This window comes from Protomyctophum parallelum (assembly GCF_964188405.1).
Source record: "Protomyctophum parallelum genome assembly, chromosome: 7".
In the NCBI taxonomy this organism is placed as follows: domain Eukaryota; kingdom Metazoa; phylum Chordata; class Actinopteri; order Myctophiformes; family Myctophidae; genus Protomyctophum; species Protomyctophum parallelum.
This window is the reverse complement of record NC_139705.1, coordinates 28,179,072-28,311,183: the sequence shown is the minus strand read 5'-3', so window position 1 is coordinate 28,311,183 and position 132,112 is coordinate 28,179,072. Positions and strand designations below refer to the sequence as shown.

The following is a 132,112-nucleotide window of genomic DNA, read 5'->3' as shown; positions in this document are numbered from 1 at the left end:
AATAATTGCGATTAGTTGATGATTATGTAATAATTGTTTGTGACAGGCCTAGTTGTCTCCTCTCCGTGTACAGATGAATGAGATCATTCTGCACCATTCCAACAACAATTCTTCTCTCCTCTATCTTTGTACAGATCTATAAGATCATGAGGCTCCATTCCAACAACATTTAATGTCTCTTCTCCTTGTACAGATGTATAAGATCATGCAGGTCCATTCCAACAACATGATCAAGGACCTTCACAGGAGAGCAGAGGCCGGGGAGGCCATAGTAGTTAAAGAGTGAGTGCAAGAGCCGCGATGATTACTTTTTGATTACAATTAAGTCATCTTAACGGCACAATGCAAGAAAAATCGAATTCCAATTGGTATAACTTCTATTGTACTTAGGCTATTCTAACTCACTTAGTGCCACAGGACGCCTTTGGACGCCTCCCCTTTATTTGGCTGATATTTTCATGAAAATAAATGTAAGCCATTTTTAAATTGGTGAGGGGCATGGGTATAAATTAATAGGAGTGCCATTTATAGATATATATAAGTATAATTAATAAGATATATTGTGATGATAATAGCACTTTTTGGTCATTTTGAAATAATTACAATTTGAGGAAGTATGAAATAAGGCTACATTGATTAAAACCAGGAAAGACTTATGCTATATTATGATATCAAAAATATCCAATAGGATATCTGGTCTCAGTCTCGCGTAGCCATACAACTATTCTACAATCTCTGAATGCCATGTAGATTCTGGAACTACAGCTCCAGAAATCCGAATAAGGAAGCTGCCATTTCCGTTCACGAAAATATATTTTAAATAGCTTTACAATACATGTAGGCCTATCTAAATCCATTTCTGCTGAGCAGCACTGTATTTTATTTTTTACAGTGTGTTTGGACCGTACAGCATGGACACGGTCACCAGCACAGCGTTCAGTGTGGACATCGACTCCATCAACAACCCGTCCGATCCGTTCGTCAGCAACATCAAGAAGATGGTCACGTTCAACTTCCTAAACCCGCTGCTCGTGCTCGTCGGTACGTGTGTTTGTGTGTGTGTGTGTGTGTGTGTGTGTGTGTGTGTGTGTGTGTGTGTGTGTGTGTGTGTGTGTTCGTGCGTGAAACCTGCACGATCTTATACACCTGTACAAGGAGAGGAGACATTAAATGTTGTTGGAATGGAAACAAGTGCCATGGCTTTTGGCCAAACGAGGTATGAGTTATGTCTGTTCAAAGGTTTCATTTTCAAACAATTGCTATTTGGCCCTTTGGCCAATTGGAGTAAGACTGGTTTCAGTGCTATTTGGCATGAACCTCAACCATACTGTAGTTTCATAAACATGTGCCGCTGTATGTACTGTATGTAATAGGGTCAGGAGAAGAATTTTCATAAAACTGCAATTTTTATTGGCTTTTCCACTTAAAGAAATGTACTCCTAGTTTTGTGTCCGTATAGGTCCAAAGTTCATAGACATTTTTGTGCATTTTGATCAAAGATTCCGAGTTCAGTTCAGTTGTAGTGAAATAAAAAGCATGATATTGTCCTCTGGATAGAAGGAAAATTATTGGAATTTGAAATAGTTGAATATTTAAATACTCAAGTAAAGTAACAAAAGAAAAAAAATTGTACTTAAGTTACTTTACACCAGTGTTCTTAACCAGCATTGTCTGTGATATTGTTTCTGCTAAGAACTGAACTTACATTCTTTCTTTTATTCCAATTCAGTTCTGTTTCCGTACCTGGGAAAGATCTTAGAAAAGTTTGAGGTGTCCTTCTTCCCTGCTGAGGTCTCCAAATTCTTCTACTCCTTCCTGGCGAAGATCAAATCTGAACGGAGCATAAACGACCACAATGTAATTGTCACATTTAGTTTTGACACTTATTTGAAGATGATTAAAGGTGCAGTAAGTTATGCCTGAAGGAGGGGAAAGGAACTGGTTTGAATAACGTGTTCCTTGTGCACGCGCTACGTCCTACCAGAGAAACTCCCCACTGTCAGGTGATAAGAAGTGGACTGCTGACTCCTCATGCATTGAAGGAAGCAAGCAATTATTATATCAGAATAGCGATTTAACTGAAAAGGCTTAAAGGGCCACTTCACCACTTTTGCAACCAGATCTTATTTGAATGCTGTTTAGTACTAGCCTGGTTAATAAACCAGACCGAATCAGCCGTTGGCAAAAATAAATTGCCTGCCGGCGGATTTCGGTCTGGAGAGGCTCAATTGTACGCCCATTTCCTACACCAGAGAATGTGGGCGGCCATTCGGGACACGGTATGCAATATGGGCGGGCTTTGGTACAGTGACTTTCAATGCTTGAGACCTTTGACTGACAGTAGCTCTGACCAAAGAGAAAATGTTTCCCTGGCAATGAAATCCAAGCTGAGCCTCCCCAGACTAATATCCCGCGGTCCGTGCGATATTAGTCTGGTTTATTAACCAGGCTAGTTTAGTACCCTTTCCTGGGGTTTTGATGTGTGTTTATGTTTTTAGATATTTTAGTCATGGTGCCATGTTCATGACCAAAATCCTGTCATGACAATGTGGTCTCACTTCCTTCCTGGACTACAAAGTTACACCTCCATGCAGCCTCCTCCCTCTCCACAAGGAGGTGAAGTGCACTAAAGCATTATGGGCATTGTAGGAATTGGGCAATCCAGTCAAACCCTAGGCAAACACAGACTTAATTATTTTTCTTGCCATAGGGTGCAAATTTCAAATTGTGCTACTGTTATCTACTAAAAATACTATTAACATTGAGTGACTGCAGTGTATTCCAGGGGTGAAATGTGTACCTTTAACCAAAAATCGTATCAGTGTGACCCACTCTAATCCCTAACTGTGTTAATTCAACCCGGCAGAACCGAGTGGACTTCATGCAGCTGATGGTCGACTCTCAGAAACCTGAGACCGCCAACCATGACAAGGAGATCCAGAAAGGTAGGAATAGAAACCACGCGAATAAAATAGAGATCTAACGATACAGTTTAACAGTGATATGATCGCATCACGGTATGTAGCAGACCCAGCTGGCAATAAGGAGTTGTAGCTCGACTGATGATTTTTCCCATTTTATTGTAGTAAATCAACGTGAAAACTGAAAGAAGCATACAATACATACATCAAGGTCAATCAACATTACTGTACATCAATAACTTCACATATCAGTAAATCATATATCAGCAGTTTCATATATAAAAGTAAATCACATTTATGCATTGCACATTCCCCAACTGTACATGTCTAATAATGAATACAATCAATGCATCCTGAACCATAAACAGTCCACCATAATCCACATTAGACAGATCAGGAAACAATAAAACTCTAAACAAACATTCAGTGAACAATAACAAGAAAACATCAAAAACTAGAAAAAGTGCCCTTCTGGCCACAGGTCTCCACCAGGAGGATAGGACTCTGTGTGAGATGTTTGGCAAAATGTTTAGGAGTACTATAAACATGTTTTTTTGTTTGTTTGTTTTTTGCAACAATTTTCTTCATTTTGTTGAGAAAATGCAATGTCGTCCTCGGCCTAGTGGAAATGTGCGTGTATAATTTCACGGAGATTGCACACTGTGTTTGTGATTTGTGGCATTTTGTCATGGACCAGTCATGTGAGCTTTGGAAGCCAATGTTAGCCAATCAGGATGGAAGATGGGACATGGTGCAGATCCGTGTTGATCACATGACTATGGAGAAAGTGTATACCGAATTGTGTGATGGATAAAATGTGTACGAGTAATCTACAGAAATGTGTTTTGCCTAAATCGGCCTCATGGTGGCGCTATAACAGGCCGTTGAAGAATATTTGGGGCAGAGATTCGTCGTTGACATCCAGAGAGTGTGTATGCAAAGTTTGGCATGGATCGGGCCCACGGTGGCGGAGATTAGCTGGTAACGGACGGACGGACGGAAGGAAGGAAGGAAGGATGGAAGGAAGGAAGGAAGGAAGGAAGGAAGCAGGACGGACGGACGCACTCACACACACACACACACACACACAGACGGAGTGCGAAACATACTCTCTCCCCAAGCCTTCGGCCTGGTGGAGACAACAATAACTTTTATGCCCTTCTAGCTAGGCGCTAAATCATTGAGGTCTGAACAGCTTGTCTCTCTCAAGGTCCATTCTTGTGTTCTCTAAAAGTTACATGGCAAGTTCTCCATTGTCCATGTTCATGTGGATCGCACCAAACATCCTTTGTTTGTGCGATTCCCCGTAGCCCTCTCTTGTGACAGCCGGAAGGAGCTGACTTCCGCTTCCGGCCAGGCGCTTCAAAATAAAAGTTTAGCCTTCTCTGGGTCTGTTACATGGTTGATGATACGATACATGGACGTACTGGTTCATGCATGGCGATACGATATGGTTCAATGATATGAAATCGATACAGTATAAAATATGTATAAACAAATGTGTGTCAAAGATGTGGGTAGATTTGCAGGTTTTGGAAGGGAAATGTGTTATTACGGATATAAATAAGTAAACACAGTGATTCTCTGGCAAATACACAGACATTATATTTGAACACATATGGACAAACCCGTACCGTGACATGAACAGATATTACACAATATCGACAAACCAAGTGTAGCAAACGGAAAAGTAATTAAACTCTTTATTTTGTCTTACAATTGCTAAATACAACGCACAGGTACTTCGTATCGATCTAAACTATTATTTGCATTGAGAAATGACACGATACGATACAACGTAAAACGGTACGATATGTTGCCATCTGCATGTAGATGCAGTTGTATTGTTGAAATTAAAATCGTCACTGACTCACTGCATCGTTACAGCCAGCGGCGCAACACTGACCGAACGCTTGGGGGGGATATAGAGAAAAATCCGTCCCCCCCCACCCTAGGGGAGGGGGGGATGGGGGGGTCTAACCACCAAAACGTGGGGTTATGGTTAGGGTCGGGTCGGACTACAGAGAGGTTGTTCCAGTGACTCAATGCACATACAATGCTTTGGCACAGTTATTATTATTATTATGAATTACCTGGCTGATTCCTCCTCCCATGTGTCTCAAAACGTAAAAGTTTAACCACATTATCAGCAGCGCCTCGAACAGGTCAAAACTCACTGACCATCTGTAAGTTAGCCTATTCTATATAAAATGTACAACACCTGGGCAGTTTTCAGGAGAGGAGAGGGTTCGCATGTTTTAAATATGTAGTTGCACCTTACCGGGTGACTGTTGACAGTTGTGGAGCTTTCTCTAGCGGCGTCGATCTCCTCCTTTCCCCATAAATCCCAAAATGGTGTAATATAATAATATAATTCCCAAAGTGGGGTCCGGGAACCCCCAGAGGTCCTTGAGCCAGGGGGTACAGCTACATGATAGTTTGGAACCAAATGGACCCTTAATTGTCGCCTTGTGGCATGTCATGTGGACGCAGCGGGGTCCTTGAAATTAAACAGGTTGAGAATCATTGCTACTGCTAGAGCTGTATAAATCTTCTCTTATGGGGTCCTTCTCTTCTCTTCAAATGCGGGGGGGGGGGGGTCCGCGGGCTAATACGTGTCCATTTGGGGGTCCTTGACACGAAAAGGTTTGGGAACCACTTAGCCCTGGAACATGACTGCCATGATGATTATCATGACAGTCATGCAGAAACTTTGCCCTGTTTTTTGCGCTCGCTGCATTTACAAGATTTCCGTATATAAACATTCAGATTTCAAATATAAAGTACTCACAAAGTGTCCCACGGGTGTTAGTTAGTAGCAGCGCCAGCGATTAGAATTGCTGCGTCCCGCGTTGTTTAATAAAAAGCATTTTTGTCCGAGCTCCCCGGCTACTTTTTTCAAACGGGGTTCGTTTGGGAAATCCACAGTTGCACACCGGGAGCGCACTCGCCTATTAGTCTGTATTGGCAGGGCGGTCAGCGTACCTATATCGAACACACCGAGTACCACCCTCCTCCCGACCGATAGGGGCGCGTAGTTGAAAGCCAATGGCAAAATAACACTTCGGATAAAAATGCTTTTTATTAAACAACGCGGGATGCAGAAATTCTAATCGCTGGAGCTGCTACTAACTAACACCCGTGGGACAAATTGTGAGTACTTTATATTTGAAATCTGAATGTTTATATATACGGAAATCTTGTAAATGCAGCGAGCGCAAAAAACAGGGTGAAGTTTCTTCATGACTCTCGTATGAATACGAGAGTCATGAACCATGGCTAGGAACCACTGTACTAGAGTAGAGGATAAAGTATATTCATTCATCTCCTATCGACTCCTATCGAGTCAATACACGTTACCAAAAGTGGTGCGTGACACCAAAAGTGGTGACCTATTGAATCCTGTTCCTGTATTATTAGAATCATTACGCAATCACCACAGAGTGCAAAGCACATTGGGTCACTGATGGCGGTGTAACAAATTCCAAACAACCGAACACGGTAGATGGGCCAAACCATTTTGGGATTTACACAGGGGTGGACCAAATATACCCTTCAAAATATATCGCGTTTATGAACGCAGGATTTCAAAAGTATTACTCCTAAGATAACTTTGGAGCCAGGGGGGATAAAGGGGGGGATCCCCCAGCCAGAGGGGGACCCCAAACTCATTTGGGGGGGACCAATGTGACGCTGGCAGGGGACGAAACCCCTCCGTCCCCTAGCTTATTGCGCCCCTTACAGCCCTAGAAGAACATGAATACCATCAGTGTGCCGACTTGGACTCTCTTTATGTGGACTCGACTACAACAATAGTGGTTTGTTCGTCTGTCTGTCTGCCAGGGCTGACGGATCACGAGATTCTGTCCCAGGCCATGATCTTCATCTTCGCCGGCTACGAGACCAGCAGCAGTACACTCTGCTTCCTAGCGCACAACCTGGCCATCAACCCTGATGTCCAGAAAGCCTTACAGGAAGAGGTGGACCAAGCCTTCCCACAGAAGGTATGAATGAATGAATGAATGAATCATGCACGTACCAGGTGTTTTTCTTGCTTACTGTATGAGCGTCTGATAAATTGCAATTGTAAATTGAGTGCTCTGTTTTATCTCCATCCACCACCTCCACCACCAGGCCAAGCCTACGTACGAAGGCCTGCATCAGATGGAGTATCTGGACATGGTCCTGAACGAGTCCCAGAGGCTCTACCCCATCGCCAACCGCCTGGAGAGGATCGCCAAGAGCTCTGTAGAGATCAACGGCGTCACCATCCCCAAAGGAACCTGCATCGCTGTGCCCGTGTACGCCCTGCACCGCGACCCGTCCCTCTGGCCTGAGCCCGAAGCCTTCAAACCCGAAAGGTAAGTTACGCCCTGCACCGCGACCCATCCCTGTGGGAGGAACCCGAGGCCTTCAAACCCGAAGGGTACAGACCCCTCCCTCTGGGCCGAACCTTAAGCCTTCAAACCCGAAAGGTATGGTGTTGAACGAAAACCCAAACGAAAATACAACCGGCGCTTGAACACATTTGGCTGTTGGTTAGAGCAGTGGTTCCCCAAACCTTTTAGCTCAAGAACCAAAATAAATTAGACTTTAAAAAAAAATCTATACTTCCAGGTTCAGCAAGGAGAACAGGGACCAGATGGACCCGTACGCCTACCTTCCGTTCGGCGCCGGGCCCAGGAACTGCATCGGCATGAGGTTCGCCGTCATGTCCATGAAGCTAGCCGTGGTGCAACTGCTCCAGAACTTCACCATCGTCACCTGCAAGGAGACCGTGGTGAGAAGACATTCTACTACGAATACACACTAACATCCACAGGACTGGCTCGTATATATAGGCCACAGGCAGATTGCCCAGGGCGGCAGTTGAGGCACCCCCCCCCAAAAAAGAAATGGGGCCATCGTCATTTTTCAGATTTCTACACATTATGAAACTACAGAATGTAAGCTTTCATTGTATTGTTCATTGAAAAATATTTGAAAAGGATATGACCCTTTGAAACTTGAAAAATCCAGCCTAGGGCGCCAAATTGCTTAGGGCCGGCCCTGAACATCCACAGTATCAGTATAACAAGGAGACTGTGGTGAGAAGACATTCTACTAATATACACATTATCCACAGTATCAGTTTAACAAGGAGACTGTGGTGAGAAGACATTCTACTAATATACACATAATCCACAGTATCAGTTTAACAAGGAGACTGTGGTGAGAAGACATTCTACTAATATACACATTATCCACAGTATCAGTTTAACAAGGCGACTGTGGTGAGAAGACATATTCTTCAGAAACGCACATCTTCTGTTTTTTTATGCTGAGCCAAACCGTAAAAACAGTACAGATGTACAGTACTTGTACATCAAGCTGCCTCACGCTACAGAAACAGGAGATTTCTATGGGCCTCATGGCTCGGCAAGGCTTACTACTATTGGAATAGAGAGCTATTTAACTCTTACATTAAAAAAAGTATAGATCTATACATTTGAATGATCTGTGATGTTATTGTGTTTGTCCAGATTCCCATGGAGGTATAGGAGTTGATCTGTGATGTTATTATGTTTGTCCAGATTCCCATAGAGCTATAGGAGTTGATCTGTGATGTTATTATCTTTGTCCAGATTCCCATGCAGCTATAGGAGTTGATCTGTGATGTTATTGTGTTTGTCCAGATTCCCATGGAGCTATAGGAGTTGATCTGTGATGTTATTGTGTTTGTCCAGATTCCCATGGAGCTAGGAGTGGACGGCTTCACAACACCAAAGGACCCCATCCAGCTCAAGCTGATCTCAAGAGCAGATGTGGCTGCTTAACCTGCTAAATGCTAAATATGCCTCAACATCATTTGACTGCGTTTCCATTCTTATGTAAGCTTTAACCATTCTTATTGTATATAATAAAGCGATTATATTATAGAGTGATTATTACATTGACCACCTGGTAAATACTCTAAGCCTGGTAATAATAGAAATATTTGAATTATGGAATAACTTTGGAAGTCAAATTAGGCCTACTGGATTAAAAACACTTTAGAAACACACTAGAGAAGAGTTTTGCTTCATCGCTGTTACTCATGGGCTGTGTGTGTGTGTGTGTGTGTGCGCCCGCGCGCACACACGCGTGCGTGTGTGTATACAGAGAGCGAGTTTATCCAGGATATCAGGACATTATACTGCCTTCTCAGTGCAGAGTTCAACAATGACTGCTTTAGAGATGAAAGCACGGAATGAAAGATAACACCCAACAGGTTTCTGCTACCATACTGCATTCAACAACAACAACACCAGTGTAATATAACCATTAGCTCATATATAGTAGCTGTCACACAGAACCAGTCCAGAGCACACATTCTAAAACAGTGGTTCTCAAACCTTTTCATGTCAAGGACCCCCAAATTGACACAAATTAGCCTGTGGACCCCAATTAGAAAATATATGCCAATGACACCCATAAGAGAAGATGTTTACGGCTCTGAATTAGGTCACAGTGCCCCATTTCTATCTCTGGGACCCCAATGCATATCGTAAAATTAATTTAACTCTGAGAGTGTACAAATGGATCCATTTGGTTCCGTCTGTAACTCTCTGAGTTACAGACTCTCTGAGTTACAGACCCATAAGGGTCTGTTTGGTTCCTAACTATCATTTAGCTGGGGACCCCCTGGAACTTCCTCAAGGACCCTATAGGGGTCCCCGGACCCCACTTTGGGAACCACTGCTCTAAACAGGTTTTCACTGCCAGCCCGGCCTTTCTCTCTTCTTGGCTTTCTACTTCACTGAATAGATGGCCTCCTTTCAAATGTTTGGACATATTGTTTCAGGAGGAAGCAAGCACTCCCACTGCTATCTAATCTCACGCCCCATCTCTGCGCACACACACACACACACACACACACACACACACACACACACACACACACACACACACACACACACACACCCACTACATAAACAAGCTCCACCTCTATGTTCGTAAATGATACGGTTTCAAGTCCCTACTCAATTAAATTTGCAATTCAAAGGAGCCTTTATGCATGAGAGAACATATACGTTTGCCAAAACGTATATGCCAAAGCAAGTGTCAAAATATATTAAAAACAGTTGAAAACACAGCATTTTGTAAACTCTACTCAGCATTGTGAAAGTCTGATCTCTAGTGGAACGCTGTTGCATTGAAATATTACAGAAGTTTTCAAGCCTTTTCATATCAAGGTCCATTATTTATTAGGCATTATTTGAGCCACGGACCACCGTTTGACGACATTCAGGCTTGCAGACCCAAAACTAAACAATAGCCTATGTTGTTATCATTGGATAGATATGTGTCCACATGTCCATGCTGTATTGATGTTGGTACCATTAGGTGAGATAACTAGCCGGCCATCCAAAATTCAGAAAAGGTAACCGAGGGTCCCAAAAGGGGCTAGAGAGATAACAGGCAAACATCGATCAAAATAACAATTATCTAATTGTGTAGACTTCTTGAAAAATTAAGTAATGCCAGATGTTTAACTTTTCTTTTACTCTTGAGAGGTTAAAATGGACCTGGTCAATTTTGGTTTAATTTTACACCCTCAATATTGTTACATATCTAATTAGGGTCCATTTGGTTGGACTCTCCATAATTTATCTGGGGACCACATGGAACCTCCTCCGGGACCACTGGTGGTCCCCGGACCACTGTTTGAGAACCACTGGAATATGAGGACATGGCAGTGTGCTGCTATGATTTTGGGTAATATTTAGCAGAACTATTAGGCCTATACTGCATTATACCAGACCTCAATCCAGGTGAAAAGGTAAATATTTAAACACAACTATAGGGAATGTGTACAACCGTGGATGACTCACCTAGTTTAGTTTGAGCAAGGGTAGGGTAAGGATTGGGATTGGGTACATTTTTGCAGGGTTGTAACTTGTGTCTGGACATTGCTTTGGCAATGTAAACGTATGTTTTCTCATGCCAATAAAGCCCTTTGAATTGAAATTGAATTGAATTGTCTGGACTCTGAAGACCATTGTTGGGAGGTGGCGAGGTGGTTGTAATACTGCTTTTGAGCCACCAAGGGGAGCTAGAACGCTATAGTGTGGTTGTGTCCGAGGTCAAGAAAGACTAGGCTACTGTTTGTTTGTGGCAAACTTTTACTAAGTTGTTTAGTAATATGTGTAGCCTAAAGGTTTAAATGTACATGTGTCCTAATGTAGTGAAGCTATTACAAAGTCCAAAAGTAGTCTTGGAGATCTGTCAAATTCTGTCAAATTCAAATTAATTATAGCCTAAAATACATAGAGATTAGACAAAAACCGATGGACATCATGCCATGGCATGTGTCCAAGGTGTCATTTTTATATCATTCAATCTATTGTGTCAATGTGTCTACACACACCGCTGCTGGAACTGTGGGACTGGAGACCGAAACTGAACTGAACTGTGTGATGATGATCAAACAATTGAAACAAAGAGCTTTATCCTCCTCACCAGCGTTGCCAGATTGTGTCAGTGAGAGAAATAAGCAAACAAGCCCAAAATAAGCGACTAGGCTACGGTATTTGAAAATAGCAGATCTACAAGCTCATAACGCATGCAATGCATTGTGAGCTTGTAGGTTGGCTATTAAAAAATTACAAAAAAATACAAATGTGGAAAATATTTTTTTAAACATTTTAAAGGACCATGTCACCACTTTTCAACCTATCTTCATAATTGGTCCTCACTACTGTACTGTTCATGATAAAATACCACGATCTTTCCCCCCTGTGTCTCATAGGAGGGCTGTGGGCAGTTCAGAAACCCGTCCACCAGTGACATCATCACATTAGGCAGATTTTTATTATTTATATTTATTTTAGTTAAAAATATATATAGGCCTATGTTTACATTTTTATTATCGAGAATGATTGCTTCCATTATCGCATTGTAACTTTTCAGGAATAGAAAGCCTGCCGTTTCTATTAGGTTGGATTCCCCATCGATGTCACTGGTGGACAGGTTTCAGCCCTCCCTGCATGAGACACCTGAGTAGGGGGGGGGGGGGGGAGTGCTGTTATATCATGAACATTATGCATTCAACTTCAACCGCTTATCCGTATAGTCGGGTCACAGGGCAACACTTCCAACATAGATTTCCAGCCTTTCCAGAGCAACATTAGCAACTTCCTCCTGGGGGATCCCGGGTGTTCCCAGACCAGTGTAGAGATATAATCCCCTCCATCTGGTCCTTGGTCTGCCCTGCCCGGGGGTCTCCTCCCAGTGGGATGTGCATCGAGGACCTCCCTAGGAAGTAGCCAATTAAGTAGAGAGACGCTCGAGAGGCATCCTAACCAGATGCCCGGACAAATTTATTGGCTCCTTTCCAAGCGAAGAAGCAGCGACTCTATACTCTGAGTCTCTCTCGACTCTCACATGCTCACATGACTGAACTTCTCACCCTATCTCTAAGGGAGATGCCAGCCACCCCGCCCACCTGTCTAAAAAAAGTAATTTAGTCCGCTTGTATCCGCGACCTAATTAATTCCCTGAATAAACCCAAATGTTCACCTGGGGGTGCTTGACTGGAAATGGGTGAGAATCACTGGTTTATTCGACATTTATAGGAAACAAGCCCAAATAAGCAATTTTTGTTTCTATAGCCTATGTATATATATATATATATATATATATATATATAAAAAGGCAACTACCATTATTATTTTACAACTAATTAACACCGTGAACCACTCCATACTGGTTAACAAGCTAAAAGCAATTGGTTTTGATAACACATCAGAAATCTGCAAACTGTTAATAAATACTTCAATCAATCAATCAAAACAATAGTCGCTTACAATAAGTAGACATGGCAACAATGCTCCTCACACTGGGAACTCCCCCCATGCGCATAAAGATGCGCCTATTGGCCAGCCCTCTGGCTGCTGCTCTCCATCCTGATCGGCTGGCTGTCTTGTCACTGGAGCCGCTTATTCTGGGTTGCCATGACCGCCTATTACCAGCGACGTTGGGCCACCTTTTCTGTAAATTTAAATTTGGGGCTTGTTTCTAATGTGATTGATTGATTGAAATTAACAGTTTGCAGAATTACAGTACATTTCAAGCACAACTCAATACAAAGACTGTTAACTGTGACTGAGTGGACAATCCAATAAAGCATTACACTTGTTTACAAGATCCCCCCCACCCCCCCACCCCATTTCCCCTCACTGTATATTGTATCTTTTCCCTTTTTTGCTTCCCATTATGATGAATTACTGTTCTGTTCTTTAGCTACATAGAAATGTCTATTTGTATGACTCTAAATGTTTGTATGTCTTTAAATGTTTTGATGAATTGAACAATGTGGACCCTGTTGTAAACAAGTGTAATGCTTAATTGGGTCGTCCACTCACAGTTGACAGTCTTTGTATTGAGTTTGTGCTTAAAATGTACTGTAAATTCTACAAACTGTTAATAAATATTTCAATCAATCAAAAAAAGAGGGTCCACCTTAATTGTTCAATTAATCAAAATTCATCATTTGCTTAATAGCTTATTTATGCTCGTTATTTGTCAACACGGACCCCCATCTGAAAAGGGTCTGTGCCAGGGATCCCCATACACGTCTTTGTATTGAGTTTGTGCTTAAAATGTACTGTAAATTCTACAAACTGTTAATAAATATTTCAATCAATCAATCAACCATACCATACCACTGATACCAGATGTGATTGATTGATTGATTTGACTGATTGATTTGTGTAGAATGATTTAAAAAATAAAATCCCAAGATGTTTTGGAAAATAGCAGATATGTGCTTTAGATCTGCTATTTGCATAGGCCTATAGCTGATCAATGCATTCTTTTATTTTTGTTTTCCTAGAGCTGTTGCACCGTCGCTTAGTTCTGTCACAAAATCTGGCAACACTGCGCTCAAGACTGTTCTTCACAACGTGCGCCTCCAGTCAGCCAGTCAGTCAGTCAGTCAGTCAGTCAGAGTGGCCGAGTCCAAGCGCTCATAGCCGGGGTGGATTCTCCAGTCAGTCCGCTGATGATAGCCGCGTAGGGTGGGACGCTGGGACGGGACAGCGACAGGGACGGGGCTTGATTCATGGTGTGGTCCGGAGGACAAGGCGGATTATTTTTGGACTGGGAGAAACTTGATGCAGCAGAGGCGGAGGAGGAGCGCATGAAGAAGGTAGGTTTGATTTCCAGGAGGACTGAGCCAATATAAAATGACTGTTTTCCTTTCCCCAACTGTTTTATCACATTCTTATAAATAAGTCATTAGAAGACACTACAGGTCAGTCTCTTACCCTAAAGCAGGGTGAAACTTTACTGCTGGCAGAATGATGCTCTGTAGCCTAAAAAGGGGACTTTGTTTAATGCAGATATATATATTTTTTTTTGGGCTGGGCTTATATCTTTAAAAATATATATATTAGTTACAATAGTTAGCCTATTATCTGTGAGCCGGTCTGACAGAATCAATTGTTTCCCGTTGAACCTATTATCTGGTTATAAAGGGTGTGTGTGAGTGATAATAACTCAATTGATATTGATGCGGTATTGATTTCTAGACATTACACGCATGCAGGGATCGATTATAGCAGAGACAGAATGTTGTGAGTGATTTAGTCTCCCGTGTTGTTGAGAGACAAAGGCTTGTGTTCCAGACCAGGATGGCATGCATGGAGGAGGCAGGTGCATTCAGCTAGCTAGTATACTGGGAGGAGGAGGAGGAGGAGGAGGAGGAGGAGGCAGATCTTGGGTTGAACAAATTGTGCCAGTATCTTCAGTGCATTGTGGGGGGAAAGTATACTCACTTTTTTTTACTGAAGTAAAAGTATCAATAGGCCTACTGCAATTTAGAAATACTCTGTTACAAAGTATTGGCATCAAAATGTACTATAAAGCCATGAGTAAAAGTATAGCTCATTGTGCAGAATGTCCCATTTCGAGATTTCAAATCCTATAGGCTTTTATAAAATCTTTTGAAGATAGCAGAACCTGCTTGTTTCAAATGGCTGAAAGAAGTGGTTAATGTATGTTTTTTCTGTTTTGTCATAATAATCAAAGCAACTAGTAAACTAAAGTTTTCAAATCAATGTATTGGAGTAACAGTACCTACAATATCTTCCTCTGAGATGTAGTGGAGTATAGAAGTAAAAGTATTGGAAATTGGAAATACTAAAGTATTCAAAAATTGAAGTACAGTATTAGTAGTAAAAATGTACTTTTACACCACTGGCTATCTTATTCATCTTCCTTAATTGTTGCAGTCTGTCTGTCTCGTCTCCACATGCTAGGAGCTCTCATTTACAGTCTGGCATGAAAGGAAATAAATAATTATCGCATAATTATTCTCATAATTCTCATAATTATTGGAGAATTTATATTTGCTGCTGGACTGAGTCTGAGAAATGCAGAGAGAGAGAGAGAGAGAAGAAATCACTGGAGAAGAAATCACTGAAGTGCAGAAAACAATGAAGTTAAAGAGGGCTGTGTCTGTCAGAAGATAAATGTGCACACGCACACGCACACGCACACGCACACACACACACACACACACACACACACACACACACACACACACACACACACACACACACACACACACACACACGCCACAGGGAGGGTACAGAGAGTTGCCTCTTGGCACACACACACATCAGTGTTTGTCTTAAATGGGCGTGATGATGATTGTGTTTCTATTGAGAGTCGTAAATCCATCTCTGTTGTGCTTCCTGAGAAATCTGTGTGAATGCAAAACTGAAAAATGTGCGCATGTACACGCACGCATGTGTGTGTGTGTGTGTGTGTGTGTGTGTGTGTGTGTGTGTGTGTGCACGCGCGTGCGCGCACACACACACACACACACACACACACACACACACACACACACACACACACACACACACACACACACAGAGAGGGGGAGAGAGAGAGAGAAGAGTTGGAGATGAGCTAGCTGCTGTGGCGTGAGAGCCAGACAAGATGTGTGTATTTTCTACATTGCAGTATTGATACTTTTACTTTAAGCAAAACATGTGAGTAAATTGTACATTTATATAGCGCCTTTATCCAAGGTGCTTTACAGAGATTGTGCATTACATACACTCATATTCATGCACTGATGCAGGAGGAAACCATGCAAGGCACCGATTAGGGGTTCAGAGTCTTGCTCAAGGACACTTCGACACCAACTCTGGGGGGAGCCCACAGGGTTCGAACTGGGAACCTTGCGGTTGCCATATCCGGCCACTCTACACCCTGAACCACCGCCGCCCAGTACTTGAGTACTTTTATTTCCCCGTATACCTCTGGCTGGCATGTGGCTGCAGAGAGGACTCCATGCAGCAGAACAGACCAGGCCACATGTTAGCTGAGAGCCGCTGGCCATGATGAGAGGGATCCAGGGATTACCTCTGTGTGACAATTCCCATGGCGAGGAAACATCCCAGGAATGTGCTGCTAATATCCATGCTTTTCCATGGAGGGAGGGAGGGTCGGGAAGCATTATGCTACGATTGTTGCTTTAGTTCAGAATGTGCTGCTAATATCCATGCTTTTCCATGGAGGAACTTAAGGAAGGGTCGGGAAGCATTATGCTATAACTGTTGCTTTAGTTCAGAATGTGCTGCCAACTATAATATCCATGGTTTTCCATGGAGGAAGGGTCGGGAACATTATAATGAATTGCATTTTTATAGCGCTTTCCCAAGTGCTCAAAGCGCTTTCCAATGGTTCATCCATTCATACATTGGGAGGTGAAGCGGCGAACAGTCGACGCCAGCGTCCTCACTATCCCACATTCACACACCGACGGTGGTGAGCTCACACCGACCGACTCATTGGAGGCAATGTAGGGTTCAGTGTCTTGGACACTTCGGACAGACAGGAGGAGCCAGACAGGAGGAGCCGGGACTTGAACCGCCTACACGCGGATCATTGGACGACCTGCTCTACCTCCTGAGCCACAGCCACCCATTATGCTATAACTGTTAGTAGGCTAATAAGGTTTTCCGTGGAACCCCGCCCTGGTTTGGTGCTATTTTATCATGGTGCTATTTTATCATTAGTGAGGACCAATTATAGGAAGATAGGTTGAAAAGTGGTGACGTGCATGGTCCTTTAATCAGATATCAGTTTATACAAGTCTACAATCTACATATATATACCGCTGCTAGAGAGTTTAGCTAAACCGCTTTGAACCTGGCCTTTCCTATTTTGGTCATGTCTGTCATCATAGGTAAAGAAACATTCTTTAGAAAATAAGGGAAAAACAGGGCGGGCTTAAGTGGCAGCTCAGCCAAGAATATTACTAACAATGTGTGTGTGTGTGTGTGTGTGTGTGTGAGTGTGTGTGTGTGTGTGTGTGTGTGTGTGTGTGTGTGTGTGTGTGTGTGTGTGTGTGTGTGTGTGTGTGTGTGGTTGTGTGTGTGTGTGTGTGTTTACCTGACGGCTCAGCCAAGACTACAGGCTGTTACTAACACAGACACGACTAAGAAAACGAAAGCAGGAAGACATAATACAACAAGACCAGACAACACAATAGATGAGACACACTGTGTGTGTCAATGTGATTTAAGCGTGCGTACTGCGTGCGTGCGTGCGTGCGTGCCCTATCCTCTCATATTCAAGCAGTAGCACCAAGTAGCTAACCATTCATTTGTCCCCCAGTGTCGTGTCGTGTTGTGATTGAGTGGCGAGCCACAGAATGCAGTGTGTGTGCGTGTGACTGTGCGTGTGCGTGCCCCAGTGTGGTGATGTGATTGAGCTGTGTGTGTCTGTGGTGATGACATGGAGGGAGGATGTTTTTGAGCCCAGAAGGAGCACAACAGATACAGATACAGGAATGCAAACAATGTCAAGAGAGAAGTGATCGACCGTAAAAAATAAAACACGTTGTGAGCTTGTAGATCAGCTATTTCCGGGGCGCAACCCCAGCACTCTTTATCTACTGGAGATGCGGTGTATACGACATGGATTTCGAAACAAATTTGTTCAACGCAAAATGCTGCGTTCAAGTTTATTCTCCTGAATGCTGCCTTCCGGCATGGCATGGAAAGGAGAGGCATTTGCATTTCTTTCACCATGTAGTAAATGCTGCATTCCTTCGTGGTCTGGAGAGGGCAGTTGTTTTACAGACGGGTAAAAGGGCAGGGGCTGAAGCCCCCTTTGGCATTGGGTCCCATTTTTAGAGTCTTTGGTATGACCCGGCCAGGGATCAAACCCCAGCCTCCCAGTCTCAGGGCAGACACTAACCACAAGGCCACTGAATTTGTGTTTTGCAGTGCTGTAAAGTACATTTACTCAAGTACTGTACTTAAAGGACCACTTCGCCACTTTTCAACCTACCTTATATTTCAACCCTACTTTATATAATTGGTCCTCACTAATGAAAAATACTCGGTCTGTGTCTCATAGGAGGGGTGTGGGCAGTTCAGAAAACCGTCCACCAGTGACATCATCGTTGGGCAGATTTAGTTTTAAACAAGATTTAAAAAGAAAAGAAAAACAGATTTAGATTTGTATTATCGTGAGAACGATGGCTTCCATTATCGCATTGCAACATTTCAGGAATAGAAAGCCTGCATGCAGTTTCTATTAGCTTCAATGATGTCACTGCGAGGAGACAGGTCAAGCTGTCCTTCTCACCCATTGAGATGCATGTTAGATGACGGGATTTCTCCATATAAATAATGGATCATTTCAGAAGCAAAACCTTCAAAATGTCTTCTAAATCTATAGTCAACCAGGCCTGCATGACATTATTTTAATAAACTAGAAATACGGGGAAATGACAGAGGGAGAAATTAACTTTTAACGACTACCCGACAGGAGTTTTCATGCACGGTAAGACTACACTCATTAGCTATTATTGCCATCACCTGGGTGGGTCAGTCGTGTAACTTTCCCGACGTTAAGCTGTGTAAATGTTCAACAGCCATGCAAAATAACATTGACAGCTATGATGTGTCGAAAGCTGACCTGCATAGCAACAGTTGCTAAACTATTTGGATTGGCATTGGACAAGCACTTTTGGGATGGGATTTAGCGAAGGGCTAATTAGCTAAAAGGATAGTTAGAAACAAGTAAATATTTGTAATTTTGTAAATGCGACCGTTAGCACTTCAGAACTATATATATTTCGACCATTTGAAAACTTGAAATGGGACATTCTGCTCAACGAGTACTTTTACTTTCGGTACTTCAAGTGCATTTTGATGCCAATTAAAACTTTTGTACTTTTTGAATTCCAGACTTTTACTTGTAACACAGAGTATTTATAGATTGCAGTAGCCTATTGATACTTTTACATACTGTAAAAAAAAATAAAGTAACTTTGCTAAGCAGAAAGGAATATGAAATGTGGTGGAGATCACATCGTACTGCACATGGCATATTATACGTTCAAGATTGGAGGTTCAACTTTAGTGTCCCTGGGGGGTTACATTCTGTCTTGGCACAGCAGTGCTGCACACATAAAACATCTTAACCTCTATTGGGTTTGGTCCCTCAGGGTGACTCCTTTTTCCAATCTACACCAAATCTCTTTGCAATCAATCAATCAATCAACCAACCAACCAACCAATTCACCCAAACAGATCGTCAATCTTCAGGAGTTTAGACGTAGAGGGAAAAGACCAAGTATAGAGCCATGCAGGTCAAGTTCACCAAGTATAGAGGGTTTAGTGGCTATAGGGATGAAGTCAGCTGTGTGAGGAGAGTTTTGTGACCTGACCAAGTGACCAGGCTTTGACAGAGAGGACCTTTATGATTCACACGCGCGAGCACGCACACACAGACACACAGACACACACACACACACTCTTCAGTATGCTGAGTATTGCGTCGTAGAGTGGAGGAACGGACAGACAAGCGTTCCTCAGTGCTTCGCAGGGGCTACACATTGACATGCGGATATGCTAATGAGTTCCTGTTTATAACCCTGAGCACAACCCTGACAGGACCCCAGAGTCAGTCATAGGGCTCCCCCAGAGTCTTTGAGCAAGACTCTGAACACCTTATTGCTCCCGATGAGCAAGTTTGTGCCTTTGTTTCCTTCGCCAGTGGTTCCCAAACTTTTTCATGACAAGGACCCCCAAATTGACACTCATTAGCCAGTGGACCCCCATTTGAAAATATAGTCCAGGGTCCTCCATACGAGAAGCTGTTTCCGGCTCTAGCAGTGATTCTCAACCCGTTTAATTTCAAGGACCCCCAGTTTGACATGCATTAGTCTACGGTCCTTGAGGAAGTTCCAGGGGGTCCCTAGCTGAATGGATAGTTAGAAATTAACATTGATTTTACAAAATAAATTATAGGGTCCCAAAGCAAAAAAAATAAAATCCCATTAAATTAAATTAAAATGTCAAACTGAGGGTCCTTGAAATGAAAATGGCTGAGAGTCACTGCTAGAGCCTGAAATGTTCTCTTATGGGGGGTCCCTGGCATATCTTTTCATATGGGGGTCTGCAGGGCTAATTAGTGTAAATTTGGGGGTCCTTGACATGAAAAAGTTTGAGAACCACTGGCTTATGCCATCAGTGTATGAATGTAACGCATGTACCCCTCTCCTCTCCTCCCCTGTAGGAGATGATGGATGTGGAGGCTCTGAGCAGAGCGGAGCTGCTGACTCTCCTCTCCATCCTGGAAGGAGAGCTGGAGGCACAGGATGTGGTCATCCACAGTCTGAGGGTGAGTCCACCACACACACGCACCACACACGTATGCGCACGCAGGCACGCAGTGCACCACCACAGAGAGAGTTTCAATGAACTAGAAATACGAGGAAATGACTGAGGGAGAAACAGTACTACGGCGATTAGTATAATTATTGCCATCACCTGGGTGGGTGAGTCGTGTAACTTTCCCCCGACGTTAAGCTGTGTATATATATGTGTTCAACAACACACAGCCATGCGAAATAACACTGACAGCTATGAGGTTGACGACGGAAGCTTGCCAGACCATAATATTGCCAGCTTAGCAACGGCCGGGTTTGCTAAAATATTTGGATTGGCAATTGTGGACAATGGCGGGGGGGGGGGGGAGGGGGGGGTCCATTAGCAGCAAAAGGATGGCATACCATTGCCAACCACGACACGTTGGCACTCACATGGCAGCAGGAGTACGAGTAAGAATGTGTGAGTGAGTTATAGGCCAAAAAGGAGAGAGAGAGAGCAGAGGCCGTCTGTCTTTCTGTCTTGGCTGGCACTCTGGATCAGGCACGTGCAGAGAGTGTTAGAGAGGCACAGGCTGAAATCCCGTGAGAGGGCACTTTTGGGCAAAAATAGAGAAAATAGCTGATCTACAAGCTCACAGAGCTTGTAGATCAGCTATTTTCGGGGCGCAACCCAGCACTCTTTAGATAGTGGAGATGTAAGGTGTAACAACATGGATTTCGAAACAAATTTGTTCTGCGTTCCAAGTTCAGGAGACTGAATGCTGCCTTCAGGTATGGCATGGAAAGGAGGGGCATGTGCATTTCTTTCACCATCAGTAAATGCTGCATTCCTGGTCTGAAGAAGGCAGTTTGTTTTGCAAACGGGTAAAAGGGCAGGGGCTGAAGCCCCCTTTGATGTCTATGTTATTGTGTACACGTGTTTACTTACTCTGGATGTACTGTATATGTACTGTATATAGTCTACTTGCCAGCATTTTGAGTCAATTTTGAGAAAAACTATTTTTTATTTTTTCCAAAACTGAGTTAATGGCACAGGCAGACTCTTCACATACTAGAGCATGTCTGAAATAAGTGTCAGAGCTGAAATCGATGTGTAAATATGAAATAAATGCTTAAACATGTAGCTATGTAGGTGTAATGTTAGAGACCACAGAAGTGAACCTTTCAAGCCTGTTTTCTCAACTCGCTGTTTTCTGCAAGACATATCTTTCTGCAAGCCATATCTCCAAAACTGGTGGGTCAAACTGAACAACCAATATGTCAATTTGAAGCTATGATTCACTGCTTTCATATGATATGAAAAAAACGAAAATTCCAATGGCAGTCCCTCAGTCAAAAACGAAGTAATAATAATAATAAAGCTATTATATAGCACCTTTCAAGAACAAGGTCACAAAGTGCTGAACAACAAGAGCATATAGATTCATTATGCTGTTGCCTTTGGATGTATGATATGTTCTATTTCCAAAGGCAACAGCAAAAACACAGAATAATGGCATATCGAAAAACATAAAAGCATAAAAAAGATGAAAAAATACATCAGAAAGTACAAGGAAATAACAACGATAAAGGATTAAAAGCATCTTTGTAGAAATGGGTCTTCAGGAGTGATTTAAAACAAGGAACCGAGTCGGCAAGCCTAATCTCCAGTGGCAGGGCATTCAATAATGAGGGTGCGCGGATTGCAAAGGCCCGATCACCAATAGTCTTAAATAAATACATCTTCATTCTTCAATACAATAAATAAATGTTCAGAAGTTTGGTATAGACTACAGGTAACCAACACTCCAACATAGCCAATGCAAAATGTATGCTTATCAACAACATGCAGATAAACATATCGGCTACTGCCATCGGTTAATGTCAGTTTTATTTGATCAATAACCGCAATATCGACCGATACTGATTATGTGGCCGATACATCACTAGTTTTGAGTACCCTAACATTTAGTGTTTAAATGTTCAGTATGGGTTCCCCGCATCATGTATACAACTGGATGCTAACTTGCATATGTTGAGCAATTTTCATTATTGGCATAATTATGTGACCATAGAAGGGAAAGAAAATCTCAATGTCATTATGCTTTAAGTAGCATGTGACGAATTAGGGGCTTTTCATGATGCTGAATCCATTCCAAGCATCAGTTTTGCAGAAAAAACACTCCTTGGGCTAAAAACGGCCATACGCGTCATCACAAATGTGACGATGTCAAGTGGCTATATGGCTGTGTTTTTGTAAACGGTATGTATGGTCACATATTATGCCAATTGTGAAAATTGCTCAACATATGCAAGTTTCTAAATGCTGGGGGGGACCCATACTCAACATTTCTAACATGAAACTTGAGGGTACTCAAAATGCCAGAGTTCACATTCCGGCAAGTGGCCTAATGCCCAGAGAGATGGAGCTGAACTGGGCAGAGTGTCCTGCCCTGGCATCCCCCCTAACCCTTACCCCTCTAGAACAGTGTCCCCCACAGCCAGGCTCCTGCAACCAACACACACACACACACACACACACACACACACACACACACACACACACACACGGCAGTGAATGGAGCCGCTGTGCAGTGCAGTGCAGTGCAAGGGGCACCCCACCCCCACCCCCCCCCCCCCCCCCTAGCACGGAACAAGTGAAGTCAGTGATTGAGACTCTGCGGACCGCGACTTCCTACCCACTGTAAACACTGACCGCTCACACACTGAGGACCACCCCAGTGTCACACTGAATGTGTGTGTGTGTGTGTGTGTGTGTGTGTGTGTGTGTGTGTGTGTGTGTGTGTGTGGGGGGGGGGGGACGACACACGAACACATGCAAAGACCCCCGGTTGGTAATAATGTGGCTGACTGTGTGGCTGCCTTCCTTCCTTCCTGGGGGGGTCCCTAAACACGCTAAATTCTCAGCAGAGCAACCACCAGATCAGCGCAGATAAAGAGAGGGGGGGTGCAGAGGAGCGGAAAGAACAGAGAAACTGTACAATCGTCCCGAGGGGACGTTTGTGTGTGTGTGCGTGTGTATTTACAGTATGTGTGTGTATGTACAGTATGAGTGTGTGTGTGTGCGTGTAGAATTTCTGGGTCAGGCTGTGCGTGCGTCAGATCTGGACGTGTGCCATCCTCGATGCGTCTGAGCGTGTGTGCGTGCGTGTCAGATCTGGATGCATGCCATAATCATTCTGGATGCGTCTGAGCTTGGCTGGTTCAGAACCGTTTGCCCTCAGGCCCGAACTTCTCTGATGTACTGTACAGTAGTACTACTACTAGTACTACTGTAGTACAACACTGATGTACTACTACTACTACTACTGTAGTACAACACTGACACTCATTTAGGAGACATACAGTAATACTAAGGGCTTCAGTGCAAGAAACGGAGAGTTGGGTGATTCGTTTTCCAGTGGGAGAGCAAATCTGACCTCATCTCTTACTACTGCTTCTCAATAATACAAAATAGATTCAGATTCAGACAATCTTATGCAATCTCATCATTTCTAAATTTGACAAAGAATGGTGCAGCACTATAGTTGGCTGTCCAATTCATTTTAGTTACTCTTGTGTTTTTGCTACAAGAGAGAGACTTTAAGAGAGATTAAAGTGAAGCACTTTGATGTTGTCTGTTTAAAGCCACAGGAGTTGGCTCCAGGTGACACATTTTGAACGTAGTAATGTTCAGCAAGTACAGACAAAAGACAATAAATACAGTTTACATGGGGAAAAAAAGAGAATTGTGATCTCATCTTGTGGAGGGAGATTTACATTTGAGCGAGAAATAATCGAGCAGCAATGCAACATAACAACAGAGAAAGACAACGTCTTTGGGTCGTATGTTTCTATCGTTGCTCGCTGCGTTCCACTTTCCATCATCGACCCAAAACCATGAGGAAAACGTCAGGGGCCAATTCACTTCCGCTAAGCTACATCGCTCACGATCCGTCGCATTACAACGCATCGGGAGCTTGTAGATCGGCTATATTCGGCAAAATATATATTTTTGAAGTGGACCAACACGGGGCCCTGGGGGACCCCGGTCAACTATAGGCTATAGTTCCGGGTTCCGTGCCCAAAAGGTAGCAAAGCTTGTGCAGGTAGACCACATAACATGCCCCTAAAAAATATAATATAAGATATAAAAAACTGCCACTTGATTTAAGGTGACTTGATTGATTGACCCAAAACCACAATGCGATACTTTGTTTTCAAGGGTGTTGTACACAAACGTCAGTAGCATTACAAAGTTAGTTCCATGTTTCCCCCCCTCTATTTCCCATTCCAAGTGCGGTTTTCTATAGGCTATGCTATGCAACGCCAGCGCCTCTATTCCAAAGCCCCCTCAGGTACATTTTTAGACGATTTTCAGCAATGGGATAATACTTGTGGTGGGTCTGCTTACTCTGCTATATTCTGCAAAGCGGTTTGGTGTAGAGAGAAAAGGGCAGCAAACCAACTACAAGGGGTAAAACAGACAGGAATGTGGCAGAGGACGAGTGGTAACTAAGTGGTGTATGTCTGAACAGTAGCAGGCTGGAATGCTTCCTATAGTGCCATTGTCTTTGCTGGCTCCACTTCCTCTGCTTCCTGTTTACACATTTCTAATGCTTTTGTAATGCCATCATGAGACTAATTTTAGCATCCCAGGAGGCTTTCACATCAGAGGAGTTGAAAGGCAACGGGAGGCAAGGCCGCCTGCGTTTGTGTGCGTAAGTGCGTGCACGTATGTGCGTTAATAATTAGCTTATTTTGCACATTTCTCTGGCACTAGCCTCACGATCCCGCCTAGAGGACTGGACAGGATTTTGTTAATGTTTTGGCAGTGTCCGTGAGTGTTCCACTGTGTCTCCACTGTGTCTCCACTGTGTTCCACTGTGTCTCCTTCTCTCTCCAAAGGCAAACAAACTCAAGATGCCTGTTAGGTTGCCTCCATTGAAACTAACTCAATATGCCAGTTAGGTTGCCTCCATTGAAACTAACTCAATATGCCAGTTAGGTTGCCTCCATTCAAACCAACTCAAGATGGCAGTTAGGTTGCCTCCATTCAAACCAACTCAAGATGCCAGTTAGGTTGCCTCCATTCAAACCAACTCAAGATGGCAGTTAGGTTGCCTCCATTCAAACCAACTCAAGATGCCAGTTAGGTTGCCTCCATTCAAACTAACTCAAGATGCCAGTTAGGTTGCCGGGGACGACCATCCATTCAAAGAGATCTTGCTAGTCCTCAGTGTGTCCGGATCAGTGTATGGACAGTACATTTACTTAAGTACTGTAATTATACTTTTAGTTCTACTTTAGTAGTTACTTTGAAGATTTTGTAAAATACTTTGTAAAATATATCCTATATTCAGTTAGTGTAGATGTTTGTCTTAACATTGACAACAAGTTACAAAGTTACGTGACTTACGTCATGATGATGTACGATGAGATAAGAGCGCCCCTCACTTCACACGGGTGGGATTTTTATTATTATTACAAAACATACATTAAGCACTTCATACGTTTCGGCCATTTGAAAATAGACGATCTACAAGCTCACAATGCATTGAGATTTTCATACAAGATCTTATACATTTGAAAACTTGTGAAACGGGACATTCTGCATTCACTGTACTTTCTACATTTGGTACTTTAAGTACACATTTTGATACCAATAGTTTTGTACTTTTACTCAAGTACATAACTACAGAACTTTAGTTTGTAACGGAATATTTCTACATTGCAGTATTGATACAATGAGAGAGAGTACTTTTTCCTTTCACTAACCCATTCAGCCACGTTTTTCCTGACTTTCCTGACCAGAAAAACCCGACCCCCCCCCCACCCCCCCACACACACACAGACCCATTTTCACACCACAGGAGAACTTGTGCGGCGTATCATATTCGTTTGGCGTATATCCGTTTTGGTCATACCTGCTGTGTGGGACATGTCCGTACAACTCCTCTCTTTGCCCTGCGTGCTCATGTTCTTTTCCGTTGCTTCATTATCCCCATCTCTCTGAAGGAGAGAGACAGCTTATAGACGCATCACTGGAGGCAACATTCCTCCTGGAAAACGTGATGACATGCGATACATGTGCCCAGTGGTGGTGGTGTCATGCATGCTCGTTGCACGGGATATACCGCGGCGTGGGGGCCAAAAAGAAAATCCACGCGCACACGCAGGTATACGGTGCACAGCTGCACGCGTGTGCGTGCACGCTAGAACGCGTGTCGCTCTCGATCCATTGGAGTACATGGGAACTCCAAACGGCTACTGTTTTGCATAACAGGTTTACAAGTGAGTGTGCAAAAATGCATCGTCACACCTCGTGTAAACGCTATAACATGTTGGCCAAGTCCGTTAATTTGTCGCAATTTGGCTTCTTTTTTTTCCAGAGTTGAGGTTTAATTTTTTTGGGTAGCATATAAATAGGCTACCCATTGGTTTGGGGGAGTGTGAATCACATTGAGTGACAGAATGGGTCTGGTGTCTACTTATTAAGCCATGTTGTATACGTGTAATAGTATAATAAATTACCAAAACATTCATTATTATAGACATACCAGGACCATAGAGTTACGACAACTCTCTTCACTTCATGGGGCTTCAGTCCAATGGCGGCTCTTCTAAATAAACTTCTATTGCCAAAGAGCACAGCGAACAGTGACAAAGTCCTGGACCAGAAGTTGGCAGAATGCACTGGACTCATCTTTAATGATCTTAAATCACTTTATTATAGATCGTTTTTTAGTAATAGTACAACATAAACATTACAGAGACTGTAGTTGTCACTGTGCAATACTTTACAACAGTTGGCATGCCTAAAATAGCTCTTGTTTGCGCCGCCCTCGTTAACAATGCATTTCAAACTCCAGCTTGTCACTCTCCAGGCTGCATGTACAGCGCTCGAGCACTCCGTTTTCTGCCCCCTCAATGTCGTAACTCTGTCTCACTCTATGGCTCTGAGACATACATAGTATTTAGATAAATGCGTCAAATCTGTTTTAATTAGGATTATAATATGGCCATATTACAAATGTTTTACTTGTTTACTATGTGGCAGTGAATTTATAGTGGAGAAAACTTTTTTGATATTGAAACTAATCCCATGCCAAGAAACTCCTAACCCCAAGACCATTTGCCACTGGAGAGCAGTTTATTATAGTTAGATTGCAGTTTAATTGTGGACAGCGATGTTTCCGTTGGCCCCTACGGGGCGGTTTGGGATGTTTTTGTTGGCCCCGCCCCCTACGGGGCGGTTTGGGTTTGAACGCGGTGGCTGTGTCCGTTCGTTCCGCCCGTTTTGTTTTTCCATCTGATTTCACGTCCTGTAATCTTTATAAAATGCTTTTGTCTATTTTTACTGGGCTGGCATTTATATCCCCGACTGCATAAACAACGTACTGGGCCTGTACTGTGCCGTATATACGGGGCCGGGGAAAAGAAAAGGGCATCTGTTTTTGTTACTGCGGCAGCATTATTATTATTACCCAATATGGGCAGGGTTTTCTTTTGTGTGGCATTGGATCAGAAAACAAGCCATAAGGTCATGTTGAAAGAATGATGAAATGGAGAGTGGAGCCATGGAATGAAAGCTGGCTGATATCTACTGATACAAGTATGAAGTAAAAGTATCAATACTGCAATGTAGAAACACTCTGTTACAAGTAAAGGTCCAGTATATACAATTTACTTGAGTAAAGGTACAAAAGTATTGTCATCAAAATGTACTTAAAGTACCAAAAGTAATTAAAAAAAAGTGCCCATTATGTTTAGAATGGTACACAAATCTTCTGAAAATAGCAGATCTACAAGCTCACAATGTGTCGCGATGCGACACATTGTGAGCTTGTGGATCGGCTCTTTTCAAATGGCCAAAATGTATACAGTATATAGGGCTGAAGTGGTTAATGTATGTTTTGTAATAATAATCAAAATATGTGTGTGTGTAGGGCTGAAGTGGTTAATGTATGTTTTGTAATAATAATCAAAATCTGTGTGTGTGTCCATGTATGATTGTACATTATCAGTCGTCAGCCTCTTCAATTTGTGGCACAGTCCACATTCCTCTGTGGGTGATGACATCACTGTTGGTGATGACATCACTGCGGGTGATGACATCACTGTCATTTCACACTGAACGTCTTTCATCTCTCCTTCGTCTCACTTTATTTTCTGTTTATCTCATAATGCGCGTGCATCATGCATCATGCGCCACACACACACACACACACACACACACACACACACACACACACGCACACGCACAAGCGAGGCACCAGCAAGGAGGCCATATTTGAGGCACCTTTCCCTAGTTTAACAAACAAGGAATGTGACCTCTCTCTCCCCCCCTTCCCCTCTCTCTCTCTCTCCCTGTCCTCTCTCTCTATGGGCGAGGCGAGGAGATTACAGGACTTGCACAAAGACACTGTCTCAATACCTCAGGCCTCTCGCATTGTCCCAGTGTCTGACCCACTAGTCCTCACTCTGTGAGAGGGAGGGAGGGACTTCAACAACACTGTGTGTGTGTGTGTGTGTGTGTGTGTGTGTGTGTGTGTGTGTGTGTGGGTCTCTGGGGTGAGGCTACTTTTGTCTCGCAGGAGGAAGAAACAAAATGGCAGTTTCCTGCACTTTAATAAATGTTTAAACTGGCCATAATGGGGCTGGTGTGTGCGTGTGCGTGTGTGTGTGTGTGTGTGTGTGTGTGTGTGTGTGTGTGTGTGTGTGTGTGTGTGTGTGTGTGTGTGTGTGTGTGTGTGTGTGCGCGCGCGCGCGTGCATGCCCATGGACCAGTCTCCAGTGGTGGAGTACAGAGTCCAGAATTCAAAATTGACTTGGAAGATTATGTCACAAAACCGTGGCTGCCCATACCCGAGGTGGGGTTGGCAAAAGGGCCTTTCTGTGTGGAGTTTGCATGTTCTTCCCGTATCCCCTAGGGTAAGTACCCTCACAAAAAACATGCAGTAATCCTGGTCTCTAAAACTACCTCCCCCTGGCCAGCCGGGGAAACCCCACCCCCCCCCTGTCAGGTGAAAAGAAGCAGCTTGGACTCCTCATGTATAGAAGGAAGCATGAGGTCAGTCTGTTGCCCCCCCTCCCCCCCAGGTTGGCAGAGGAAGTGTAGCGCCCAGGATTACATTAGATTATGGACATTGGGTGAAAAAATGGGTTGCGGAAATTGTGGGATAAAACTGTATAAGAGAAAAAAAAAGAAAAACATGGCTCCTCTAATCTGGACCTGTCAACAAGGTGGTTAATTTCCTCCAGATCCTCTGAAGTCCCGCTGAATGTGTTCCCTGCAGCTGTTAGTGAGGTTACAGCGAGGCGTGGGAGAGACATGCTGGAGGTTTGTTTTCACCAAAGCCTTAGATATAGATAGAGTTACGCAAACTGCGTTCACTTCATGGGGCCAGTCCAATGGCGGCTCTCCTACATAGACTACGCATTGAGCGTGGGGACAACCAACTGTGCCAAGTCCTGGACCGGAAGTATGCATAAATTCATTGGACTCAGGCAACAGCCCAGCTTTAATGATCTTAAATCCCTTGTAGTAATAGTACAACATGAACATTAAAGAGACTTTAGTTGTTACTGTACAATACTTTAAAACAGTTGTCATGTTGCACACATGCTTAAAATAGCTCTTGTTTGCGCCACAATTGAAAACAATGTATTTCCAATTCCAGCTCGTCTCAGTTCAGGCTGCATGAATAGCGCTCGAGTGCTCGGTTTCTGCCCCCTCAATATCGTAACTCTTCTATTAGATGGCTCTGGTTTTCACCTGTACGGTAAACCCCCTCCTCCTCCTCCTCTCTGTGAATGAGTTATACCTGCAGCCGGCCCGCAGGCACAATGGTGTCCCTGTGCACACAGGGAGGGCTCTGAAAGGAAGACAGCTCATGGTGTCCCTGTGCACAGCACTGAAAGGAACACAGCTACCAGGGAATCCAGTTTCCTTTTTAGCAATGAGGCCTCTCCTCCGTTAATCACTGTCACACAGCTGTGTGGCGTGGAGAGGAGAGGAGAGGGCATGACGGTATACTGTGTGCACAGTGCGCTAGCCGAGCAACCTACAGCTCCTGTTACAAGACCTGGCAGAGACTAACACACAAAAAAATCTGACCCGTCTGGGTACTGTACTGTACTGTACTGTACTGTACTGTACTGTACTGTAAGTAAGTACATTTTATTTATATAGCACCTTTCTTAACAATGTTACAAAGTGCTGTACAATGAACACAGTAAAAAGTACTGTACAAGCCCTCCTCCCTGGCCTGTGTGTGTCTGTGTCTGTGTGTTAGGCTGTGCAACAGTGACACTTGGTGGTAAACAAACGCTACACAGCCTGGGACACAGGGACAGACACAGGGACACAGCCACATACATACAGTAGCTGTCTATAGGTTTGCACCACTCAAAAATCCAAAATATATATGCAATAGGAGGGGCACGGTGGCACAGTCGGTAGCACTGTCGCCTCACAGCTATAGAGCAGTGGGCGTGTTTTTCTGGACCCACTGAAAAGTCGTCCGACCGACCCGCTCAAACGTGGCGAGTGCGTCTCATATGGAGCCTGACGTATAACCCTATACTACGTACAGAGGGCGCTGTTCCTTTATCTGGCTGCATGGCGTGCTGAGCGTGCTGGCGAGGAGTATTATGGGATTGTTTTTTTGTTTTTGTTTTTTACTTTCAGTTTCAGTTCTGGTATGGAGGGAAGCGGTCGCTCTATAAAGCCCAAACCACACCAAAGGGTCGGGTTGAGACAAAACGTTATTTTAAAGTAAACCACACCAATGCAACTCATTGCAACTCAATGAATTGCATTGGTGTGGTTTACCTTAAAAACTGTGTTGAAGTGTCCTTGGGCAAGACACTGAACCCTACATGAATGAATGAACCATTGTAAAGCGCTTTGGGCACTTGGAAAAGCGCTATAAAATTGCAATTCATTCAAAATGCAATTAATCATTTCCTGTCAGCCTGCAGGTCTGAGAAAGAGACACACATTCTCAGGACCATTTTCGCAACATTATCTTGTAAATGCAGATCAGCCTCATATCAGTGTGACTGACAGGAGAGATGATAAGAGGAGCAGGGTTTGTACCATTACGGTTCATACATGGACAGAAGTATGGATATAGTCTCTCAGTGAAGGTGCAGCCAGTGAAAGAGTAGAGATGAACTTTCTGGAGCTGCTCTCTTACAGGGAGGTGGACAGGAGGGGAAGCATTAGCTTGGTACTGATCTTCATTCCTCAACCATACAGACCAGTAACCATTGTTGGGACTCAGTATGAAGCCTCCCTTCCTGTTGATGGACTCTCTGGCCACTCCTATTGTCCAGGCGGCCTTCCAGCCAACCTGAACCTCATAGTAAAACCTTCCTGAGGAGAAGCTCTGTTTTCCTCAGACACTGTTAGACGTAGAGATTCTCTCTTTGTTCTTTGGCAGATTCTTCCTTACGTTTCCACAACTCACTTGTTTTCCATCCTCAGATAGGATGAGGCAGAGATACGCTGTATCAGGATCCAGAGTTACATGCACAGCGTATTGCTGAATTCTCCTCTTCTCAGAATCACACAGTTCCTCCAACTCTTCACTTGGTTTGGTTCGTCTCTCTCAAGCTACTGCTCCTCACACTGTGTGGAATCAGCTTTTATGCCGTCGAGATGCATGGAATTACATCAGGTTTATCCAAACATGGAGTTCCACACAGCTCCAGACTATTTTGGGGGGACCCCAGTTCAAATAGGATTATTTTGGGGCGGTCCCAAGTTCAAATATGATTTATTTTGGGAGGGAGTGAAGAGATTGAGAACCACTGGTTCAATTCGAACTTGTACTTTGTACATCTCACCATGAGGATGTTTCACATTATCCATGACAGGCCTTGAGCTCTACCGGCTCGGAGGACCACCTGGAGGAAGGTGCAGTTCTTCTCAGAGTTCACAGACTGGTTGGAGGAGATAGAGGAGGACCTGGTGTTCTTCTGGAGTTCACAGACTGAGGTTGGAGGAGATAGAGGAGGACCTGGTGTTCTTCTGGAGTTCACAGACTGAGGTTTAGCTTCAGAGCTTTAGACACGTTGCAACTATAAGGCTGTATAGAGCATATAGCAGTAGCCGTGGTTTTCTGGACCAACCAGCTTGTCTGCTGTCGATGTGGATAAATAAATGGGTCAGAGCAGAGGTATCACTGTCTCAGAGGCTCATTGAGTGTCAACCGAAAACATTTTTTTTTTTTTCAGATATATTAAAGTTTTGCGACCATGACGGAGGAGCGCCTTCTCTGGTGGCCTTGAGCCACGTGAGACACCGCCATGCGAGCCGAGCGAGTCGCCGTGCCGAGCGTTGCGACGACCACCAGAGCCCGACTCGGCGCCGGTTCAAGTTGCGTACCGACAGGCACAGAATAGTAATATTAGTAGGCGACCAAAAATACATATTAAAGATGGAATGCCACATTTTTGTATTTTCCAGTTTTTCATGTTTCTATGAGGTGACAGTACTTCATTAGACACCCTGGAGTCGTTTTTATGTGCAATGGTGTATTAACTTTGTATTTACGGATTGAGGCTGACAGTCAAGGCTGACAGTCAAACGGACCAATGACATAAACAGTAATATAGTGACATCACACTATCAGCCCCTCCCCCTTTATCGTAACTACAGCTGTGGGTGTGGCTTCAGTTCAGGAAAACCAGGTATACGTAATGAACTGTAATGAACTGGTGTGCGTGCCCACATAAAAACAACATTTTAACAAATACTGTACACTTTTTTGAAAAAACTCCTCCTTATAACAATAAGACCTTATAATCATGTTTTAGGGTGGAAAGAAATCACGGCACTCCATCTTTAAGTTCGGGGGTCCTTGACATGAAAAGAGCACCACTGACATGACATACGTGTTTCCTGAAAACCGTTAGGATTCAGAAGACATTAGCAGAATCGACACTCAGGTCTAAATGGGTTTTGACTTTTGAGTGATTTGAACACAATGGATGAGGAACGGAGAGAGACTTTTTAATGAGAGGGAGGGTCACGCTGCTTTGATAACCACCCCTCCCAATGCGCGCACACGCGCGCACACACACACACACATACATGCGTGGACGCACACACACGCGCCACAAAATGTAGGTCATTTTCCTGTCAATCAAGTCTTCAGAATTCCATTCATCTATCTAGCTGGCAGCTCTCTCTCTCTCTGTGTGAGACATGCTCTGCATGTCGACCATTCCTGTCTGAATGAGCAGTGCAGGTCGATTTGTTTGTTCACTTTCTTTGTCTCTCATTTCTCTCAGTCTCTCTCTGCCAACAGGGCAGAACTGTCCAAATACCGCTAAAATTACCATTTGGGAATAATAGCAGTAGCATCAGTTCACCGCCGTCCATCCAAACCGGCAATTAGTCTGCGTGCCTAAGCCCAGCTGAGCGCGAGGTATGGCATTTAGCATGGTCTGGGTGCCTAAAGCCCAGCTGAGCGCGAGGTATGGCATTTAGCATCAGGGACGTGCACACATAGACATCAAAGGGGGCTTCAGCCCATGCCCTTTTACCCGTGTGTAAAACAACTGCCCTCTCCAGACCATGAGTGCAGCATTTACTTATATAGTGAAAGAATGCAAATGCCTCCCTGCCATACTGGAAGGCATGCATTCAGGAGAATTGCTTCCCACCCCCCCGAAGTCTCCTGAACCTTGAACACAGTATTTTGAGAAGAGTGCTGGGTTTGCGCCCCGAAAATAGCTGATCTACAAGCTCTCAATGTGTTGCAGCGCAACGCGTTGTGAGCTCTTTTTGTCCAAAAGCGCCCTCTTAACGGGACTTCAGCCCCTGTCTCTCTAACCCTCTCTGGACGTCCCTGTTTAGCGTGAGCGACCGTGGGTTTAGTCCGCTCCCTCAGGAGGACTGTAATGAACAGAATGGCTAAGAAGTAAACATCACCATTAGCTGTAATGCACTAAGCTAGCTGGCTTTACAGAAGTAAGCGCCACCATTAGCTGTAATGCACTAAGCTAGCTGGCTTTACAGAAGTAAGCGCCACCATTAGCTGTAATGCTGCAGTCACTCAATGTAAATAGTATTTGTAGTAGATAACAGTAGCACAATTTGCATCCTATATGGCCAGCAAAATAATGAGGTCTGTGACTGGATTGCTGGATTCCTACAATGCCCATAATGCTTTAGTGCACTTCCCCTGTGAGACCACATTTTCACGACAGGATTTTGGTCATGAACATGGTGCCATCCATCCATCCATCTTCAACTGCTTATCCGTAGTCGGGTCGCGGGGGCAACAGCTCCACCAGTGTTCCAGACTTCCCTCTCCAGAGCAACATTAGTGACTTCCTCCTGGGGGATCCTGAGACGTTCCAAGGCCAGTGCGTCGATGTGTTTCCTCCAACTTCGCCTTGGTATTCCCCGGGGTCTCTTCCCAGTGGGACGTGCATCGAGGACCTCCCTAGGGAGACGCCCGAGAGGCATCCTAACTAGATGCCCGAACCACTTAAGCTGGCTCCTTTCCAGGCGAAGAATCAGTGACTCTACTCCGAGTCTCTCTCGTGTGACTGAACTTCTCACCCTATCTCTAAAGGCTCATTCATAGTCTGGATTTTCGGTGATGAGCTGACCACCGGAGCTGAAATAACGTTGAGCGGTGGTGAGTAAAAACAGAGAGAAGGGCCGGGCGGTGGCGGTGGTTTGCTCTTCACGGCTTCACGGCTTGTGACGTCATGTTGTAAATCGGTGGTCACCTCACCACCGAAAATCCAGACAATCAGTTCCGGGATTCCTTCAAAATAGAGGCTCTGGCCGGAAAGACATGGCCGCTTTTACTCTGATGATTTTAGTGGTTAATATAGGCAGTCTTCAGAGTAAAGTGATTTTAGTGGTTAATATAGGCAGTCTTCAGAGTAAAGTGATTTTAGTGGTTAATATAGGCAGTCTTCAGAGTAAAGTGATTTTAGTGGTTAATATAGGCAGTCTTCAGAGTAAAGCCAGTGCGTTTTGCAACGTGTTCCATCTGTGTTCGTTGTCACGCCTCCTGGTTTTACATGCTATTTATCTCCCTTTGTTTTCTCACCACGTATTGTTCTTGACAGCCCAGTGTAGGGTAAAAAATATGTATAATCACGCGTATACAGAAGCTCATCTGGTTGTTGACTGTGTGGAATGTTCTCGGGAGTTTAGCTGCTATTGACATCGTAAAATGTGCCACAGGTGACATACCTGATGAAATACTGTCTCAGCGCGTGATGTGGCATAAACTCATCATGCAACCTTATGCTATGAGAAAGAATTATTGAGCTTGCTGTAATGGGAAACAGGTTTCCTTTGATATTAATCCCTGTGCAAGTGCGTGTGTGTGTGTGTGTGTGTGTGTGTGTGTGTGTGTGTGTGTGTGTGTGTGTGTGTGTGTGTGTGTGTGCGTGCGCCTGTGTTTGCACGCGTGCCTGAGTGTGATGTCATTCCCGAGCCATGCTGCTAAATCTATGCCAGTTTCAAGTTTTATCTCTCTGTCCGCATGCTTTTAGAAGGATGTCAAGTAATGATAATCAAATCAGTTTATTTAAAAAAATGCATGAATATTGACATCCTATAACGTCGCGTCATTATGCCATGCAGGGTACAGTATGCACAGCCATGCATTAGTCACTCATTAGCAAAACATTAGCTAGTCTTACTGTATTCATGGAGAGAGCACTCAGCCAAGGACAACACAATAACAGATAAGAGAGAGAGAGAGATAATTAGTCTTCTCTCACATCACTGTGTGTGTGTGTGTGTGTGTGTGTGTGTGTGTGTGTGTGTGTGTGTGTGTGTGTGTGTGTGTGTGTGTGTGTGTGTGTGTCTGGGCAGCACAGAAGGTTAGTGTTGAGCTTCGGCTGCTTGGTATTGATATAACCCTTACTACACGCCATCTGACGGGTATGGCCACCTCCGGGGTTAAATCTTAACCCGTCATCTGACGGGTTGCGAGGCGTTTTGGCGTGCATCGTGCGTGTGTTTTAACTCCCCATGGATCTGAACATGGATCGGTGACGTGATAGTCAATCTCTGACACGTGAATTAAGCCATATCAGGGCCCGATACCGATACTTTATTGGAATCGGATGCATCTCTACACTGTAGCAGTTGTTGTAGTATCATGTCAGTCTATGACGTCAGGCATCTACGTACGACACACCAACTTGGCCTACATGTGACATCATGTCTACGTCACACGTAGGCCCGCTAACCTATATAAATGCTGACCCACACATTCGTTCAAAATATTCAGGACTGCATTATTTTATAACAGGGAGAAACCTATACATTACTGTGTGAAATGCTTTGTTGGGCTAAAAAGGGCTTCCAGAGACATTGTATGATGCTGCTGTAGCAGTGGCCCACAAAGTGTACTGATTTAGAGGAGACTTCATCGAGTCAGAGTGTCTTCAACACTTTATTTTTCTCAATAAAAGCTCTCGTAGCCTGTAGCTTTTATTGAGAAAAATCGGTTTGAGGGAAAAGGAAGTTGCCGCCTGTTGTTCCTGCCTGTCAACTACAAAACAATACTACAACATGACGTAACGATATCATCCGCTCCCGACAGGATCATATACCCTAAATGAAATGGTGCCCAGGCTAAGCTCAAAGTGCTTTACAGAGCAATGGAGAAAGAAAGAAAAGAAAAGCAAGGCATACAACATAAAAAAATAATAGCACTAATGCAATACAGTGAGGACATGAATAACAAAAAGAAATAAAAATGTAAAGATCAATAATTAAAAGCAAGAGTGTAGAAGTGGGTCTTGAGCTGTTCGTCTACAGACATTTAGCTGTTGTGCTTTGATTCGCCTTAAAACAAACGCGCGCGCGCGCACACACACACACACACACACACGCACACACGCACACACACACACACACACACACACACACACACACACACACACACACACAACACCCCAATGCAGACACTGCGGTTTGATAAGTCAGTGAGTCACAGTTGCTATCTCTCATACTGACGTTTGGGTTTCTATACAGACTTCCTCAATCACTGTTTATCTGCAGCTGGCAAATAGTCTCCTTCTCTGAGCAAACAGTAGACTAGGTGCAGTACACAGCACAGCATTATCTTCTAGTAGTTAGTCTCAAACTGGAGACTATAGGTATAGGTCATAGGTCACTGAATGTACTCAATATGAAGCTGTTGGCAGCATCTTCATGTGTGCGTGCTCCATGTTCAGACCAGCTTCTGCTAACATGTCTGTCCGTGTCTAATGTGTGAATTGTGCGTGTGTGCGTGTGCGCGCGCGTCTGTGTGAATTGATGTTCTAATAGTCCATGTTTATGCATGTTTATGCAAAGAGCAGATGGTGTCGCCCCCAACCCAAACACAAAGAGGCGAGGAGGAGAGGGGGGGGGGGGGGGGGGTCCCTGGGGGTCGCCCCCTGCAGATGTTAACCCCTCCCTCCCTCCCTGGGGGCACGGCAGACGGATGTGAGGGGTGATCGCCCGCTGAACGCCGTTTAACACCGGGGTGGGAGTGAGAGGTCATCTGCATGCTGGCTTGTGGTGGACGTTTTTTTTGTAAACATTTAAGTGTTGCCACAGACATACAAAATGAGCGGACAATACTGCAGAAACACATAAAGCGCTATAGCCCTGAATGACCCTTACAGGTCTGTACCTCTGAGAGTTCACATTGAACCAAATGGACCCTTATACCGTGTCAATGTGGGGGTTTGACATGAAAAACGTTGAGGATCACTGCCTTACGGGACTGTAAGTCCCATAAGGGAAGTTACACAGTTCAGAGTGCTGTACTCGTATTTCACGACTGTAACAATACTGTGTGTGTATGTCTGTGTGTGCGTGCGTGTGTGTGCGTGTCTCTCTCTCTCAGGCTCAGCACAGGGATGCGTTCGTCCAGGAGCGTTACGGTCAGTACGACCTGAGCGACCCCTTCCTGGCTCTGCAGCGCGACAGCGCAGTGGAGGAACGCCAACCGCACGCGCACCACCAAGGGTAGGTCCGTCCGTCGCACCATTATGACATCATACACACGCACCACCCTGCGTGCAGTATTTGATTTGGCTTTTGTTCTAGACTAGAGGTACTAGAAACTGTTGATTTATTGATGCATGTAAAAATATATATATTGTAATTTATTATTTTTTTGCTGGCGAAAACCGATTAAATAATCTGTATTATTTTGAGACCGTTCCGATACCGATATGGCATTTTTATGGCCGATATGGCCGATTCCGATGCGCTACCGATCATATCATGCATCTCTAGTTGGTCCTCTAAACAGACATAGGGACACACAAAGCTACATGACGGAGAGGTGTGCCACCGCCACCGCTCAGAAATCATTAATGTGTCAGTGAATTATTTGTGTAAGTAATTTGTCATACAGTATCTTCCCTGTGCAGTTTGTGATTGATGAAGCCTTAAAAGCAAACACAAAAACACATAATTAAATCGCAGATCGCGATCATCTGTGTGAAAATTAATGGTCATTTAAATGTGTTTTTTCTTTTTTTCTTACATTTTTATCCCACGATTTTGTAACCCATTTTTCACCCTGTGTCAAATTTAAATGTGTTTAATGGTGAAACGGTCGGACGCATGCAGGGACCCAACCCAAACCCTAAATGTGTTTAACGCTGAAACAGCGCCACCTAGGGACCCAACCCTCCGGCCTGTGTATTAATCATAATTTAAATGTGTTTAACGCTGAAACAGCGCCACCTAGGGACCCAACCCTCCGGCCTGTGTATTAATCATAAATTAAATGTGTTTAACGCTGAAACAGCGCCACCTAGGGACCCAACCCTCCGGCCTGTGTATTAATCATAAATTAAATGTGTTTAACGCTGAAACAGCGCCACCTAGGGACCCAACCCTCCGGCCTGTGTATTAATCATAAATTAAATGTGTTTAACGCTGAAACAGCGCCACCTAGGGACCCAACCCTCCGGCCTGTGTATTAATCATAAATTAAATGTGTTTAACGCTGAAACAGCGCCACCTAGGGACCCAACCCTCCGGCCTGTGTATTAATCATAAATTAAATGTGTTTAACGCTGAAACAGCGCCACCTAGGGACCCAACCCTCCGGCCTGTGTATTAATCATAATTTAAATGTGTTTAACGCTGAAACCGCACCAACTAGGGACCCAACCCTCTGGCCTGTGTATTAATCATAATTTAAATGTGTTTAACGCTGAAACAGCGCCACACGGGGGCCCAACCCTCTGACCTAGTGTGTAATAATGGTCATTTAAATGTGTTTTAATGGTGAAACAGCGCCACCCAGGGGCCCAACCCGCTGGCGGTGCTCAAGCTGGTCATGGCGCACTGCAAGAGGATGCAGGAGAGGATGATGGGACAGCTAACGGCCTCCGAGAGCAGACACAGGCGGGTAAGGAGAGGAGAGACCATGCTACTATAGCATACTACTTGAGAGCGTAAAATGAAACCAAGACTTCAACTATTGTTACACATCTGCATTGCTTCATTAACAAGAATTCAATTCAACGTTTGCCTGTTATCTCTCCTAATGGTATACCAACATTAAAACAGCATGGAATGATTGTAGATCGGCTATTTTCAAATGGCCGAAATGTATAGGGTTGAAGTGGTTAATGTATGTTTTCTAATCAAAATTAAAATAACTAGTAACTAAAGTTTTCAAATAATTGTAGTGGAGTAAAAGCACAAATTTTGTCTCTGAGATGTAGTGTAGTAGAAGTAAAAGTAATGTAAATACTCAAAATACTCAAATAAAATACAAATACCTCAAAATTGTACTCAAGTACAGTACTTAAGTAAAAGTACTTAGTTACTTTCCACCACGTAATGCACTTTGGATATAGAAGGATCCGGATAAATGCACCATTATGTGATGAACAAAAGGACGGATCAACTTCATAGTTTCTAGTAAAGCAGGGGGAGTGAACCTACTGAGATGAAATATGAGTCATCAGTGCTTACTAAAGGAGCTGTGATAATAAGATGATAAGTCATCATTATATCCTCTCTCTGGGTCTCAGAGCTTTAAGAGTTCCACTAGGCCTCCAGTTGAACTGTGATGATTAGTCATATCCTCTCTCTCTCTCTCTGACGTCTTACAGAGCAGAGCAGACTGTTTCAGAGTCTCAAACCTTTTCATGTCAAGGACCCCCAAATTGACACTTATAGAGGGTATGCGTGTGACATCATCACCAAACCCGGAAGTTATGTAGGAATGCCTACTGAGTGGCAAAAAACTACTTTCTGGCCTTGACAGCCCATGCATCCAAACAGAAATGTATGCATCTGATTGCATTAAACGACATTAAATAATGTTAAACTCACTTTGCATGTTGCTTTGCCACTCAATTTGCCACTCGATGGGCCATTCACTTTAAGCATGCGCACCCTCTATTAGCCCACGGACCCCCGTTTGAAAACATATGCCACCAGGGGGACCCCCCATAAGAGAATATTTTTACGGCCCCAGCAGTGATTCTCAAGCATTTTAATTTCAAGGACCCCCCAGTTTGACATGCATTAGTCTACGGACCCCCCATGTAATGGCATTTCTATCTCTGGGAGCCCAATTTGTATTGTAAAATCAATGTTAATTTAACTCTGAGAGTGTACAACATGGAACCATGCAACGTTTTCTGAAAACCAATGTTTCTATATCAGTGGTTTCTCAAATGTTTTCATGTCAAGGACTCCCACAATGATACGTATAATTGGCCGCCTGCTGACCCCCCATCAGAAAATATGATGTTGTTCCAGCAGGTTGTTCCCCCAGAAGCAAAGATATGAGCTAAAAAATGCACTGACAATTTCGTCAACAAATAAAAACTAGAAAAAAATGTTAGGAAGGGACAAGAGATCTAGTATAAGTTATTTTACAATTAGTTGCATGCTGAAAATAGACAAACTAGTAGATCGGCTATTTTCAGCAAGTGTAAAAACAGTCATTACGACGGCAAAATACATTTTGTTCGACTAAATCAACTGTAGATTTAGTCGACTAAAATCTTATGATAAAAGTCGACTAGACTAACAAAATGTGATTAAAACTAAATGAAAACTATTCAAGAGACTATGACTAAAACTAAAATAAAAAATTACTGACAAAAACAAATCACCCACCCACTCACCCACCCATGCTAGCACTATAATTTCTAACGATAAATGCGCCACGTCTCTCTCTCTGTGTGTGTGTGTGTGTGTGTGTGTGTGTGTGTGTGTGTGTGTGTGTGTGTACATGTAACTGTAATCAAATTCACCACACACACACACACACACACACATCGCACACCACCACCACACGGAGCTCTGTGCCCGGCCTCGAGTGGGTCGGATACACGGTTGTCCGGAACCGCCACAAAAGGCTATGCCAGTGGACCTAATGAGCCTATATATGGCCAGGCCCATATATCACATTTGCAATGACTATTCTCTGTTTTTTATTACAATGTACATTGTTTTATTTTACTAATGTCTCATTTTCTGTGTCTGTTTGTGATCTTACCTTGTTCTCATTGGTGTGGTTTTCTTTGGCGTGTTGGGGGCGTGGCTATAGGTGATCACCGATCTGGAGGAGGAGAAGAGGCGGCGAGCCCAGGACGTGGCGGAGGGTGATGACATCACCAGCATGCTGCAGAACGAGAGAGACAAGCTGTTACAGCAGGTACTGTATTGTATATACGTATGATTTATGGTGGAAATCCTGGTCTCTATACTGCCTCCCCCTGGCCAGCCGGGGGCGCCTGATGGAGGGGAAAGGAACTGGTCTCTATACTGCCTCCACCTGGCCAGCCGGGGGCGCCTGATGGAGGGGAAAGGAACTGGTCTCTATACTGCCTCCACCTGGTCAGTACGTGCGTTTTCAACCTTATTTTTTATCTACAATGTCTACCTACAATCACACATAGTCAGCTCGTAGATCGTCTCTTCCCCCCCACCCCCCACCCAGCGCCGCTGTACAATGAAGTTTAACATCTACAGTATACACTATACAGTGTGTACAGTAAAGTCATGACGTTTATAATATTACCGTTGTAGCAAAAATAGCCGATCTACAAGCTCAAAACGTGTCGCCCTCACACAGTGAAGTGGTTAAAGACAGCTACAATCTCCGAAATGACTGACTGGCCGGCACACACACACAATTCCATCCGATGAATGACACACAGGCACATCTGTGCGGAGCAGACTTCCCCTGCTTCCCTTCGCACGCACGCACACACACACACACACACGCACGCACGCACACACACACACACACACGCGCGCGCATACACACCCCACCCCTAGGTTTCCTCTCTGCAGTGCGAGCTTTGATTTAAGACCTAGTGGACCAGAGTGTCAACGGAGCTCCATTGTATAACACAGTAGGGTGGAGCAGGCATTGTAGACGCGCACGCAATGCACGCACGCACACACGCATGCACACATGCACGCAATAACGCATTACAAAATTCCATGATACAGCATTTATGACCTCCTACTACCTCATCCCTACAACTATTTCACACGCTCGCGCACACACACACACACACACACACACACGGTTACGTGCGCACACATAAATAGGGAGATTAATCATAAGCCTGGGAGAATATGATCTTAAGCCTGCTTTTGAGACAGACTCTCTCTCTCTCTCTCTCACACACACACACACACACACACACACACACACACACACACACACACCAAACAATGATTTTAAGCCTGTTCCTGTGGTGCTGGCAGATCTCAGGTCATATAAGGCTTACGTTATGAAAGGAATATGTTGTGGAGACAGATCATGATTGTGATTCACTCTGAATGTTCCACTCACATTATCAAGGACCCCTAAAATTGACACTTGACCCATTTGAAGAGATACGCCAGGGACCATGATCAGAGTATTTTTTTACGACTTGATTCTCAACCATTTTCATTTCAAGGAACCCCCAGTTTGACATGCATTAGTCTACGGACCCCCATTTAAAGCTGCTATAAGCAATAATATGTCAAAACTTTAATGACACAAAATGTAGTCTCTGTGACACATCTAGGGGCCGCAATCTGCATTCAAAGATGTTCCTAGAAGCTTTGTCATTGGTCGGAAAAAAAACCCCTGTCGAAATGACTAACCAATCAGGAAGTAGACAGGGAAATCGACCAATGACAAAGCTTCTATAGGAAAATATTTTAATGCAGATTGTGGCCCCTAGATGTGTCACAGAGACTAATTTATTTTGGGAGCATTTTACCCATTGCTGGCTGTCTGAATAGCAAATAAATAATAAGGTCATTACAATGTTGACATATTATTGCTTATAGCAGCTTTAATGACATTTCTATCTCAGGGACCCTGATGTTTATAGTCCATGTTAATTTAACTCTGAGGGTTTGGTTCTGGCAACCGTTTATTTTTTATCAGGTTCTAAGCAAACATTAAAAGTCCATAGACTTGGCTGCCTGCACATGATGTAATGTCAGAAAGCCATGAGTTGGAGTGGTTAGTGGAGCGTCGCGCTCCTCCAAAAGCCTTTGATGAGTAATAAAAGGAACGGTGCTCACTGGTGTTACAAAACAACAGGAAGGCCAGAGGACTCCTCAAGAAGCCTTCATTAGAATCATTACATAAAAGTGTTCGTGTGTGTGCGTACGTGTGTGTGCACACGTGTGTTGACCTATGGTCAGGGACAGCCATTATCTCGGGCCTTCCTGTGCCCGTATAAAGCCCCATGGCGGTGCCGGTCATTCTGAACAATGGTTGGTTTCCTCTGCTGCTTCCTATGGTGCAGCCGTGCACGTGTGTGTGTGTGTGTGTGTGTGTGTGTGTGTGTGTGTGTGTGTGTGTGTGTGCGTGCGTGTGTGACTGTGTGCGCGTGTGTGTGTGTGTGTCTGCGCATGTGTGGAGGAATATATTTTTTTGTTACGTTTCGGCCACAAGAGTTCCTTCCAAGGGTCACCGCCATGCTGGCTTGTGGTGGTAATTTTTGTCAAACTTCTTCTTATGGACAAAATGAGCGGACTGTAATATCACCAGAAACACAAATAAATATAGCCCTGAATGGTCATAACGACTCCGTAACTCTGAGAGTACAAATGGAACCAAATGGACCCATATGTTCCATTTGTACACTCTCAGAGTTAAGGGGGTCTTTGCAAATAAAACATTTGAGAACCACTGGTACTAGTTGGACTCCCAATGTGCCTTAACTAGTAATGCATATTCTGAAGAAAGACTTGACATTCAGTAGTTGGGTCTTATATGTTAAGTTCCTTCCTAGACGTGTAGTGTAGTCAAAAGTACAAAGGGAGACATTATGTTTTTGTGATCATATGAAATTAATATGCTGTAATGAGACTCAAATTGATTTGATGTGAAGATATCTCTGTATCTCTATATATGGTGGAGAACAGCACTCTTTCGCCCCCTGGTGGTCAAAAACAGATGCTGTCAAAGAGCACTAAAATATTATAATTTTCTCCCCAGTGGTGGAAAAAGTAGAAAATGTCTTTAAGTATAATTATCAGTACTGCAATAAAGAAATACTCTGTTACAAGTAAAAGTCTGGAATTCAAAATGTACTTGAGTAAAAGTACAAAGTATTTGTATAAAAAAACAGTACCAAAAGAAAAAAGTACTTTCAAGTTTTCAAATGTATACAACTATTTTGTAAATAGCACATTGTGATGATTTGATTGGCTGAGCACGGAATGTGATGTATAATGATGTATGATGATAAGAGCGCCCCTCACTTCACACAAGTGTGATTTTGGCGGGGCGCGGCTAGATACACAAACATCAAATTCCCATTAACGAATGGAGAATTTTACGTCAGTGTCTGAGCAAATAGGCATAGTGTCTATTTTACGTCATGATGATGTACGATGATAATAGCGCCCCTCACTTCACACAGGGGTGATTTCTTTCTTTAGATTTCTAAGCGTTTAATAAATTTATGTTTTTTTTAGCACTGTATATTTGTATGTCATTAAATGTCTAGCCTAGCCACTTTATGTAGACTTAGATAGTATTTTAAACAGACTTATAGTATGTTACGTAGACACTAGACAGCACTAGAATGGCATTTTATGTAGTCATAGCACTTTATAGTACACATGTATAATATATAATATAGTATAGTATGTATAGTTTACAGTTTCATGATATAGATACTCCACTGTTACATTCTTAGCTTACGCATGTTTCATGATAACTACTTTTTATGTATGTGATGTATGCCATGTTTTTTGTTATTGCTTAATGTAAGTCGCTCTGAATTAAGAGCGTCTGCTAAATGCCTAAATTGTAAATATTCTGATGAATGGAAACATACCTTAGTGCTTGTTTGGATCTTTCAATCCTCGTATTGTATTGAACTGTGCTTTCAAATAAATGTTTTCAATTCAATCCCACAGCTGGAGAGTGAGCATGCGGTGATGCAGCGGCTGCATCAAGAGCACGCCGCGGAATCGAACCGGGCCGAGGAGTCTCTGTCCCGCCAGCGGGAGTTCCACGAGGGCCTGACGCTGGAGCTGCAGGAGGCCACGGGACAGCTCCGCGAGGAGGCCCAGAGGACCGCCCAGCTCACAGCCAGGTATACCGTAGTTTATAGAGGCCAGCTCCACAAGGAGGTCCAGAGGACTGCCCAGCTCACAGCCTTAGATATAGACAGTTACGCAAACTGCGTTCACTTCATGGGGCCAGTCCAATGGCGGCTCTCCTACATAGACTTCTATTGAGAATGGGGACAACCAACTGGGACAAGTCCTGGACCGGAAGTAGGCAGAAACGCATTGGACTTAATTGATCTTAAATCCCTTTATTTTAGATTGTTTTGTAGTAATAGTACAACATAAATATTAAAGAGACTTTAGTTGTTAATGTAAAATACTTTAAAACAGTTGTCATGTTGCACACATGCCTAAAATAGCTCTTATTTGCGCCGCTCTCGTTGAAAACAATGTATTTCCAACTCCAGCTTGTACCAGTTGCAGGCTGCATGAACAGCACTCGAGCGCTCGGTTTCTGCCCCCTCAATATCAACTCTTCTATTAGATGGCTCTGGCCCAGCTCACAGCCAGGTACCATACTACGTATGATGACTAAAACTAAGACTAAATATTTGACAGTTTCGTCAACAAATAAAAACTATGTTGGGAAGGGACTAGTGGACAAAGAAATCCAGTATAAAGTTACACTTGGTTGCATTTTGAAAATAGCCGATCTACAAGCTTACGTGTCGCAGCTCGACGCATTGTGAGCTTGTAGATCGGCTATTTGAAGCAAGCGTAAAAACAGCCATTACGATGGCATCAAGGCACCGCCAGAATACATTTTACTCGACTCTTCGCACTTCACACGGGTGTGATTTTGTTAGTTTTCATTAACTCTAATAACCGTTCCCCTCTTCTCTCCGCGCCACGCTCCAGGCTCCAGGAGGAGAGCGACGCCCTGGCGAGCCTGCGGGGGGCGCTGGAGGGCGAGACGGGCCGGGCCGCCAGGCTGGAGGCGCGCGCCGAGAGGCAGCTGGCCGAGCTGGACACGGAGCGCGAGCAGATGAGGCTCCGCCTCCGCAGGGAGCAGGAGAGGAGCGGCGAGCTGGAGAGACACGTGGAGGAGCTGAGGAGGAGGCTGGGGGAGGGGGGAGGGGGGGAGGGAGGAGCCAAGGAGACCGCCAAGGAGGTGAGTGTAACACAGTGTTGTTTTTGGAAGCAAATTTTGGTTTTAGTTTTTAGTCATAGTCTTTTGAATAGTTTTCATTTAGTTTCAGTCAAATTTTGGATGAAAATGCTATGGGCTCGCTCCATTTTCATCACCACTAAACCCCTTATCCCTAAACTTCTTTGCCTTTGTGTTACTATTTTGGAAAACATTGTAGTTCAGCTAGCCTCTACATCGACACGTTATGAGCTTGTAGACTGGTCATTTTAACTATTCAATAGTATATATAGTATAGTAATAATCATAGTGTTTTATGATTATTTTTTGGTGATATTGAATTCTGTTATTTTTCATCTCATGTTTATCCGAACGTAATTCCGATGGAGCATTAGTCCGACATGCGGGAACAACGGTCTGACAATACCGCTCGAACATGCACTGCAGTAAAAGCCTCATCTGCATGGCACAATAGTGCCTTTATTATGAAAAAAGTGTTTTAACCCATTTAGGCCTGACGTCAAAATAAAAAACAAGTCTATTTAAAAAAAATAGCAGACCTACAAGCTCGTCACGCGCCACTCGTTGGCACACTATGAGCTTGTAGATCTGCTATTTTTCATTAGCTAAAGTATAACATAATGCTTAGTTAAAACACCAAAAGGGGTTCCCGCCCAGAATGGGTTAATGCTTGACTGTACTCTGTTGCCATGCACATTTCTGTCTAATAAACGATTCAACCAATCAGGTGAAAGAGTCACCTGCAAAGACAACGACGACGCCCGCCGTGCCCGCATCCGCGTCCAGCCCCGCTAAGACCGAGCCCGACCTCAAGGCGACGAGCTCCGCCCACAAAACCACCAGCCAATCGCCAAAGGTCAACGGCCACGCCCCACACCACCACGGCCATAAAGACACAACGGCGCCCCCCAGGGGACCGGCGGAGAACCACCACGGCCATAAAGACACAACGGCGCCCCCGCAGGATGGGAGGAGAGCAGCGGAGAATGGAGGCGGGATGATGGAAAATGGAGTAGGAGCGGCGGCCATGTTGCATTCACCTCCTCCTCTTCTTCATCCTCCTCCTCATCCTCAATCTCCCTCCAGCACCGCCTCCTCCTCCCTCTCCTCCTCCCCCATCTCATCCCCCGTGCTGGCCAAGCGCCTGGGCAGCCCGCTGTCGTCCTACCAGGTACAGTAGAACTACAGTACAGCACTCGCCCCAATTAATATAATTTGAGATAATCTTTTTCGTCTTTCTTTTGCACAATCACGGATTTTCACTACTTTTGGAGTTTTGGTAAGAGAAACCTATGAAAATATGGGGACTAAATCGTTACCAAGACATTTCTTCTCCAATATGTTTCTGAAGGTGTCTAATAACATGTACTAAAAGATTTAAATTCAACTCCCGTGGGGAATTTGAGTTATTAGCATAGTATGTGACAATACCCTTAACATCCTATATAAGGCAAAAATAAGTCAAAATTTCATCATTCTAAAAAACTAAAAACACTCCTTGGGAAGAAGTGGATATGGATATGGCAGAATTTAGCCCAATGGATGTTCTTTGTGCAAAGCTAATGCTTGGAATGGATTCAGAATCATGAAAAACCCCACATTTTTTGTATTTTTTCCAGTTTTTCATGTGTCTATGAGGTGACAGTACTTCATTAGACACCCTGGTGTCGTTTTTATGTGCAATGGTGTATTTACTTTGTATTTAGGGTTTCTTCCTGGAGGCTGAACGGGCCAATGAAATAAACAGTAATATAGTGACATCACACTATCAGCCCCTCCCCCTTCATCATACAACAACAGCTGTGGGTGCGGCTTCAGTTCAGGTGGATCACCACCCATCACCACCCATCAGGCAAACCAGGCATACTTAATGAACTGGTTGGCGTGTCCACATTTAACAAATACTGTGCACTTTTTGGAACAAGTTCTTCCTCCTTATATTATAATAATAGCTGATGAACATGTTATAGGGTGGAAAAAAGTCGTTAAAAGACATTTTTAAATTTGGACTTTTTTGCCTTATATGGGATGTTAATGGTATGGTCACATATTATGCTAATAGCTCAAATTTCCCACGGGAGTTGAATTTCAATCTTTTAGACACCTTTAGAAACACATTGGTGAAGACATTTCTTGGTAACGATTTAGTTCCCAGATTAGTCAAATAGCTGATAAAATGCCCATACTATTTGGAGCTACTTTAGTAGCCATTTATTTTTGTTCAATAATTAATAAAGTGTCCTGGTACTCACCCTTGAGCTGCTGCTCAGCACAAGTTATCTGATAAATCTCCTTTTATAACCTTCCCTCCCAGGCGGGGATAAACCAGCGCTTCCACGCCGCGCGGCACAAGTTCCAGACGCAGGCGGAGCTGGAGCAGCAGGCTCCGCCCCTCTCGCCCCGAGACCTCTCCCCGACCGCCACGCCCCCCATGGCCCCGCCCACTCCCCCGCCCGAGAACAGCACGGCCAAGCAGCTGGCGCGCAACACCGTCACACAGGCACGTAGCACTAACCCATGTAGACCTGAGGTCTACGTCTTATAGCTTGTAACCATTTTAACACGTCACCTGTTGAAAAATAGCAGAACTCTTTGAATATATTTTCTTTCACAGCAAACGTTTTAACTCAAATATTTACTTCTGGGGGGGGGGTCTCTGGAACAACATATTTTTAGTGTGAGCACCACTATTAATTGCAATTATTTGTGTGACAATTAGCCCATTTAGACCTGAGAACAGATTGTACAAATGTCTTCTGAAAAACCTGTTTATTTAACGATTTAATTGTGTTTGTTTAATTTTAATAGTAACTGACGAGTGTGTATGAATATTGTATGTTGTTTTTATGCTGTGATGTTTCATGTGGACGTCAGGAAGACTAGCAACCGCGGAAGCTAATGGAGATCCGAATAAATCAAATAATGTGTTTTTCCGCATCGTCCATAATATCCACAGGTCCTCTCTCGCTTCACCAGCCAACAGGCGGGCGTGAAGCAGCTCACTCCCATCAGCAGCTCCCCGTTCGGCACAGACTACCGCAACGTAGCGTCCCCTCCTCCCCCCACCACCGGGGGGCGCTCTCCTTCCTCGGGGGGACCGCTCTCGCCCGGTGGCGGCAGCCTCAGTGGCGTCCGCTCCCCGCTCACGCCTCGCTCCGAGCGGAGCCTCCACAGCCAGAGCCATCCGCCCGTCCCGCCCAAGAAACCCGGGATGAGTCCAACGCCGGGTTCGCCGGGCGTCGCCGCGTCGTCAGCGTCGCGCTTTCCGGAGCTAACCGGGAGCTGTGGGCACGGCGGCAGCAACGGCCAGGAGGGCGGCGCCAAAGAGCCCGATCTGCTGTTGTCCTCCAGTTAGCTTAGCTAACGGCTAAACGCCATTTGTTTCTCGTGTTGGGGGCACGGTGGTGGTAAATGGTGCATTTATATAGCGCCTTTATCCAAGGTGCTTTGCATAGATTGTGCATTATACATTCACCCATTCACACACATTCATACATCCATCGGTGGCAGAGGAAACCATGCAATGCACAAACCTGCACATCGGAAGCAATTAGGGGTTCAGAGTCTTGCTCAAGGACACTTCGACACTAACTCTGGGGGGAGCCCACGGGGTTCGAGCTGGCAACCTTGTGGTTGCCATCCGGTCACTCTACCCCTGAGCCACTGACAAGTAGAGAAGGTCCCGGGTTTGATTCCCGCCGGGGACGCATGTGGGTGTGTTCTCTCCTCCGCGTCATCAGCACCCATACCCTATGGGTGGGGTTGGCGAAAAAGGCCTTTCTGTGTGGAGTTTGCATGTTCTCCCCGTGTCCCCTATAGGGTAGGTACCCTCACAAAAAACATGCAATAATCCTGGTCTCTATACTGCCTCCCCATGGCCAGCCTGATGGAGGGGAAAGGAACTGGTTGGAATAATGTGTTCCTTCCATGCGCTACGTCCAACCGGGGAAACTCCCCCCGCTGTCAGGCGATAAGAAGAAGCGGCCTGCTCAGTCACTCCTCATGCATTGAAGGAAGCATGAGCTCAGTTCAGGGCTTTCCCAGGTTGGCAGAGGGAGAGTAGCGCCCAGGATTACAGATTAGGCAATTGGCACCAGGTGTAAAAAAAAATGGGTTACAAAATCGAGGGATAAAAATGTAAGCTCAAAGCCTCATTGCTTCAAACAATGCATTTACAAGGGCTATGTTAAAGCCTAGCCATATTATATAGGACTGTGTATTGTCCAAAATAGGCCTAATTTAAGTACCTAGATTTTATGCCACTACCTAGCAATGGATTGGAAAAGAAACACTGATGCAAAGTATAGTATATTCTGGATTATTTTTATTGGAATTTAAACGATTTATTTGCTTTTGTTTGTTTATTCTTTTGTATGATTTTTGTATCTTTTTTTTTTTTTTTTTTGTCTTTTTGTATTACCGGTCCGCCGTTTTAAAATATTTGACTATTTATCTGTTACTGTCAAGATTGGCTTTCTGACGATGATACAGAAAGCCAGTCAGAAGAAACAATCACAGGACATGTTGGTCAATGATGTTGACAGTCAGAACCAATCACAGGACATGTTGGTCAACCCAAACTTTAAAGGCCTTTTAGGATTCACACTGAATGTAAAGTCAAGGTTTCTTTAACAACGACACGTCCTTTCGGTTCCCTTGATGCTTACTTTGATACCAATACTGCAATTTAGAACAAATTTGTTACAAGTAAAAGTACGGAATTGAAAATGTACTTGAGTAAAAGTACAAAAGTATCGGCATCAACATGTACTTAAAAGTAAAAGTACTCATTGCGCAGAATGTGCCATTTCACAAGTTCATAATGTGTACAAATTCTATTGAAAATAGAGGGTATGCGTGTGACATCATCATCAAACCCGGAAGTTACTACTAAGAATGCCTACTGAGTGACAAAAAACTACTTTCTGGCCTTGACAACCCATGCATCTGATTGCATTAAACAACATTAAACAATGTTAAACTCACTTTGCATGTTGCTTTGCCACTCGATGTGCCATTCACTTTAAGCATACGCATACCCTCTATAGCCGATCTACAAGCTGAAAATAGCCGATCTACAAGCTCACAATGCGTCAAGTTGCGACGCATTGTGAGCTTGTAGATCGGCTATTTTCAAATGGCCAAAATGTATACGGTTGAAGTGGTTAATGTATGTTTTCTAATCAAAATTAAAATCGCCAAGTAACTATAGTAACTAAAGTTTTCAAATAATTGCAGTGGAGTAAAAGTACAAATTTTGGCTCTGAGATGTAGTGGAGTAGAATTAAAAGTACTGGAAATTGGAAATACTCAAGTACAGTACAAATACCTCAAAAATGTACTTACTGTAAGTACAGTACTTAAGTAAAAGTACTTAGTTACTTTCCACCACTGTACTATAGCCCAAACCTTTGGAAGCTCCGAGGAGGAATAGGGCTGTAGCACGTAGAGACACCTGTACTCCAGTCCAAAGCCGAGCGGTTGTACTGACTATAAACACAAGGGTCAACGTAAACAGATCTACAAGCTCACAGCGTGCTTTGGAGTAGAGTAGGGCTGCTGTTTTCGTCGGGGGACAGAGAATGAATTAAGCACAACAGTCATATAACAGCATAGAAAATGTAGGTGTAGTCTGTCCCCCGTCCCCACAACGTTATTTCAAAGTCGTCGGTTTAGCTCTTAAAGGTTTGGAGATGGATCGGTGAATCCTTACACATTTAAAGGTTTGGAGATGGATTGGTGAATCCTTACACATTTTTCTGTATTGTTGCTCCAGTACATAGGGCTTTCACTTCTAGTGATTTTTACGAGTTGACTAGTTGCCTAGTTGACTAGTTGTTTAACTAACTATTGTGTTAAAAAATAACTTAAAAAAATATGTGCACATTTAAAAACTGTGTACATTGGTGACTATAACTATAATCTAGCTGATCTTGAGGCCTACAAAAACGAGGGGGGGGGGGGGACTAGTCAACTAGTTACTAGTACAAACACAAACAAGGTCAACTAGTGGATTTACTAGTCGACTAGTTGAATAGTCGACTGGTTGCTTTAAGCCCTATGATGGAAAAATGTACACGAGTAACCCGACCAATACATTGTGTATACATTGTGTATTGTGTATACAATACACGGCAAGACATTTTTGGTCACATTTTGTACACGGTTACAAATGGATAGATTTAACACTGATGATGTTACTGTACAGCTGAAATCACAAGTCTTTACAAAATGAGTGCCAGTTTAAGAATGTGACTGCATGATATAATTCCGTGCATGTTTTTTTGTTTTCTTTTTATACGATTTCTACTACAATAGTCATGAATACACTGGGTCTTGTATTGAGAAGGGAGAGTACAACATGAATACACTGGGTCTTGTATTGAGAAGGGAGAGTACACCATGAATACACTGGGTCTTGTATTGAGAAGGGAGAGTACACCTTGCACTATATACTTTAAAAAGGTGCTGCGAATGATATTCTGTTGTTAAAACTCTCCCGAATGGAATCGCTATCCCGACTGGAACATGTATTGTCTGATGGGGACGAGACCCCTGTTACTGAACAATGTATTGTCTAATGGGGATGAGACCCGTTACTGAACAATTTATTGTCTAATGTGGATGAGACCCGTTACTGAACAATGTATTGTCTAATGTGGATGAGACCCGTTACTGAACAATGTATTGTCTAATGGGGATGAGACCCCCGTTACTGAACAATGTATTGTCTAATGTGGATGAGACCTCCGTTACTGAACAATGTATTGTCTAATGGGGATGAGACCTCTGTTACTGAACAATGTATTGTCTAATGGGGATGAGACCCCCGTTACTGAACAATGTATTGTCTAATGTGGATGAGACCTCCGTTACTGAACAATGTATTGTCTAATGGGGATGAGACCTCCGTTACTGAACAATGCATTGTCTAATGTGGATGAGACCTCCGTTACTGAACAATGTATTGTCTAATGGGGATGAGACCTCCGTTACTGAACAATGCATTGTCTAATGGGGATGAGACCTCCGTTACTGAACAATGCATTGTCTAATGGGGATGAGACCTCCGTTACTGAACAATGCATTGTCTAATGGGGATGAGACCTCCGTTACTGAACAATGCATTGTCTAATGGGGATGAGACCTCCGTTACTGAACAATGCATTGTCTAATGGGGATGAGACCTCCGTTACTGAACAAACACTCTATACTATAGAGTGTTTGTTCAGTATACTATAGAGTGTTTGTTCATGATCAGGGGTCATCTTGTCACACTTGTCAAAATTACATATTTCCCACGGACATACAAAATGAGTGGACAATAATATTACAATTACAATAGATAAAGAGATGACCATAATGACCATTACAGGTCTGTAACTCTGAGTGTTCAAATGGAACCAATTCAAACCAAATGGACCCGCCATTTGTACGCTCTCAGAGTTAAGGGGCATCCTTGCAAATAAAACATTTGAGAGCCACACGAGTACTAGTTTCCTAATATAATATGCCATAGTGTCATGCTACTGTACTTAATCCTGAAGAAAACCTGGAGACTTGATATTCAGTAATTGGGTCTCGTGAAATTGTTAACATTATAACGGTGTGTAAAAAAGAAAATCTAAACTTTGCCACGCACACATTTATCCGTGTATGCACATGTTGATGACCCCTGGCAATGATTACTGTGGGGAATATTAAAGGGATTGTGACATTAAAACAAGTTTTTGTAATTCTTCTTCATTTTTGTTTTGTTTTCTGCACCCCAAAAAAATCTGAACTTTTAACATTCAGTAGATTTTCTGTGGTCTGGGGTTTTCTGGCTCAAACAAGTGCCTTCTGTTTCTGATGTCACAGCCTGCAAATCCCATAGAATTATGTCAATGTGATTTGCCAGCAGATGTCACTGTTTTCACTGTTTTGCCTGTTTTCATTGCAGCTCAAAAGGCTTCCAAACCACAGATAAAATCTCCAGACCACAGAAAATCCACTTAATGTTCAAAGTTCAGGTTTTTTGGGTGTACTTGAGATCATGAAACCTAAAAGAAAAAGAAAAAGAAATGAAAATGAATGTCATGAAACCTTTAAGCTATTTAACCATTTACTTTTTAACCAAAATAAAATATCACAACACCTTTAATAGGATTTCTCAGTACGACACACATGCCACACTTTTTATTCAGGGAAATGTCTTATAGTCCAAACCAGGGACGTGCAGAGAGTGTTAGAGAGGCAGGGGCTGAAATCCCATAGGCCTAACGGGGCACTTTTGGACAAAATTTATAAGCTCACAACGCGTCGTGCTGCGACACGTTGAGAGCTTGTAGATCTGCTATTTGTGGGGCGCAACCCAGCACTCTTTAGCTAGTGGAGATGCGGTGTAGCGACATGGATTTCGAAACAAATTTGTTCAACGCAAAATACTGTGTTCAAGTTCAGGAGACTTCGGGGAAAAAAAAGCAATTCTCCTGAACGCTGCCTTCCGGCATGGCATGGAAAGGAGTGGCATTTACATTTCTTTCACCATGTAGTAAATGCTGCATTCGTGGTCTGGAGAGCGCAGTTGTTTTACAGACGGGTAAAAGGGCAGGGGCTGAAGCCCCCTTTGATGTCTATGTGTGCACGTCCCTGGTCCAAACCAAAAGGGACCAACTGTACTGTTTATTTAAATCACTGTGTGTCTAACGAGCAATGTTTGTTTGTGCCATTAAAGTAACAGAATGGAGGATTTTAAGATTGTAATTGTTTACTGTAGTTAATTATTGATCTTATAGTTTAAATCAAATGTTTAGCTGATTTGTTTGTTTTGTTATTTTTCTTGCCATTAACCACAGCCTAACATGGGCATGTCATGATATAGGCACATTTGGCAAAAACAGTTGAATATTTGGCAAAAGAACATTCTGCAAAATAAAATGCAGATCTGCAATCTCGTGAGCTATGTTCATCGCCGTACAATTTAATATATTGGGTTCAAGTGATTACATTTTCACTTTGGACACATAATAATCAATTAATACATGTTTAATTTTGGTAATCCCTCCCACCGGCTTGCTTCAGCTAGCTGTTTGTTGCAACTCTGCATCTCATGTGTGATTTTCTGAATTAAAAAAAATGTCTCATGCCTTAAACGTTTCAGAAGTGGTTCAGTTGATTATTTCAATCCACAGGTCTCCACCAGAGGGTGCAATTGACCCATGGTCAGCCTTTTGATGGGTCCCTGACTGACCTAATTTGACTACACTGTAATTATTTGAAATATTTAGATAAAAGAATACAAAACACTCGACTGGCAGTGGCAGGCATCAGTGTTCAAATGCCCTAATAGTTAGTCCCCTGATAGTTGGCTTTCTGTTGTGGCGCTCATTGTCTCTTTCCCTGCTAGATTACTGTTTAGCCTGTTAAAATAACATGAGAAATCTATCCCCTAGGCCAGTGGTTCCCAAAGTGGGGTCCAGGGACCCTCTCTCTCTGTTTAAAAGTACAGGAAAAATCTCAAAGTAGGCCTACAGGTGAAAATATAGTACAGGTAAAAATATCTCTCTCTGAGAGAGAGAGACGGCTCCCATGGCTTGGGTTGCCGATATAAACGGCTTGGGATATCCGTGGATATACACGGCTTGGGAAGCCGTGGATATACAAGCTCCAAGTGTTGCGTACACATGCAGCGCGTTGTGAGCTTGCAGATCGTCGGTGGCCCACTCACCATGAATCCAAGCAGAGGTCCTCCCAAGTATAGGTAAAACACTGCCAGTGCTCAGCGCAATGGCCCGGCCGTTGCAAGTTAAGATTTTCAGATAATCTTCAACCGATTGTTATAATTCGAAGTGGTATATATATATTCTGTGAAGTTTATATTTTCATTGGGTGTACAAGTCATGTTTTTAATATACCATTATCAAATGATATTATAGAGATGGTAGATACTTCCTTAATGTAAACGAAGTCCACACCCACAACACCAGAGGGAGTGCAACAAACCATGTACAACCCAGATTCGGCACAAACAAGGGACTAAATTCTTTTCGCTTTCTAAGCCACCAAAATGTGGAACGCCCTACCAACAGTCATTAAGACATGTGAATCCCTTGACTCCTTCAAAACCGCTCTCAAAGGGCACCTACGGACGGCTGCAATTCAAAACTGGCCCCCGTAAAATCTGAATCCCCCCGCCCACCGCACCCCCTTTCCCCTCACTGTATATGTTTCTTTTCCCTTTTTGCTTCCTTTATGATGAATTCCTGTTCTGTTCTTTAACTATATAGAAGTGTCTATTTGTACGTCTCTAAATGTTTTGATGAATTGAACAATGTGGACCCTGTTGTAAACAAGTGTAATGCTTAATTGGGTCGTCCACTCACAGTTAACAGTCTTTGTATTGAGTTTGTGCTTGAAATGTACTGTAATTCTGCAAACTGTTAATAAATATTTCAATCAATCAATCAATGGTAGGGTAGTGCCCAAGCCCTGTTAGCCATGCAGCCTATAGACCGATTCTGTAGCGGTTTCATGGTCGCAGCCTACGTATTTCCTGTGGCGGACTCGACGTAGCTGCGGGGATAAAACCCTCACCAGGCGCACCTCTTCCGCGAGCAGTGAACGGCAGAGTGACTGTTAGTTTGCCTCAAACTTTACTCCTTTACCTGCTTTTTTACTAACACTAACATTACAAAGATGCCCAGAACATCGAGATGAACCTGTGTAGTTTATGGCTGCTCCAACAGTAGTGGCAACATAAAAAATAAAATAAAACGGAATGTCTAATTTCCACCGCGGTGGCTGAGACCAGAGCCATTGAGTAATGGTTGAGACGAAGCAGGGAAAGATACATATCGCCAGTCTTACCCAATACCAAATCTTTCTGTTTTATGAGCACAAGGCTGCTGTATTTTATACCTCATACTAAGCATTTAAAGTATGAGGTATCAAGTACACTGGCGTTATGTATCTTTCACTGCTTCGTCTCAACCATTACTCAATGGCTCTGGTCTCAGCCACCGCGGTGGATATTAGACATTCCGTTTTATTTTATTTTTTATGTTGCCACTACTGTTGGAGCAGCCATAAACTACACAGGTTCATCTCGATGTTCTGGGCATCTTTGTAATGTTAGTGTTACTGTGTTAGTATATATGATGAATTCCTGTTCTGTTCTTTAGCTACATAGAAGTGTCTATTTGTATGTCTCTAAATGTTTTGATGAATTGAACAATGTGGACCCTGTTGTAAACAAGTGTAATGCTTAATTGGGTCGTCCACTCACAGTTAACAGTCTTTGTATTGAGTTTGTGCTTAAAATGTACTGTAAATTCTACAAACTGTTAATAAATATTTCAATCAATCAATCAAAGTAAAAAAGCAGGTAAAGGAGTAAAGTTTGAGGCAAACTAACATCAGTCACTCTGCCGTTCACTGTAGTGGAAGAGGTGCGCCTGGTGAGGGTTTTATCCCCGCAGCTACGTCGAGTCCGCCTACAGGAAATACGTAGGCTGCGACCATGAGACCAGCTACGGAATCGGTCTATATGTGGTGCGCTTGCTAGGCCTACACTCTCAATTAGGGATTTTCCCAGAGGTTAATTTCACTGATGTGTACAACCTTTATTCAAATAGTTTCATTTGTATTGGAGTGTGAAGCTTGAGGTAGGTCATAATCGCTTCAACGTGATGCCTGGGTGAGATGAATAGTCTGTGGAAATTATGCCAGTCAGCATGGCCCACCATTTAATGCTGTGGCCAAAATAATTATACACATTTTCTATGGTATCATAAAACTGTTTGAGCTCTGTGTTGCGGTCCTATGTGGCCCTAGTGGTGTTTTGGTCTGTGTATAATCCACTGTTAGTGTTTTCCAGTGCTGATGATGGATGGTGAGAGTGGCAGTAGAGATTGGAGGCGTGTCGTGGAGATTGTGACACACCTGGGCCAGTATAAAATCACCAACCAGTATAAAAGGAGAGAGAGAACAGCCCACAAGCTCTTTTGCCATTGTAACAAACACCACATGCTGCTGAGACCCTGTTTTCCCAGTGAAACAATACTAGACAAGACAAAGTCACTAGTCAGATAAAGTTGATAGTCAAAGTTACTTTAAGCAACTCAACTCATATAAACCACTGTCCAAATATCCCAAACCATTTGCCTGCATACTGTTTATAAATCAATACATTGAAACTGGGACTCAACTGATGCAAATTACAGCAATGTTGTTATTCAATTGAGCCATTTACACGTCACATCAAACACCAAACACAAATGTCGTCATGCTCAACAAACACACAGGATTTGTTTAGCTTTTTGCCTCAACATTCCAGAATACCTCAGAGGATCATGTTCTGTGTGAGAAAGTAGTTCATTTCCAAGAGGCAAATTAAGCCCCATTTTATACTTCGGATATTTGAAATTTTTACCTAGTAGGTGTTGACTTCGTCGACAAAAACTATGACAAATTTGTTGTTGTGAGCAGCTTGTAGATCGGCTATTTTCAGCAAGTGTAAAATCAGTCATGATGGCATCAAGACACCGCCAAAATAAATTTAGTCGACTAAATCAAGCGCATAGGCCATATGTCGTAGTAAATCAGTGTCACACATCCTGAAGAAAACCTGCTGACTTGACATTCCCTTGTATGATCAAAATAATGGTGTGTAAAAAAGAACAAAAACATTTGCCACAGACACATTTAACACCACCGAGCAAATGTGTCTGAATGGTCTGTGAGCGTACAGATACACGTGTAAAACCCCGGACATTCGAAGGAATTTATAACCCCCCTCCCCCTCCGGACAGTCCCCTAAAAGAGGACTTGTCCGGGCAAAAGAGGACGTATGGTAAGCCTAGGTGTTACGGACTTGTTGATGGGCGATCGGAACACATGCAAAGAGACTTGGTAAATTGGTATAACGGAAGATGATGGATCAGTTTATTGGGACAACAGAGCAGGGAAGTACAGTACAGTAGCCTACAGTCCTAAACGTTTGTAACAAGTGATCATTCGGCACAGTTTCAGTTTACATTGTGAGGCTTCAACGGAACACAGAGCGAGTTAACATGGAACTGATCTTCAATCAGCCTGTTGAACACAACAGAACATGGATCAAGCTAACATGGATTGAACTGATCTTCAATCAGCCTATTAAAGATGGAGTGCCGTGATCTCCCCCCCCCCACCCTAACACATAATAATCAGGTATTATATAAGATTTTTGTTAAAAAAAAAAAAAAAAGTACAGTACAGTACAGTATTTGTTAAAATGTTTTTATGTGAACACGCGCACCAGATCATTAGGTATGTCTGGTTTGCCCAGTGGATGGTGATCCACCTGAACTGAAGCCACACCCACAGCCGTTGCTGTATGATAAGGGGTTGGGACGATAGTGATATTGTGTCACTATATCACTTTTTTTTCATTGGCACGTTTGACTGACAAGGTTTCAGCCTCCAGGAAGAAAACCTAAATATACCAAGGGGTCGTCTAATGAATGAAGTACTGGCACCTTTTCCAAACCTTTTCCAAAAATCACAGCACTCCACCTTACATCATGGCATAAATCTGCCGTGTGTTCACTTGGCATCGACTAAATATACAAGACAGTATATATTTTTACAACCGTGTGTGATAAACTTAAGACTCCAACAAAACAAGAACAAAAAACAGCATATTAAAATATAGATTTGCATACATCGGTTGGTTGAGAGTATGGGATTCTTTACCATAGGAAAGAGATTTTGGCAAAACAGATCTTGGTTAACGTGAGTAATGTTTTCTCTCCTCCGCAATAGCTGATTTGCTTGTCTACATATGACGTAAATGCTCCATTCATTGTCAATGGGAATTTAATGTTTGTGTAAGACAAAAATCTATACACTAATAGCTGAATATAAGAGGGGCTATAGAGCCCCTCGAAAAACAAAATGGATTATGACGTCAGAACAGAAGCAACTGGGTCTTTATCATAAAGCAGTGGTTCTCAAAGTTTTTATTTTATTTCAAGAACCACCATAACTTTAAAATTGTACAAATGGAACCAAATGGACCCACAAAGTACAAGTTATAAAGGCCTATTCATACTTCAGTTTTAGGTGACAAAGTGACCACCGAAACCTACATGACGTCACTGAGCCGCAGTGATAAGCCACTTACAGGAACTGTTTAGAAAGAAAAAAAAATCAGAATATTAACTTTATTCTCCAATTGAGTTCTGTCAGAGTGGGGCGGAGTGGAGGAAACCTTTTTTCTTTAGGTCACCAACACATCTTTGTTTTTACTAACCCACCTAAAACTGAAGTCTGAATACCCCAGAGGCAGAGGACTTGTGAGGGGTCCATTTGGATACACCCATAGGTGTAGCACTTTGAGAACCACTGTTTCAGTATATTTCAGTATTTCATAGCTTCCATGGGTAGATAGAAGAGATGGGAGGGCAGGGGACGGGGACAGTACAACAGAAAACAAACATTTCCTCAGCCCTGACATGACGTTAAACATAAAAATTCCTACAGTGCAGCAACAGAGCAATGCCAAGGACCATCTATGCTACTGAAGACATTTAACAGTACTGTCAATTTCAATAGTTGAGTAGGAGTTTCACCTCTCAAAAATCCAGCGATGCGAGCGAGCAAACGATATATTCTCATCATCTCCCATCGCTGTATAGTGACTTTTTATTGTTGTACATTTTTGGTAAAAATCTGTCGCAGCTGTGCATTGAATCCATCAGCGGTACTAGTATTCAGACGTGTCAACATCATCCATATTTCCATGACACATCTTTACCTTTCTCATAAAAACATCCTCTGGTTATGCGTCAGTGGGGTGCAATACTTTAGACAGTTTTTGGTTTAGACTAGTCATTGGTTAGACCAGTCATTAGTCCTACAACCTATCTCAACCTCCCACGGGGCAGCACACCTAAACCTAACCCAGGTCTAACCAATGACTAGTCTAAACTAAGTATGCACCCCCGTCAGTGTGTGTGTGCTTATAATACGTTGCTGTTAAAAGCTGCCCTGTAAGATCCAGATTTCTGTCTAAAAACCTGCACCAACCAACCTGTCAGATCTGTGCATGGAGTTGATCCAATGCGATCCACTAATGCAGTGCTCCTCAAATGCTTTTCATGTCAAGGAGCCCACAGCTCGGTTCCCAACCATCAACCGTTTAGCCCGGGGATGCAACTACTTGCAACCGTTTGGTTGCAAGGAGTTGCATGGTGAATCACTGGTGTGGTTTGGGCCTAATGGTAGCAAACCCTGAATGATAGGGGGTTAGTTTAGACTAGTCATTGGTTAGACATAAGGTTGGTGAGGGGTGCATTAAGACGACCAGGTTAAGGTTGGTGAGGTGTGCGTTAAAACGACCAGATTAAGGTTGGTGAGGGGTGCGTTAAAACTACCAGATTAAGGTTGGTGAGGGGTGCGTTAATACGACCGGATTAAGGTTGGTGAGGGGGTGCGTTAAAACGACCAGATTAAGGTTGGTGAGGGGTGCGTTAAAACGACCAGATTAAGGTTGGTGAGGGGTGCATTAAGACGACCAGGTTAAGGTTGGTGAGGTGTGCGTTAAAACGACCAGATTAAGGTTGGTGAGGGGTGCGTTAAAACTACCAGATTAAGGTTGGTGAGGGGTGCGTTAATACGACCGGATTAAGGTTGGTGAGGGGGTGCGTTAAAACGACCAGATTAAGGTTGGTGAGGGGTGCGTTAAAACGACCAGATTAAGGTTGGTGAGGGGTGTGTTAAAACGACCTGATTAAGGTTGGTGAGGGGTGCGTTAATACGACCGGATTAAGGTTGGTGAGGGGTGTGTTGAAACGACCGGATTATGGTTGGTGAGGGGTGCGTTAAGGGTTGGGAGAGGGTTAAGGTTAGGTTTAGGTGTGCTGCCCCGTGGGAGGTTAGGGTTAGAGTGAGGGTTTGAGATAGGTTGTAGGACTAATGACTGGTCTAACCAATGACTAGTCTAAACTAAGTACTGCAAAACCCAATCCATGCATCTCTCCTGTAACATGCAGGGTCCAGAACGGAACCAAAAATCTCCAACACCTTCCGAAGAACCTGTGCCTTAAACAAAGCTTGTTTGCACTTTGTCGCAACAACCGGTCTAAATGACCCCAAAAGATTTGACACAAAAATGTATCACTTTTGTCATGACAAAAGTGATACACGAAGAACCTGCCTTAAACAAAGCATGTTTGCACTTTGTTGCGACAACCGGTCTAAATGACACAACAATGTATCACTTTTGTCATGACATTTAGTTTTTTTTAATTGCCTAAACAATCTTCAGCTTTGCATTATCTTTTTCCTCTCCTCCCCCCCCCCCCATGATAATTCCATGCCCACATACCAATACAGATTTGCTTTGGTTAGTCCTTTGCGTTGTGTCTAAAGAGGGGTGGCTTTGTCCCAGTGGAAGAGTGTGCGCCCGTCCGCCCGTCCTTCCGTCCCTCTGGTCAGCCGGTCTTCCTTCCCCCCACCGTCCTCTCTAGGCGTTCTGCATCTCCTTGCCGATCTTGTAGCTGAGGATCTTGCTCCAGTCGATCTTGGTGCGCGTGACGGGCAGCTGGCGACGCAGCGCCTTGAAGGTGGTGTCCGACATGGTCTGGTAGTTCTCGCTGATGGCTGTCTTCATTGAATAAAATAAAAGCAAAAGTGAAATCTCAACACTGAAAATGTAAAATGGATGATGTTTTAGGGGTATTATGATTCTAAAACTATTGTTGCTGCTGTTTCACACCGACCCAGCTGAAGAAATGACTGAATTTGAGGTGTTTAACCTCCTTGCTTTCATGGCATTTCTGAGACCGTTCATGTCTCTTGAAGATGCTTATACGCTTGTATTCTATTGCTAGTTTGAATTAATGATGAACGAATGACCGGAACTAGCCGATCTACAAGCTCACAACACGTCACGCTGCGACGTGTTGCGAGCTTGTAGATCGGCTAGTTTCAGTGCGCAGCATGCATACTTTCACGGAAGACACGCTGGAATCCAAATGACTGAAATCAGTCTTGGCGACTGAGAACTTTAAAGGTTTGTTTTTTTTCCAACCAAGGTTAATGTTTTAAGTTGTTATTAGATAAAGTAAAAGGTGGTAGTAGTTTTTTTTGCTATTTTTGACAGGGGGGGGGGGGCGGGGGCATTCGAACATGGTCCTAAATAATATGCATTTATTTTTTTTACAAAGAAATGGTGATATTTTTTGTATTATTATTTACTATAGTCCTACTAGACCCCAATAAATCTGGCCACAAAAGATCACGGGATCTATTGAATTTGACAAACTGACATATTGACTTGAGCCTACGACACACAGTATGGCATCCCCCTAGTACCTCTACCTTCACATTCAGTAGATCCTGTGATTTTTTCGTGGCCAGATGTAATTTCCTGGGGTCAAGTAGGACTATATTAAATATTAATAAAGACATCGCTGTAAAAGGACGTATTTAGCCCCATGTTCGAATGCCCCCTCCCCCTGTCAAAAATAGCTAAAATCACTAAAATGAAAGAAAGCAGCAGATTTTTGCAAAACTTTGTCTAATAAGAACCTAAAACATGAACCTTGGTTGACAAAAACTGAACTTGTCCTTTAAACCATGGTGCGGTCTGAGGATCGAGAGGTCGACAACCAACCAGAATGGGGCCATAGAGAGCAGTATACAGCAAAGCAGACAATTCAATTCAAACTTTATTCAAGACACTCACAGAGGGTTCCATAGCACCAACACATATATGAACAAAACAAAGCATGAACAAACATGGGGGAGATAAACATAAACAGGCAGGACATTCAGCCTCATCTCTGCTCATCCAGGCTGGAGCGCCAGTGGCACCATAGCTTAGATGACAGTCTAGCAGTGCTCTTGTCTCTCATAGCTTAGATGACAGTCTAGCAGTGCTCTTGTCTCTCATAGCTTAGATGACAGTCTAGCAGTGCTCTTGTCTCTCATAGCTTAGATGACAGTCTAGCAGTGCTCTTGGCGAGATTAGACAGTCCTACAATGTCACTAGATAGGCATGCGACGATCCCTCGTAAATCCATTCAAATTGATTCAAACCGGTAACAATTTAAAATCGTGATGCAAACAGCACCGGGGGCACGTAAAAATAGAAGAAAATACCGGCTCTTTGTAAGAGAACCGATTGTAAAAAAAAAAGAGCTTTCAGTAATTTGCTGCTGTATAATAGAGAAAGGAAATACTGGATTTGTGTAAAATAAATACGAAAAAAAAACGTGAATAATTGTATCGTGAACATAGTATCATGATTCAAATTGAATTGAGAGAATCAGCCCAAACCACACCAAAGGGCCGGCTTGGGACCAAGCGGTTTTTAAGGTAGACCACACCAATGCCACTCATTGCAACTCAATGAGTGGCATTGGTGTGGTTTACAATGAGTGGCATTGGTGTGGTTTACAATGAGTTGCATTGGTGTGGTTTACAATGAGTTGCATTGGTGTGGTTTACAATGAGTTGCATTGGTGTGGTTTACAATGAGTTGCATTGGTGTGGTTTACAATGAGTTGCATTGGTGTGGTTTACAACGAGTGGCATTGGTGTGGTTTACAATGAGTACACATACTGTACAGGTACAGCAGACAGAAGTCCCAAAAACTGCCTTCATTGGGTCAAATCAGGGAAATGATTTCTAACACTTTTGTTCAACAATGTAATTCATTCTCGGTCTTATCCGTTATAGTTCTTGTAGTTTTGAGTTCTCTGTCTTCCAAATCATATATTTGATATATAAATGTATATTGTTGATTTTGTGTTCTGTATTTCGGCTACATTGAAAATGAGGGCCTGCCCCTCAATTAGCCCTTCGCTAAATCCAACCCCTAAAAGTGATTGTCCAATGCCAATCCAAATAGTTTAGCAACTGTTGCTATGCAGGTCAAGCTTTCGTCACCTCATAGCTGTCAATGTTATTTTGCATGTTGTTGAACATTTACACGGCTTAACGTCGGGAAAGTTACACGACTGATCCACCCAGGTGATGGCAATAATACTAATGACCGTTGTCTTACCGTGCAACATAAAAACTCCTATCGGGTGGTCGTTAAAAGTTGATTTCTTATAAATATATGCTGCATATGCCATATTCCATGTGGGGGGTGTGTCAGCTAGGTCAGGAAGTAACAGGGGGTGCATGGCCAAAAAGGTTTGGGAACCGCTGCTAGGCCATTTAGTGTGTGCTGATAAAATAGATATATTTTTCTTTGACTGTAAAGTGTGGGGTCAAGAGAGGCCAACATACCTGGTAGTCGTTTTCAGCGTTCTCAATGATGTCGACAAATTCCTTGGCTGTCTGGCTCTCATTCTGTTCCAAAAACACACACAACAAATATATCACGAACGTGAACGTACTAAAATGGCTTCTTTTAGCGAGACAAATCAGGAGAAAATCTACTTTGTTATCGACCTCTCTTTATCCCAGCAACAAACTCTCGCGAGATTTGAGGAGTCCGGAAGAGTCTCTCTGTCCATCTGCAATTTGACGGACGACACTGGACCCATATTTAAGATGACAATATGTGAATATTATAACGTGAAATCAATGGACATTAAAAGTGAAATTAAATGTGTTCCAATGCTTAATAATATAACTTTCCTAAACTGTCTTAGACTCTTGGTTGATGGGTGCTGATTTGGGAAATGGGAATCATGACATTTGCAATATAATAATGCTCTCAATTCTCATCCACATGACAGTGTTGTCAGCATGGGAGAGGGGAGGGGGAGTGGTGGTTATTTAGGACACCATTTGTAGGCTTTGTTTAACATTTCGCCTCTAGTGGCTCCAATGAAGTTCGCCCATCTTTATAAATAAGATGGTAGGTGCCCTTAGATGACCAATAGGGACAGACATGGGTTAGTAGGTGCTCTTAGATGACCAATAGGGACAGACATGGGTTAGTAGGTGCTCTTAGACTTAGACGACCAATAGGGACAGACATGGGTTAGTAGGGTGCTCTTAGACGACCAATAGGGACAGACATGGGTTAGTAGGTGCTCTTAGACGACCAATAGGGACAGACATGGGTTAGTAGGTGCTCTTAGACGACCAATAGGGACACACATGGTTGAGCTCAGGGCTTTGAGACGCTTCAAATTCATGCCAGTCCACTTCCTCACAAACAGTCCGGTTCCGGGTGTTGCCTTGTCTGTGATTCTTCCTCTCTGTCCAAATACGCCCAAATATGGATGATTAACATCATAGTACTGACATAATGGAGAGTTCTGCCAATGAGATGGCAGAAAACTTACCCCCCCCCCCCCAAAAAAAAGTCTACTCACAGTGACTGCTATTGACTCTTCCACTTCCTTGTGGCTCACCAGCTGTACGTTGCCGTCTTCATAGTAATGCACCTGGAAAGACAAAGAAAGAAAGAAAGAAAGAAAGAAAGAAAGATTTCAATGTCTTCCATGATACGATTATTGTGAGCGTTTTCTAAAAAAAGAATATATATATCCCACGATTTTGTAACCACATTTCCCCTCCAACAGGCCAGGAGAAGGACACTAGGATTACTGCATGTTATTTTGTGAGGGTACCTACCCTAGGGGTCATGGGGAGAACATGTGAGGGTACCTACCCTAGGGGACAGGGGGAGCACATGTGAGGGTACCTACCCTAGGGGTCATGGGGAGATGGGGGGGTTAGTGTGTATGTGAAAGTGAATGTTTGTACAGTAGGTCTTGTCTTTAAACCTGAAAATGTATAAATAAAATTGTAAAAAAAAACAAGCAAACTCTGCCTTTTCACCGACCCCACTTCGGGTATGGGCACTGGGTGGAGGAGAGAACACGTCCCCAGCACCCACAGCAGACCCAGGACCTTCTAGCTGTGAGGCTAGTAGTAGTCAGTCAAGTGTTGCAATGCATGTACTGTTTCACGATTCATTAAATTTCTTTACAATACATATTTTCATGGAAATAAATGAGAATCACGTGAGAATTGCCATCTCAATTCTTGTGGAGGAAAAGACTCAAAACACATTTGAGCAAGAATCGTGCAGCACTTGCATGCCGTGGCCTGAAGACATACATCGACATTACAATATACAACCCTATTGTAAGGCTTAGCACATTACAACATATATCATCCCCAGGCACGTGCAGAGAGTGTTAGAGAGGCAGGGGCTGAAATCCCGTAAGAGGGCACTTTGACCAAAAGAAATAGAGAAAATAGCTGATCTACAGCTTGTAGATCAGCTATTTTCGGGGCGCAGCACTCTTTAGATAGTGGAGATGCGACGTACGACATTGGATTTCAAAACAAACTTGTTCAACGCAAAATACTGTGCTCAAGTTCAGGAGACTTTGGAGGAAAAAAAGCAGTTCTCCTGAATGCTGCCTTCCAGCATGGCATGGAAAGGAGTGGCATTTGCATTTCTTTCACCGTAGTAAATGCTGCATGCGTGGTCTGGAGAGGGCAGTTGTTTTACAGACAGGTAAAAGGGCAGGGACTGAAGCCCCCTTTGATGTTTATGTGTGCACGTCCCTGATCATCAGCCTATTGTAAGGCTAAGCACATTGAGCTGCGTCATTCACCTGGATCTTCAACACGCCCACCACCTGGGCAGTGGACTGGCCGATGGTCAGCTTCCATTCGGACCTACAGCGACCGTTCCTAAAAACAAAAGAAATCAGAGAACATTAGTTTTAGTCACATTTTTGTCACCTGGAATGTTTTATTGTTAGTCTAGTTATAGTCGACTAAATATCATAAGATTTTAGTCGACTAAATCTACAGTTGATTTAGTCGACTAAAATGTATTTTGGCGGGCCTTGATGCCGTCGTAAATCTACAAGATCACAACGCGTTGTGAGCTTGTAGATCTGCTATTTTCAGCATGCAACCAAGTCTAAAATGACTTATACTGGATCTCTTGTCAACTAGTCCCTTCCTAACATTTAGTTAGGGACTAGTTGTTTGTCTAGTTTTTAGTTGTTGACAGAATCAACAGTATATTTAGTCATAGTTTTAGTCATCATGGCTTAGTTTTTATTTAGTAGTTTTTTTGTCAGTGAAAAAAAGGTAGTCAACGAACTACCATAGTCATAGTATTAGTTTATGTTTTTAAATGCCATCAAAGCACATTTAAAATATCGATCTGTTCAAACAAAAGAAGTAGGAGCGCACGCCAACAGTGAGGACCATGCGAGACAAGACTTGGAAAAAAACAAGAGGTCGCACAGCTCGTAATCACAATGCAATAACGTTTAACCCATTTAGACTGTACGACGTGTGGGAACATCATAACTAATCCAACCGACGGGTTGCTAGTGAATTTTCATTGATATCAAACGAGAGAAAGATATTCAGATTTTTTTTCTTTTCTTTTTTAGTTGGCTTCTCCTTCTGCACCATACTCCTTGCTCTTCACACATGCGCATTGTCGTTCACTTCCCTGTTTACGGCTCAGAAAGAATGCCTCGTATCTGCTAATCTAGGATGCTCTCCATGGTTTTGACCAGATGGATATACTAAGCTCTTCATTTCTGACTTCAACATGCCTCTCGTTCAAAATATGAGTGCGAGGGATTATTCAGAGATTTTATCGTAACGATAGCGAGGTAAGCAAGGACAAGTATTTCTCCAGGTTTTTTTCTGGAACGGAAAGGGGGGGGGGGGCTTACAGAGTAAAAGCTGCCATATCTGCACGGCACCCCGAGCTGTTATTTTGAAAGAAATCCCGGCGCCACATGCCCATGTATGCCATACACTTTTCAGATCAACAGAGGGACAAAACGTACCAGAAGTTTTTGGGCTGAAACTGGTGTCCCTCGATGCAGGCGATGATGGTCTGCTGTCCGTCCACCGTTTTCCCATAGACCTGCACAGAGGAATCAATGGTTACAATCAGACTGATAGAATAGACCTGCACAGAAGAATCAATGGTTACAATCAGACTGATAGAATACACCTGCACAGAGGAATCAATGGTTACAATCAGACTGATAGAATACACCTGCACAGAGGAATCAATGGTTACGAGGCTACACGTGTTGTGTTTATAGCTATATATCTCGTGTTGTGTTTATAGCAGACTCCTCACTCATATGTACACTTGCAGTTTGGGCAACTCCAAAGCAGTACCGTGCAGTACCGCGCACACTCCACTAGGGTAGTGCTCTGTTTGTGTGTTTTTGATTGATTGATTGAAATATTTATTAACAGTTTGTAGAATTTACAGTACATTTTAAGCACAAACTCAATACAAAGACTGTCAACTGTGAGTGGACGACCCAATTAAGCATTACACTTGTTTACAACAGGGTCCACATTGTTCAATTCATCAAAACATTTAAAGACATACAGACATTTAGAGACATACAAATAGACATTTCTATGTAGCTAAAGTACAGAACAGGAATTCATCATATGGGAAGCAAAAAAGGGAAAAGATACAATATACAGTGAGGGAAAATGGGGGGGGGGGTGGGGGGGATTCAGATTTCACAGAGGCCAGTTTCGAATTGCAGCCATCCGTAGGTGCCCTTTGAGAGCGGTTTTGAAGGAGTCAAGGGATTCACATGTCTTAATGACTGTTGGTAGGGCGTTCCACATTTTGGTGGCATAGGAGCGAAAAGAATTTAGTCCCTTGTTTGTGCCGAATCTGGGTTGTACATGGTTTGTTGCACTCCCTCTGGTGTTGTGGGTGTGGACTTCGTTTACATTAAGGAAGTTTTTAGACAGGTACATGGGTATCTTGGTGGTGTATCGAATCTTGTGGACCAGACCCATTGCAAGATGCTGTACTCTGTCGTCGACCCTAAGCCATCCCAGCCTGTCAAAGTGGGCAGGGGTGAGGTGGGTTCGGGGGGTGAGGCCAAGTAGGAGCCTGACCAGTTTGTTTTGGGAGGTCTGGAGCCTTGTTTTAAGGGCCTTTGAGGTGCTGTGGTACCAAGAGGTGGATGCATAGTCAAAGAAACCTTGTACGAGGGCTCCTGTTAAGGTCTTCAAGGTGTTTTTGCTGACCAGTGAGGAGATCCTGTAAAGGAATCTTGTTCTTTGATTGACTTTTTTGATTACGTTGGTGGCCATTTTATCACCGGAAAGATTGGCCTCCAGGATGGAACCTAGGTAGGTAATTTCATCTTTTCGTGTGATAATATTGTCACCCACTCTAACCAAGAAGCCATCTGCCTTGCTGAGTTTACTATTTGATCCGAAGAGGATGGATTCAGTTTTTCCCAGGTGTAAGGATAGTTTGTTATCAGCGAGCCAGGTGCAGATTCTACCGAGTTCAGAGCTGAGGGTCTTTTCAACCTGCAGTTTGTTCCTGTCCGAGACCAGCAGTGCTGAGTCATCTGCGAACAGGAACAAGTTGCAGTCACAAGCTGAAGTCATGTCGTTAACATAAATTAGGAACAGTAAAGGCCCTAGTATGCTTCCTTGTGGGACGCCACAGCTCACTGGGAGGGGAGGGGACAGTGTTCCATTCACCTCCACCATCTGTTCTCTCCCCTCCAGGTAGGATTGCATCCAGCTCACTGATGTGCTATCAAAACCAATAGCTTTAAGCTTGTTAACCAGTATGGAGTGGTTCACGGTGTCAAAAGCCTTTTGGAGGTCCAGCATAACCATGCCGCAGTATTTTCCAGCATCCACCTCGTGTTTGATGTGATCGCTCAAATAGAGGAGGCATGTGTCAGTGGAGTGGGATGTTCTGAAACCAGATTGGAACTCGTACAGCAATTTATTAGAGGCAAGATACTTTTCAACCTGTTCATAGACTATTTTTTCCATCACTTTCGAGATGGAGCTTAGAATAGAAATAGGGCGGTAGTTGCCGGGTTCTAATTTACTCCCTTTTTTGTACAAGGGGGTGTGAGTGTGTGTGTGTGCGTGTGTGCACGTGTGTGGTGTAGTACCATGCACACTCCACTAGGGTAGTGCTCTCTGTGTGTGTGTGTGTGTGGTGTAGTACCGTGCACACTCCACTAGGGTAGTGCTCTCTGTGTGTGTGTGTGTGTGGTGTAGTACCATGCACACTCCACTAGGGTAGTGCTCTCTGTGTGTGTGTGTGTGTGTGTGTGTGTGTGGTGTAGTACCGTGCACACTCCACTAGGGTAGTGCTCTCTGTGTGTGTGTGTGTGTGTGTGTGTGTGTGTGGTGTAGTACCGTGCACACTCCACTAGGGTAGTGCTCTCTGTGTGTGTGTGTGTGTGTGTGTGTGTGTGTGGTGTAGTACCGTGCACACTCCACTAGGGTAGTGCTCTCTGTGTGTGTGTGTGTGTGTGTGTGGTGTAGTACCGTGCACACTCCACTAGGGTAGTGCTCTTTGACGTAGGCGCTCAGCGCAGCGTCACATGCGTCCCTCCAGCCTCTCAGACCGTCGTCACGGTCGTCGCTCGGCTGCACGTCGCTCACCTCCTTCCTCAGGTGGTCAAAGCGGAACGACAGGCGGTTCCGAGGGTCCAGGAAACGCCCCTGGCCCAGGTCGCCGTGCTCCGTGATCAGGACCTACAATGATTTCAATTAATTTAATTAATTAATGACTCAAGGTCCATAGGAACAACACAACGATTACATACAACATATATGCATCTCAGAGTGAGAAAGAATATAGCGGTAATAGTGGATCTACAAGCTTACAAAGCGTCACAAAGTGACAAGTTGTAAGCTTGTAGATCTGCTATTTCAGATTGTTTCATTTTATGTATAATAATTTGACCCGGCCGAACCCCCGACCTCCCAGTTTCAGGGCGGACACTCTAACCACTGTCTGGCTCTAAAGCAGAGAATCTAGCCAACCTATAAACTCAGAAAGTAACGGAGTTGGACCAGCCGTTGACACAAAGTGTTGCCCACCTGCCCCTATTAGGTAAATAAAACCTTCGGGCAAGTGGAGTTTGCTTTCAGGTTGCCTGACTGGACGAGTGCTTATCATTTGAGAGGGGATACAACCTCAACACTTACAAATATAAAATAACAAGTGTGTGAACCCCATAGCCATTATTCATAGCTATGTAGGTATTTGGCATACAAATTGAGGTATGCTTTTTTTTTCGCACAGCCCCAGAAAGAAAACATATATGTGTTAAATTGAACTGTAATTTTACCTATCATTTTATAATGGACAATTTACTTTTCGGGCATGACATGACCTGTACTTGTGAACTCAGTGTCAACCCCATACAAAGTTTCTACTCAACAGTGACAATATTATAACAAAGTTTTAGGTTTTGATTAAAAAAAAGAATAAAACATTAAATAAAAAATATATGAACTTGCCGGTTCCTCGTAGCCCTCTAGTTTGGCAGGGGTGAACTGATCCATGTTGTACTGGGCAAACGAACTGGAACAATGAGGGAGAAATACACGTTACGAACATCATGTCTTAACACAGAGATACAATCTACAATGTAGGCATTTAGCAGACGCTCTTAATCCAGAGCGACTTTACAGTAAGCAAGAACAAGACATCAAATACATAAAAATAGTCATCATGGATCATAAGCCAAGAACCAAACATCCTATATCTATATAAGGAAATTATGCGTACAGTACACACTATAGGTTGCTGTCTACATGCTACTGTATCTAAATTACAATGCAATACAATACAATACATAAGAGCTCTAGACTAAATAAATATGTCAGAGCAAAAAATAAATAAATAAAAGCCCTCGGCAGGTTTGGTCGGGCCCCGCTCGGTTGTGATTGGATTTTGTTGCCCCCTAGTGGGAACCAATGAGGGCCCAGTGTGCAAATGTGGTGGCGGGTTGATCACCAGAGGCATATTCTCCCCCCCCGCCCCCCCCACTGTCAAATTCCAGACCAATAATCTACGCGCTGTGATATTAGTCTGGCCATGTCATGGTTAATATAGGACAAAGACAAGATGTATTGCGATCATGCTACCGATACTGAGGTATTGTAGAGCAACATAACCTTTGAATCTAGAACAGCGAGTAAAAACATGTGGGCCGCGAGGGAATTGCATGTGTGGACCTACAAATGTTCGGCAAAGATTTTAAGCCAGCCACAAGATTTTAAGCCAGTCTGGGCGGGAACCCCTTTTGACATTTTAAGCATTATGTTACACTTTAGCTATTGAAAAATAGCAGATCTACTAGTACAAGCTCATAGTGTGGCACCTAGTGCTGCGCTACGAGCTTGTAGGTCTGCTATTTATGAAAAATTGTGAAAATGTGGTGCAAATCTTGTATGAATGTATATTCTAACTCAAATCTTTATGTCTGGGGGGGGGGGGTCCCTGGAACAACATATTTTGAGATGGGGGGTTCGCGGCCAAATACAGATAATTCCAGGGGTCCTTGACATGAAAAGGGTTGAGCACCACTGACATAGAAACATGAGGTTTTTCAGAAAACTGTCATGATTTAGAAGACATCTGAATCTGATCTCAGGTCAAAATGGGTTAATGTTCATGTCCCACGGACTCTTTCAAGATTTTCAGGTGGGCCACCCGAATCGATCCATAAAGGTTTTGGGAAACCAGTGACCATTGAGACACTGGTAATATAGTGTAGTTCAGTGGTTCCCAAAGTGGAGTCCGGGGACCCCCAGGGGTACCTGAGGGAGTTCCAGGGGGTCCCCAGCTAAATTATAGTTTTGAACCAAATGGACCATTATGGGTCTGTAACTCAGAGAGTGTACAAATGGAACCAAATGGACCATAACAGGTCCATTTGGTTCCATTTGTACACTCTCTGAGTAATAACATTGCTTTTACAATATAAATTGGGGGTCCCAGAAAAAAAATTCCATTAAATGGGGGTCCGTAGACTAATTCATGTCAAACTGGGGGTCCTTGAAATTAAACGGGTTAGAATCACTGCTAGAGTCGTAAACATATTTTCTTATGGGGGTCCCTGGCATATCTTTTCATATGGGGGTCCACGGGCTAATTCGTGTCAATTTGGGGGTCCTTGACATGATAAAGTTTGGGAACCACTGGTGTAGTTACTCACTGTGACGCCCCTTCCCTGAGGAGGTTGTCATTGTTGAGGAGGAGCCGCACATCTGAAAACACACATGGGGTAAAAAAACCTCATCAATGTCAGCATTACACAACACCACAGCTAGATCACTGCAGCGCCGTTTAGATGAGAGTTACGACAACTCCGTTCACTTCGCGGGGCTTCAGTCCAATGGCGGCTCTTCTACATAGACTTCTATTGCGAAGAGTGATAAAGTCCTGGACCGGAAGTTGGCGGAATGCACTGGACTCACAGCCCAGCTAAGATAATTATTTTAGTAATAGTACAACATAAACATTACAGAGGCTGGCCCAGGCCGTAGCGTAACGGTCTGGGCACCGGACTGGTAATCCAGTCGCAGTGTGCCGCGGGTTCGACTCCCGGACCCGACACGGCCTTTACTGCATGTCATCCCCCCATCTCTCTCCCGTTTCCTGTCAGCCTACTGTCTGTCCCTTCAAAAATCAATAAAAGGCGTAAGCCGCAAAAAAATATCTTAAAAAAAAAAAAAAAACATTACAGAGGCTTTAGTTGTCAGTCACTGTGCAATACTTTAAAACAGTTCTCATGTTGCACACATGCCTAAAATCGCTGATATTTGCGCCGCCCTCGTTGAAAACAATGTATTTCAAACTCCAGCTTGTCACTCTCCAGGGCTGCATGAACAGCACTCGAGCGTTTTCTGACTGGCCCCTCAATGACGCCACTCTCCTAGTCTACACCACTATGGATCACTGCCAATGGGGATGACAGCTGAGGACATAGCAGCTCTGTAACTTGACTTATTTATACACTTATTATAATACGTGCCATGCTCACTGAAAAAAGATTGCCGATCTACAAGAGATGGGCTGGGAGTGGTAGGACTATCACAACATCAAACTTTGACCTCGCCTATAAAAACAGCATGAAAAATATTGTGTACTGCTTGATAAGATATTGTGATATTATATTCTTCCATCTCACCCACCCCTACTTTCAGCCTACAAAAATATATAAAAATCACACCCGTGTGAAGTGAGTGGTGCAACCACAGATCCACAGGAACGAGGCCAGGGTGCCGGCCCGGTTCCGTCCGAAACGGTCGAGAAATGACAGATTTACCGTGTGGGGGTCCCCGAAACTTCCAGACCCACAGGAACACGCCCAGGGTGCCGGCCCGGTTCCGGCGAGCCGTCCCACGTCCGAAATGGTTGAGAAATGACAGAGTGACCGTATGGGGGTCCCTCTAATGTACTGTACTGTCACTGTACTGTCACACCCGAAATCATATGTGTGTGTGTGTGTGTGTGTGTGTGTTAGGCTGCACTGCGCAACAGTGAGTATAAATGAAGCCAACCACCCCCTATAGAGCGTCGCAGTCCTGCCCCCTTTCATGACGACGCCAGGCCCAGGAAATGAATCTCTATGCATTTTTAGACATTTCATAAAGTATTTATTTAAAGACCTTTTAAGCGTCGTACGAAGTCAACTCGAGTCGTGACAAATCATGACAACAAACACAATATTTTGGACCAAACAAATAATTACAAAGAAGAAAAACAACAAAAAAAGTGTTGTAACCTGCCGTTTTTTTCTACTTTCTAATTATTTGTTTGGCCCAAAACATTGTGTTTATCGTCATGATTTCATTGATTTGTCACGACAATAGTTGGCTTTGTCCGCGGCATAAACGTCTTTAAATAAATACTTTCTGAAAAGTCTATGAGGAAAATGAACGGGGATTTATTTTCCGGGTCTCACGAGGGGGCGGGAGCCGTGGGACTGCGACGCTCTATAGGTGGGGTTGGCGAAAAGGGCCTTTCTGTGTGGAGTTTGCATGTTCTCCCCGTATCCCCGTATCCCCTAGGTACCCTCACAAAAAAACATGCAGTAATCCTGGTCTCTTAACTACCTCCCCCTGGACAGCCGGGGCGCCTGATGGAGGGGAAAGGAACTGGTCGGAATAACGGGTTCCTTCCACACGCTACGTCCGGCCGGGGAAACTCTCCCCTGTCAGGTGAAAAGAAGCAGCTTGGACTCCTCATGCATAGAAGGAAGCATGAGGTCAGTCCGCTGCTGCCCCCCCCCCCCCAGGTTGGCAGAGGAAGTGTAGCGCCCAGGATTACATTAGATAATTGACACTGGGTGAAATAAATGGGTTGCAAAATCATTAGGAAAAAAAAGATGAAGCATTAGCCACAGTGCACATACATACCGTTGAAGACTTCGTTAAACTCTCCTGGCGGAGCGTGTGTTACAAAGTTAGCCGCTATGCGGACCTGCAGAGAGACGAAACATCAAGGGTAATTGTATTATTGTGTTCAACCAATCGACAAAAGAGGTTTATCTAAAGTGTTTGTTTCTTGCAGTAGTGTGCATCAGCCAATTATTGATTGATTCAATGACATTTTAATTGACAAAAATGCATATATCAGAGATTAAAATAGGGTGCATTTTGCATCCCAAAACGCAGTTTATAGTTAAGGGACGCAATAAAACGACCTCTGCATCCACAAGATGCACTACTGTACTGTTTTTAATTCTAGTTTAATTTGCTAGCTTTAGTTATAATAATAATTTCTGCTTCTTACATGAATATAACCACATTATAACCATAAATGCTGCAATTTGTAAAAATATGACTCCTAACGTCATTGAAGTGGGACTCATAAAATGTCCCTGGGACTCATCTAAAAGACCATCCCTGTATCCCGGGGCTCATCACTTGTGAATGGTAATTAAAACATTGAGCAGCATAGAGCTTTATTTGTAGTTATATCACCTTTTAAGAAGAAATCGCAAAACATTAACCACACACACCAATAAGCATGGCTTCAATCAGTAAACATAACATAACAATAGATAAAAACTAAAACGTACGGCAAAATATGCAAGGGTTAAGGGGTTAAAACATAAAAGCAGCTTTGTAAAGGTGTCTTTTTTCAGGAGTGATATAACCCATTGTGGGTTTGGTGTTCTAAGCATTATGTTATACTTTAGCTATTGAAAAATAACAGATCTACAAGCTCATAGTGCGGCACCGAGTGCCACGCTACGAGCTTTTAGGTCTGCTATTTTTGAAAAATCCTGAAAATCTGGCGCAAATCAAACGTTTTTAACTCAAATCTTTGCTTCTGAAGGGTTCCTGGAATAATTTGCAGATGGTGTTCGTCGGCCAAATACATATCATTTTTGGGGGTTCTTGACATGAAATATGGAGCACCACTGATACAGAAACATAGGTATTTCAGAAAACTGTCAAGACATTTTTTTTATTTCAACTTCAGGCCTAAATGGGTTAACTGGAGACAGCGACTCGACAGGCCTGATCTGATGCCCTGAGGCGAGGCATTCCCAAGTGTCAGAGTTGTACATGTCTATATGAGTTGTGAAGTTCTTAGGCCGACGCAGCAGGCAGATATTTAAACATTATTATCCCAGTTCCTGAAACCTGACACCCGGGGCAAAAGGCTCAAGCAAGGGCTCAAATGGAAATATTCATGATTCAATCCAAACCCCTAGAACAACTAATCATTTTAGGTGATATCTCTTTCCCTGTTCCAACTCTTCCTGTAGCTTAAAGGTTGAGTTGAGAGCTCGAATTACGCACGCACGCACAGAACGGTCCTGGACTGGTCACTGTGGTCATTTGAGTTGAGCTTTGCCCCTCTAGTACTGGCCTACTGGGGCAGTGTACCTAGCCGCAATTTGCAACACTAGATTTTTTTTATTTATATAATGGGTTGAAATTAGAGTTGCAACAAATCCAAATAGTCCATTGATCCACCGGTAACAAGACTACTCGCCCCGTTTCTGTTTTCCTCCCAGAATTTTCCCCAGTGAGGAGTGGGAGAGGCTGGACAGCAGACGGCTGGACTTTGAATTTCTCTAACTATAAACTTTCATGACAGCAGAACAGCCTAAGTACAAATATAATTTATGAAAAGCTACTACAGTGAAGTCTGTTCACAGAAGTTGTTGTAGGATATGTGGGGATTATCTGACGAGGTACCATTTGAGGGGGCAAAACCTTACATATACTAAATAATACTAAATTGTTTATAGGTTCAATATAAGTCAAATAATATAGCCTTTCCACAGGAGTATCTTTTTATATTTTTCCAAAAAGAATACAAACAGCCAATAGCATATTACAAAGTTATCCCCCTCACTGGGGAAAATTCCGGGAGTAAAAACGGGCAAGCACCGGGGCGAGTAGTCCAGTATTCGATCCACCGTAGACATGTTATGAGATAGTTTCTGTCTAGAAATTCCGTGCAGGTGATTAATTTGGACTAGTTTGGAAGTGCTCGTTTTCATTAATGCATCAGCGTGCTGCTGCCTCCTGCAAATTTGAAAACAGGTGGTACGCAGGGCCGCTCAGTGACTACAGACTACATTTGTTTTAAAACTTGAGTTACTATAGTTGCTTGTTGTAGGTTTGGATTATTATCACAAAACATACATTAACCACTTCATCATAAATATACATGTTGGCCATTTGAAAATAGCTGATTTACAAGCTCACAATGCATCGCATGAAGATCTGCTTAACACAGTTGAAAACGTTTTTTGGGACATTCTGCATAATAGAGTAGTACTATTACTTTGGGTATTTCAAGTACATGTTGTACTTTTACTCAAGTAAAGCCTAACAAGAGTAGTTCTAAATTGCATTAATACTTTCACTATAAGTCATTTGAGTACCGTTTCCACCACTGCCCTGCCCTCAGGCTGACAAAGTATTTGAGCTGCAACTGAATCTCTTTGACCCATAAACAGAAAAGCCAAAGCAATGTAGCCGACAGTCTGACTGCCTTAACACCGACCACAGCCACTAGAACACAGGTTCTCACACCTTTTCATGTCAAGGACCCCCAAATTGACACTTGTTGCTAGCCCACGGACCCCCATTTGAAAAGATATGCCAGACTCCCCCATAAGAGAAGACTTTTTACAGCTCTAACAGTGATTCTCAACCATTTTAATTCCAAGGCTCCCAGTTTGATATGCAATAGTGCTACGGAGCCCTGCTGTAATCAAATTATATCTCTGAGACCCCCGATTTTTATTGTAAAATTAATGTTATTTAACAAATGTACCTGGAATTATTGGGGTCCATTTGGTTACTGTTACAGACTAATAAGGATCCATTGGCTCCTATCTTATTATGTAGCCGAGGACCCCCTGGAACTCCCTCAAGGACCCACTTTTAGAACCACTGGACTATACAGTGAGCCACTATCATGCAACAACAAGGCGATCTGTTATGAATAAAATCATTTAGCAGCTGCATGGCTAGCCCTGTTGAAACATAAGTATGTCATGACGCTACTTCACCCTGTTTTTGGGCACCCTGCTCCATTTATTTACGACCTTAACGTCTACATAAAGATTTCAGATATAAAGTGCTCACTCCATGGGCCACGGATGTCACAATGCTCCTCGGGCGGGTATCAATACCCGTGCATTCCGTATTGTTCAATAAAAAAACATTTTAAATCCGACCGCCGGACAGTTTCTCAGTTTTTCTGCCATAATAATTCCAATTCCAACTACGTCTCCCCTATCGGCTGGGGAGGTGTATTGCACTCTGGTACATTATAACTTGATGAGGGAAATAACCACCGATCTGATTAAAATGCTTTTTATTACAAAATGCGGAACGAACGGGTGAAAATACCCATTCAAGCACAATCCTAACATCTTTATATATCAATATACCACTTCATATCTGAAATGTAGACCCTTTATGTAGACTTTAACGTTGTAAAAATAAAACAGGGCAAAGTTCCGCCATGACTGCTAAAGGACGAGCTGCTGGCTAAGCTAACGACAGCTATTATACAAAACAAAGGAACACAAGTGTGTCATGTCGTTACGCTGTGCATTCTGAGGAAGACACTTAGGTGGTGAATGTGTACAACAACATAACACCACAAACTGTGAGGATTATTATTAATAATAATATGCACAGCACAAACCTTCTCTTCCTCTGACAGCGGCTCCTCGAAGTCGGCCATCTTGGCTCTGTGTTGTGACCCCACCCACCTCAGCTGACTGAAGCATGCGTGGTGTGGTGGTACCACGGTGTCGCCTTCGAATGCCAAACGACTAACCCCTTTTCCAGTTCCCAAACTGTGGCGTGTGCACCCCTTGTGGTGCATGAACGCCCTCTAGGGCACTGGTTCCCAAACGTTTTCATGTCAAGGACCCTGTCATGGAACTTTTCAGCATAGTGTGAGCATCATAAATCAAGAGGAGAGAAGTCTGGTCTGATGATGTTCAATTTATTATAAAGACATTAAAACGTGCACGAGTGATGAGATCACGACCTCTCATGAGGAGAGATCGGGGTAACATGAGGAAAGATGGACTTTCATTGCATATATAAAGACATGAAATCAGCAAAGGGGTGTGGCCTGACATGGCAAGTTCTGAGATACTGGGTAGCAACTGGTTGAAACCAGTTACGTTGACTGGCCAAGCAGTGTCTCGACCTTGGACAAGGCAGGGGAGTGGAAAGCAGAGGAGTGTACACAGCTGCACGACCTCTCACAATGTAACATGTTAAAATGAAAAATAAGGGGGATTGTATATGAACAGAGAATATAATTATTCCTTATCAATCCTCCCTTTTGTTTATTTAAACACATTAAATAAAACAATCAATCAAGAAAAAAAATGTGAATATACAATAGCAACATACCCAGTGGAAATAGCACACGAGCACACCTTCAAACAACACAAACATCAGTTCTATACCTTAGTTGCTGGACACCCACCATGTCGCATATAACATGAGGGATGAATGCACATTAATTTAACCCATTCTGACCTGAAGCTCGTATCGCGCCACTCGGTGGCGCGCTACGAGCTTGTAGATCTGCTATTTTTCAATAGCTAAAGCATAACATGATGCCAACACCAAAATGGGTTCCCGTTCAGAATGGGTTAACAAAAAAACAGAAGTGGAAGAGTCGCATTTGTCAGCGTTCCAACAAGATCGTATTTTATGAAAATGTTAAAATGATAATTCACCACAGACACCTGTCATGCTATTGTAATGCAAGTGCTGAACAGCCTTACTGAAGAAGTACCTCTCTATCCCAATGGGTGTGTAAACAATTGCCTGTTGAAATTTCCCAAAATGGTGTCACACAATATGATTTTGGTTTGGGGGACAAAATATTTTTGATCAGAAATGACTGAAAACATTATGCTTGGACTTTGAAAAGATTAGGCTCACAAATAGACATCTATATTATATTTATAGATTTAAAAAAAAAAAAATTTAGCATTTTTTTTCCTTAGTTTTATTTAAGTTCCCACTTTGAGAAACAAGGCCAGGACAGTCGCACCATATGAGTTTTGCTGTGTTTGGTTGACAATTCTGAAGAAATGAGGAATGAAATGTTTTAATCTTGAGTATGTTCACATGGACCATAATGTCCTGCACAATATTCAGAAGGTTTTTGACAAATATATTTCTTATTCATACATGAGTGACACTAAGGACAGCCAGGGACACCATGTCACGTCACCCACACACACACAGGCAAAGAGGAGAGGCCCCATCAATATATATGTATATATACTAACAATAATACTAATAATGTAGCCCGGGCTTAACACAAATGTAACAGTGTTTAAGCTAATTTAGAATCGTCCAGCTGGAATTGATATGAATTTTAGCTCGACACATTGATAGGGGATAGCAAGAGTCCTATCACAATGGGGCGTTAAAATGTGTCTTGAATCAGCTGTAGGCCTTCATCTGTAGTTGCAACATCATACATGTAATTTTACTAATTACCTAAAGGCACAGTGGTCATTATTTATTAAGTTATTTGCCCCAGTGGGGGTAGTAATCACACTCTGATCACCTACATTCCTGTCTACATTTAAACCACAGCTTCACTAACTTGAGCAGGCCTATTAGCATATTTCAATACATCTATTCTAACCCTAATATTTCACTGGGAACAACCTTTTGGTGTTTTAACCATTATTTTAAACTTCATCCATTGAAAAATAGCAGATCTACAAGCTACGAGCTTGTAGGTCTGCTATTTCTGAAAAATCGTTAAACTGTGGCGCAAATCTTTGAATATATATTCTTTCAGAGCCAACGTTTTTAACTCAAATCTTTGCTTCTGAGGGGTTCCTGGAAGAACACATTTTCAGATGTGGTTTGGGGTCCTTGACATGGAATATTGAGCACCACTGATACAGAAACATGAGGTATTTCAGGAAACTGTCAGGATTTAGAAGAGATTTTTAGAATCTGATCTCAGGTCAAAATGCGTTAAAGAACCACCATTCTTCTGTGCGTTAGAATCCGGTCTCAGGTCAGAATGGGTTAAGGGTCAGCCAGTACGTCTTTGTACCAACTGTGATGGATCACCTCCAGTGGGATCACGCTCACTCGGTACAAGTGATGCATCACATTGGTCACGCGCAGCGGCGTGCTGAATTTCTCCTTTGTTATTTGGCCTGTTAACTTCCAGATCCGTATTTATCACAAAGCGCAACATATTATAACCACAACAACACATTTAGGACATTAGAAGCTCATGTATAAACCATTTGAAACTCAAAATGAGACATTCTACATGAGTAGATTTACTTCTTTCTCTGACTTAAATAAACACCATTATAGCAGCTTCTGCTGCCTTAGACTGGATGTCTTTCTTAACACTCAGGTTTTGGCTATTTGAGAGCTTGTAGATCGGCTATTTTGCACACTCATTTAAGTGAATGGAACAGAAACTACACCTGTTCAGCCGATGCTTATTAAGATTTCTCTCATTCAATCCATCAGCCCCCTTGGGTTGGAGGTTGTTTAGCACACAGCAGTAACAAATCAGGTTGATTATGTTCTGTGCATAGCACTGCATTGACTCAGAGACTGCTCGCTACCATTGAAACTTGATTCTCAGGCTGTAGCGCAGCAGTGCCAGTGTTATATGAAAACACCAGAGATAACACACCAGTATCATACTGGCATATAATGAATGAATGTGGCTCAACGAACTGTGCATTCTTAAAGCATGACTGGGAAACACAACGTCATATTTCATGCACATGGTCACCCCGCTGCTGGGGGTAGCTTAACTTTGTCAATGTCCATTTGCGACAAGACACAGAAGTATCGATACTATTACTTTAACATTTGAGTACTGTTCTCCTCAACTGCAGTTGAACACCAGGTGAAAAATACATGGGCAGTTTATAAACGTTTATAAACACTGTGGGGCATATGTAGTCAAGGGACATTCTAAAAATAATAATAATAAAAACAATCTGCTCTTTGTGTGTGACCTAAGTGGTGGTGTCATGCATTGTCATGGCACGGGGGGTGTATGAATGAGTGAGGTGTGGGGTTGTGATTCATGTTTCAGAGGGTGTTTGTTCGCGTGCAGTGCTTTTAGGGCATGATTATGGTCTGTTTGACTGCAATTTAAGTGTGGTATAGTGCAATGAAAATGGCTCAGAGGATGTTTGTTTGCGTGACAGCATGGGACATGTTTCATTTCTCAGGTGGTGTGTGGATGCACGTGTTGCCTTTTGGAGTGTGGTCATAGAGTGTTTGAGTGGGTGTATGGAGTGCATAACTTAACCTGTGACTGAATCGACGTCTGGACGCACAGTGCAGGATCGGCCCCAGCTCTCTTATCCGCCACACCCTCACCAGACAATCCGGCCCAGCGCCCGTCATCTCCTTCATCCCTGGTCACCCTCAGTTGTCTCCCTTGGAGTCGCCTGACCCCTCCCCGTGCGGCCGTGACCTCTGTTGCCGCTTCTCCAACGTTGTGGCCTGCTGTAGTTGAAACAACACCCATCATTCAGCTGTCAGTTCCTTCCACATCTCCTGCCACCACTCTTGCTGTCGTCAGATGTCTGCATGTCGGGCGGTGGTACGTTGGTTTCATCCTCTTCGCCTCGCTGTGCCCATGAGTCAGGATACAGTTAATTTGAGGCGGGCACAGCGCCTGGTTGTTGGTCGAATATGTTGGCGTGCTCTTTCGTACTGTCACTGTTGGACAGCACTGGATCTGAAATGTCAGTGTAGGATGAGCGTTGGGCGTCGTCTGCGTTATTGAGTTGAATCAAGTCCATAGGCTGGGAGCAGCACACATCTTGTGCATACTGTGTTTCTTCCAGAGTGGGCAGAGCCGTGGATATGGCTGAGGCGCAGGAGGCCTTGGGGTCGCAGAGGTCACAGGCATGTGTGTCGACGGGGCTGCTGCTGGTGGGGAGGGCTGTAGGCTCTGTGCGTGCTGGAATGCTGGCTGCTTCGCTGGACGGGGCAGGCAGGGCGTAGAATGACTGGTATGGGGGGGGGAACCAAGATCTGGGTCGATCCGCAACAATGCCTGCAGAGGTGACACAGAAAAAACATATGCGAGTAGGGGCCCCCGAAACATGTAAATAATAATGTAAAGAGGGAGGTTATGAATTCTCATTTACACTGTAAATCCCTGGAACATGTGACACGTTTAAACCTAAACACCAGTGTGTAATAATAAAATGCAGAAGGTTTATTAATGGTCATAAAATACAGTAGAACACGAGTTCACTCAAACACCTCACGAGAACACCTAGTGTTTGAATTCTAAACACCTATATGACTGACTTTGATTGTAAAAACTTTGTGTTTTAGAAAGTGTTACTGGCGATTAAACATGTTCTTCTGTTTATAATCTAAACACTGTGACACGTTTAAAAAGTGTTACAAATACATGTTTATAACTTAAACGCTGATTCTATCTTAGGCATCGCTTTCATGTCGCTGCCAGCTAATACCCATGTAAACCTAATTGCCACTAGGGACATTAATAAAACCTTGGACCTTGAACCTTGAACCTTTCTGTTTTGTGCACATTTAGTCCGAATTTTTGGTTCTGACTCCTTTTACTTAATTAACTCATTTACTGTGTGTGTCAGTGTCTCGGTTTCATGAACACTCTGACCCTAACTCTAACCGTAACCCTAACCCTAAACCTTTGTGCTTTCCATTAAGCACACAGAGCTTTCGGAGGAAGGAGGCAGCAGGCTGCCCTCTTCTACACGCCGTAGTCATGTTATTGTTTGATATTTTATTATTAGAATATTTATTTTCCATTATTATTATTATTTACAATCCTTAGGTTTACCAATATTATTCATATCTTAATTTCTATTAATTTATTTTATTTTACCATATTGTTGTTATTATTTTACATGTGCAAATAAACTAACCTAAACTAAACTACTTCCCAGAAAGGGAACCCCATTGAACACCATTCAGGGAGACAGCTAACAGACTCACGGCCATGCTTGGAGACCATATATTTCATTATTGGACTAAAGAACTGATCCTCCATGTGGAGGGTATGGTAGCAGAAGGCTGGTTGCCCATTTTGACCTACTTGTCACTTCTACACGTGACTTCACTTAGCTCTCACACGAGCTCACAGCTCTCACACGAGCTCACAGCTCTCACACGAGCTCTACCGTTAAAACGTCTCCTAACGGGGCACTTTCTCCACCGGGGTGAAAAGCGCATAAAAACCCCAGAATGCAAACTAGATTTTTCGCAGGCCCTTGCTCTATATGATACTTCACATGTGAATGGTGCTTAGCTCTCGCACCTCACGGTATCATAGACAGCAAGTGACAATCAAGTTTAAAACACTCTCTCAGACATGGGAAATTAATCTTTTCGCTGGCCTCTCTAGAAGAGAGACAGATTAAAACCTAACCTTGGCCCCCATTTGTGTGTCTGATGGAACATGTACTTCGGTCTCACTGTTACCTTTTTCTAAGCCCTCCAACACATCAATACAGGTTACACAAGCATGGCCTTAAAACGAGTTATTACTCACACTTTAGCATTTATACAATTTCCCCCCCACCTTAAATCATAACTATGATAATTATTGGATTTTTAGAAAATATCTCACCGTGTGCTTATTCAGTTCCAGGTTCTTTCTGTAGTCCTGTTGCCGTCGCGTCCCGGTCCCGGGGCTGTAAAGGGGGTCCCTCCTCGCAGTTTGTTCTAAGCGCGGTTTGAGGTCGGCCTGCAGTCCGAGATGATATCAGTCAACCTTCCCTCGGCAGCCCCCCGGACGGGAGCGACAGCTAGACAGGATCCTGTTCGTGACGCCAATTGTCATGGAACTTTTCAGCATAGTGTGAGCATCATAAATCAAGAGGAGAGAAGTCTGGTCTGATGATGTTCAATTTATTATAAAGACATTAAAACGTGCACGAGTGATGAGATCACGACCTCTCATGAGGAGAGATCGGGGTAACATGAGGAAAGATGGACTTTCATTGCATATATAAAGACATGAAATCAGCAAAGGGGTGTGGCCTGACATGGCAAGTTCTGAGATACTGGGTAGCAACTGGTTGAAACCAGTTACGTTGACTGGCCAAGCAGTGTCTCGACCTTGGACAAGGCAGGGGAGTGGAAAGCAGAGGAGTGTACACAGCTGCACGACCTCTCACAATGTAACATGTTAAAATGAAAAATAAGGGGGATTGTATATGAACAGAGAATATAATTATTCCTTATCAACCCCCAACTTGACACTATTAGCCCCAATATTCTGTTATTCTTTTAAAAAAAATAGGCACTTTTCAATAGATAAAGTATAACATAATGCTTAAAACACCAAAAGGGGTTCTCGTCCTGCATTTTCAGTACATATATGTCTAATGAATTATCACATTTTTAGACTATAGTCATCAAGTGGATAGTGGACCGAATTAAGCTACTGTAGCCAGCACATCTAACCCAGGGGTTCTCAACGTTTTTGGCCGGGGACCCCTGGAAATGCTTTGGCAATGGTCCTTAATAATAGAGACAATACACCATAAATAAATACTGAAACCAGATATAATCATTAGGGAATGTACGGTGTACTATGTAAACTCTTAATTTCCATTTTCCAGCCATTCAGTTGCAAAAAATAATAATAATTGTATTAATCCTTAGGTCCTAAGGATGAATACAAAATGAATAACATCTTAAAACCAAAATGTTGAATTGTGGGTTTGAGCTCACATGCCCTTTTGATGTAAATCAAAAAGGGGGGGGGGGGTAACTACCTGTCAGTGGGGAGTGTTGGCTGGGAGGAGGAGTAGCACTACGCCCTATACGTCCTCTCTGGGGGGTACTACCTGTGAGTGGAGTGTTGCTGATGAATGAATATCAACATCCTAATACAGCCGAATACTGGGGGGTCGAATGATGACAGGCAATTCCTGCTGTCAAAATATGACCCCCCAGTCAAAAAACACTTTGTTTGAAATACACTCGTGCTTTCCAAGGTGTGATTTGGGGTCCTAAGGATGAATACAAAATGAATATCAACATCTTAAAACCAAAATGTTGAATTGTGGGTTTGAGCTCACATGCCCTTTTGATGTAAATCAAAGGGGGGGGGGGGGGGGGGTAACTACCTGTCAGTGGGGACTCAGTGTTGGCTGGGATGAGGAGTAGGACTAAGGCCCCATACGTCCTCTCGGCCGCGACATATGCAAGCACAGTGCAAGGAATGAGTGCATTCGCCATGTATCTGAAGGAAGCCTGAGCTAAGGCTAACGAGCTCCAGACACTATATAAACTCTGGGATGTGTGTGAATACCTTTTGTCTTTCCTTGAGTTTGAGTTGATGTGGCAGGTTCTCTGTCAGGTCCAGGGGGGTTTTGGACTTAAAAAAAAGATATACAAGCTCATAGCGCGTTACGTGACGTGCTATGAGAGCGTAGAACTGCAAATTTCAAAGATATTTTAACTAAAAATACATTTTAGTTTGTTGGCTACTAAAAATGGCCAATCTACAAGCTCACAATGTGTCACATTACTTGGACACTTTGATGGGGGGGGTCGCTAGCTGGTATAGCTTTTCAGCTAAGGGTCTGCATGGCCATATACATCAATCAGGGGTTCCTATATGAAAATGTTTGGAGGATCACTTTTCTAGTGTCCATGTTTGAGGGGTTGTCAATTGTCATTGTGTGCAGTGTGTGTGGGTGGTAGTCCCTGTTAAAAGACCCAATGCAGAAACAAAACTACTGCATGACCTACAGTAGGCAACCCCTTATGAATAAATATAAAGTGTATTCACAGGTCATGTTCCTCCAAACACAACTGATTTGAATTACACAGGGCTAGTCTGTTTTGAATAGCATTCAAGATGACATCCAGACTGTGTATTACTCATTTAAAACTTATAGTAAGATAAACCTATAGTAACATAAACAGGCTTCAAACTGCCCCACCTGCTGCCTATACCCAGGGTGAACACACCTGGACACACAATCATCTGCAATCAAGTCAGGCCTATTTAAGCCCCAGTTTGACTCCAGCTCAGAGTTGTTTCCTCACTCAAACAACAGAGATCAGTAGGCAGAAATCAGTCCACTGAAGGCAACCTTAGGCACGTGCGCCAACATTGGCACAGGGGGAGGGTGATCACTGGCACACTGGCAAGTGTGCAAGTACGAGAAAATATGTTTTTAATGTAGTCAAATTAAGTCCCCAGATCTGTGTGCAATTTTACATCCTATATTCTACATTCATTCAAACTCTGAACTCTGACTGGGGAGCGTCTGGGAGATGGGTGAGGTTATTGAGTCTAATGATCATGACTATGTCCTGTTGTGAAAGAAAATGTTTCAAAATAAGCAAAGGTTGTTATGAATATGGGAATCAAAATCAAACATATTTTGACGTGTAAATTATAATGCTGATACGGCACATCAGAAAGAAAATAACATGGCACTTCATGTCAAAAAGGTTGCCGACCCCTGGTGTAGCACACAGTTCTACAATCACCAACATCCCTAAAGTGGACCTGAGGGGGGGGGGGGGGTGTGTGTGTGTGTGTGTGTGTGTGTGTGTGTGTGTGTGTGTGTGTGTGTGTGTGTGTGTGTGTGTGTGTGTGTGTGTGTGTGTGTGTGTGTGTGTGTGTGTGTGTGTGTGTGTACACATTCACACAAGACAACACACACATTCATACACGAATGGCAGATGACACCATGCAAGGCACCAACCTGCTCATCGCGAGCAATTAGGAGTTCAGAGTATTTCTCACTTTGACACTAAGGTCCCATTTAGACTGCAGTTACATCCAGTTAAATCAGATTTATTTCTCAAATCTGATCTTTTGGCCCAACCGTTCAAACTGCTTTTGCAAGAGACCAGATCAGATCTGTCTCAGATCTGTGTGTTCAAGACCTGTGTAAAGACCTAGTCCTAGTGCAATGAAAAATACAGGCATTTAATTTTGTAGTTTTACTCTGAAACAGAAAGCTGCGTGCACGCACATGCAGATTGTTTGATTACAAAGTCACAGAGACAGGCAGCAAAGCTCATGGCTTATTTCTAACCTATAATGCAGATACATATTTTAGCGTACTGGTTAAGTTTCAAATGAATAATACACTGTCTGGATTAAAAACAGAGTAGTTCTGTAATCAGAAGCAGCTGTGTTTGTAATGAGAATTAAACAGGAATAAAACTAATGAAAGCAAGATTTTCTTTTCATGTGAGGCTCGACACGTCATCACGCATCATGCTTTTGTTCAAAGGAAGTAATCACATTTGGATTTTTATGGATTTTGATATAAAAATACACAAAAAAATTACTTTTCCCATTGTTTTGGCATCCATTGTTAGGTATGCCCATATGATGACTCCAGATATGGTTTAAAAGTATGGAAAACTTTAAATAAGTCTAAACACAAACAAGTTACATGGTATCCAATTTAGATCAGGTTACTGTGTTCAGACTGAGACGGATCTCCTGAAATCAGCTCAACCACCTCTGAATGTAGCTCAGCTGCTCAAGTCACATTTGTAAAAACTGGATTCCATGTGACTTGTTTGTGTTTAGACTTATTTAAACACATCAGATTCCAATGTGGATGTGGCACAGATCTGATTCAGGCTGCCAGTGAAAGGTCCATGGGCAGTAATTACTTTTCAATTAATTTTACTTTGTACTGGACCTTAGACCTGATAGTGTTGAGCTTTCTTGTAATCTTTATTCTATCCCTTTGTTTGCTGTTTGATTTCATCATGTTATCTATGCTGTGTGTGTGTGTGTGTGTGTGTGTGTGTGTGTGTGTGTGTGTGTGTGTGTGCGCGCGCACGCACGCACGCAAAGAGCATGCTTGTGGCGCACATTATCAGTCATGAGAGAGAGAGGGACAGAGAGAGGGAGAGACAGGGAGAGAGAGAGAGAGAGAGAGGGGGGAGAGAGAGCAGGGGTTGACACTAACCCCCCAACAATCTGCTTCATCACCCCATACTACAACATACTTTGACATACACAGAACACAGTATGAGACTGAGCGCTGCAGCAGTGGGTGCAGTTTATAGTGTCATTGACCTCACGACCATAACGTGTCAGCTAGGAAAGTCACATCCCAGACGGTATAAGCGGGCCTCAAATAATCAGTGGACCGAAGGAGGAGAACTATTTGGGTTTATTTTAAAAGAGAGATGTCGTCCGACAGCTTTTCAGCTGCTGCGTCACAGAAGGAAGAGTTCTACCAGGCAGCCGTGCTGAAGCAGCCTGTGATAGAATTACACAGAATAGAGAAGGAACAGATCTACCAGGCAGCCATGCTGAAGCAGCCTGTGATAAAGTTACACAGAACAGGTATGTGCATGTTTTCATGTCACTGTACACTTTGATTATCATCAACAGAAAGCACAGTACAGAAATGTTGTCGGTGGAGTAATGCTGTGTGTGTGTGTGTGTGTGTGTGTGTGTGTGTGTGTGTGTGTGTGTGTGTGTGTGTGTGTGTGTGTGAGAGAGAGAGAGAGTGTGTGTGTGTCCAAAGGGTATGTTTGTGTAGTGCACATTATCAGTCATGAGAGAGAGAGAGAGACAGAGAGAGAGAGAGAGAGAGAGAGCTGCTGATGTTCCAACAGCCAATCAGTGCCTGGCGCAGTTGCTGCTGCAGTCCTAAATGTAATCATTTATCTAGGGAAGTTGCTGATTAGGTTGCTATTCAAATAAAGGGCAAACTAAATTGAAATTGCTTAAAGCCACCCATGGTACCATCCATCCATCCCTCTACAAACGCTTATCCGTAGTCGGCTCGCGGGGGCAACAGCTCCACCAGAGTGCTCCTCTCCAGAGCAACATTAGTGACTTCCTCCTGGGGGGATCCCGAGACGTTCCAAGGCCAGTGAGTCGATGCGTTTCCTCCAACTGCGCCCTGGTCTGCCCCGGGGTCTCCTCCCAGTGGGACGTGCATCGAGGACCTCCCTAGGGAGACGCCCGAGAGGCATCCTAACCAGATGCCCGAACCACCTAAGCTGGCTCCTTTCCAGGCGAAGGAGCAGCGGTTCTACTCCGAGTCTCTCTCGTGTAACTGAACTTCTCACCCTATCTCAAAAGGAGATGCCAGCCACCCATCGAAGAAAACTCATTTTGGCCGCTTGTATTCGCGACCTTATTCTTTCAGTCATGACCCACCGGTACCCATGGTACCTTTACTCTTATTCTGACTGCATACATTTGATTAAAAGGCTACACATTTTCAGTCTAAAAGGAACAGTACTCTTTTAAACTCAATTTGGTCATTTAAAAATAAATAGTCAAGCCATGATATGTTTTGTTCTTGATACTATAATCCTGATTGCAGGTACAGACATGGTTGTATCGGCTTTAATGGTAATGCAGAGATTAAAATAGGGTGCATTTTGCATCCCAAAACGCAGTTTATAGTTAAGGGACGCAATAAAACAACGACCTCTGCATCCACGGGATGCACTACTGTACTGTTTTTAGACCATCCCAACGACTCATTACATTGAAAACCTATTTACATCACTGGTAATGTACAGTAGAAACTCCATCAAATGATCTTTGTGATTCTGCATTGTTGTGTCATATTTTGCTTTGCAGTTGCTACTGTGCATGTGCAACTATCATCAGAATGTAAGGGAAGAGAGATGGCTCAATCCTCTTTAGTTTAGTTACACTTTACACTGTGTATGGTTATGTGGAAAAACACCTATGATTATTTGCAAAAAGCGATTAGTTGCCGATTTGATGAATCACTTACTAAATTAGTTTACAACTAATTGAATAATTGATTTGATTAAGATTAGCGACGGCACTGCCAATATCAGATGGTATTAATACACCACAGCTTGCATGTTATATTAAAACATTTTATTCATGTTATATTTTCCTCTCTCCTCATTCTCCATCGCAGATGCCTTTCCTGCCCAACTCAAACATATCTACAGCAGAAATTGTCATCTCAACCAACAGAGAATTCACACAGTTTTGAAGCCTTACCACTGTGACCAGTGTGGAACTAGGTTCAGTCAGAGCATTTCTCTCAAACGTCACCAGAGAATTCACACTGGAGAGAAGCCCTATGCATGTGACCAGTGTGGGAAACAGTTCAGTCAGAGCAGTTATCTAAAAAAACATCAGAGAATTCACACAGGAGAGAAGCCCTACACCTGTGACCAGTGTGGGACTAGGTTCAGCGCGAGCCATCATCTTAAAAGTCACCAGAGAATTCATACAGGAGAGAAGCCCTTCAAGCCCTACACCTGTGACCAGTGTGGGAAACGGTTCAGCATGATAAGTACTCTGACACTTCACCAAAGAATTCATACAGGAGAAAAGCCCTACGCCTGTGACCAGTGTGGAACTAGGTTCAGCAGGAAAAGTACTCTGAAACAGCACCAGAGAATTCACACAGGAGAGAAGCCCTACACCTGTGTCCAGTGTAGCACTAGGTTCAGCACGAGCAGTCATCTCAAATATCACCAGAGAATGCATACAGGAGAGAAACCCTACGCCTGTGACCAGTGTGGGAAATGGTTCAGAAGCAGCAGTCATATCAAACGTCACCAGAGAACTCATACAGGAGAGTAGCCCTACGCCTGTGACCTGTGTGGGACTAGGTTCAGCCAGGACGGTAATCTCAAACATCACCAGAGAACTCATACAGGAGAGTAGCCCTACGCCTGTGACCTGTGTGGGACTAGGTTCAGGCAAAACACTAATCTCAAACATCACCAGAGAACTCATACAGGACTCTCTAAAGATATCACGTAATCAGAGAGCAGGTAACACTTGACTTGTGTAGCTGATCTACAAGCTCCCTCGTGACACGTTGTGAGCTTGCAGATCAGCTATTTGCGCTGGTTAAAACAACATTCTGAGTGTACAGTAAAGGTGTTTAGTATTTACACACTGGTGCGTTTTTCAGAAAAGCGGAATGGAAAAAAATTGTGCACCCAAAATCCACTCTGATATTCGGGTCTAAAGACACATTAGTGTGCATATTCCATAAATGTATTAAATATGGTATATTTTAAACATGGTTATACTTGATTGGGTTATCGGTGGTTAATAAAGCCTAAATGAAAACCAGAAATGTAATTCTTTCACCAATGTTGTAGATCGGCTATTATACCGTTTATTTTGTGTAAATGTCGTCGACTAAAACTATGACAAAATGCAAGTGAGTTCAGAACTCAGGAAAAAAAGTACTAAAGCTTACCTATAACAAATTCCCACTACACCTTGGTAAAACAGAATCTATTATTTTTGGATACAAACATTCCCTCAGTAAGGTCAACATAAATGGTAAAAGTTGATGACATAATAATCTCCAGCAAAGAACACAATTTCTGGGCAGAATTTCAGACTCTTGTCAACAAAAGTGCTCTCAGGACTCTTGCCGGAGCCACAATTCAGCCCTTCTATGCTTCCATCTCTTGGTTCTCCAACATCTCATTGTCACTGAAACTTCAGACCTCCCAAAACCAATTAAATTTGACTACTTCTCGGCCTGGGGCCCATGACCCACCTCTTTCCAACCCATTTTGCTAGCCTAGTTTGGCTCTGGGTAGAAGACAGAGTTAAGCAATTGAAAATGGGATTGACATTCAAAAATGTAAATGCAGCTTTGCCCCCAATGCCCTCAGTGCCCGGCACTGCCTGCATATCTTTCCTTCAAAAGTGAGCGACAGCCACAATACTAGAAGGAGTGAGAAACAACAATCTCCCTCCCTCAAAAAATGCAAGTCACTGGCATCTTTTAAAACAGGCATGAAAATCCACCTCTTGCAGGGCAAAGGGAGAGGAAATTATCGCTCCTCCCTTTGTCAAGTGACCCCGCCCCCCCCCCCCCCCACACACACACACACACACACACACACACCACACACACACACACACACACACACACACACACACACACACACACACACACACTTTTTTATTTTCTTGTGATGATTTGAATGTTGTTGTTATTTTCCATCCATCATGAGTATGCATTTAATTGAATACCCGGACCTAAATGGAAATAACTTTTCTATCTTTCTATCTGCATCTGACATTATACTTGGAGAAATAAGGAATTCTGATTTTCTAAATAAAAAATTGATTTATACTAGTCTGAGCATCAGATTAAGTTAGTTAACTAAGTAAGACTTTACTTTTTAACAAAGTATTTTTATACCTTTATGCTTTGCTAAATGTTGAGTTCCTTTTGCTTAGATGTTCTTAATGGTGTGATGTTTTTTGTTTTGTTTTTTTTCCATTTTCTCATTGTACTTCTAGAGTTGCAAATTGCGGCTAATATGCTACTACAGCTTCATGCACTCCACAGAGAAACACTCACTTTGCGTAAAACCAGCCGCAGATCGGCTATTTTCAAATGGCCATAATGTATACGGCACTGAAGTGGTTATTTTAATGTGTGTTTTGTAATAATACATAATCAAAGTAACTAGTAACTATAACGTTTTCAGATAAATGTACTGTAGTGGAGTAAAATTATTGGAAATAAGTAAGTAGTAAAGTACAAATACCTCCAAATTGTATTGTAGGTCTACAGTACTTAAGTAAATGCACTTAGTTACTTTATACCACTGGCGACACCTGTTCATCTCAAAGACACCTGACTTCATATTTTGGGGAAATTGAAGGGCAAAAATAACGTGACAAAAGAGGAAGATGAAGAGGATTGCTTTGAAAGGACAGTGAAGTATTATGTTTCTACCAGTCGTGGGCAAACTTCCCTTTAAGTAAATGCAGGCAGCTTTTCCACTCTTGGCCAGGCCCAGCCACACGCACGCACGCACATACACACACACACACGCACACAGCGCCTGACATACTGTATAGAGATGATTGTCTGTATTTTAAATGAAAGAGTAGGATATAAATAGTTACATGTGTATATTCGTCCATCTGGCCTGGCTGAGACAAAATAAATCACACCTGTGTGAAGTGAGTGGTGCAACTCCGTGTTGGGGGTCCCTGGGGGTCCCTGGAACTTCCAGACCCACAGGATGGCCCAGGGTGCCGGCCCGGGGTGCTGCCCGTGTCCAAAACGGTAAAGAAATGACAGAGTAAGGCTACCGTGTGGCGGTCCCCGGAACATCTCGACCCCCAGGAACACGCCCAGCGGGCCGGGCCGGTTCCGGTGAGCTGTCCCGCGTCTGAAACGGTTGAGAAATGACAGTTACTGTTTGGGGGCCCCCAGGGGGTCCCTCTACTGTACTGTACTGTACACCCGAAATCATCATATACTTACTGTATACAGTTAATATGTGTGTGTGTGTGTGTGTGTGTGTGTGTGTGTGTGTGTGTGTGTTAGGCTGCGCAACAGTGACACTTGGTTGTGAAAACCAACCAAATGCTATTTCCGTGCTCGGACACAGCCAGCCAGGGATGGACAACGCTCCGTAATGGAGTGGCTGCACCACTCAAAAAGGTCACCCTCATTTTCAATGTTGCCGAGATTACACACACAAAATCAACCATTAGGATATATGCAGAAATAAAACACAAAACAAATCTACAAGTAAGGCATATAGATATAAGACACTATGGGCTCCATCTTGCGCCACCCTTATCCCTTATCCCTAAACTTATTTGCCATTTTGAAAATCTTTAAAAAATAGTTCAACTAGCCGATCTACATCTACACATTGTGAGCTTGTAGATCGGCTATTTGAACTATTTTAAAAGGTTTTTTTAAATAGTAAAACATGGCAAATAAGTTTAGGGATAAGGGTTAAGGGGTGGCGCAAGATAGCCCCCTATCTAGACTATAGAGCCACAAAGAAAAGGAAGACTGACCAGAGGGCCTGAGGACAGGCTCATAATATCTGATATTGTTGCCTGCATTTACATAATGAGAAGTTTTCGCACAACTGATGGAAAAACAATACTTCACTATTCTTCCGAAAGCAATCGTCTTCCTCTTTTGGGACTTTAAGTCTAATGACAAGCCGTAGAACACACGCAGTTTGACAGTGAACTACAATGACAGAGGACGTGTACGTGTACGTCAACACAGGGTTAGGGTCAGGCCTGACCAAGAATGTCATGTTTGGACGGCGAGGAGAGATGGAGGAGAGAGGAGATATCAATCTGACTCCAAACGACCAAGACGCCATCTATGACGAACCCGAACCCGGAACACAGCAGGATGCTGCACGGAACAACACGGCACAAGAGCAGCTTGGAGGTAAAAGAATTAAAACAATAATGTACAAAAAGCTTCATTGACACGTGTATGGATGTTATACAAGGACAGTGTAGTACTAGTAGTGTCTGGAGAGAAGTGGGTAAACATTCTTCAAAAGCATTACAAGGTGATCCATTCTATAAAAATCACACCCGTGTGAACCGAGTGGTGCAGATCAGTCAATTAGGAACATAAATTACTTCTTTATTTACTTTTAAGTCATATGAAAGCAGGGAATCATGAATTCAAATTGACATTTTGGTTGTTCAGTTTGACCCACCAGTTTTGGAGATATGGCTTATAGAGTATTGTCTAACAGAAAACAGCGAGTTGAGAAAACAGGCTTGAAAGGTTCACTTCTGTGGTCTCTAACATTACACCTATATGTACATGTTACAATTTACAATTTAGGCATTTAGCAGACGCTCTTAATCCAGAGCGACTTACATTAAGCAAGAACAAAAAAAGCATGGGAATAGATCACATAAAAACATTTATCAAGAAACATGCGTAAGCTAAGAAAGTAACAGTGGAATATCTATATAATGAAGCTATACATATAAACTATACATCTATACTACTATGCTATACATATGTACTATGACGTGCTATGACTACATACAATGCAATTATAGTGCTGTCTACATAACATGCTATAAGTCTGTATCAAATGCTATCTAAGTCTACAGAAATGCTATCTAAGGGGGTGGGGTAAGTGCTATGGGCCATGATGGAGTCTGAAAAGGTGGGTTTTCAGACTATGGCGGAAGATTGGGAGTGATGCTGCAGTTCTGACTGCAATGGGAAGTGCATTCCACAGTTTTGGAGCCAGAAGGGAGAAGAGTTTGGGACGTGTGGAGCGTTGTCCCGGGGTTTTTAGTGAGGGTACATCCAGCTTCCCTGCGTTGGCTGATCTGATTGCGCGCGAGGGTTTGTAGGGTTCGATCATACTTGCAAGATATGGGGGAGCCATACCTTTGGTTGCTTTGAATGCCAGCATCAGAGTTTTGTATTCTGTGCGGGCAGCGACCGGGAGCCAGTGGAGGGAGCGGAGCAGGGGGGAGACATGTGAGAATTTTGGCTGGTTGAAGACCAAGCGAGCTGCGGCATTTTGGATCAGCTGGAGAGGCTTAAGTGCACATGCTGGTAGGCCAGTAAGGAGGGAGTTACAATAGTCGAGTTTTGACAAGACTGTTGTTTAAGCATTTATTTCATATTTACATGTCGCTTTCAGCTCTGACATTTATTTCAGACATGCTCTAGTACAGTATGTTTAGTCTACCTGTGCTATTAACGGTCCTGAACAGTTAGTCTTGCCGCCATGACTGTCTCTGTATCAAAAGGAGTCACAAATGTGTCACTTATTTTAAAAGTCTTACTTTGTAACAATACTCTTTAAAACCTAAAGAGAGTGATGATCAGTCTTAACCCATTTAGACCTGAGGACGATTCTAAAAAGATGTCTTCTAATCTCTAATCTCAGTTTTCTGAAAAAACCTATGTTTTTATGTCAGTGGTGCTTAACCTTTTTCATGTCAAGGTCCCCAGGAATCTATGTACAAAAATCTATGTTGGACGCCGACCCCCATCTGACAATATGTTGGTCCAGGGACCCTCCAGAAGCAAAGATTTGAGTTAAAAACGTTCGCTCTGTAAGAATATATATTCAAAGATTTGCTATGGATCTGCTATTTTTCAATAGAATTTAATGTAGGTGTGGTGTGTTTTTCAGGCTCTGACGACTCAAAGCAGAATCGCTGCGCCATGGCTGCTGCTGCGGGGCTGTCTCTTCTCCTGTCTGCACTGTTGATGGATGTTGATTGAAATACTTAGTTTGGGCTCTACTGTGAGGCAGGTGGATCGGTGTGAGGCATGCAGTGGACAGGTACATTTTAAATTAAAATTTAAAAATATATACTACGGATCCGATATATTGTGAGCTTGTAGATCTGCTATTTTCAAAAGATTACTATACATTTTTGAAAACTTGAAATGGGACTTTTACCTGTAACAGAGTATTGTTACACTGTGGTATTGATAATTTTACTTAACCACTTAAAACTCAGCATCCTTATTGCAGGGATGGATGGCTTTCACAGAAAATAGCAGATCAACAAGCTCACAGGCGACGCATTGATAGCCGTTACTAAGATACTTTTGATTCAAAATGCGAGTACTTCTTCCATCACTGCCAGTATAGTCCCTCTCCTCTGTATAACACACCCCTTTCCATGTGATTGGTCGTGATTGAATCCACCCATGTAATTTCCTGGGGTCTAGTAGGACTGGTGTGGTTAGGGCTGAAGAACCAATAAAAGAGGAAACTCACTCTCGCCACTCTGTGAATGGGACCCAATGACCTTTATAAATGTCTGTCACCACGTCCTTCTAATTACCTTTATAAATGTCTGTCACCACACCCAAACCGACTGCTCTTCACGCCAGGTCACCTGTTTCCCCAAAATAGAGTCCCCTGTGTCACTGATGACTAAAAAAGACGATATCTATCAGCACAACGTTGAATGTAAAACTCATCAGTTTGTTGTTTCTCCTTCTTACAGATGGTGCATTGATTAAAGAGAAACACATCCTGCAGTCCAGTTATGACACGTTACAGAACACAACGAGGCACAATTTTGACTCCTTGACTGAAAGAAAGCCACGTTGCAGAGCAAATTTGACCAGCTTAACAACATGGATGACAAACAGGATGATGATGGGATGAGTGTTGATGATGATGAGTATTGGTATTGGTATGAGTATTGAGTGGTTTTCAACCAGTGGTCCTTGAGGGTTCCAGGTGGTCCCCAGCTAATGAAGAGTTGGTAACCAAATGGACCCTTATTAGATCTTTAACTCTTGTAAAAAGACATTTTTAAAGCGCAGTTCAAGACCTATTTCTACACTCTTGCTTTTAATTGATCAACATAGCGTTCTGTGAGCCCAACATTATGAGGGTAAATTCAATTCTTTGGAAAAATGTTTGAAATAATTGCCATTATTTATTATGTAAAATAATTGTCAGAATAACTGTGACAGGCCTAAATATAACAATCTACAACAAAAATAACAAAAATATCCTCAAAACACAAAATATCAGCGTGCTTTTAAACTCTGCCTTTTTCACACCAATATGGGAAAAACATCATCATTCATCATATATAATATATATATTCCTCGACAGCAGTTCAGTGGAATGACTTGCCTTCCAGCCTTAAGTTGATCACTTCCTTTGAAAACTTAAAAACATGGTTGGCCGATAAAATGACCTAATTTTAATTTAATTTTCAGATATTTTTGTGTAAAATAGATGCATTTCAAACAGTTCGTACAGACCAGTCTAATAGAGCACCGAAGTCTGACGTCACTTTCAGTAGAGGGCGCCAGTCCACAATTTTCTTTATTTGCATTGAAATCCCCATAGGGGGATTTTACGTCGTTTCATATAAGAACTGTGTTTGAAAAATAAACTGATCATCCCGGCCTTTCTGTCAGGGGGGTGGCTGTGCGTCGTTAATGATGTCCGTTCATATTTGATACAGCCAGTTTCTGGAGAAAAAGGAATTAATTTGGCCGCAAAAGCCTTGAAACTACATATGAAAGCAATGTCGCTGCTAATATACGTCACGCCCAGCTGTCAACACATAGGATTGTATGTTTCTTTTTTTAAAGCTGACCCTGGGAGCTGAGCTCCAATGTTTCCTATGCACTTGTGGAAATGGCAAATAAAGTCTATTATATTCTTCTATTCTGAAGTATATTCTATTGTAATTCTGTAGTTCTCCAATATAAGCCCCCCTTAGTGTTCCTTACCTCACCGACACAACTACAACATCTGTTATCTGTCCCACGGAAATAACTAGGGGTTACGTATGTAACCAAAGTTCTATAACAGCGAGCAAGGCTGCTCACTTATGGGAGTTTGCGCCCCCTGGCGTAAACACAGAAGCATTTATATAAACTCAGACAATTTTGGCTGGGACTTTAAGACGTCATGACGTTGAGACCCCGCCCGCCGGGGCACCAGTATAACAGTGCGTCAACGTCCCTACGTCTTCATTCGATATCAATTGTTCTCTTCTCAAGCAACAAGAAGGGAATCTTAGTGAGCAGCCTTGCTCGCTGTTATAGAACTTTGGTTACATACGTAACCCCTAGTTCTAATAATCAGCTTAGCAAGGCTGCTCACTTATGGGAGACTTCATTAACTCCCTTATTGTCATCGCGAAGTCTGGACCCCTAGGGCCCGTACCTTTATCTATGAGCAAAGGACCACAGCACGTCCCTCAACAGGACTACTGCACCTCATTGGGAAGGCCAATCAGACCTAAGTCTGCCATATGTGCCTAAGAGGGGCCGACAGAACAACCGTCTTAACGCCCTGGAGAAAACCAATGTCCCCCGTGGGGAACTAAGTCTCTCCACTAACTGGAGGCCACGCCCAGGACCGCATGCGCCACTGGCGCCGCTGTCACATCCAGTCTATAGAAGGTGGCAAAGGTGGAAGACGATGCCCAACTTGCAGCGGAACAAACATCCTGAACAGAGACCCCCCTACAGAGGGCCCAGGACGATGCCATACCCCTCGTGGAATGTGCCTTCAACCCTACGGGAGGCACCATATTCCTGCCAGAGTAGGCCCGCTCTATAGCCTCCACGATCCACTGGGAAAGCCTAATCTTTGAGATAGGCAGTCCCACAGTCTTGGGATCCCAGGAGACAAACAGTTGTGTAGTCTTCCTCGTCGCCTCAGTCCTGTCCAAATACAACCTCAATGCCCTCACCGCACAGAGGTTATGCCTCCTCCTATCCTCCTCAGAGGCAAAGCTACTAATAACGCTGTCTTCAGCGACAATAGCTTCATACTCAACCCCTCCAAAGGCTCAAACGGTGGCCGGGACAGAGAGTCCAAAACCAAAGCAAGGTCCCACGAGGGGACCAGAGACTTGGTCACCGGATGAAGGTGGCTAGCCCCCTTCATGAACTGGCGCACCAGCGGGAGCTGGCCCACCGTCTTGTCCTCAAACCCGATGTGGCAGGCTGAGATAGCAGCCAGATACACCTTGACAGTACTAAAGGCTCTGCCTTTGTCCAAGAGGTCCTGGAGGAACGACAGAACGACCCTTACTGGTGCTTAAAATGGCACAACTTGAGCTGGTGAACACCAGTCTTCAAACAACCGCCACCTCATATCATAAGCATCCCTGGTCGACTGCGCCCTCGCACACTGAATAGTGTCGATGACGCTCTGGGGAAGACCCTCCGTGCCAAGATTCAACCTCTCACGGGCCAAGCCCAGAGGTCTAGATCTTCCGGCCGTGGGTGGAATATCTCGCCACCCGTCTGGGTCAATAGGTCCCTGCGCAACGGAAGCTGCCAGGGCCGACCGTACAAGAGAGGGACTATGTCTGACCTCCAAGAGCCCCACCCTGGGGCCACTAAGATCACTGACAGGCGCTGTGTCCTCACCCTCTCCAGCGTGGGGAGGATGAGAGACAAAGGGGGAAACGCGTAAAGTAGGCCCTGGGGCCAACGGTGCGCCAAGGCATCCAAACCTAGCGGAGCCGTCCCTGCTATGGAGAAGAACAGAGGACACTTGCTGTTCTCTTCCGACGCAAACAGATCCACTCGTGGCTCGCCGAACCTCTCCCACATCTGCCTGGCCACTGTTTTGTGCAGTGACCAAGCCGCATAGAGGTATCGGCCCCTGGACAACAGATCCGCCCCGTGTTCTGGAGTCCCGGAACGTGGAAGGCTCTGACCGAAAGAAGGTGCTCGTCGCACCATAACGTCAGTCTGTGTGCTAGCGCATGCAGTTTGGTGGACCGTAGGCCCGCCTGCTTGTTGATATAGCACATCGTTGTTGTGTTGTCCGTCCTGACCAGGACATGGAAACAGCTGATGAACCGTTCGAAATGCTGCAACACCAACATTACCGCCATCAGCTCCAGGTAATTTATGTGGGCAGACTTGATGCTGCCACTCCATACACCCCTGGCTGTCCTGCCTTCGTGGGTGGCACCCCACCCAGACAGGCTGGCATCCGTCGTGAGTACTTTCCGGGATACGACCATCCCCATAATCACGCCTTCTGAGAGGAATTGAGCGCCTCTCCACTGACGTAATGCCTCGAAGCAACCCACCGATACGTTCACAAGATGATGACAACGGTGTTGTCCTACACCCAGTGACTGCATCCACCTCTGAAATGGTCTCATGTACAATCTGCCTAGCCGAACAACGGATATTGCAGAGGCCTCTGACAGGTTCGGAACGGGACCCTGTTGCCCGTCCGAAACAACGCCAGACATGACCGAAAAGAGCGGATCCTCTCGTCGGAGAGACGCGCCGGGAAAGACACAGCGTTCAACGTCATGCCTATGTAATCTATTGATTGCGTCGGCACTAACACGCTCTTGGCGTAATTTATGCTGAAACCCAGAGACGTCAAGTGATCTACCACCCAGTCTGTGTGTAGTCGCAGTGTCGATGCCGAGTCCACATAAATCAGCCAGTCGTCCACGTACATCGCTATCCGAATGCCGGGGCGACGGCTGCCTGTGTACACTTCACAAAAGTCCTTGGACTTTGTGACAGTCCGAACGGAAGGACCAGATATTCGTATATCTGTCCCTTGAAGCCGAACCGCAGGAATTCTCTGTGTGGTGGGTAGATGGGAATGTGGAAATACGCATCTCTGAGATCGAGAGTTTTATACCAGTCCCCTCGACGCATCATGCGCAGCAGAGCCTTGCTCGTGAGCATTTTGAAGCGAAAAACTTTCAAATAGCCGTTCAGAGCACGTAGGTCTAGAATGGGCCGCATGCCCCCCCCCCCTTTCTTCTTCACGAGAAAGTAGCGGGAGTAAAACCCGGTGTTGCTCTGCTCCATGGACACCACACGTATAGCCTTCTTCTCCAACAGAGACGTTATCTCGTCCTGGAGAACCTCGGCTGCCTGACCACTCGCTTGCGAGAACAGAACGCTCCCACAAGTGGAAGGTCTTCTGGCAAACTGTAGTTTGTAACCCTTCGAGATGGTGTTCAACACCCAAGGATGAACACCACAACGATTCCACTCCTGTAGACACAGCGCCAGAGGGGTTGAAGCCAGCTCCGAACCTTTTTGTGGTAGAGCGGCGCCCCTTACGGTCAGAACCTGGGCCTGGGGCCTCTGTCCTGCAATATGGACCTGGGGCTCTGGTGCTGTGTCCACGGCAGTTACACTTGCATTTCGGCCGACAGCCACGGGCCTCCTTGAAGGCCCAGGCTGCGGGCCCATTCCCTTGAGTTTCAAGTGACGATTCATGAGACCGGTTTTCAGTAGAGAACACCGCTTTATTGAGAAAAGTGGCGGCACAGAAAACACTGGAGCGACATTTATGTTTGAAAAACAAGTCCTCTTCCTGTCTACACCGAGAGCGTCCGGCATGAGGCCCGTGGCCACTATGCTGCGCTTCAGAGAAACTCGGGGAAGGGTGGGGGAGACAGTGTCCGATGTCTCCCCGTGGGGCAGGTCTGGTTATTTCGCCTTCCCGCCGGGTGGCCCTCCTTCCCTGGCCCCATTGCGGGGGCCGCCGGCCGGAGAAGCCGAGGGGCGCCTGGGCCTGTCGACCCTCTTGCGGCTGCGAGGTGGGCGGGAAAATGAGGCCGCCGCTGACGGAGCCCTCTGAGCGTCGGGGACCTCGAAGGTGCTCCTCCTGGACCTGGAACGATCGTCCCTGTCCTTGGTGCGCTCGTAGGTCGGCCTGTAGGGTTGAGCCTGCATGGGCCGTGCTCCAGACGCCGGGAGACAAGCGCCGATGACCTCTGTGTCAGTCTTCGTTTGTCCGTCACGGGAGCGCATCTCCTCGAGCATGGACGCGAAGAGTGTCGAAGTGGAGACTTTCTGTTTCAATGGAGTGCGTCCCACTTTAGGGGACAGCTCCAGCCTCGCCATGGTTCCGCCCACCATCTCCGCCTGGGCCTGAGTGAGACGGAGGAGCTCAAGGTGCAGGCGTCTCAACTCAGCCATGTGTTCGTTGGTAGGCTCGTCACCCGCCTCCAGGAGGACATGAGACGCTGACCCCTGCAGAAGGGTCGTGGCGTTCAGTGCTCTGGCCGCAGTTGAGGCGCACTTGTAGGCAGCTTTATTAAGTTTGGAGTCATCCTTGTCCGCAGGCAAGGAGAAGTCCGCGTCCTCGTGGAAAACGTTGGGGTTGATACCCATGAGCCAGCCGGCGAAGGACTTGTCCATTGGAGGCATGGCCTCGAGGCCTGCCTCCCGTTGTCCTGCGCAGTCAAGCAGCTTCATGCCTCCGCTCAGGGAGGTGGAAGCTGAGTGAGGCTGTCTCCAAGACACCATGAGGGATTTCAGGAACCCGTCATCGAGGGGGATCTCAGCCTTGGTCTGGGACTTCACTGGGTTGCCCTGAATCCTCTTGCGAAACTGTTCGCATAGGGTGTCTTTAGCCACCGGAGGTTCAAGACTGGCCGGTCAGACCAGACCACAGCGGACTGTAGCCTTCTTGAACAGATCGACTATGTCAGTGTTGTCATAGTGGAGCTGCGGTTCAGCTGGAGCAGCTGGAGCCGTCGGCGCTGCAGCGGTGTCGGTCGGTGCAACATCAGCAGTATCTGGTGCTGCAATGGGGGCGGCGACGTCGGCCGCTTGAGCGGCCTTGACGACTGGAGGCGGATCTGCCACCTCGGCGTCGCTCTCGTTGCTGCTCTCTTCATCACCCTCCTCCTCGTCAGAGGTGTAGGAGGAAGCTGAGTCCCGAGATGAGGACTAGGAGTTCATCTCAGCGTCGTCAGACATCTTATAATGCTAAGATGCACGTGGAAGCAATAAACAAGGCAAGAGGGGGGCCGACTCAGTAGGCAGCCACGTTTAAGTGGAAGCTAGGACAGAGCTATCACTAGCTGCTGTGAAAGACCGTCACTTTTCTTGCAATGCCAAGATGCACGTGGAAGCCACAAACAAGACTCGCTGTTTAATAGAACTATAGTTACATCAGTAACTCCCAGTTTTAATAAGCAGTTTCACAAGGTTGCCCACTTGTGGGGAGCCGAGTTAGTAGGCAGCCACGTTTAAGTGGAAGCTCACTAGCTGATCACTAGCTGCTGTGAAAGACCGTCACTTTTTCTTGTAATGCCAAGATACACGTGGACAAACAAGCCACAAACAAGGCTCGCTGGTTATAGAACTCCGGTTACACACGTAACCTCCAATTCTAATAATCAGTTTCACAAGGCTGCAGCCTGTGGGGAGCCGAGTTGGTAGGTAGTCACGTTAAAGTGAGGGCTAGGACAGAGCCATTGCTGGCTGCTGTGAAAGACCGTCACTTTATGTGGAGACTTAAAACAGGGCTATTGCCAGCCACTGTAGAAGACGCCACGTGCGTGTGGAAGCTGAGAATAGAGCTATCGCTAGCCGTTATCAAAGACCGTCACACAACGTGGAAGCTAAACAATATTATTACTATATGCTGCTCAGGTTACCACGCCGTCAAGGGTTTAGAAAAACCGCGGGACGTGTGTGTGTCGGCTAGAGCGGGCTATTACTAGCCACCGCTAACGCCGCCACACGTGTGGAAGCTAACGAACGGTTGTGCACCGATCGAGCCCATCACACGTTCGAGACCTTGAGGCCAACGAAAGTTTGTGTGGAAGCAAAAACTGGCTGTTGCTAGCCGCGTTACAGACCGTCACACAGGTAATTTAAGAAGCCAGCTAGGGCCGCATGGCCACTATACAAAGCTAAATTACCCACTAAGTTAGTATTAACTTAGTAAAGAAAGCAGACTTACCGTCTTTCTTCTTCTCAAAGCCTCTGGGAAAAGTAGTTTCCGCGGTACCGAGAAGGCTTCTCGTCCTTGTGGAAATAAATCAGATACTAATCCGTAAGGGAGACTTCGCTGCGCTGTGTTCACACATGAGAAGAAACAAATGAATGAAGACGTAGGGACGTTGACGCACTGTTATACTGGTGCCCCGGCGGGCGGGGTCTCAACGTCATGACGTCTCAAAGTCCCAGCCAAAATTGTCTGTGAGTTTATATAAATGCTTCTGTGTTTACGCCAGGGGGCGCAAACTCCCATAAGTGAGCAGCCTTGCTAAGCTGATTATTAGAACTATTAAGCTAGTAGCCTTGCATAGCCAGACTGATATCAATCTGCCTGGGGTAATATTGCAAAGACAGATTGAATGCTGGCTACGCTACGCAAGGCTAGTATACTACTGTACTTATATGTATTATGATTCTTGTTGTGCAAATCAATACATAAAATATTGTAAGAATACCTGATAAGACACTGCTTACCTGTAGCGCAGTATGGGCGGGAATCGCTTAGTACCCGACCAGACGATTAGATTCCGAGGGCTACGATTTGAGTAATTCCGATTAATTGGGCTACACTTCGATTACGATTCGATTACCGATGGTTTATTTCTCCCTCACTGTGTGACTAATAAACAAAGTGCTTTCTAATTGATCCATAATGAACACACATTTGTGAATCGATTAATAATCCTCCATGTTGGCATCGCGATTAACCTAAGAATATTTTGTATCACTTCAGTTTAACCAAACTCTCTATACTTACCGTAGTAAGACGGACCACCAAACCTCCTCGCCGGTTAAAATAACATATTAAAGTTTGAAGTTATTTTCAATCTGCTTTAGTGAAATAGAGACTGTTGTAGTGAAACAGAGACTGGCCAGCGAGGTTAACTGCTGCAGTGAAATAGAAACTGGTCAGCATGCTTACTTATTTTCTCTTTTGTATTTTATCCCACGATTTTTGTAACCCATTTTTTTCAATTGTCTAGTGTAATCCTACACTCAGCAACGACTGACCACATGCTTCCTTCTATGCATGAGAAGTCCAAGCCGCTTCCTGCTGCGTAACACGCTAAACCCGCTATTTGATTAATGTGTTTTATTCGCCGTATTTTAATAATTAAAAAGAAAGAGCGGATTTGTCACGGACCGGGTGACGAGGCCGTCGCGTTATGATGACGAAACCGGAAATCAATCCATGCTCTGGGCTGCTAGGGCTTCTGAGAACATGAGTTCAATGCAAGTGAACGAAGGGTTTGTTTGGACTACAACAGGCTGTCCATGCTGTTTTGGTTTCGCATCGTAATGGCAGCATGTTTTTTCTCAACAACCCATGGGACTACTTTCTCGCGGATTTTCGTGAATCAAATAACCAAAAAAATCGAATACTTTGGCGTATGCTCCAATGGTAATAGATAGATCCCGGCAGCCTAGGTGGTTTGATTTGGTCTAATTTAAAGCAGTAGAAGTGTTAACTGCTTACCTAACTGACTGAACTGGGTGGGGAGACGCCTGGCCTGGTCTGACTGAACCAACGCAGCAACTCGACACTGAAGAGAATAAAGAACACAAAGAAAACAAAAAGGCCACGGCAGCAGCAGTTTAAGTAATGACAAACTTCATCAGCTCTCACACAAAGTAAACTTTATTATTCTGAATGCTATATTTCACATACAGTAAGCTCTACAGAGCAGATGGTACGGTAGGTCGGTAGGTAAGGTACATGGTTGTTGTGATATTCATTTATTCTTGCCACCCTTGGGAGCTTTTTCCAGACCCTGAATGAACTTGCGGGGGATCTTGTACTGATCTGTGGATGCAAAACGAAACAGAACGCATGGAAACGATACCACAACAATTCACAATAAGGCTGGGCGATTCCAATCATTATCACCATTACCACAACCACCACTACGATTGATGAATTTAAGCATTATGTTTTACTTTAGATATCGAAAAATAGCAGATCTACAAGCTCATAGCGTGGCACTTTGTGTCGCGCTATGAGCTTGTAGATCTGCTATTTCGTTTAAATCGTGAAAATGTGGCGCAAATCTTTGAATATACTGTATATTCTTTCATAGCGAAAGTTTTTAACTCAAATATTAGCTTCCGGGGGGTCCATGGAACTACATATTTTCAGATGAGGGTCCGCAGCCAAATACAGATAATTCTGGGGGTCCTTGACATGAAAAAGGTTGAGCACCACTGACATAGAAACATAGGTTTATCAGAAAACTGTTTTAGAAGACATAGACATAATTGGCCTCAGGTGTAAATGGGTTAAAAAGAAAGTGTGAAAATGGCAGATGTACAAGCTTGTAGATCTGCCATTTTCACCATGTTTGTACGCCACCATTGTTTAACAATCTATACTACAGGGTTATCTTGTTAATCAGACTAATACATTTAGTTATTAGAACATGAATTATTTGAAGTCACCTTATATTTTAACAATTAAGAAAATGTTGCTATACTGTATATTTTGTTGTCCCGGATTGAAAGGTATAAAGAGAAGACAAAAGGTTTAAAGTAGTGCTGCACGATTCATTTAAAAAATAGTGCAATCTCTAAATTTGAAATGTGGTGCAGCACTAGTTGGCTGTCCAATTTACTCTTACGTTTTTGCTACAAGAGAGAGACTTTAAGTCGAGCACTTTGATGTTGTCTGTTTAAACTGCCACAGTAGTTATGGCTCCAGGTGACACATTTTGAATGTAGCAATGTTACACACTACAGACAATAGAGGTTATTCGTGTGACATCATCATCATACCCGGAAGTTATGCGGGAACGCTTACTGAGTGGCAAAACACTACTTTCTGGCCTTGACAGCTCATACATCCAAACAGAAAAGTCCTATTTGATTCCATTAAATGACTTTAAACAACATTAAATTCACTGTCACTCACTTTGCCACTCGATCTGCCATTCACTTTATGCATATGCTATACATATTTTCATGGGGGGAAAAAATTAGAATCGTGTGAGCATCGTCTCAATTCTTGTGGTTGGAAAGGCGAGACTCACTTTTGAGCAAGAACCGTGCAGCACTAGTCTAAATAAGTCAGTTTAGAGTTATCAGTTCTGATATATTTTCGGTTAATTGCCCAGCCCTAACTTTGAAAGCACAAGTTGCTGTTTTTTATCAAGGATAATGTTAAATTAAATGTCCACACTAGGGCATTCACTTCTATAACTGTTTATTAGTTGACTAGTTTACTAGTCGACTAGTTGACTTGTTGTTGTTGTTGTTGACTACCCATTATGTAAAAAAAAGGGAAGAAATATATATTTGCTTTTTTTCTAGTCGACTAGTGGATTTACTAATGGACTAGTTCCTTAATGCCCTAGTCCACATCACCTACCTAGCAGCAGGTTGTGGACCTGACGTAATAATAGCCATGTCCACACCACCTACCTAGCAGCAGGTTGTGGACCTGACGTAATAATAGCCATGTCCACACCACCTACCTAGCAGCAGGTTGTGGACCTGACGTAATAATAGCCATGTCCACACCACCTACCTAGCAGCAGGTTGCCGACCTGCTGTATCTGGCTGCCTTGGATTTGGACCTGGACGCGGTCCTTGGCCCCAGGGAGCGGCTGCAGGACGGAGCTGGCCTGGACTCTGTGTCTCAGAGCGCTGGACACCACCACGGGGTCCAGACCGTACAGCTCCAGGTTCTTGATGAGTGTCACCTACAGGATGGAAACAATATTACAACCACACACACACAGGCCATGCACAGGGGGGTTTATGACCCGGTCGGTACTAGGTAGTAGGGCTTTCACTTCTAGTGATCTTTACTAGTTGACTAGTTGCCTAGGTTTACTAGATTTTTACTAGCCGTAAAAATCTTCTCTTATGAGGGGTCCCTGGCATATCTATCTCTTCTACATCAAGGAGAAGTGAACCTCTGCTTCTACATCAAGGAGAAGTGAACCTCTGCTTCTACATCAAGGAGAAGTGAACCTCTGCTTCTACATCAAGGAGAAGTGAACCTCTGCTTCTACATCAAGGAGAAGTGAACCTCTGCTTCTACATCAAGGAGAAGTGAACCTCTGCTTCTACATCAAGGAGAAGTGAACCTCACCTTCTTGTTGGATCCTCTGGAAGAGAAGTGAACCTCACCTTCTTGTTGGATCCTCTGGAAGCCACAGAGATGTCTATGGGCTCGATCTGACCCTTCTTGGTGATGGGAGCCTGTCCAGGAAACACCAGCTGGTAACACTGCTGCATTCTGCTCAGAGTCCTGTCAATAGGAAACACATAATACTAGAGTTCTCAACAGGCCTGAGAATTAAGGGCCGGCCCAAACTGGGGCCCCCATGTGCTTAACCCATTTAGACCTGAGGACGATTCTACAAATGCCTGTTTTCTGGGGAAATGTCAATGTCAATTCTGTTTCTATGTCAGTCGTTCTCAAACAATTTCATGTCAAGGACTCAATATATGTAATTGGCCGCCGACCCCCATCTGAAAATATGTTGTTCCAGGGACCCCCCCCCCCCCCCGCCAGAAGCAAAGATTTGAGTTTCGCTCTGAAAGGATATATATTCAAAGATTTGCGCTACATTTTCATGATTTAATTTGTTTTGCAGATCTACAATCTGCGAGCTTGTAGATCTGCTATATTCAATAGCTAAAGCATAACATAATGCATAAAACACCCAGAATGGGTTAAAGTCCTCAAAAACCATGCGTCCAACAAGCTTTGAACTACACAACATGACGTAAGTTATTTCCTCTCCCGACCGGATCAGAAAACCCTGAAAATGGCATAAGATCCCAGTCTAGTTGAGACTGCGTCTCTGCTGAAGAGCAGTAACTGTACATGTTGGGACTGTGTGTGTGTGTGTGTGTGTGTGTGTGTGTGTGTGTGTGTGTGTGTGTGTGTGTGTACCTGCTGAAGAGCTCGTCCCACTTGAGCGCGCTGATCTCCTGGTACTCCGTCCTCTCCAGCAGACAGTCGCACAGTGCAGGGTTTATGGTGACGTAACTAGAGAGAGCAGGAAGCACAGTGACACAGGATCAATGACCAGGGCCAAGGCCTTCCTTCAATTTACCTGCTATAACGTTTTTATAGTTTAGAGACCAGGATTTTATGTCTTTATTTAAATTGTATTTACTATCTAAATGACATAAGTTTAGCCTTTTTCATATGCCTGTATTGTAAGGTCGTCGAGGCTAGTGCAAGTGCTACAGACTAAGATGGATTCTGAATAGGTGGGTTTTCAGAATATAACTCACGCGCATACACTCTATACTTTCAAGGCCATCCATAACCTCAACCCCCCTTATCTGTCTGACCTTGTCCACGTCGACATTCCCACCCGGTCTCTTCGGTCTGCCTCCTCCGTCAAACTGAAAGTCCTCCCAGCCCGTCTGTCCACCATGGGGTCAAGAGCTTTCAGCCGCTCTGCCCCTCACCTCTGGAACTCCCTCCCCCCTGACATCAGAAACATGGACTCTATCACCATTTTCCAAACTCACCTCAAAACCCACCTGTTTAGGCAGGCCTATGACTCTGCGTGACCTGTGTCTTCTGCTGCAAGCTGTGTTTTGTTCTGCTTTTAACTGTGTTTTTGTACTGTTTTTAACCTGTACGGCGACCTTGAGTGCACTGAAAGGCGCCTTATAAATAAAATGTATTATTATTATTATTATACGGTGGAAGATTGGGAGTGATTCATAGTGCATTCATAGTTTTGGAGGCAGAAGAGGGAAAAGAGTCTGGGACGTGTGTAGTGTTGTCCACAGTGTTTCACAAAAGGGAGAAGAGTCTGGGACATGTGGAGCGTTGTCCATGGTGTTTTAGAGAAGGGAGAAGAGTCTGTGACGTGTGTGGAGCGTTGTCCAGGGTGTTTTAGAGAAGGGAGAAGAGTCTGGGGCGTGTGGAGCATTGACCAGGGTGTTTTAGAGAAGGGAGAAGAGTCTGGGACGTGTGTGGAGCGTTGTCCAGGGTGTTTTAGAGAAGGGAGAAGAGTCTGGGACGTGTGGAGCGTTGTCCAGGGTGTTTTAGAGAAGGGAAAAGAGTCTGGGACGTGTAGAGCGTTGTCCAGGGTGTTTTAGAGAAGGGAGAAGAGTCTGGGACGTGTGGAGCATTGTCCAGGGTGTTTTAGAGAAGGGAGAAGAGTCTGGGACGTGTGTGAAGCGTTGTCCAGGGTGTTTTAGAGAAGGGAGAAGAGTCTGGGACGTGTGGAGCGTTGTCCAGGGTGTTTTAGAGAAGAGTCTGGGACGTGTGGAGCGTTATCCAGGGTGTTTTAGAGAAGGGAGAAGAGTCTGGGACGTGTGGAGCGTTGTCCAGGGTGTTTTAGAGAAGAGAGAAGAGTCTGGGACGTGTGGAGCGTTGTCAAGGGTGTTTTAGAGAAGAGAGAAGAGTCTGGGACGTGTGGAGCGTTGTCCAGGGTGTTTTAGAGAAGAGAGAAGAGTCTGGGACGTGTGGAGCGTTGTCCAGGGTGTTTCAGTGGTTCTGCCAGCCTCCCTGTGTTAGCTGTCCTTACTTACAGAGGTCATTATAGTGGCAGGCAGCATGCCGTTTGTTGTCATGTGATGATGTACTTACTTTTTGCTATGTTCACAGTTTTCTTCACATACTCTACTAAGTAGAGTATACTAAAATAATACTATGATACTTGTACTATACTACTACAGTATAATACTACTATAATACTTACTTTTTGTTATGTTCATACACCAGCTGGTTGTTTTTCACATACTCTGTGATGATCAGTCTGACGTCTGAAGCATGGAGCACGCTGCCTTTCCTGTGAGCATGCACACGCGCGCGCGCACACACACACACACACACACACACACACACACACACACACACACACACACACACACACACACACACACACACACACACACACACACACACACACACACACACACACACACACACACACACACACACACACACACACACACACACACACACACACAGAGTCTGAAGCAACATGGCAGGAGTACACAGCTCCACTTGGTTCCATGCATAGTTTGCGTACACACTCACAGAGTTACAGACCAACTAACTTTTAAACTTCTTTAACCATAAGTTACAGACACGTACAGGTCTGTAACTCTGAAGGTACAAATGGAACCAAACAGACTCTTACTTGCGAGTCCATGTAGGTTCCATTTGTAATGAATATACTGATTATTTACAAAAAAGGAACACATGAATAAAGCACACCTCTTGTTTGCTTCCAGAAACAGAGGCTCCAGCCTGGCTGACACAGAGTAGAGGCTGATGATCTCTGGAGGGTGGTAGGGCTTCTCCCCGCCGTCTCCTACCTCCGCCGGATGCTCTTCCTCGGGCTGCTCTGGAGCCCTGAAGGATAAGAGTCTGAAAGGGTTCACACAGAGAGAGACAACAGTCTGAAAGGGTTCACACAGAGAGAGACAACAGTCTGAAAGGGTTCACACAGAGAGACAACAGTCTGAAAGGGTTCACACAGAGAGAGAGAGACAACAGTCTGAAAGGGTTTGACACAGAGAGACAACAGTCTGAAAGGGTTTGACACAGAGAGAGAGACAACAGTCTGAAAGGGTTCACACAGAGAGAGAGACAACAGTCTGAAAGGGTTTGACACAGATAGAGAGACAACAGTCTGAAAGGGTTTGACACAGATAGAGAGACAACAGTCTGAAAGGGTTCACACAGAGAGAGACAACAGTCTGAAAGGGTTTGACACAGAGAGAGAGACAACAGTCTGAAAGGGTTTGACACAGAGAGACAACAGTCTGAAAGGGTTTGACACAGATAGAGAGACAACAGTCTGAAAGGGTTCACACAGAGAGAGAGACAACAGTCTGAAAGGGTTTGACACAGATAGAGAGACAACAGTCGGAAAGGGTTCGACACAGAAAGAGAGACAACAGTCTGAAAGGGTTTGACACAGAGAGAGAGACAACAGTCTGAAAGGGTTTGACACAGAGAGAGACAACAGTCTGAAAGGGTTTGACACAGATAGAGAGACAACAGTCTGAAAGGGTTCACACAGAGAGAGAGACAACAGTCTGAAAGGGTTTGACACAGATAGAGAGACAACAGTCGGAAAGGGTTCGACACAGAAAGAGAGACAACAGTGAACAGTCTGAAAGGGTTTGACACAGAGAGAGAGACAACAGTCTGAAAGGGTTTGACACAGAAAGAGAGACAACAGTGAACAGTCTGAAAGGGTTTGACACAGAGAGAGACAACAGTCTGAAAGGGTTTGACACAGAAAGAGACAACAGTCTGAAAGGGTTTGACACAGAGAGAGAGACAACAGCCGGAAAGGGTTTGACACAGAGAGAGAGACAACAGTCTGAAAGGGTTTGACACAGAGAGAGAGACAACAGTCTGAAAGGGTTCACACAGAGAGAGAGACAACAGTCTGAAAGGGTTTGACACAGAGAGAGAGAGAGAACAGTCAGAAAGGGTTCACAGAGAGAGAGAGACAACAGTCTGAAAGGGTTCACACAGAGAGAGAGACAACAGTCTGAAAGGGTTCACACAGAGAGAGAGACAACAGTCTGAAAGGGTTCGACACAGAGAGAGAGACAACAGTCTGAAAAGGTTCGACACAGAGAGAGACAACATTCTGATAGGGTTCACACAGAGAGAGACAACAGTCTGAAAGGGTTTGACACAGAGAGAGACAACAGTCTGAAAGGGTTCACACAGAGAGAGAGACAACAGTCTGAAAGGGTTTGACACAGAGAGAGAGACAACAGTCTGAAAGGGTTCACACAGAGAGAGAGACAACAGTCTGAAAGGGTTTGACACAGAGAGAGACAACAGTCTGAAAGGGTTCACACAGAGAGAGAGACAACAGTCTGAAAGGGTTTGACACAGAGAGAGACAACAGTCTGAAAGGGTTCACACAGAGAGAGAGACAACAGTCTGAAAGGGTTTGACACAGAGAGAGACAACAGTCTGAAAGGGTTCACACAGAGAGAGAGACAACAGTCTGAAAGGGTTCACACAGAGAGAGAGACAACAGTCTGAAAGGGTTTGACACAGAGAGAGAGAGAACAGTCTGAAAGGGTTCACACAGAGAGAGAGAGAACAGTCTGAAAGGGTTCGACACAGAGAGAGATACAACAGTCTGAAAGGGTTCGACACAGATAGAGACCAGTGTTGATTTTGTCGACAAAAACTAAAACTAAGACTAAATATATTGACAATTTATTGACAACAAATAAAAACTAGACTAAAATGTTAGGAAGGGACTAGTGGACAAGAGATCCAGTACAAGTCATTTTACACTTAAAATAGCGATCTACAAGCTCTACAAGCTCACCCTAAGTCGCGCTGCGACGCGTTAGGGGTTCAGAGTCTTGCTCAAGGACACTTCCACACTAACTAACCGGGGGGAGCCCACAGGGATCTAACTGGGAACCTCACAGGTTTCCCATCCAGCTGCTCTACCGGCCACTCTACCCCTGAGTCACTGAGTAAATAATGGTCTCTACCGGCCACTCTACCCCTGAGTCACTGAGTAAATAATGGTCTCTACCGGCCACTCTACCCCTGAGTCACTGAGTAAATAATGGTCTCTACCGGCCACTCTACCCCTGAGTCACTGAGTAAATAATGGTCTCTACCGGCCACTCTACCCCTGAGTCACTGAGTAAATAATGGTCTCTACCGGCCACTCTACCCCTGAGTCACTGAGTAAATAATGGTCTCTACCGGCCACTCTACCCCTGAGTCACTGAGTAAATAATGGTTTCTACCGGCCACTCTACCCCTGATTCACTGAGTAAATAATGGTCTCTACCGGCCACTCTACCCCTGAGTCACTGAGTAAATAATGGTCTCTACCGGCCACTCTACCCCTGAGTCACTGAGTAAATAATGGTTTCTACCGGCCACTCTACCCCTGATTCACTGAGTAAATAATGGTCTCTACCGGCCACTCTATCCCTGAGTCACTGAGTAAATAATGGTCTCTACCGGCCACTCTACCCCTGAGTCACTGAGTAAATAATGGTCTCTACCGGCCACTCTACCCCTGAGTCACTTAGTAAATAATGGTCTCTACCGGCCACTCTACCCCTGAGTCACTGAGTAAATAATGGTCTCTACCGGCCACTCTACCCCTGAGTCACTGAGTAAATAATGGTCTCTACCGGCCACTCTACCCCTGAGTCACTGAGTAAATAATGGTCTCTACCGGCCACTCTACCCCTGAGTCACTGAGTAAATAATGGTCTCTACCGGCCACTCTACCCCTGAGTCACTGAGTAAATAATGGTCTCTACCGGCCACTCTACCCCTGAGTCACTGAGTAAATAATGGTCTCTACCGGCCACTCTACCCCTGAGTCACTGAGTAAATAATGGTCTCTACCGGCCACTCTACCCCTGAGTCACTGAGTAAATAATGGTCTCTACCGGCCACTCTACCCCTGAGTCACTGAGTAAATAATGGTCTCTACCGGCCACTCTACCCCTGAGTCACTGAGTAAATAATGGTCTCTACCGGCCACTCTACCCCTGAGTCACTGAGTAAATAATGGTCTCTACCGGCCACTCTACCCCTGAGTCACTCAGTAAATAATGGTCTCTACCGGCCACTCTACCCCTGAGTCACTCAGTAAATAATGGTCTCTACGGCCACTCTACCCCTGAGTCACTCAGTAAATAATTGTCTCTGTACTCACTGAGGATTACCTTACTGATTAACCCATTCTGGACGGGAACCCCTGTTGGTGTTCTAAGCATTATGTTATACTTGTCTTTAGCTATTGAAAAATTAGCAGATCTACAAGCTCGTAGTGCGGCACAATGTGGCGCAAATCGTTGAATATATATTCGTTCAGAGCGCACGTTTTTAACTCAAATCTTTGCTTCTGGGTGGGGGGGGGGGGGGGGGGGGGTCCCTGGAACAACATATTTTGAGATGGGGGTCGGCGGCCAAATACATATAATTGTGGGGCTCCTTGACATGAACAAGATTGAGCACCACTGACATAAAAACATGGGGTTTTTCATAAAACTGTCAGGAGAAATTAGTAGAATCGAGGTCAGGTCTAGAATGGGTTCAATAATGGTCTGGGTACTCACTGAGGGTTCCTCCAGTCCACCTCCACGATGCTCTCCACTCCCTTACTGAGCTCTTTGACCTGAACCAGATGATGCTGCTGCTGCATGCTGTGGAGGAACCTGGACAACTGGTGGACACACACACACACACACACACACACACACACACACACACACACACACACACACACACACACACACACACACACACACACACACACACACACACACACACACACACACACACAGTAATAACATTAAACCCATGCTCTGGAGGAACCTGGACAACTGGTGGACGGACACACACACACACACACACACACACACACACACACACACACACACACACACACACACACGCAGTAATAACATTAAACCCATGCTCTGGAGGAACCTGGACAACTGGTGGACACACACACACACACACACACACACACACACACACACACACACAGTAATAACATTAAACCCATGCTCTGGAGGAACCTGGACAACTGGTGGACACACACACACACACACACACACACACACACACACACACACACACACACACACACGCAGTAATAACATTAAACCCATGCTCTGGAGGAACATGGACAACTGGTGGACACACACAGAGACATTTTTTTTTGTTGTGAAAAGTCATGATGAAATATTAAAGAAGAGTACCTCAATTTACCATGTATTGCTGTACTGCGATATATTTTGATGAGAAATATTTTTCATGGAATATTTTATATTGGGTAAAATACACCCGTGTTTAGTGATGGTGTAACAAAATATATGATTAGTGACACCACATCAAAACATTTCAACGTATTTTGATTGTCCACGAATATAACGTTTTTCTTTTTAAACATTTTCTTTCACATTGTTATAATGATCATCATTAGACTCAGAGCAATAACCTCACCTATCTCCCAGACTCTGTCCCCAGTCAGAATTCACAGTTTTAATGAATGTTAGAATTATGTGCAGGATGTAATTTACATACAAATGTGAGGGACCTAATTTATTTGACTACGTTACGTATGTTAAAATTGTTTATTTTAAACTAAATATACGCTCTCACACACTTATGCCAGTGTACCAGTGATCACCCTCCTATGTGCCAATGTTGCACTTAAAACCCTGAGCGCACAGAACAGAGTTATTGATATCAAAACCGATTGCATCGCTCCACAGGCTGGGAGCGTCTCTTGCGCAAAACTCAATGTTATTTTTCGGTGGGACGTCATCAAAAATGTTCCCCCCCCAGTTTAGCCGACGAGATGGAAAATCTTAAAACAATCATTCCGTCCAATTCTAAGCCAAGATCATGTGTTAGACGGCCCACCGCTGTCCCGTCGCTAGTCGCGATAGAATTAATCATACCTCCCGTTGTTGTCGATCGCCTCTTGAGTGTTTTGTATCTACTGCTTCAGCCACATCCGGGATAACATCCGGTCCGTCTAAATGCTAAATGTGCTGCGCTGCTATAAATCGCTGGGCGCTCTGATTTAATGGATTAAATAACGCCGGGCGTTCTGGGTGTTAAGGTTGCCTACCCCAGGTCTGGAAGAGCCTGGACATCTGGTGGAGACTCACAGCAACAACATGAATCCATGGATACACCTACTGTATGTCTGACGATGACTTGGGAAACAAGCCAGAGGCTTTCTTGGGTTATAAATCCCTATTAGCAGACCTTGTATTGAACTGTACTTTCATGTGCTTTTTTCCTGTTTTTTAACTGTTACCGTAATAGTATTCAATCAATCCTATAACTGCGCTTCAAGTTCTCACTGTACCTTCTTATAGCTGGATCTCCTGATGTCCAGTTGTTTTCCATTTGGACTGCAAAATAACAAGAAATATATTGTGAGTACCATCACTTGAAGCCAGCATTCATAAAATTTTACAATTTAGGCATTTAGCAGATGCTCTTAATCCAGAGCGATTCACATTAGGCAAGAACAAAAAAGCATGGCAATACATCACATACATAAAAAGTAGTATTCATGAAACATGCGTACGCTAAGAATGTAACCGTGGAATATCTATATAATGAAACTATACTATAAAGTGCTATAACTACATACAATGCAATTCTAGTGCCGTCTACATCACATGCTATGAGTCTGTATAAAATGCTATCTAAGTCTACATAAAGTGCTATCTAAGGGGCTAGGGTAAGTGCTATACGGGCCATGATGGAGTCTGAACAGGTGGGTTTTCAGACGGAAGATTGGGAGTGAGGCTGCAGTTCTGACTGTAATGGGAAGTGCATTCCATAGTTTTGGAGTCAGAAGGAAGACGAGTATTATTGGGATAACATATTATGGTAGCTCTCCACAGCACCGGGAACCCCTTTTGGTGTTTTAAGCATTATGTTATACTTTAGCTATTGAAAACTAGCAGATCTACAAGCTCATAGCTCATAGCTCACTGAGTGCCGTGCTATGAGCTTGTAGGTCTGCTATTTTTGAAAAATCGAGAAAATGTGCTGCAAATCTTTCAGAGCGAACGGGGGGGGGGATCTAGTAGGACTATAGTAAATAATAAAAATGGAAATCGCTATAACATTTTGTAAAAAAATACATATTTAGCCCCATGCTCAAATGCCCCCGCCCCCCTGTCAAAAACAGCTTAAATCCCTAAAACTAAAGAAAGCAGCGAATGAAAAAGAATTAACACACATCTTTTACTTTCTCTAATAACAACCTAAATGAACCTTGGTTGAAAAAAACTAAACACGTACCAGCAGGAGAACATGTACTTGCGGAGGAAGGTGCTGGTCAGCAGGGGGAGCTCTGACTTCTTCACCTTGGTCTTCAGAGCATGAAGGAAACACTGCAGTAGGAGAGCATCCAGTTCCTCTAGAATAAAAACCAGAGAAGAAGAACATTAAACAGGAGAGCGAACTGTGTTTCCAGACTTGGGCAGACAGACAGGCATGGCCGTTTTCTGCTGTCTGCCGGCGTCTCTTCCGGGTTTTTAGACAGCTGGTGGATGGAAAAGAAGCTCCACCCACGCGGCTGAATGCCGCGACGGCCAGATTCCCGGAAACGCCATGTGGGTGGAGCTTCATTTCCATCCACCAGCTGTCTAAAAACCCGGAAGAGACGCTGGCAGACAGCAGAAAACTGTCTGCCCAGGTCTGGCAACAGCTATTCAGTCGCTCTATAATAAAAACAATAGATGAAGAACATGAAACAGGAGAACATGCAGCTCTACTATAGAAACAGGAGGAAAAAGAACACTGAAGAGAGAAAGAAAAAAGCAAGAAAATCCTACTATGCCACATCACAGCAAAATATGTTCTTTTTGCAATTATTAGCATCCATTAAAGGATTTGAATCACTGGTTTCCACAAAGTTAGTTAAACGTAAAATCCCATCGAAAGAAGGTGGCATACACTGCCGTTGTGTTTCCGTTTATTTCTGCTTCGTGCATTTTTGGGGGGCTTTTTCTGCCTTTATTGATAGTATCAAGTGAAGACAGGAAAGAGGGAGAGAGAGAAGGGGAGAGACATGCAGCAAATAAAAGGTTATCATGAATGGGACTCGAACACGCGACTCACTGTCAGGCCAGAGCCTATATGTGGCATGCGCCTGGACCACTAGGCCCTGCTTCGTACCTCATAACAAGTCCCCAGGACTTATCTGTGTTATCCTTTTAGTCTAAATTGTACCTCTGTGCGGTGAGGTAGTGCAAACATTAAATACTTAAACTCTAGCCTCCCTATTCTGGGCATGTCATGAACAAACAAACATTCTGTGAAAACAGCTGATATAGAAGCTTGTACTTCTGCTTTTGAATATGTTATTCAAGACATTAATTATTATTCAGAAATGTTGCAATATACCGGAACATACAATAGTACAATACACTAATAATAATTCGTGTTTTGTACTAATAATTCATAATAATATATATTTATTATTATTACAATAATAATACAAAATTGCTTTCCAGGTGTATAAGGCCCCATTTACACTGGCAGGCAGCCAAATCCAGCCTGAATCAGATCTGTGCCACAACCAGATTGGAATCTGATTTGTTTAAATAAGTCTAAACACAAGGAAGTCACCATGGAATCCTATTTTTACAAATGTTACTTGAGTAGCTGAGCCACATTCAGAGGTGGTTTCAAATCTGATTCAAAATTGATTTCAGGAGATCCATCTCAGTCTGAATGCAGTAAACCTGATCTAAATCAGGATTATATGAGACTTGTTTGTGTTTAGACTTATTGTTTGTGTTTCAGATTCCAATCTGGATGTGGCCCAGATCTGATTCAGGCTGGATTTGGCTGCCAATCGGAACACACAGATCTGTGACAGATCCGATCTGGTCACTTTTCAAATCCAGTGTGAACGGTCAGGCCAAAAGATCCGATTTGGAGAAATAAATATGATTTGAATCGGATTTGACTGGATGTGACTGTCAGTCTAAATAGAGGGTATGCGCATGCATAAAGTTAATGTCAAATCGAGTGGCAAAGTGAGTAGCAAAGTGAGTTTAACATAATGTAATGCTATCAGATTCTGTTTGGATATATGGGCTGTCAAGACCAGAAAGTAGTTTTTATTCTCGCATAACTTCTGGGTATGATGATGTCACGCGCATACCCTCTATTGGGCCTAATTGGGGCCAAAAGGTCAAGGGACAGGATAGGTACCTTGTGGTACTTTTTGATCCTCATCATTCAAGTCCTCCTCGTCTCCTGTGTCCTTGTCCCCTGCGACCTTGAGACTCGGCTCTTCACGTGGAAGACCGATCTCTTCTCCCATGTCCTTCAGACTCATGTCTTCCATGGCAGGACAGGGCTGGTCTGGGGTCAGTTGTTCGGCAGGCCGCTGCTCCACCCCTCCCTCCTCCCCCTCCTCTTCCTCCTCTTCATCACTTCCTTCTCCGTTCCCCACCAGACCCTCACATCCTGCGTCCGGAATAGAGGGAGGACCGCTCTTATCACCAAATGCCCTAAGAAAAAAAGACAAATAGGATAAAAAAAAAAGCGGGCATTGTTTAGTTTACACAAGCAGGCTTGCTTCTTCGGTTTTGAGTCGCAAGGCATGCCCAAAGTATTGTTGTGGGGCCCAAGAATAGAGGGAGGTCCGCTCTTATCACAAAATGCCCCCAAAAAAAAGGCAAATAGGATAAAAAAAATAAAGCGAGGGCATTGTTTTTGAGTTGCGACTTTGCGAGGCATGGCCAACGTATTTTTGGGGGTCCCCAGTCCAAAAGGTTAAGCCCTGGAATAAATAATAATTACCGTATGCAGAGTACAGATAGAACAATGTAATGCCTCAAAGAAACTCTGGATGAAGGAAAACAATGAAGCTAGCATATCTGTTCAGACGGCGGGCTTTCTGTTTTAGCTCATCAGTAAAAATGACGGCGCTCGCATCAAAAACACTAGTTAGGACATAAATCTTACGGACTGAGGTTTTTGAAATGGTGCAGAGAATCGACGTTTGTGTGACATGTAAATGAATAGTCTGAGCGTCTCACCACAGCTGATCCATGTAGGTATGGATGTAAAGTCACTAGACTCACCACAGCTGATCCATGTAGGTATGGATGTAAAGTCACTAGACTCACCACAGCTGATCCATGTAGGTATGGATGTAAAGTCACTAGACTCACCACAGCTGATCCATGTAGGTATGGATGATCGACACGCCTTTCCCTTTCATGCCAATGTTCAACATCTCTGTGCTGGACATGGTGCTGGTGCCAACGGCCATGGGAGCCCTGAAACCACACAGAGAATACACACAACAATGTTAACATGGTGCCAAGGGCCATGGAGGCCCTGAAACCACACAACAATGTTAACATGGTGCTAAGGGCCATGGAGGCCCTGAAACCACACAGAGCAACCACACAGCACTGTTAACATGGTGCCAACCACCACAGGAGCCCATGTCGTCATTATTGGTGAAAATGCTCAAACATAGCGTGGTGCGGTTATTTAGTCTTTCATTTGTCCCTTATCTCTGGCACCTGGCCATCGTTTCTATTGTAACAGGTGGCATGGATTGTGTTAACTTGTCTTTATCAAAAATGTATAAATGATGTATAAGGGTTCAGGACACCTTTTCAGGGAGGGGTCAGAATAAATGATGGATAAGGGTTCAGGACACCTTTTCGGGGAGGGGTCAGAATAAATGATGGACTTGGACTGTTATTCGTCTCAACTGCTCAATTAACGCCCAGCTTGATCACACAAAAGCATCAAAAGTAGCAGATCTACAAACTGGAAACAAGGCTTGAAGCGACGTGTTTTGAGCGTGTAGATCTGCTACTTTTGCTCTTTTTGTTCAATTTGAATCCTGAAAAGTAACAGTTTTGGACATGTTTCCACCAGTGTTGTTTTTGGCAGCAAATCTTGATTTTAGTTTTAGTCATAGTCTCTTGAATAGTTTATTTAGTTTTAGTCACATTTTAGTCACCTGGAATGTCTTAGTGTTGCTTCTGTGGGGGTCCCTGGAACAACATATTTTCAGATAGGGGTCGGTGGCCAATTTCTGGCGGCCGAGCACCACTGATTTAGTAGGCATTTGTAGAATCGTCCTCAGGTCTAAATGGGTATTAATAATGTCATTGTAATGAAGGAGAACGTCACATTTTCTGTGGTTCTGCCATCATACTCTTGAATCAATCAAACATGCATTTTGCAGCCACAAAATACACATGCCTGTAATTCTTCCACCATCCAGTGACACCACTAGGTGGCAGTAGTAGACCAGGTTACAGCCATACACAGCCTGTAGCCAGGTCGCCTTTATCACAGTGTTGTTTTTTTATTTCTATTTTAGTTTCAGTCATTAGTCTCTTGAAACGTTTTTATTTACTTTTAGCCACATTTTAGTCACCTGGAATGTTTTAGTGTTTAGTCTAGTTTTCGTCGACTAAATCCACGGTTGATTTAGTCGACTAAAATTTATTTTGATGCCGTCGTAATGGCAGATGTTACACTACACTAGCCGATCTACAAGCTCACTAGCCAATCTACAAGCTCACAACGCGTTGCAGCACGACGCGTTGTGAGCTTGTAGATCTGATATTTTCAGCATGCAACCAGCATGCAACCAAGTGTAAAATGACTTATACTGGATCTCTTGTCCACAACATTTTAGTCTAGTTTCTATTTGTTGACAAAATCGACAGTATATTTAGTCATAGTTTTAGTCACAATAGCTTCATTTTCATTTAGTTTCCATTTAGTTTGTCAGTGAAAAAAGGCAGTCGACAAACATTTTTCGTCATAGTTTTAGTCAACGAAAACAACACTGCTCTATAATATAGATATGACATTACTAATGTGCGTTTCAACGCCAATAAATGGAAATTACGGTACTAGTAGGATGTAATTCAGCAATGTGTTCAAGTCTATGGATAGACACCTAACCTCTTAACAATCCCTATGTTCATTATAGTTTTCTTAAGACAAATTGCAAAGTGTATACATTTCCCAAAGTAGTTAGTATAGTTTGTGTTGTATTACCTGTTGCTCACCACTTTAACAGCAGAGCAGTCTCCCTGCCGCACATCTGGAAGACCACTGGAGGGAATCACCACTCCTGGCAGCATCAGATCTATATAATGCACAAGCATAAGGTGTGTGTGTGTGTGTGTGTGTGTGTGTGTGTGTGTGTGTGTGTGTGTGTGTGTGTGTGTGTGTGTGTGTGTGTGTGTGTGTGTGTGTGTGTGTGTGTGTGTGTGTGCGTGCGTGCGTGCGTGCGTGCGTGCGTGCGTGCGTGCGTGCGTGCGTGCGTGCGTGCGTGCGTGCGTGCGTGCGTGCGTGCGTGCGTGCGTGCGTGCGTGCGTGCGTGCGTGCGTGCGTGCGTGCGTGCGTGCGTGCGTGCGTGCGTGCGTGCGTGCGTGTGTGCGTGTGTGCGTGCGTGCGTGCGTGCGTTTTCAAAGTCAAAGTTTGAAAACTGTCACTTGCTAGCTACATACTAGCAGGGGTTCCCAAACTTTTGATCTAAAGACCAGAACAGATTTTAATTATTATTTATTTTTAGCACATACATTTTCTTTATTCATTTTGGGTTTTTTGAGATATATAAGTGCACCAAGTCTCTGTCTGTACGTACGTGTGTGTAATCCACGTCACCGCTGTAGAGGCCTCACGGGCACCACTCTAGTATATATCATTCTAGGGAAAAACTGTGTCCGCGAGCCAATGTTTGGGAGACACTGAACAGTATTACTGTATGCCTACTAGACTCAGGCCTCTTTTAGACGGGGACCATCTCCATATAACACGTCAAAGTCCCGTTGCGTTCTCATTTTTTCTTACCCTTTACACGAGAACGCACAAGTTATGATATAATGTGCTATTATGCTATACTGTCGCTAGGTGGCGATAACGGGCTGCCAAATAGACAGGTCACCCACGTACAAGAAGAAGACGCAAGCGGCGCAACACTGCTCTGGGCGCGCCACGGGATGATATATATTTATTAAATAAACGTTGCTGCCGCGGCTGCCGTCTATCACAACTTCACAAGGCTTTTTATTTACATCATGGTTTTACATTCAACATCGCTGATGAGCAGCACTTTGTAGGCGAGGAGGGAGGCTTGTTCAGGAACTCCATTATATCATAATGATATTGCTCTGCATCAATGTAATAAACATAGGCTATGCGCTGCCGCTGTGAGCCAATTAACGTGAGCCATGATGTCATAAGTTTTGCGGATTCACCGTTTTGCCTGTTTATATGGAGACCATAGGAAACGGTGTTCTCAAAGATTTGCACTCTGGGAGGCGTTTTCACTTCGATGCGTTTTCACCTCCTGAGAACACCGTTCTCGTCTAAATGACAGCGCTAAACAGTACTTTATTTTGCCGTTTTTTATGAACACCATCCTCGTGTAAATAGCACCTCAGTCTAGAGTGTTCAAGTCTCCGACGTATGAACAGAATCTTACCTGCTCCGCCGATCATCTTCTGAAGCACAGCAGGCCATGTGGTGAACGCTGGCAGGACGTTAGGGAAGCGCCAGAGCATGTACACTGAAAAAATAAATATACATCACTCATAATTATGATTTCTGCACACATTTAGTCAGCCGGCTCAGTCCACATCACAAATACTTTCTAAATAGTGATTATGTTTGAATCTCTACAAAGTATCCTTAATCACTTTTAAAGGAGAATTCCATGCTAGAAGTCTTTCTTACCTTTCTTTGTAGTTGTTACGTCCCCACCAAAGAGGTCCAGGTGTTTTTTTGTGCAAAAACTCCATATTGGCTATTTCCCCTACCATAAGCCCTCAATGAATTGCATTGAATGGAATGGGAATTGAATGGGGATATGGGGTGTTGTTCTAATTCGCTTATTTCCATCGAAATAAGTAGTAAAGTGTGCCACTTATTTACATTATGAAGAGAGGATATATACAAAAAAAAAGCGATGGAAATAAGCAAATTAGCACAACACCCCATAGCCCCATTCAATTCCCATTCAATTCAATGCAATTCATTTAGGGCTTATGGTAAGGGAAATAGCTAATAAGGAGCTTTTGCACAAAATAACACCTGGACCTCTTTGGTGGGGACGTAACAACTACAAAGAAAGGTAAGAAAGCTTTTTAGTATGGAATTCTCCTTTAACAGGTTGTGTGCCCAAGACGTCCACAGACGTCCTGGGAGTTACCCGTATGTGCCTATGTGGTGCCCAAGACGTCTGTGGACGTCTTTGCAAAAAAAAAAGACGTCTTTATAATAATAAAAAATATGTCAAAAAGATTAATGTAAAACATGGGCACCCTGGGTTATTTTTTGTGTTGTGTTGTGTGGGCACACAATAAACCTGAGACCAGATTCTACAAATGTCTTCTAAAACATGACAGTTTTGTGGAAGATATCTATGTTTCTATGTCAGTGGTTCTCAAACTATTGCATGTGTCAAGAACCCAAACATTATATGTATTTGCCGCCGACCCCCATCTGAAAAGATATTGTTCCAGGGACCCCCCAGAAGCAAAGATACGAGTTAAAAAAGGTTTGCTGTGAAAGAATATAATATGCAAGGATTTACACCACGTTTGCACGATTTTTCAACAGCTGAAGTTTAAAATAATGGTTAAAAGTGGTTCAAACTAAAGCTGACACAGATAAATTCCAGGTCAGAACACAAGTTATTTACCTGTAGGATAGAGTCGTTTGTCCAGCTCAAAGAGCAGTGGGTTCTTGTGGAGGACATAGAGCGCAACAGACTCTCCCTTATGAGCGTACACCTTCACCACGTTCAGCTCCTCCTTGTTGGGGACCAGCTCTGACAGCTCCTCTGCAGACAGCAAGGGAAAGGCCACGGCGATGTCCGACTTCAGCTTCCTCCTGACGGCGGGGAGACAAACGTAGATTAGACACACCAACGACCGACATGCGGAAACAACAGTCGGACATGATGCAGTCGGACACGCGCTGGGTGTCGGTTTAATGACGGGACGTCAGGTAAAGAAGAGCCTGAGTGTGTCCCTTAACCCATTCTGACCTGAGATCAGATTCTAAAAATGTCTTCTACATCCTGACAGTCATTCTTCGATTTAAAAAGAAATAGCAGACCTACAAGCTATGAGCTTTATTTTTCAATAGCTAAAGCATAGCATGATGACGCCCAAAATAGGTTAACCCATTTTAGACCTGAGGCCGCATCGGTGTCACCTTTTAATCACTTTAACCATTATTTTAAACTTTTACCTGTTGAAAAATAACAGATCTACAAGCTCAAGCTCGTAGCACTGAGTGCCGCGCTACCAAATTCAGATAATTCTGGGGGTCCTTGCCATGGAAAAAGGTTGAGCACCACTGACATAGAAACATGTTTTTTTTTTAGAAAATGATTTAGATTTAGAAGACATTTTGTAGAATCAGTTCTCAGGTCTAATAAGGGTCTGTGGCTTGAACAATGTTGAAGACCCCTCTGCTCTAAATGGAGTGGTTCTGGGGAGGTGCCCAGGTGACACTGAGATAAATAAGGGTGCTTCGGCGTATCGGTATCGGCCAATTAGCGACAGTCCATATCGGTATCGGCAAATAAAAGTGACATTAACCGATGGCACTTGGCACACTGAGCCGATATTTATCTTTTGTTGATTAGCATTGTGGTTATCTGCCTATCAAGCTGTAGATTATGAATATTTATTTCTTGTATTGAATATGTATTTGTTTCCCTGGCACAAAAGGGGGAAATAAAAACAACAAAAACTAAATAAACATATATCGGTAATCAATAACAGCTATCGGCTAAATTATTATAATAAACATCGATTCGGTAGGGTAGGCTATCTGTGAATCCCTACAGTGAGTGACAATTTAAAGACCTTTTTATCCCATTGTGTTTTAAGCATTGTTATACTTTAGCTATTGAAAAATCGTGAAAATGAGGCGCAAATCTTATGAATATATATTCTTTCAGAATTAACTCAAATCTTTGCTTCGGGGGGGGGGGGGGGGGGGCATTGTGAGCTAATCGGCTATTTTCACAAAAGAGTGATTTATCTGTGTGGAACAACATGTAATGTCTCAACTTCTACAATTCCAAATGCTTGTCAGGGTTGGGGGGTGGGGGGGGGGTCCCCAATACTAATATAATAGCAGTTTTGACTGAGGATTGACTGATTGATTTATTAACAGTTTGCAGAATTACAGTAGGCCTACACTTCAAGTACAACTCAATACAAAAACTGTTAACTATGAGTGGACGACACCATAAAGCATTACACTTGTTTACCATAGTGCCCACCATTTTCAATTCATCAAAACATTTAGAGACGTATGAATATACACAACTATAGTCAAAACAGGAAATCATCATAGAGGAGGTAAAAAGGGAAAAGAAACATATACAGTGAGGGGGGAAAGGGGTGGGTGGGGGATTCAGATTTTATGGGGACTAGTTTCAAATTGCAGCCGTCCGTAGGTGCCTTTGAGAGCAGTTTTGAAGGAGTCAAGGGATTTGCATGTCTTAATGACTGTTGGTAGGGCTTTCCACATTTTGGTGGCATAGGAGCGAAAAATTAATTTAGTCCCTTGTTTGTGCCGAATCTGGGTTGGAGTGTGTCATGAAGGTTGAGAACCTATAATGTTCTATTAAATGACAAACATAATGAAATATGTTTGTTTTTTAACAATTACTATTATGCAATTCCTCAAAAAGAAAAGAAAATAAACAGCATTACTGCAAAAGTAATCAACAAACTATAAACAATACTATAAAAACATTGGCCAAGTTGTGAGCTTAATTGTAGATGATGAGATCTGCTAGTATTTTCACAATATTTATCTGTGTGGAACAAAATGTAATGCCTCAACAAATAGATAAATACATCCACGAGAGTCAAAAATCTTAGGTCCGCAGTTCTAATTTAATTGTTTTGAGGAGTGTGTCACGGCCTGAAAAGGTTGACAACCACAGCACTGCACTATTATGACAAACATAATGATTTAAATATGATTGTCAGTAAAGTAACAAGCATGACTCACTTAGCTGATCCCTTGAGCACCGTGTTGGACTTCACGCGGAACGCTTTGGTAAACATCTTAGAAACACAGCATGTTATATGAAGGGAGTTATTGAATAAGTTAAATTATATATATTCGTTAATTAAACATTTAAACATCTTTCTCTTAGTGAATAATAATAATGTGCTACTGCTGGCCCTCTGGGCGTTTCGGTCCGAAAATGTAAACTGACCGAGGGGAAACACAAAATCGTGTACTCTGTGCTGTATGGTTCCGCCCGCCTGCTTTGACATAAGTGTGTGTGCGTGTGTGTGTGTGCGTGTCAGCGTGTGTGTGTGTGTGTGTGTGTGTGTGTGTGTGTGTGTGTGTGTGTGTGTGTGTGTGTGCGCGCGTGTGTGTGTGTGTGTGTACAAAGCTGTCAAATGATTTCAGTGGAGTAAAGTACAATATTTAAAGAAGAGTAAATGTGTAGATAGATAGCCTAAGCCTATGTAGGTATGTAGCCCCATATGTTCCCTCTCCCTACGCTCCATTCTGTAGCTACAGAATGAGCGTAGGGAGAGGGAACATATGGGGCTAGTAGGTATGTTGATATTGTGAATAAAATGTCCACCTACTTTTTACAAATGTAAACTGAATGTGATGTGACAATAAAGTTAAATAGAAGGATAAAACCAGAAAAAGCACTAAGACTTGTTTACATCAGGGTCCTCCATTTACAATTCATCAGAACATTTAAAGACATACAAATATACACACTTCTATGCAAAACAGATCATCATTCATATTCACATATTCACAGTAAAAATTAAGAATTAAGTATGGACAGTATGGAAACATATAGGGGGGATTCACATCTCTTAATGGCTGTTGGTAGGGCGTTCCACATTTTAGTAAACTTTAGATGGTTTAATGACCAAGTGTTACAAGGAAGGACATTTCAATACACTGTGTCAGTCTGTGACTGAGACACGAGGTCTCTGAACAACAAAATAATACATAAAGAACAGTCTGCACACTGGATAATCTCCTCATGAACATTTATTGTAAATCCAACCAAATA

The 132,112-nt window shown here is 43.7% G+C and overlaps 4 protein-coding genes across 5 annotated transcripts in view; 2 read left to right on the top strand and 2 right to left on the bottom strand.

Moving 5' to 3' along the window:
* LOC310861133 (cytochrome P450 3A30-like) overlaps nucleotides 1–8,839 on the top strand; it is a 20,334-nt gene extending 11,495 nt beyond the window's left edge. The window contains exons 6-13 of the mRNA XM_083768467.1: nucleotides 194–282; nucleotides 893–1,041; nucleotides 1,730–1,857; nucleotides 2,867–2,945; nucleotides 6,765–6,925; nucleotides 7,056–7,282; nucleotides 7,539–7,701; nucleotides 8,648–8,839. Of these exons, the coding sequence (XP_083624593.1) occupies nucleotides 194–282; nucleotides 893–1,041; nucleotides 1,730–1,857; nucleotides 2,867–2,945; nucleotides 6,765–6,925; nucleotides 7,056–7,282; nucleotides 7,539–7,701; nucleotides 8,648–8,737 (1,086 nt within the window). The 3' untranslated portion in view covers nucleotides 8,738–8,839. The remainder of the gene's footprint in view (nucleotides 1–193; nucleotides 283–892; nucleotides 1,042–1,729; nucleotides 1,858–2,866; nucleotides 2,946–6,764; nucleotides 6,926–7,055; nucleotides 7,283–7,538; nucleotides 7,702–8,647) is intronic.
* A 5,095-nt stretch (nucleotides 8,840–13,934) lies between these two features.
* On the top strand, nucleotides 13,935–51,391 carry cttnbp2nlb (CTTNBP2 N-terminal like b). The gene is made up of 10 exons (XM_083768535.1): nucleotides 13,935–14,091; nucleotides 20,493–20,597; nucleotides 38,460–38,581; nucleotides 39,869–39,983; nucleotides 42,147–42,254; nucleotides 45,986–46,164; nucleotides 47,000–47,252; nucleotides 47,977–48,420; nucleotides 49,564–49,749; nucleotides 50,206–51,391. The coding sequence occupies exons 1-10, from the start codon at nucleotides 14,005–14,007 to the stop codon at nucleotides 50,602–50,604; spliced, it is 1,998 nt and encodes a 665-aa protein (XP_083624661.1). The 5' UTR covers nucleotides 13,935–14,004; the 3' UTR covers nucleotides 50,605–51,391.
* An 8,750-nt stretch (nucleotides 51,392–60,141) lies between these two features.
* Nucleotides 60,142–81,270, bottom strand: LOC310861190 (F-actin-capping protein subunit alpha-1-like). Its single transcript, XM_083768540.1, has 10 exons — nucleotides 81,182–81,270; nucleotides 77,413–77,476; nucleotides 75,207–75,258; nucleotides 73,504–73,567; nucleotides 72,523–72,732; nucleotides 70,020–70,099; nucleotides 68,814–68,892; nucleotides 67,557–67,628; nucleotides 66,517–66,579; nucleotides 60,142–63,879 (listed from the first exon to the last, which is right to left on the bottom strand). Exons 1-10 carry the CDS (start codon nucleotides 81,218–81,220, stop codon nucleotides 63,739–63,741), a joined length of 864 nt encoding a protein of 287 aa, XP_083624666.1. The 5' UTR covers nucleotides 81,221–81,270; the 3' UTR covers nucleotides 60,142–63,738.
* Nucleotides 81,271–101,214: 19,944 nt separating this feature from the next.
* eif2d (eukaryotic translation initiation factor 2D) lies at nucleotides 101,215–131,253 on the bottom strand. Of its 2 annotated transcripts, XR_014569501.1 has the most exons (17): nucleotides 131,071–131,253; nucleotides 128,732–128,922; nucleotides 127,514–127,597; nucleotides 126,082–126,172; nucleotides 124,218–124,325; nucleotides 123,250–123,551; nucleotides 121,327–121,444; nucleotides 120,377–120,422; nucleotides 118,608–118,714; nucleotides 114,745–114,897; nucleotides 114,224–114,313; nucleotides 112,450–112,545; nucleotides 111,678–111,798; nucleotides 111,070–111,244; nucleotides 109,219–109,353; nucleotides 109,027–109,093; nucleotides 101,215–101,270 (listed from the first exon to the last, which is right to left on the bottom strand). XR_014569501.1 is itself a non-coding variant. In XM_083769120.1 (15 exons), exons 1-15 carry the CDS (start codon nucleotides 131,124–131,126, stop codon nucleotides 109,283–109,285), a joined length of 1,809 nt encoding a protein of 602 aa, XP_083625246.1. In that variant the 5' UTR covers nucleotides 131,127–131,253; the 3' UTR covers nucleotides 109,173–109,282. The 2 variants fall into 2 exon arrangements, 1 of the variants encoding a protein (XP_083625246.1); XM_083769120.1 differs by lacking the exons at nucleotides 101,215–101,270; nucleotides 109,027–109,093 and having other exon boundaries at nucleotides 109,173–109,353.
* Between the last annotated feature and the right edge of the window lie 859 nt (nucleotides 131,254–132,112).

Coding starts and splice junctions, on each gene's coding strand:
- cttnbp2nlb (XM_083768535.1), top strand. CDS start 14,005: ATGGTGTGGTCCGGAGGACAAGGCGGATTATTTTTGGACTGGGAGAAA. Junction 20,598..38,459: donor TGGTCATCCACAGTCTGAGG/GTGAGTCCACCA, acceptor TCTCTCTCTCAG/GCTCAGCACAGGGATGCGTT. Junction 47,253..47,976: donor CCAAGGAGACCGCCAAGGAG/GTGAGTGTAACA, acceptor TCAACCAATCAG/GTGAAAGAGTCACCTGCAAA.
- LOC310861190 (XM_083768540.1), bottom strand. CDS start 81,220: ATGGCCGACTTCGAGGAGCCGCTGTCAGAGGAAGAGAAG. Junction 75,259..77,412: donor GTTTAACGAAGTCTTCAACG/GTATGTATGTGC, acceptor GTGTGTTTTCAG/ATGTGCGGCTCCTCCTCAAC. Junction 73,568..75,206: donor CTCAGGGAAGGGGCGTCACA/GTGAGTAACTAC, acceptor TCATTGTTCCAG/TTCGTTTGCCCAGTACAACA.
- eif2d (XM_083769120.1), bottom strand. CDS start 131,126: ATGTTTACCAAAGCGTTCCGCGTGAAGTCCAACACGGTGCTCAAGGGA. Junction 114,314..114,744: donor TTTCTGGAAGCAAACAAGAG/GTGTGCTTTATT, acceptor GCATGCTCACAG/GAAAGGCAGCGTGCTCCATG. Junction 112,546..114,223: donor GTGTATGAACATAACAAAAA/GTAAGTATTATA, acceptor TGCTCTCTCTAG/TTACGTCACCATAAACCCTG.